The sequence below is a fragment of the Schistocerca americana genome, chromosome 5 (genome assembly GCF_021461395.2).
Source record: "Schistocerca americana isolate TAMUIC-IGC-003095 chromosome 5, iqSchAmer2.1, whole genome shotgun sequence".
In the NCBI taxonomy this organism is placed as follows: domain Eukaryota; kingdom Metazoa; phylum Arthropoda; class Insecta; order Orthoptera; family Acrididae; genus Schistocerca; species Schistocerca americana.
Genome location: NC_060123.1, coordinates 588,920,120 through 589,064,298, shown reverse-complemented (window position 1 = coordinate 589,064,298; position 144,179 = coordinate 588,920,120). Strand labels below are relative to the sequence as shown.

At 40.6% G+C, this 144,179-nt stretch overlaps 1 protein-coding gene across 3 annotated transcripts; it reads right to left on the bottom strand.

The window, feature by feature from the left end:
- Nucleotides 1-61,479: 61,479 nt before the first annotated feature.
- LOC124615406 (cAMP-dependent protein kinase type II regulatory subunit) lies at nucleotides 61,480-125,662 on the bottom strand. Of its 3 annotated transcripts, none has more exons than XM_047143256.1 (8): nucleotides 124,950-125,662; nucleotides 116,241-116,329; nucleotides 107,829-107,912; nucleotides 107,615-107,721; nucleotides 107,272-107,533; nucleotides 94,132-94,290; nucleotides 93,950-94,052; nucleotides 61,480-65,429 (listed from the first exon to the last, which is right to left on the bottom strand). In XM_047143256.1, exons 1-8 carry the CDS (start codon nucleotides 125,161-125,163, stop codon nucleotides 65,299-65,301), a joined length of 1,149 nt encoding a protein of 382 aa, XP_046999212.1. In that variant the 5' UTR covers nucleotides 125,164-125,662; the 3' UTR covers nucleotides 61,480-65,298. The 3 variants fall into 3 exon arrangements, with proteins under 3 accessions (XP_046999212.1, XP_046999214.1, XP_046999213.1); XM_047143258.1 differs by lacking the exon at nucleotides 124,950-125,662 and adding an exon at nucleotides 124,637-124,661; XM_047143257.1 differs by lacking the exon at nucleotides 124,950-125,662 and adding an exon at nucleotides 124,343-124,367.
- Nucleotides 125,663-144,179: the final 18,517 nt, after the last annotated feature.

Sequence of the window (144,179 nt, the reverse complement as noted above, 5' to 3'; positions counted from 1 at the left end):
CGCAGACGATCCAAACCATGAGGCCACACTATAAAACTATCGTCAACGTATCGCCAAAATATTGTTGGTTTAAAATTTTCCATAAAAAGATTGGCCACCAGGGGAGACGAAGGACTCCCTATGGCGACACCGTCTGATTGCTCATAAAACTCGTTGTTAAAGAAAAAATATGTAGAGGAAAGGATGTGCTCAAACATCGTTGTAACGTCAGCTCCAAACCTATTGCCAATGAGATGTAGTGAGTCCAGAAGAAGTACATTTGTAAAAAGTGAAACCACATCAAAACTGACCAACAAGTCGTTACTTTGCAGCTGCAATAACTTAAGGCTGCTAATGAGATCACTAGAATTCTTTATGTGATGTGGACATTTTCCTACCATTGGTTTAATCAAAGATGCCAAGTACTTTGCTAAGTCGTAGGTGGTTGCTCCAATATTATTCACAGTTGGACGTAACGGCAAGTTATCCTTGTTGATCTTAGGCAATCCATACAACCTAGGTGGAACTGAACTATTTGGTTTCAGTTTCTTAATTACCCCCTTTGGTAAGGAACTGATAGAAGTTCTGCTGTTCTCCGCACCACTCAGGTAGTAGAATCCTTATAGATTTTGCGATAAGCTGAGTCGCTTAATAAAAGATTGATCTTATTAATATATTCCTCCCATAGGATTAAAACAGTAGCATTACCTTTGTCCGATGTAAGTACCACTGTGTCCGCGTCGGTTCGCAATTTACAGAGGGCTGCATTCTCCATAGGTGAGAAGTTGTTCTTCGGCGGTGTAGCTCTTGTCAACACACGACAAGACGCTATTAATAAAATGCACAATTGTTGCAAACTTTGGAATAATTTCCTTGTCTCTGCAACTTAACAGAAATATCATTGAGCTCAGTGGCTTCGCTCTTCTTTCACGTAACTTACCGAATCTTCGATTACGCTGCATCAGTTCCTCCCTGTAGAAATGCTTGATGTGAGATTTAAAACCTTTCCGGTGTACATATTGTTCCACAAAATTTCGGGAGAACTGCCGGATCTCTGTAACTTCCTGTCACAGTATTTCGGCGCAGAGTCTTCTTTAAATACCAGAACTCAGTGCATTTTCGCCAGTATCACCTGAAAATGACCGGAAGACTCTGCGCCGAAGTTACAGACATCAGGCAGTTCTCCCGAAATTTTGTGGAACAATATATACGCCGGAAAAGCTTTAAATCTCACATTCTGCAAACTTGTTTCCTTTTTTATTTAAAGAAAATGACAAACACTTGAATAAGATTATAACACGTAAGCCCAAGAAATAATCAAAGACAACTGCAATAAAATTATTGCCGGCTGTTGCCGCTGCGTCTGCCAGTTGTCGCAATGCGTAGTTCTCGGACACCAATACTTTGCGCATGCCCTCCATACCGAGCGACTGAGTGTGGTGGTGTTTTCTCTTGCGTTGTTTTGACACGTTTAATCGCTTCAGACATTGTTACTAGACGTCATTATTGTAAACGCGCCGAGTCCGGGTGCTTCCACCGGCCGTACGTCGCTGGGCGCGGTCCTCAAGACAGAAACACCGTGCGCATGTCTTCCATACTGTGCTACTGAGTGTTCGAGTGTCTTGTTTAAAGTTTCCTGTCGAGTTTCCATTGGTGTGGTATATATGAAGGACCAACGAGTGATTCTTTTGTTGAACTATGCAAAAAGAGATTTGTATGTGGAATGTCGGTTTGAATACATACGATAATTTCCCGGTGTGCGTGTTCCCTTTGATTCAATGATGTGCAGATTAGTGAAGAAATTTCAGGAGATTGGACCTGTAGTACACAAGGGGAGGCCTAGAGAACCTTGTGTTTTAACCGAAAATAAATTAGATGAGATAGGGGAGGCCTTGGAAACAAGTCCGAGAAAATCTCTGCGCAGTTAGGCACATCAGACTGGTGTTAGTATCTGCTCACAAAGCTGTGCGCGAACTGAAACTGGAAGCATACAAAATACGGTAGTGCATCAGCTGAGGAACTCAGATACTGTTGCTTGACGTCTCTATTGCAGCTGGCTGTTACAGCCTGTATACAGTGGGGAAGTTGATTCTGAGATGCTTTTTTTTCTAATGAAGCGTGACTGCATTTGTCAGGATACGCCAATTCTCAGAACAATCGACGTTGGACTTCCGAAAACCTCATGAATTACATCAACCTCTGCATGATGTGAAAAGAGGGGTTGTTGTTGTTGTTGTCTTCAGTCCTGAGACCGGTTTGATGCAGCTCTCCATGCTACTCTATCCTGTGCAAGCTTCTTCATCTCCCAGTACTTACTGCGACCTACATCCTTCTGAATCTGCTTAGTGTATTCATCTCTTGGTCTCCCTCTACGATTTTTACCCTCCACGCTGCCCTCCAATGCTAAATTTGTGATCCCCTGACGCCTCAGAACATGTCCTACCAACCGGTCCCTTCTTCTTGTCAAGTTGTGCCACAAACTTCTCTTCTCCCCAATTCTATTCAATACCTCCTCAATAGTTATGTGATCTACCTATCTAATCTTCAGCATTCTTCTGGAGCACCACATTTCGAAAGCTTCTATTCTATTCTTGTCTAAACTATTTATCGTCCATGTTTCACTTTCATACATGGCTACACTCCATACAAATACTTTCAGAAACCACTTCCTGACACTTAAATCTATACTCGATGTTAACAAATTTCTCTTCTTCAGAAACGCTTTCCTTGCCATTGCCGGTCTACATTTTATATCCTCTCTTCTTCAACCATCATCAGTTATTTTGCTCCACAAATAGCAAAACTCCTTTACTACTTTAAGTGTCTCATTTCCTAATCTAATTCCCTAGGCATCACCCGACTTAATTCGACTACATTCCATTATCCTCGTTTTGCTTTTGTTGATGTTCATCTTATATCCTCCTTTTCAAGACACTGTCCATTCCGTTCAACTGCTCTTCCAAGTCCTTTGCTCTCTCTGACAGAATTACAATGTCATCGGCGAACCTCAAAGTTTTTATTTCTTCTCCATGGACTTTAATACCTACTCCGAATTTTTCTTTTGTTTCCTTTACTGCTTGCTCAATATACAGATTGAATAACACCAGGGACAGACTACAACCCTGTCTCACTCCCTTCCCAACCACTGCTTCCCTTTCATGCCCCTCGACTCTTATAACTGCCATCTGGTTTCTGTACAAAGTGTAAATAGCTTTTCGCTCCCTGTATTTTACCCCTACCACCTTTAGAATTTGAAAGACAGTATACCACACAACATTGTCAAAAGCTTTTTCTATGTCTACAAATGCTAGAAATGTAGGTTTGCCTTTCCTTAATCTATTGTCTAAGATAAGTCGTAGGGTCAGTATTGCCTCACGTGTTCCAACATTTCTGCGGAATCCAAACTGATCTTCGCCGAGGTCGGCTTCTACCAGTTTTTCCATTCGTCTGTAAGGAATTCGCGTTAGTATTTTGCAGCTGTGACTTATTAAACTGATAGTTGGGTAATTTTCGCATCTATCAACACCTTTGGGTGGTGGTGGTGGTTAGTGTTTAACGTCCCGTCGACAACGAGGTCATTAGAGACGGAGCGCAACCTCGGGTTAGGGAAGGATTGGGAAGGAAATCGGCCGTGCCCTTTCAAAGGAACCATCCCGGCATTTGCCTGAAACGATTTAGGGAAATCACGGAAAACCTAAATCAGGATGGCCGGAGACGGGATTGAACCGTCGTCCTCCCGAATGCGAGTCCAGTGTGCTAACCACTGCGCCACCTCGCTCGGTACCTTTGGGATTGGAATTATTATATTCTTCTTGAAGTCTGAGGGAATTTCGCCTGTCTCATACATCTTGCTCACCAGATGGTAGAGTTTTGTCAGGACTGGCTCTCCCAAGACTGTCAGTAGTTCTAATGGAATGTTGTCTACTCCTGGGGTCTTATTTCGACTTAGGTCTTTCAGTGCCCTGTCAAACTCTTCACGCAGTATCATATATCCCATTTCATCTTCATCTACATCCTCTTCCATTTCCATAATATTCGCCCTTGTATAGATCCTCTATATACTCCTTCCACCTTTCTGCTTTCCTTTCTTTGCTTAGAACTGGGTTTCCATCGGAGTTCTTGATATTCATTCAAGTGGCTCTCGTTTCTCCAAAGGTCTCTTTAATTTTCCTGTAGGCAGTATCTATCTTACCCCTAGTGAGATAAGCCTCCACATCCTTACATTTGTCCTGTAGCCATCCCTGCTGAGCCATTTTGCACTTCCTGTTGATATCATTTTTGAGACGTTTGTATTCCTTTTTGCCTGCTTCATTTACTGCGTTTTTATATTTTCTCCTTTCATCAATTAAATTCAATATTTCTTCTGTTACCCAAGGATTTCTACTAGCCCTCGTCTTTTTACCTACTTGATCCTCTGCTGCCTTCACTACTTCATCCCTTCTTCTTCTACTGTATTTCTTTCCCCTATTCTTTTCAATCGTTCCCTAATGCTCTCCCTGAATCTCTCTACAACCTCTGGTTCTATCAGTTTATCCAGGTCAAATCTCTTCAAATTCCCACCTTTTTGCAATTTCTTCAGTTTTAATCCACAGTTCATAACCAGTAGATTGTGGCCAGAGTCGACATCTTCCCCTGGAAATGTCTTACAATTTAAAACCTGGTTCCTAAATCTCTGTCTTACCATTACATAATCTATCTGATACCTTCTAGTATCTCCAGGATTCTTCCATGTATACAACCTTCTTTTATGATTCTTGAACCAAGTGTTAGCTATGATTAAGTTATGCTCTGTGCAAAATTCTACCACACGGCTTCCTCTTTCATTTCTCTCCCACGATCCAAATTCACCCACTATGTTTCCTTCTCTCCCTTTTCCTACTCTCGAATTCCAGTCACCCATGACTATTAAATTTTCGTCTCCCTTCACTACCTGAATAATTTCTTTTATCTCATCATACATTTCATCAATTTCTTCATCATCTGCAGAGCTAGTTGGCATATAAACTTGTACTACTGTAGTAGGCATGGGCTTCGTGTCTATCTTGGCCACAATAATTCGTTCACTATGCTGTTGGTAGTAGCTTACCCGCACTCCTATTTTTTTATTCATTATTAACCTACTCCTGCATTACCCCTATTTGATTTTGTATTTATAACCCTGTATTCACCTGACCAAAAGTCTTGTTCCTCCTGCCACCGAACTTAATTAATTCCCACTATACCTAACTTCATCCTATCCATTTCCCTTTTCAAATTATCTAACCTACCTGCCCGATTAAGGGATCTGACATTCCACGCTCCGATCCGTAGAACGCCAGTTTTCTTTCTCCTGATAACGACGTCCTCTTGAGTAGTCCCCGCCCGGAGATCCGAATGGGGGACTATTTTACCTCCGGAATATTTTACCCAAGAGGACGCAATAACTCGTGAAACGGTACACGTTTCGCAGTACACCCGCGTGCCCACGTGGTTTGTGGAGGCGCAATTTCTAGGTATCGTGGCCAAGTTGCAACAATATCACATCACGCAATCACTAAATGTTAACATTCTTTTAAAAAAATAAAAACATGAGATCGGACAGTTAGTGATGACGTTGTTGTTGTGGTCTTCAGTCTTGAGACTGGTTTGATGCAGCTCTCCATGCTACTCTATCCTGTGCAAGCTTCTTCATCTCCCAGTACCTACTGCAACCTACATCCTTCTGAATCTGCTTAGCGTATTCATCTCTTGGTCTCCCTCTACGATTTTTACCCTCCCTGCTACCCTCCAATACTAAAGTGGTGATCCCTTGATGCCTCAACACATGTCCTACCAACCGATCCCTTCTTCTAGTCAAGTTGTGCCACAAACTGCTCTTCTCCCCAATCCTATTGAATACTTCCTCATTAGTTATGTGATCTACTCATCTAATCTTCAGCATTCTTCTGTAGCACCACATTTCAAAAGCTTCTATTCTCTTCTTGTCCAAACTATTTGATGATGACGGTAGCCCAACAAACTCTAATGTTCAACCACGTGGTTGGCTCCCCACGGACGAAAGATACATAAGGCAAGGAAAATTTACGAGAAGGCAAAGCATTTAATATTTAGAAAATTAAAAGCTTATACAGGCACAGCTGAAGTCAAACAGACATTCATACAGAAGCGAGTGCTCACTTCTTATCGACACCTTTGTGTGGCGCTCTTCCGGTGGATCCAAGTCTGCTATAGAAATTATTAAAAGAAAAATCTGCCAAAGTTTTGCATTCCTCGCTGCGACAAGGCAACGCAATCTTTCAGAGTTGAAAAGCGAGACCAAAAGCTGACAGCTCTCCCCTCGCCAAGTAACAAAGCGCCACGCGGTCAGTCTAGCTCACCCTTCTTCGACTGGAGCACGGCTGAGGACGCTTCCCGTACCGGCGGCAGACTGCCTCCCGCTTCTTCTCCAGCCTCTTTCACGCTCCGCGTGGCCCGGAAAACCCAAAATTGCCATTTCCGCCACCAACCTAACGCAGGTGGATTTCTCACAAGTAGCGCAAACCTCTTTGCCTACTTGACCACTACGAGAGCTGGCTATTCTGTACAACTGCTGCTGAATCTGTATGACTATCGCAGACCTTCTGCAGCAGACTACGCCACCGTCTAGCAACGTGACACACAACCACATTCATTCAATCACACCACTATGAGAGTCATGAGAAAAGAGAAACAAGGAAAAGAAAGAGAAATGCTAGTGAGAATGGGCTACTGGACTAATGAAAGGTGGCTACAGGACCCTTTCATCATTTCCCATATTTCTTCAGCCGAAATTCGTTGTGTGTTTGGTAATGTGTTCAGGAGATGTGAGGCTGCTCTGACCACAGAGGGAAATCGTTTTGAGCACCTACTGTAACTAAAGGTAAGCGTAAGTTGACGGCGACGTTGTTGTACGCTTAACTAAGGGGAAGCGCCCGCGCAGCAGATCACAACAGTGTCCGAGAGTCGGGCGCGGCGCCGGCCGGCGGATGAGGTGGCGGCGGCCGGGGACCGTGCAGCGCGATCCGCCGACCTCCTCTCCCGGGCGTCTTCCGCGAGACACGCCGTATTTTGCTGTAAGTTCGTAAAGCTGTGCGGAAAGTCTCGCGCAAAGAGTGCATGCCGAAGTTCTCAGAAGAAGCGCGGCTAAAAGGGCGCAGACTTCCCCAACTCCTTTGATGTCTTGGGTGCCAAGCGAGTGAGAATAGTTCAACCACATTTCAGTGTTTCTCGTTTGTTCTACAAGAAATTCCGTTCTGTTCTCCTGTTTGTGGTCGCAGATGCAAACTATCCGTTCAGCTATGTGAAAGTTGGATCTCGTGGTACAGAAGCCAATAGCTCTATCTTCCAAAACTCTTAAGGCGTACAAAATGCTAGAAAGTTGCGAAGCAACTTTATCAAAAAGACCACCTCTGCCAGAAACTACAGAACCTTCTGTGCCAATTACCTTATTGGAGGATGGAACATTGTGTGTCTCTCATAAGATCATACACCACAAGTTTCCTCTCCTACAAGAGACCGATCTTTAATTACCATTTAAGCCGTGCACGGAGATATTAGAGGACGCATTTGGAAATATAACAAGTAAATGCGATATATTTCACAGACCTATCAATGTTAAACCGAAGTTTATTGTGACCTTCACATCTACTGCGGTTCCAGACATGGTTTTAACTTTGAAGACACTTTAAGCATACAGGTATTATGTCATCTGGACAATAAATCCCGTCGATCCAAGAAGTTCACTTAACATCAGAAGCCCTATTTTCGCTGATTATTTTATAGACAATGCTGGCAAATCACCACGGCAAGACAAATGTGCCTAAATCTGGTGGGTAATGGGCATAGTGAATTTACTGCCCAACGTGAAAGACTATTCGATTTAGGTCACTATTGAAATGCGTGTAGTTACATATTATCTGGCTGCAATACGATAAAGCATAGATTGCATTGCACCGGCTGTGGAAACTAAATTTATTTTAAATCGTTACAGTGCAGGGGACCTTGGTGCTCGGTTCCTATTTGAGCTAGGAACATCACAGTATGTTAAGGAAGGTCTGAATGACAAAACCGGAGCCTCTGCCCAAGCAAATTGTGCGAATCGATTAGTTCCTTTTGCAAAAGATTTTAATTGGGCTGAAGTTAATTCTCAGTTGATAGTATCATTTGAACGTTCAGGTTTCACACGTAAAAACAGTCACCCTAGTTTGGATTTTACTTGCAAAAACAGTCAGTCTTAAATAATCTCGAACCGGAACGAGACTGACGGTTCGAATTTGGTCGAACGGCGTGTCGGACCTTGGTATAAGATAAGTTTTAACAATTTGAAAAAAATCTTGCATCGTTTGGATTTTACGTGCAAAACTTTTCTCTGGGAGGTGTGTAAAGCGCGCCACGTCTACGCTTTAAACTTGTACGAATTGATTCAAACTTTGCACGAAGGAAGGTGACTGGATAAAGCCAAAACCATTTTTTAATCCAAAAATATAAATCTATTGTCGATATACTATGCTTCAAAGTCCAGCTAAACGTAGCATGTAAAATTCGTTCTTACGTGAATCAAATATGCGGTAGCGGTTACAGTGAATTAAATAAATAAAACATGTATTCACGCGATAAAATTGAAATCTCACTTTCAAAAATCCAGCTTCATTCCGATTTTACGCGTAAAAACATGTCTTTTGTTAAATTTTTTACACTCATATGTTTCAAACTTATTGGAATCGGTTTCAATTCCGTAAGAGGGTAGAGAAATACTTTAACTAATGATCGTCCTGTTTCGTGAAAGTTTTATCCGTTGCCACGAAACAGCGGTATAAATTTGCGCATAAAATGCATGTAAAATTCGGTTTTACGCGAATCGCGTGTACTGTGACGGTTTGGAGTGATACAGATGATAATAAAAATATATTCGTACGGTAGTTAAAAGAAGCGTTTGCAAAAATCTTTCTTCGTTTGTGTTTTACGTGCAAAATATCACGCGTTTTCACGTGCAACTGCGTTTCGTAGAAATGCGTTGATTTTAAGCGCTTCATTTGGATATAATTTAAAAAATTGGTTATTGCAGTTGATTATCGTTTCTTTGTTTATACGTTAAAGATTTCGTCCACCACTGGCTTAAAATCATGGAAAAATCTTTGGACATGCAAAACAAGGCGACCCAGAACTATGCCTACCCTGTACAAAATGATATACTGGTTGATCGAGAATTTAAAACTTTGTCGATGACCATGCAGCAAATTAAACTAACCCGAAAACTCCTATGAAAATAACTATCAGAGGAAAGGTCACCTTATTTTTCACCAATGGAAAATGTTTTTCTGCGTTTTCTTCAAAAAATACAAAGCTACCTTGCCGAAAATTTATTTTTTTACAAAACAAGCATAAGTTCGTCGGTTTGTATACAAAATTGAGAAGTTAACAATATTTTGTTGTGCATACATTATTTTGCGTTTCTTTTGCTTATTTCAGCCAATCATACTAATACTTAATTCGGATTTGTCGTAGCAACATTTCGTGCTAAAATTATTCACGTGAGTTTTTATAGCAGCGGTTTCTTAATTTTCAATTTTTTTAGGACTGAAGACCACAACAACAACAACAACAATTTAAATAAACAATGGCAAGAATTTTAAGATATGGGATAATAACGAGATGCATGCTTTTCAGAAATCTGTTATTTGTTGCGCAATCATTCGTTCATTACACAGCCACCTTTTCTCTTATTTTGTTTCAATGCAACATTTCATTTACATCATTCGGGAAATTTTCAAATATTTCTAAACGATCCGTTCGCTCCACTGATAGGTAAATTAGATTTAACTGCACGTCGGTAGGGTCCCCAGTAAGTTGGCTATATTTTGGTCCAGCCGTTAATTGGTCAACGGGTTAAATCCTCAGCTAGGTAAATGGTGAAATGAACTGTCAACTAGACAAATTAATTAGGTTGTCAGTTGGTTATTTTTGTGTCTGAGGATGGTTCTTCCGAGCGGTCGTGAAATCACTCTACGTCGAAGAGCTAGCCTATCATAGTGCGTTGTTGCCCGCACTTCGTGATTCATTCTAAAGATTCTCTCACATTTCATAACAGCTGACCGTACCTTCATCTGTGTTTTATTTCGTCCATTTTCTTCGCGTGGCTTGTAACACTGTGCTTGAGTTACTTTGCAACTATGTCTAAGAAGCTAAGTAGGGTACAGTCTCACGCTGTTGTTAAATTAGACGAAAACCTTTTGCCCTCCAGGCAGCATTTGACAAGCACCCTTTTTTAATAGCAGTTTGTGGACACGGAGAGATTCGACAAAATCCAAAGTTTCGGAGTCGCTTCTTCAAATTAAGTATGTGACAACGTAGTTTTTTGTTCAATCATTCAACACTTTTGTTCACATCGTATGTATATATATGTCAACCGGTCGCGTCGTAAGTTAATCTACGTAATACGAACTAGTTACGAACATTATTATCATAAACTTCGCATAGTATCCACATATTCTCATTCATGTTTGTTATGTTGTGCAGTTTATTAAGTACACTCCTGGAAATGGAAAAGAGAACACATTGACACCGGTGTGTCAGACCCACCATACTTGCTCCGGACACTGCGAGAGGGCTGTACAAGCAATGATCACACGCACGGCACAGCGGACACACCAGGAACCGCGGTGTTGGCCGTCGAATGGCGCTAGCTGCGCAGCATTTGTGCACCGCCGCCGTCAGTGTCAGCCAGTTTGCCGTGGCATACGGAGCTCCATCGCAGTCTTTAACACTGGTAGCATGCCGCGACAGCGTGGACGTGAACCGTATGTGCAGTTGACGGACTTTGAGCGAGGGCGTATAGTGGGCATGCGGGAGGCCGGGTGGACGTACCGCCGAATTGCTCAACACGTGGGGCGTGAGGTCTCCACAGTACATCGATGTTGTCGCCAGTGGTCGGCGGAAGGTGCACGTGCCCGTCGACCTGGGACCGGACCGCAGCGACGCACGGATGCACGCCAAGACCGTAGGATCCTACGCAGTGCCGTAGGGGACCGCACCGCCACTTCCCAGCAAATTAGGGACACTGTTGTTTCTGGGGTATCGGCGAGGACCATTCGCAACCGTCTCCATGAAGCTGGGCTACGGTCCCGCACACCGTTAGGCCGTCTTCCGCTCACGCCCCAACACCGTGCAGCCCGCCTCCAGTGGTGTCGCGACAGGCGTGAATGGAGGGACGAATGGAGACGTGTCGTCTTCAGCGATGAGAGTCGCTTCTGCCTTGGTGCCAATGATGGTCGTATGCGTGTTTGGCGCCGTGCAGGTGAGCGCCACAATCAGGACTGCATACGACCGAGGCACACAGGGCCAACACCCGGCATCATGGTGTGGGGAGCGATCTCCTACACTGGCCGTACACCACTGGTGATCGTCGAGGGGACACTGAATAGTGCACGGTACATCCAAACCGTCATCGAACCCATCGTTCTACCATTCCTAGACCGGCAAGGGAACTTGCTGTTCCAACAGGACAATGCACGTCCGCATGTATCCCGTGCCACCCAACGTGCTCTAGAAGGTGTAAGTCAACTACCCTGGCCAGCAAGATCTCCGGATCTGTCCCCCATTGAGCATGTTTGGGAGTGGATGAAGCGTCGTCTCACGCGGTCTGCACGTCCAGCACGAACGCTGGTCCAACTGAGGCGCCAGGTGGAAATGGCATGGCAAGCCGTTCCACAGGACTACATCCAGCATCTCTACGATCGTCTCCATGGGAGAATAGCAGCCTGCATTGCTGCGAAAGGTGGATATACACTGTACTAGTGCCGACATTGTGCATGCTCCGTTGCCTGTGCCTATGTGCCTGTGGTTCTGTCAGTGTGATCATGTGATGTATCTGACCCCATGAATGTGTCAATAAAGTTTCCCCTTCCTGGGACAATGAATTCACGGTGTTCTTATTTCAATTTCCAGGAGTGTATATCTTAAAGAGACGAAAAGCAATATTATATTTTGAAAATTCATATATTTCTCTGCAAAACAAAGATATGCAGGTTGCACTGCATTCTGAGAAGAGTTTTTTAGTGGAAAAACAGGAGATTAATAGGCTACAGTTTTTCACGTCAACCAAAAACATGAATTCGCACACGTCAATCTTCACTAATGCAGAATTTCCTATTATTAATGATAATGAAGAATCAAATGTAGACATTTCTCAAACAATACAAGTAAAAATAGACAGCTTTGAAGTTGCAGCAATTGCAGGTAGTTCTACAGACTCATTCTCATGTTTTTTACAACGTCCCCGGAATTAAGAATTTCAAGTGAAACCCCACAGTTCTTTTGTTTCTAAACATTACAACATTCTATTCATTTATAGAGACAAAGTAAAACAGGAAACTGAATCTATGGTCGAACAAGGCATAACTGAAACAGCAACTACCCTTCAGTCCGTTACACGTTGTTCCTAAAGGGATGGTTCTTTGAGACTCGATTTATATTCGAGACTAATTAATGTAATTAATGACATCGTAACAACAGAAACAGACAAACCGCAAATATTAGATGAGTTGCTCCAAAAATTTCATGGAGTCACGGTATTTTCCAAATTCGATTTAAAATCAGAATTCTGGAAGATCGAATTACACCCGAATTGTCGCAAATATACAGCCTTTTTATGTTTCGTAATTTGTTATAAATTTTGCAAATTACCTTTCGGTCTTAATAATTCAGATGCAGCTTTCGTCCCAACTCATTTAAAGGACAGTATCACTACTTATGTCGACGACATACATGTTGATGAGGAAATGTGGTACCAACATAACAGCATCTTGAGCTCATTCTTAGAAACATTTTCAAATCGTGGAATTATTGTCAGTTTGAGCAAATCTGAGTTCGGAAAATCGGCTGTTAAATTTTAAAGTTATATCACGTCAGCTTCTGGTATTGAACCCGATCCAGACAAACTTCCGGCCATTCGTGACATTGCAGTTCTTACAACTAAACGCCAAGTTAGAAGCTTCTTAGACCTCGCCAATTTTGTTTTTTCATTCACTAAATGGCTCTGGAAATTCTAAGATTATGCCAGTTAAATAGTAAAATTCAAACTGGTTTTTGGACGAACAAGCACAAAAGGAATTTGATAAATTCAACAAGGTTTACTAAATGCACCTTTACTTTCTCGTTCAGACCATTCGCGTGTTTTTTGCATCGCTACTGACAGTTGCAAGATAGCCGGTGGCATTCACGTGTTTCAAGAAATAGAGAAAAATGGCGTTATTGTTACCGAGAGCATTGCATTTGCCATCCTTGTTCTTTCTGCTTCTAAACGGAATTTTACAGTTACAGAACTTCAGGCATTAACTGTCATTTGAGGTTTAATAAGAAATTTCGGGTTTTTTGTATTTGTCAAACATACAAAAGTATACACAGACCACTGTGCTTTTCAATTCTTGTGACCACAAAAGTTTCTCATTATCACTTGGTGAGATGGGCATTATATTCACAGGAATTTCATTTCACTGTTGTACACATTCCCGGAAAAGATATTGTTGCTGACGCCTTTTCAAGATCTGTTGGTGGCAGACAAATTGCATCATTGACAGAATTCTGTCAGTTTCATTTCAGTCTTCTATATTTACAACAGGCTGCTTTCGAAAATTATGTCTCTTCTGCCGTAAAGGACATTGTGAAAGAACAAGATATAGATCCCATATGGAAGAATATCAAGGAGGGCATTATTACTTAGGGTCAACATTCTCTTCAAACGTTGAAACGTGGCAGCGAAAAATAGCTTCTTCGCATTCCACGTGATTGGTCAACAAGTTAGTTTGGTACATTCATGTGAGTTATGCTCACTATGGAGAGAGAAACTGTTTTTGCATACTGGTAGTTTGTCAGACCTCTTTCTTACTTTCTCAACATGGAAAAACACAGCCGACGTGTTCTGACCAAATATAAACTCTGTTAAAGAGCCAAGACATCCACCATTCCACATTTTGCTCAGCTGTTTCCTATCATTCCAGTTACATTACGTCATTTAGCAACCGTGGACCTGTATGGACTGGTTCCAATGAGCAGACGAGGCTTCTTGTACACTTTTGTGGCAGTAGAACTCACATCAAAATTTGTTTCTTTTTACACCACTTCATAAAGCGACTGCGAGAACTGTTTCGACAACATTTATAAAACAAAAACCAAGGATTTTTTAAGTGAAGTTGGACTGTGAAGGACACTTTGTTATGCACTCGACTGAGACAGTGTTACCGGCATATGGCAGAGTTCGGAAGCGATGTTATTGTGGGTCTACATATCGCCGACGGCTGGAATCGTCCAGTATCAAGATTTGTGGGGGCCTTCGGAAGTGACAATGGTCCGATGTTGGACTGCTTGGGAACATGAAGGCTGCCATATTTCTCGCTCAACTATGCCACATAATACAGCCAGTGCTCAGGCCACGGTAGGCTACACAGGCCTCAGTTGGCCAGATGATCCCACTGTCTAACCTGGCACACTCCCGCCCCCTCCCATAGCGTCCCCACTCAACAGAAATGAATTCGGGTATCTCATATCTGATAAACAATAACTCTTTGACTTCCCACTGTCTTAGCATATTAGAGTTAGAGCTTGAAAATCCATCTCTAGAATGGTGGATGAATCTTCTAGGGCCCATGTGGGTGATAAAGTTCTCAGTCCTCCCCTCCCCTCTTCCCCCTTTTGCATGAATCATCAACCAGACGTAGGACTGGTGGAGCAAAAGGGGACCACATAATTTTAATGCAGTTTTGTGTTAGAGAGATTTAGAGCAGTGTCCAGGGCAAACCAATTGAATCCTAAGGCTCAGTCAGCTTCTCCTGCGTTTGCATGGTCCAGATGTACTTATTCAGGCTTTAAATGACACCTATATTCTACTGGTACTCTTCAAGCTGCCTACACTCTGAAGGACGTCATTAATCAGCCCTTCATATTGGCACACACAACTATCTTTACTGACAGACACGTTGCCATCAGCCCGTAACTCACGAGGTGCAGTCTCTCAGCCCTCGCAAAATATTTGGAACAGTTCAGTTTGAATGCTTCTATATCCTGCATACCCTACGTAAATCACCAACCCTACAGTGTCATTATTGCCTTCTTTGTTTGTCGCTGTGCGTTATTTGTAGGCAACTGTTCTATCTTTTCATGATTGACACGTGTGCTAAGATCAAGAAAAAGTGCCTCCTGTGCATCTGTGAAAATTACCGAACTATCAGTTTAACAAGTCACAGCTGCAAAAAACTAACGCGAATTCTTTACAGACGAACGAAAAAACTGGTGGAAGCCGACCTCGGGGAAGATTAGTTTGGATTACGTAGAAATGTTGGAACACGTGAGGCAATACTGACCTTACGACTTATCTTAGAAGAAAGATTAAGGAAAGGCAAATCTACGTTTCTAGCATTTGTAGATTTAGAGAAAGCTTTTGAAGATGTTGACTGGAATACGCACTTTCAAATTCTAAAGGTGGCAGGGGTAAAATACAGGCAGCGAAAGGCTATTTACAATTTGTACAGAAACCTGATGGCAGTTATAAGAGTCGAGGGGCATGAAAGGGAAGCAGTGTTTGGGAAGGGAGTGAGACAGGGTTATAGCCTCTCTCCGATGTTATTCAATCTGTGTATTGAGCAAGCAGTAAAGGACACAAAAGAATAATTCGGAGCACGTATTAAAATCCATGGAGACGAAATAAAAACTTTGAGGTTCGCCGATGACATTGTAATTCTGTCAGAGACAGCAAAGGACTTGGAAGAGCAGTTGAACGGAATGGACAGTGTCTTGAAAGAATGATTAAGATGAACATCAACAAAAGCAAAACCAGGATAATGGAATGTAGTCGAATTAAGTCGGGTGATGCTGAGAGAATTAGATTAGGAAATGAGACACTTAAAGTGCTAAAGGAGTATTGCTATTTGGGGAACAAAAAACTGATGATGGTCGAAGTAGAGAGGATATAAAATGTAGACTGGCAATGGCAAGGAAAGCGTTTCTGAAGAAGAGAAATTTGTTGACATCGAGTATAGATTTAAGTGTCAGGAAGTCGTTTCTGAAAGTATTTGTATGGAGTGTAGCCATGTATGGAAGTGAAACATGAACGATAAATAGTTTGGACAAGAAGAGAATAGAAGCTTTCGACATGTGGTGCTACAGAAGAATGCTGAACATTAGATGGGTAGATGACATAACTAATGAAGAGGTATTGAATAGAATTGGGGAGAAGAGGCGTTTGCGGCACAACTTGACATGACGAAGGGATCGGTTGGTGGGACATGTTCTGAGGCATCAAGGGATCGCAAATTTAGCATTGGAGGGCAGCGTGGAGGGAAAAAATCGTAGAGGGAGACCAAGAGATGAATAGACTATGCATATTCAGAAGGATGTAGGTTGTAGTAAGTACTGGGAGATGAAGAAGCTTGCACAGGATAGAGTAGCATGGAGAGCTGCATCAAACCAGTGTCAGGACTGAAGACCTCAACAACAACAACAATGCATATGTCTCAACCGACATCATTTATGTGCTGAGAAATATGTACACCTTAGATACGCTGTTGCAAAACAATGGAAATGTAGAAACGATCGGTGCAATAGTGATACTTCCTTCGACATTCAGACAGTCCTGAACAAATGTACGAATAGACCCAGGATGCCATGATTTGTGTGAGGAAATGTGGGAGACCAGATTTATTCATAACATTCACTTGCAGTCTGCAGTGGCCAGAGGTCAGGAATATGTTCACTAATGGGAAAGTTCCCAGTGAGTGTCATGACATACTTGGGCGAATATTTAGGCAGAAACAGATGAAATTTTTTGAAGCTTTAAGCGAGTGTCATATCTTTGGAGTGATGCGATGTGGGACGTACGTAAGTAAATTTGCTGTGGGTGGCGAACAAAATTCAGCCAACAGAAATCGATAAAGCGTATTCTCCGCGTTACCAGGTCTCACAGATGATGTCGATCTATTTGAGTTGATAACAAAGCAGATGCTCTGTGGTCCACACATGGTAACATGAAACCTAATTGACCATGTAGGATGGATGGACAGAGGACCAAAAAACATCTGCTACTGCTATTTATTAATTTGATTTCTCATGCCCCATACGTGCTTTGAAGCTATTTTGTTTTTCAGAGCCTGCAATGATATTCTGTTTTTCCCAGCTCTGGTGAATATGATGGTCAGTGATGTATCAATAAATTGAGTGCCAGACCCTTAAGCCTTTTTTAAATTGAAATGTCCATTCATGTTTATTAGATTTAATGAAGTCCTTGTTTCGATAGACTCTTTAATTATACTGTTGCAGAAATTTGATGTTTTCACCACAATACAGCCGGCCTTGGTGGTCTAGCGGTTCTAGGCGCTCAGTCCGGAACCGCGCGACTGCTACGGTCGCAGGTTCGAATCCTGCCTCGGGCATGGATGTGTGTGATGTCCTTAGGTTAGTTAGGTTTAAGTAGTTCTAAGTTCTAGGGGACTGATGACCACAGCAGTTAAGTCCCATAGTGCTCAGAGCCATTTGAACAATTTTTTCACCACAATACTGGTCTCCCCATTCATGTTCTGGTTATATTTACAGCAGTGCTCAGCAACAGCTGATATCCTCTGCACTTTTACTCAGATGCGTCATTGATCTTCTTATATAACTACTCCACTGTTCTGATAGTCTGCCCTATGTAAGACATGCCACATCTGCGCTGAATGCAATAACACACAACTTATGAAGCTGAAGGTCGTTTTTAACATCACAGACGAGACTCCCTCATCTTAGTTGAAGGGAGCAAAATAGACTGGATGCTGTGTATCCATAGCAGTCTACTGATCCGCCCATATATCGGGCCTCTCATATGTACTCGATTTTAAGTTTGATGTTGTGACTGCCCATTCCTTCGGAATGCTAATCGTAAGAGTTGCAATTCTTTGGCAATGCTCTGCTTGCGTGAAAGTGCTAGAGCTCTGTGGACCAGAGGCTTTAGCGCTAAATTCCTTTTGACAGATTGTGATGGTTCGATGCAGAAGGTTTGAGGTGTGGAGGTAAAGGTCAATGTGCTCAGGTTTTCTATATACACTGTGATCCAGGGATCCATCTGTCATTGTCTTAATTGACTCGTGGAGGAATGTTAGCCCTCTTTTCCAAGTTCCATTGTGAATTTTATATTGCAATGGATAACGTACAAATTTTCCAGAAACTCAAGTTTTGTTGCTCAGTGCGGCCACACTGCAAACATATCGCCCACATGGATAGAAACATGTTCTGAACTTTGCAGATTCTAGTGCCTATGCTTCAAAATGTTCTATTTAAGTGTCACCAAAACAGGTGATAACGGACTACTCTTCGCCACTCCATTGATATTTTCATAGTACTTACTGTTGAACAGGATATAAGATGACATCAGGATCTGCCTAAAAAGTTCTGTGAATTAATTATCGAATTTTTCCACCATGAGTGCCAAGGAATTAGAAAGCTGTACTGTCATGAAGAGGGAGACTACATTGAAACTGACAATGAGATCTGGATCCCAGAGCTGCAAGCTGCAATTTTGTGTGTGTTTGTGTGTGTGTGTGCGTGTGTGTGTGTGTGTGTGTATCCCGGCCGGTGTGGTCGAGCGGTTCTAGGCGCTTCAGTCTGGAACCGCGCGGCCGCTACGGTCGCAGGTTCGAATCCTGCCTCGGGCATGGATTTGTGTGATGTCCTTAGGTTAGTTAGGTTTAAGCAGTTCTAAGTTCTATGGGACCGATGACTTCAGAAGTTAAGTCCCATAGTGCTCAGAGCCATTTGAACCATTCCCCCTCTCGTAGATATGTACGCCCAGTTTGTCTATCCCACAATGTCACAAGAAGCAAAGTACAAGGTGTTTCCAAAGCTGTAGCGACGATTCCACAGTTCTCCTTAAGAATCACTAGCGATGTGGTGGGCAGACATGACAGAGTGATTGGGGGAGAGCGTATTTCCACAAAGTGTGTTAACACTACGTGGAATACCGTTGCGCTTTCTTAATAATACTAATGCAAGAGATGCATTTCCAGTTTATTGAGTGCGTATTTTGAATTGTTAATGGAGATATTATGTAAAGTTCATTCCCACAAACAATGACTGAGAAGCATTTTAACTTGTAAGTGTGATGTCGTCAGTGATTGATGTAGGATTGCTGGGAAGTATTGGAATGATAAAAGTGATATCTTTTTGCTGCCTGTTTTTGTCGCTGTATTGTCTGGCTGTGTAACTGTGTGGCAGTAACTTGGTGACAAATTAATGAATGACTAAAAAGTTAATGAATTTCTCTCACCATTAATTGTGTTACCGGTAGCATGCATTAATATCCTCATGTAATCTCAATGATTTTTAATTAATTGCAATTTAATGGCACACAATTTTTGTTCTATATGCATTTTGCCTTTATTCTTTGCAAGGCATCTTCAGTTGCCTGGAGTACGTACTTACTTTTGTTTCTACTATTTAGTGCACATATAGGACATTGTATATATATGTTATAAACAGTTCTGGCAGTTTCAGGGTGCCTACAGGTCACGAAAGCCGTGAAAAAGTAATGAAAGGGAACAGATGGTCATGAAAGTAATGAAAATGTAATTAAATTGAGTGGGCCGTCACGAATTTTGTTTTATTTGTCAGTCAGGTGCGATTGTTGAAGGGAGTGGCAAATGAGCGCTACCCCCAAAAATACTGTATGCAGCAGTCTATTCGATAAAAAACATATATATTTTGAAGGGGACTCGGATGTCCATCTCTGCAAGCCATCTTAGCAAAAGCCTCTGCTACTGCGGTTTGCGTGCTCGAAGGGCAAGTGTGGATGCAGAAATTTGGAGGTGCGACTTTGTTGAGTGACAGGTGGCATATACACTGCAAGTGGCGACTATTGGGAGGAGTGGCAGATGGATGGTGTGTCAGGAAGCACCCTCCCAGTTCGCCACTTGCCGGTTCCTCAGGGAAGAGGAGGTAGTTGTAACCTGTGTATGCTGGTGGGTGCAGTAAAAGAAGAGTGACTTGTAACCATTTATTTCTGCAAAATACATATCTCATTTATCGATACCACTGTGGTTCTCTGCCACAACTCATCTGGGTGCACCGCGAGTGCCCGGCAGCTACTCAGGAAGTGGATGCTGCGTCTCCATCCTCCGCACTTGAAGAAGGTGGCGCGTGCGTATGTGGCCTAGGAGGTCCTCGATTCAATCCCGTAACTGCGGATAATTCTGCTCTCTGAATCGCGGTCATGGTTGCGATGTGGGCAAAAAGTGCGCCAAACCTAGCCTGCTGTGCAAGTAGGCCCTGTGGCTCTGCTGAAGTGTCAGGAATGCTGGTGTCCTGGCCCGAGTCGACACAGAAAACCCCCAGTCCTTCCCATCTGCGTCGGAAGCTGTCAGCAGCGCCGAACTCGTGACTGGTGCTTACGGAGAGGAAGACATCTCGCCGGTGGCTGTTGGCAGTGCTCAGTACGAGCAGGAAATCTACAACAGACTTATACCCAGCTTTAATACCGTGTCAGAGAATAGAGTACGCGTGTCTTGTATGCCTTCGACCCTTCTGACCAACTGCCTTCTGAACTCAAATGCTGGAGTATTTTTAGTGTGAAATATCAGCTGGTGTTGACCCAACATTACTTGTAATGAATGCATAGGCTTTCCTAATACAGATGTATCAGTGTTTCATATCGCGCCCTATTTGCTTAACACATTTGCTATACTGAAACGTCCCCTTTGAACAATTATACATGACTGTGCTTAAACTGACACACAATATTTTGTTAGCGCAACGCAATCTGACTTTCAAAATTCCCTACAAAAGAATGGCCCTGACTAACATTAAACTATACCTTTCACAAATCACTTACCTCACAAAAATCTTCGCTGCTCAAGCTACTGCAATACAGCGAGCGCCACTACTGCCAGCTAAATAAAAGATTCAAACTACGGAAGGCACTAACTACTGATAGGGATAGTTAGCAAATGAAAGATATTAATAGAGAACAAACAATGTATTTACCTTGATATCATCATATATAAATATAGCAGTTCATGACAAATTTCAAAACTCCGCCATCTCTCTCCCCACATCCACCACTGCTGGCGGCTCACCTCCAACTGCGCAACGCTACGCGCTGTTCACATCCAGCTGCTGCTGCCCAACACTATAATGGCGAGTATTACAACAATGCAAAAACAGCCTACTTACAATACCAACAGATTTGTCTGTAACAATATTCGATACGCCTTGTTGCATTAGTGACATGGCCCTTTACTTCACGTAACAAGGTGACTTGATACTTCTCAGTCATATCGCTTTACTAAGCTCCTGCTGAAGCTAGCTACCCTATTTACCCAGTTCGTACAAAGCGCTGATGTCCTGCTTTCCGCCTGATCTGCTAACGCGATGAAATGCTGCCTTTTCCTTTCGCGCCTGTTGACACTCTCGCAAGGAACACAAAGTGAATAAGATATTTCAGTTATGAAATTCTTCATCCAGCTGCATAATACAGAGTTGGTACGTAACAACAACAACAACAACAACAACACACCCCCGCCCCCTCCCCGTTTAGAGAAATTCGACCTGAATTATAAGAACTACTCTAGAACTCGCACTCCTCTAAATTATGGTTCTCCTTACAAAATCTTTATTAATTTTACCCTTATACTTCACGTATGGTCTATCCTGTCTCGTGTAATCCATTTCAGAGGAATCTCATTTGTACGTTTACATTCTGCTCGCATCATTCTACGCCTCAGGAAAAGATAAGCTGCACAAATGATTGCTAGTATTGCGGTTATACTAGTGGCTGTTAACACTAATGGTATTTGTACTTTGCTTCTGTTTACGATGAAACTCCTGTATATATCTGAACATCTGATCCATGGCAACTTGTCCATTTCCCTCGACAATCAATTTATCTTAACTATGCAGTACTGTAGTGTCTAGAGTATAACTTAGGATGGAAATATTCTGACTAGGTAAAATGCTGGTTGAATTCTCCAGCCAATACAACATTGGTAGGTCACTATTGAGTACCGTAGTACCCGTGATGCTAGCTGGCAAATGAAAGTCAAAACCCTATGAAAACATAAACAAAGCAGAAATTCTACAATTACTCTTGTGGTTCGTATCTACACTACTTATTCTTTGGTCTTAATCCATAAGATGTATCCCCAGATCTATGATTACCCTTCCGTTTTTTTATTCTGCGTACACTGTACTTCTGTCCGTACTTCAGGAAAAGAATCTACAGCTCCCTTAAAAGGTTTAATTCCACCCACATGCACTACTGAAGTTCGTCCTGGTAACGGCCACTTCACATTTACAGGCGACGTTACTTCAGTCACTTGGTGAGGACCCTGAAACTTCATTAAAAACTTCTTGGTCGTACCCTTCGGAGTGTACGGGTTTGCAAGTAATACCTACTCACCTTTTCGGTACTGTGGCAACTTCCTCCTACTCAACCCTACTTGTTCTTGACGTTCCAATGCTTTTATGTTTCCGTTCTTGACTTTCTGCCAAACACCCCTTAGCGTTCTAGCAAATGATATTTACCCTGTCTTTCCCTAATTTTGGTTGAATTACATTAAATGGAGATGGCATTTTATGTCTATACACGACCTCACAAGGCGGTAATCCCGTCCCTGTATGAGTTTTTGCGCTGTAAGCACAAACTAGGTATACATCCCAGTCCAAATATTGTCGCCCCACGAAGTAACTCGGCATTTTTGCTATACTCCTATGCACTTTTTCTGTACGACTATTTGCCTGCGGATGAAATGGACTTGTAAGCAATTTCCTAATTTTCAGTAAGCGACACAATTGCTTAAAGGGATCGGACATGAAATTAGTTCCCTGGTCCGTGATAATTGTTTGCGGTACCCCAAACTTAGGAAGACAATGATTCACCATAGTGTTCGCTACAGTACTTGTCTCCTGATCCGGTATTGCTACCATAACAAAATATCTCGAGAAATGGTCAATCATTGTCAATACATATTTGTCATCTGACTGACTTTTGTGAAACGGTCCTAAGACATTGAAACGGTACAGTAGTTTCCGCTCTATAAGCAGCAGGTTTCGCTGCTCGCTCGCACCGGGAAATAGAAACAGAGGCGCCTCCGCAGCCAATTTTATTACACGAAGCGGCCGGCCGCGGGTGCAACAGAACCCATGTGGACGGGTGGAAAGAAATGTGTCAGGCTTCATAATACGTATTTATATGTGTCGTGTATTATGCATTTCTTGTACGTGGATGTGAATCTGCACATGAACTTTCCTAATCCTCCTCACACCTTTCCGTAAAGCGTGGCCATATCTTTGTTGGGAAGTAGTTCTGTAGTATAGTAGTGCCAACCCTACTCCTGGCTAGGAGATCAGAGAGACAGCACAGGCAGGTAAAAGTCAAAGACTTTCCAGTGTCACAAGATTTGGGGTGGAGAGGTTGGTCACAGCCAAGTGGTTCGGCCATCCCCTCCACCGGGGCCCAGGAGGACCTCCGGGTGCCCGTCATATTCTGGGAGTGTTACAGAAGACGGGTAAGTGAGCAGACGTGCCCTCAGTGCGCCTGTCACAATGCTCACGCATGGAAGAGAGGAATTTGAATATTTGTACTAATTCTTTTATTTCTATCTTCGGATTGTGTAAGGTAATGAATGTGCTCGTTAAATTCCGGAAATTTGACCCCCTGTGTTAAAGTCCCTGGTCCCCAGTTTGCCCGTTATCCTCCTCACATAGTGAATGTCTTATGTAAAATATTGGGAGACTTTGGTGGCATACATTTGGCCAACGCAATTCCGTCTTACTCGTAGAAATGTGCGTGCAGATTAGTATACAATATACCCGAGCTTTAAGTTGTAAAACTGTAATATCTGTAAACTGAAACAATTGCTGCAATCGCTGTAAAGTCGAGTGATAACGTTTAGAATAAATAGAAAATCAACTGTCATCAATCTTTAACATACCTTAAAAATCACAAAGAAGTCAAGTTAAAGGAATTTATTTAAAATAAAAGCTATAGAATGCAGGGACCCACACATAAGCGTGTGAGCCCTCCAGCCCCTTGCCTAGTATCGTACAGAAAGGACACGCTCTCTAGGTAGCGCTCTCAAGCTCCCCTCCCCAGTTATCCGTTGCGCAATTTTGATTCAGGGCTTGACGACATCAACTTTCATCTGGCGTTCCTGGGCAAGGAGGTAAGACGGTAAACTTTCAACATGAGCTCCTATCATTTGAAAGGGATAATCAGACTTTGGTAACCTTTGCAATTGCACCTTCTGGAGACTCAAATCAGCATGTTGTACACACGGAATACAGTTCTTTACATACTGTTCGACATCAGCCTATCTTGTTCTCCACCAGACCCTTTCTGCTGCCCCTCTGTCCATGGTTCTCTTGCCCCCACGACCTAACAGTATATGATCATGAGCTCGCTGTAGTACGTCTGTCTGTAAAGCTGCTGGAACTACCACACATGGTCCACACTTAGTTGACGCAATATGCCATCTTGCAGGACAACCTGTGGCTGTTTACAATACACTTGACACTCTTTGTCCTTCACTTGTTCTCTCTTTAAATCTTTAAAATCAAACCCTGAAACCTGTATTTCTCCTATCTTCATACAAACTGTGTCAGCATTTGCATGTTTAACCCTGGTTTGTGTTTTACGTCATACTCAAATTCACTTAACTTCGAAGCCCACCTTGTAAGACGACTTACAGGATCTTTTAGCCCAAGTAGCCATTTTAATGCTGCATGATCAGTAACAACAGTGAATTCACTCCCACATAGGTAACATACGAAATAAGAAACACCACATACCAAAGCTAACATCTCCTGCTCCGTTGTAGAATAGTTTTTTCAGCCTTATTAAGCTTGCATGAGGCAAATGCGACTGGATGCTCTTTCCCCTCAATCACCTGTCCTAGAATAACACCCACAGCTGCAGAACTAGCGTCACTCTATTGTGAAATCTGGAAACACCAAAGCTGGATCTGAAGTTAATTTATCCTTTAAAATTTAAAGTGCTGTGTGACACTCGGGTGTCCAACTAAACCTAACCCCTTTTTTTTAACAATTTCATCAATGGTTGTGCTATTTCAGCAAACCCCTTCACTATTAGACGATAATAATTTGATAATCCCATACATGATTGTAACTGCTTAACAGTCTGAGGGACTGGAAAGCCACGTACTGCCAATGAAAGGTGCGGATCTGTCCTTACCTCATCCTGACTAATTATATGCCCCAGATAGTTTACTTGTGTCTGTGCAAAGTGACATTTTTCTCTACTGTTAGTCGAGCTTTCTCTAACCTATCAAATACTGCCTCCAAACACTGCACATGTTCCTCTAGATTTTTCACGAAGACAATTATGTCATCCAAGTAGACCACAATTGACAACACCTCCATTTGCTCATGAAACCTTACATTTCCTATCTTAAACCCGAGCCGTGTTGTCGCAATTGCATCTACTGCATTGCCGCCCACTGCGCGCTATGTATACCTTGGTTCCCATAGTCTGCTCTTATCCGCAATATCCAGACTCACAACTTATATATTTGCCCCAGAGTCCACCAAAAACTCACACTGTTTCTCATTTACCCAAGCCACTAACGATCGAGCCATCTCTGAGTGCTGTTTACATGCACTTCTCTTCACTGGGAATGCTTCCCGATGGTCGGAAGACTCCCGTTTCCGTTTAATGGTTTCTTTTCCCCTTTATAGTCATTCTGCATCCTCGACCCAGACTAACATACTTTATGCCCAACCCGTTGACAGTTAAAACATTGCGGTTGACGACACGGGGTTTTTACAAGACACTTCCGCCCACAGCAGTGGCATTCTTTGACGTAAACAGTCTCTGCTCATTCCGAGGCCTAGTATCACTGTCTACCTCTTGTAGATGCGTAGCTATCCTCAGTGCCCCAGCTACATCCTGTGGATTCTCCATCCTTACCCTGAATGAACATTCTGGAGAAATCCCACGTAGTAACACATCTAGTGCCCCGTTCTCCGCTTCTTTCAATAATACTGTGTTCACATCTGGTTTGCCAGTCAACGCATAAGTTTGCCCGTTCAACTTGCATATTCTACCCGAAAATGCTCCAACTGTCTCGTTTGACATCTGCCTCAAATTACTCAATTTTTCATGAAAGTACCATGCACCATTCTGTTTTCTGTACCAATGCCTTAACCCGTCTGCCAATTCTGTAAATGTAGTGACCTTAGCCAAAACCTCGTGGTGAATAATGTACGTCTTAGCCTACTCAACAAGCACAATTTGGCCAGCTGCAATGATGTCTGCTCAGACCAGTTGCAAAAGCCAGCTGTGGATCACACATGCCGTATAAAAATAGCGACATCATCCGATTTTTTCCAGAAAAAGTGGGAACAAGGCCAGCAGCTGTAGGATCTACCGGTGGTAACGGAACTGATAGTACTGCTTTAGACATATCAGACCCCGACTGTATCAAATCCACCGTTAAATTACGCAATTCTTGAGCCATCTGCTCATTCTGCTCCTGCAGTAACTGAACTTGCTCCATTAGACCAGAAATTGTATCTGCGGTAGAAGCTGCTCATGTTTGCACGATATTTCTGCAATTTCCTTCTCAAAATAAGCTATCTTGCTACACACGATGACACAAAACATACAAAAATTATTTATTACAGCCCTCTTTCGCATGACCATAAATCCCCTATGTGGAACACACGACAGGAACATATCTATCATATGGCACACTATGGCCAGACAAGTTACATATTTTACACACTACTGGTACTAAGTACACTTCCCTACAATTTCCCTTAAGCTCAGACACTTTATCCAGGTCACTATGTTTCCTAATTCGGACACGATTGCAACCAAAACAAATATTTGTGTGAGCAAGAAAGTAGTTCAGCAACTCACCCCACAACTGCTACTGCTGAGTGGTTCTGGTACGATACACTCGTACAAGGTCCTGATGCCGATGTGGTAGGTGTCAGAAGAAACAATTCTGACACCACTACTACAGGTGGCGACTATTGGGAGGCATGGCAGGTGGATGGTGTGTCAGGAAGCACTCTACCAGTTGACCACTTGCCGGTTCCTCAGGGAAGAGGAGGTGGTTGTAACCTGTGTATGCCGGTGGACACAGTAAAAGAAGAGTGACTTGTAACCATTTATTTCTGCAAAATACATACCTCCTTTATCGATGCTACTGTGGTCCTCTGCCACTGCTCGTATGGGTGCGCCACGTGTGCCCGGCAGCTACTCAGGAAGTGGATGCTGCGTCTGCACCCTCCGCACTCGAAGAAGATGGTGCGTGCGTATGTGGCCCACACAAGCTGGCCTAGGTGGTCTTCGATCCCCTCCTGTAACTGTGGCTCATCTCTGCTCTCCGAATCGCGAAGACAGTTGCTGTGTGGACGAGAAGTGCGCTGAACCTGGACAGCCGTGCAGGTGGGTCTCGTGGCTCTGCTGAAGTGTCAGGAAAGCTGGTGTCATGGCCTAGTGGACACGGAAGAGCCCCAGGCCTTCCCATCTGCGTTGGAAGCTGTCAGCAGAGCCGAACTCGTGACTCGCGCATACCGAGAGGAACACATCTCTCTGGTGGTTTTTGGTGGTGTTCAGTACGAGAAGGAAATCTACAACAGACTTATAGCCAGCTTTAATACTGTGTCAGAGAATTGAGAACGCTTGTCCTGTACACCGTCGATCCTTCTGACCGACTGCCTTCTGAACTCAAATGCTGGAGTATTTATAGAGTGAAATATCGGCAGGTGACCCAACATTACTTGTAATGGCTGCATAGGCTTCCCTAATACGAATGTATCAGCATTTCATATCGCGCCCTATTTACTTAACACATTTGTTATACCAACAGACTTGTCTCTAACAATATTCAGTAAGCCTTTTTGCGTCAGCGATGCGGCCCCTTACTTCAAGTAACAAGCTAACGTGATACTGCTCGGTCATATTGCTTTAGTAAGCTCCTGCTGATGCTAGCTACCCAGTTCGCGCAAATCACTGATGTCCTTCTTTCTGCCTGACCTGCTAACGGGATGAAAGGCTGCTGTTTCATATCGCGCTTGTTGCCGCTCCTGCAAGGAACACAAAGTGAATGAGGTCTCGCAGTTATGAAATTCTGCGGCCAGCTGCGTGATACAAGGTTGGTATGTGACAACAGCTACTGGAAATGATGTACACTTCTGGCCATTAAAATTGCTACACCAAGAAGAGATACAGATGGTAAACGGGTATTCATTCGACAAATATATTATACTAGAACTGACATGTGATTACATTTTCACGCAGTTTGGGTGCATAGATCCTGAGAAATCAATACCCAGAACAACCACCTCTGGCCGTAATAACGGCCTTGATACGCCTGGGCATTGAGTCAAACAGAGATTGGATGGCGTGTACAGGTACAGCTGCCAATGCAGCTTCAACACGATACCACAGTTCATCAAGAGAAGTGACTGGCGTATTGTGACGAGCCAGTTGCTCGGCCACCATTGACCAGACGTTCTCAGTTGGTGAGAGATCTGGAGAATGTGCTGACCAGGGCAGCAGTCGAACATTTTCTGTATCCAGAAAGGCCCGTACAGAACCTGCAACATGCGGTCGTGCATTATCCTGCTGAAATGTAGGGTTTCGCAGGGATCGAATGAAGGGCAGAGCCACGGGTCGTAACACATCTGAAATATGACATCCACTCTACAAAGTCCCGTCAACGCGAACAAGAGGTGACCGAGACGTGTAACCAACGGACCCCATACCATCACGCCGGGTGATACGCCAGCAAGGCGATGACGAATACACGCTTCCAATGTGCGTTCACCGCGATGTCGCCAAACACGGATGCGACCATCATGATGTTGTAAACCGAGCTTGGATTCATCCGAAAAAATGACGTTTTGCCATTCGTGCACCCAGGTTCGTCGTTGAGTGCGCCATCGCAGGCGCTCCTGTCTGCGATGCAGCGTCAGGGTGGCTACACGATCCGTTACAACCATGCGGATAAGATGTCTGTCATGTCCACTGCTAGAGATACGAGGCCGTTGGGACCAGCAAGACGTTCCGTATTACCCTCCTGAACCCACTGATTCCATATTCTGCCAACAGTCGTTGTATCTAGACCAACGCGAGCAGCAATGTCGCGATACGATAAACCGCAATCGCGATAGGCTACAATCCGACCTCTATCGAAGTCGGAAACGTGATGGTACGCATTTCTCCTCCTTACACGAGGCATCACAACAACGTTTCACCAGGCAACGCCGGTCAACTGCTGTTTGTGTATGAGAAATCGGTTGGAAACTTTCCTCATGTCAGCACGTTGTAGGTGTCGCCACCGGCGCCAACCTTGTGTGAATGCTCTGAAAAGCTAATCATTTGCATATTACAGTATCTTCTTCCTGTCGGTTAAATTTCGCGTCCGTAGCACGTCATCTTTGTGGTGTAGCAATTTTAATGGCCAGTGGTGTATAAGTTGTGGCTCCGCCCGAGACAGTGCTGCCATCTCGTGTGTTGCTTGAGGAGTATCAGTTAGAACAGTTATTTCTTTAATTCTGTCCACTGCCACTTCTGCCTTACTCTATTTAATCTGCATCTTTTTTGGAAAGACGTTTTCTTAAAAAATTTTGATAATTAGTGTAACAACATTGTAGTTTCAATATCATTTTAAGGCTGTTAAGGACGATCAGAGTAAAATTGATTTTTCGCAAGCCCAAACGTATCCCACACCATATTATTAGTACTACACGTGGACTATAACTTGACATTCAAGGTCTGTTACAAAAGTATCTGACCTATGTCTGGGAAAATTAAGCTGGCACACCTAATTGCACTCAAAGTACTTCGCTCGGGATTCCACACACTTCTCCCAATTGTGCCGCCATTGCTAGAAACGTGCCGAAAAAGCCTCTTTTGGTATGGAGCTTAGCTCAAGTGTCATTGCTGCTGTTTGTCTAAAATTGCGTTCCTTTCGATAGCATCTTGAGTTTGGGGAACAGCCATAAGTCACAGGGGACTGTATCGCGGAAAGTAAGGAGCATGGCGAAACGTGGGAAACTGGTTTCACGCCAGTAAAGTCTGAATCGAGTGCCAGGAATGTGCCGGAGCACTGTGATGGAGGTGCCAGTTTCCTGTCTCCTGTGCTGCATGGTGTTGTGTAGGATATGGAGGACATCCCTGTGTGAGGCTTTAGGGAACCAGTTTGGTACAAAGTTTTCTCGTTCACGGATTTTCAATCAGTATCTGGCAAACAGTTTCCTAATTACTGTCGAGTTAATTTGTTAAAATTTTCACTGTTAATGTTCAACCAGCTTCACGAGTTCAGTCAACATGGCTACGTTACCTCTTAGTGCTATTGATCACCCACTGTGGTGTTCATCTTCGATATTGGTTGTGCCTTCAGTAAATATTTTATGCCAACCACTTGTGACCTGGAGAGAAAACCTCATTTCCAAAAGCCTGTTGAAGCTTGCTGCATGTTACTGTGGCATTCCCACCAAGTTTCATGTGGAAAGGAATTTCACGTAACTGCACAAACTTTGAGATTTCATTGTTGTGATGAGGAGCAAACACAGGATTTATATCTTCCAGCTGCTGCTGCTACTCCCTCAAAACACTGCAGGCCTGCGCCATTTGTGAGTGTCGTGGGGAAAAATGGGGGCTACACACTGCCTGCAGTTTGTTTTAATATCGTAGTAGTGACAGAATCTACAGGGTGGTCCATCGATCGTGACTGGGCCAAATATCTCACGAAATAAGCGTCAAATGAAAAAACTAAAAAGAACGAAACTTGTCTAGCTTGAAGGGGGAAACCAGATGGCGCTACGGTTGGCGCGCTAGATGGCGCTCCCATAGGTCAAACGGATATCAACTGCGTTTTTTAAATAGGAACCCCTATTTTTTGTTACATATTCGTATAGTATGTAAAGAAATATGAATGTTTTAGTTGGACCACTGTTTTCGCTTTGTGATACGTGGCGCTGTAATAGTCACAAACATTTGGCTCACAATTTTAGACGAACAGTTGGTAACAGGTAGGTTTTTAAATTAAAATACAGAACGTAGGTACATTTCATCTCTGGCGGTAATTCGTTTGAATACAGCCCTTCGATTGTGCTATTACCGTACCAATCGAAGCGATAGGTGTTGCAGGTGCCAGCCAGCCCGTCAACGTGCAGCAGTCCAGCCGGCAGCCAGCAGCGGTCCCTGCCGGCAGCCAGCAGTGGTCCTCGCCAGCAGCCCGCAGCCAGCAGCCAGCAGCCCGCAGCCAGCAGCCAGCAGCAGTCCCCGCCAGCAGCCAGCAGCAGCAGCAGTCCTCACCCACAGCCCGCAGCCGTCCCCGCCAGCAGCGGTCCCTGCCAGCAGCCAGCAGCCAGTGGCCAGCAGCGGTCCCCGCCAGCAGCCAGCAACCACCAGCAGTCGCAGCCACCAGCCAGCAGCCAGCAGCCAGCAGTGGTCCTAGCTGCCACCACCAGCAGCAGCATCAGCAGCGAAGGCGTCCCCACCGGCCAGTCAGCCGGGTCGCCCCCCCCCCCCCCCCGCCAGCGACAGCAGAGTGGGGCTTCAGCCCCAGTCTCCTTCGTCTTTCCTCATTCTCCGTCCCTTTCTACTCTGTGTCTCTCGTCGCCCTGCCCATCCCTCGTTTGCTTCTTTGTCTTGTCCTGTGTTTTTCCCCTTCTCATAATGTCAACCCCCACCACCTCTTCTACAGCCACCACCACTGCCATCATATACACCTCCCCCTCCGCCACTGCCACCACTAACACATGGTGTGCCCAGTCACCCCCCTTCAGTCCATCCCCCCACTCCTCACCCTCCCATCTCCCTCACTCTTTGTCGCCCTATCCCGAGCTCCATCCTCCCGCACCTCTTCTGATCCCTTCCCGCCACTCCCTCCCTCTGCTCCTTCCGTATTCAATGTGAATATTCTTAGAAGCCCGCCATGTTGCTTATCAATGTAAACTCTACTAATTAGCTTCTCAGTGATACAGGCTTCGTTGCTGTATATGGATTAGAAACAGAATTATAGTGATTTGTGTTGAGACAGATGCATGCAAGTTTCACAGAGTTTCAAAACTTTGCAGTCTTGCAATTTCCTTCACAACTGTCATATCCCTCTGCAAATTGGTAGTTTCCCATATCTTATCTGGATCACTGAATGCAAGAAATTTGAAAGAAATCTGAATGGGTGGATTAAGTGCTGCATTGAATTGACATAGAACTACCTTTCTATATCACATGTAAACGGAACTACCACCATCTGTATTGTGCATATCACTATCCCATGACTTTTGTCATCTCAGTGTAGGAGTGGCTAGTAAAATATCTGGGAATGTACAGTTTACAGCCTGATGTTTGGTATAACAGCAGTCCATTTCTCCTGTACACTCGCAAATAGAGCATGGGAAAAACAACTGTCTATATGACTCCATATGAGCCCCAATTTCTCTTACCTTATCTTCATGGTCCTTACACAAAAAGCATGTTGGTGGCAATAGAATTGGTCTGCTGTCACCTTCAAATGCCAATTGTCTAAATTTTCTCAGTAATGTTCCTCAAAGAAAGAAAAAAAAGCAAATCACTTTCCCTCCATTGGTTACCATCCAAGTTCCTCCATAACACTTGTGTGCTGTTCGAACCCACCGTTAACGTATCTATCAGCCTGCCTCTGATTTGCTTCGATGTCCTGCTTTAATGTGACCTGGTATGGATCAAATTCGAGCAGTATTCAAGAAAGGGTTGCACTAGTGTTCTATATGCAGTCTCCTTTAAGGAGAACCACACTTTCTTAAAATTCTCCCAACAGACTGAAATTGACCATTTGCCTGCCCTGCTAAAATCCTTACATGCTACTTCCATTTCATATTGCTTTGCAACATTATGCCTAAATGTTTAATTGAAGAGACTTTGTCAAGCTGCACACTGCTAATGCTGTATTTGAACATTACGTGTTGGTTTTCCTACTCATCTGCGTCAACTTACATTCTTCTACATTTAAACCTAGCTGTCATTCATTACACCAACTAGAAATTTTGTCTAAGTCGTCTTGTATCCTCCTACAATCATTCAATGAAAACACCTTCTCGTACACCAAAGCACCATCAGCAAACAGCTCCAGATTGCTGCTCACCCTGTTATCAATATAAGAAAAAAATTATGGTGTACAAGATTAAAGTTATTATGGGCAAATAAAGAGTACTTCAACTTAATAGAATATGGATACTGCACACTTTTGAAGAATACATATGCACTGAACAGCCAACGAAACTGGTACCCCTGCCTAATATCGTGTAGAGCTCCCATGAGCATGGAGAAGTGCCGCAATATGATGTGGCATGGACTCGACTAACATCTGAAGTAGTGCTGGGGGGAAATGACACTATAAATCCTGCAGAGCTGTCCACAAATTCGTACAAGTATAAGGGCTGGTGATCTCTTCTGAACAGCATGTTGCAAGGAATCCCAGATATGCTCAATAACGTTCATGTTTGGGGAGTTTGGTGGCCAGCGGAAGTGTTTAAACTCAAAAGTGTGTTCCTGGAGCCACTCTGCAGCAGATCTGAATGTGTCAGGTGTCGCACCATCCTGCTGGAATTGCCCAAGTCCATCTGAATGCACAATGAGCATGAATGGAAGCAGGTGATCTGACAGCATGTTTATGTATGTGTCACCTGTCAGAGTCATATCTTGACATGTCAGGGGTCCTATATCACTCAAATTGCACATGCCCCACACCATTACAGAATCTCCACCAGCTTGAACAGTCCCCTGCTGGCATGCAGGGTCCATGGGTTCGTGAGGTTGTCTCCACACTCGTACACATCCGTCCGCTCGATACAATTTGAAACAAGACTCGTCCAACCAGGCAACATGAATCCAGTCATCAACAGTCCAACGTTAGTGCTGACAGGCCCAGGCGAAGCCTAAAGCAATCATCAAGAGTACACAAGTGGGTCTTTGGCTCCAAAAGCCCATATCGATGATGTTTCATTGAATAGTTCGCACACTAACACTTATTGATGGGCCAGCATTGCAATCTGCAGCAATTGGTAGAAGGGTTGCATCTGTATCACTTTGAACGATTCTCTTCAGTTGTCATTGCTCCCATTCTTGCAGAATCTTTTTCCAGCCACAGCGATGTCAGAGATTTGATGTTTTACCGGATTCCCGATATTCACGGTACGCTCGTGAAATAGTCATATGGGAAAATCCCCACTTCAACACTACCTCGGAGAAGCTGTGTCCCATCACTCACGCACAAGCTATACCACCACATTCAAACTCACTTAACTCTTGATAACCTGCCATTGTAGCAGCAGTAACCGATGTAGCAACTGCACCAGACACTTTACATATCTCTGTATTTGAATACGCATGCCTATACAAGTTTCAATCCATAGGTCTATACAGTGTGAGAGGTTCCTAAGTGAAAATCAGGGTGAAGGAGCTTTTTGGTTATCTTAGCCACATTCTGCTGCCACCTCTTGTTTGTTCCGCCTGGATTTCTACAAACTTTAGTCACAGAACCTCACTCAGTGAGTACCCATTCATTTTCACTTCTGGTAATAATAAGACATTTTCATTTCATTCAAATTGCATAATATGAATGTAAGGTTAAGGGTTAGACTGTCTGCTGTAAACCAGTTGTAAGTCTGTTCCATTACTCTCATTACTGTTTGGGTCCTTCATCACTATACTTGTGTCATCAGAGCACATATAACAATTTTTAGTAGACCTCCAATACCCCTGATAAAACATTTAAGTAATCAAGAACAGGAACACATCAAGAACGACACCTTGTGGGAAACCATATTTCATGTTACCCCACTCTGAATTCAGTATTATTTCTGTTACATCTTTTGGTAATGTGCCTTCTGTTTTCTGTTGTTACAGTATGACTTCATCCATGCCAAGTGAGAGCCATTAACACCATAACATTTTAGTTTACGTGGCATGATCCAGAAAAGAAAATGTTTTGGCAGTATCTCAGAAAATGTCAAAATGGTAATTTTTCTTATTTAGTTTTAGCCAGGCATGACTGCTCCTGAGCAGAAAAATAATATTGGTCTCTAAGTGCCCGATTATTATTACACTAGACATGCATTTTTTCACTGTCTTGTCTGAGTTATTGAACTCTTTGGGTTGTCTGCATACTTTTATGCACAGTATACAGAACACTGAAGCCGTTTGGAAACACCTAAATTACACTCACCTGACTTCGAGTATCTCTCAACCCTGCTACCTTCCTTAGAAAAGCTATACACAAATGCTCTTTTGGGCCATAATAATTCGTTATGATATTGTAAGAACATGATAATCACAAATTGTTAAAAATTTCAGTATAAACAAATCTCAAAAATGATGTAAGCTCTGCCCCTCAACGAGCTGTTGCACAAAAGAGTTTTACTTAGTGTATAAACTGTCGATCATAGGAAAAATACCACAATTTGGGAAGTGGTATCTAATGTGAGCTTTACAAACATGTTTGTTACTATTTAAACACTTCATTGGTGTCTTGTTGTCACAACTTGACGGACAAATTTGCACCTGGCACATTTGCAGTTTTGGTTGCCAGTGCCAGAGCTTGGTGTTGACGGACTTTGTATTCTTCTCACAATGGCAGCATTTTTTCTAGCTTCAATGTAAGGAGTAACTAGAAGTCTTCCCAATACACTGAGAAATAATATTCTTTTATAAAAGACTTTTTTTCCCATCATGGATTTATTTTTCTTTACAGCACAAAAACAGTGTAGCCAAAAGTATCAATAATACTGTAGAAGGTGGCCTTTGGCCAGTGGTTGGTTTTTCTATTGCATGTGTAGCTGCCAATAAGCTGATCCGCTGTATCAACCGCTCCCTTAGTTGCACTGTAGTCTAATATCATTTCTGGTTTCTACTCTTCTGTATTGCTCATTTCCTCATTGTTGTGCATCAGGACAATGTGTTTGTTCTTCCTTGGAATATAAGATGTTGTTTTTGTTGTGGCCTTCAGTCTAGAGACTGGTTTGATGCAGTTCTCCATGCTACTCTATCCTGTGTAAGCCTCTTCATCTCCGAGTAACTACTGCAACCATCATCCTTCTGAATCTGTTTAGTGTATTCATCTCTTGGTCTCCCACTATGATTTTTACCCTCCACGCTTCCCTCCATCACTAAATTAGTGATCCCTTGATGCCGCAGAACGTGACCTATTAACCAATCCCTTCTTCTAGTCAAGTTGTGCCACAAATTCCTCTTCTTCCCGATTCTATTCAGTTCCTTCTCATTAGTTACGTGATCTACCCATCTAATCTTCAGCATTCTTTTGTAGCACCACATTTCGAAAGCTTCTATTCTCTTCTTGTCCGGACTATTTATCGTCCGTGTTCCACACCCATATGTGGCTACACTCCACACAAATCGACGGCCCCAAGTATTAACATCGTAACTCAAAATTGTCAGTTTTACAGGAGAAGCAAAAGAAAGTTTAAGTAAACAGTGCAAATCAGAATTTATTTAAATTGTAATGAAACTTCACAGGTAAAAAGCTAGAAATGAAAAGATTTAAATGTACTATACTAATGTGCTCCACCATTTTCCAAAAGTATAGTTTTTGGACTTACGATGTTGTTCTCTGGGAAAATATACAGAATACTTCTATCTAACTTGCGTTACAATTGCTTTATGATAACAAAAACTGACTAAATAAGGTATTAAAATTTTTTGGAGCACTTTTGACAATAGCTCATCGTTCATCTGCACTTGACACATCATTGTCATGTTGTACTGTGTACCAGTTTGTGTTGAAACCAGGCTTTGATAAAATGGATGATAAACACTTGGGATGCACTTGCTGTCATATAAGGACAAGAGATCCTTCAACTTCAGTTCACTGATCGGTAAGATTCCGTGATATGCCGGTTCAAGGATGTCGCAGGATGGTAACTGTCGTCCTCTAGAACGCTTCTGGACAAAGATACACTTTGCTTCTTCCTGGTAAGTGTACTTAAAGTACACTTTGTGTGGTCGGCCTTCAAAGACAGCCATTTCCCGTACTATACTCATCACCTTATTTTGATTAGTGTCATACATCCACTGTTGCTTCTGCACTACTTTCTTGAAGTCGTAAATTAAGTCCTGACTCGTTTCCAGTGACCTTACTCATTCTAAGTAGAGTGACCCATTGACCCGGAACATACACTGATTGATTCTTCTTTCATCTTTCGATCAGAGCGTGCATTGAGTCACCTTCATTCTGGGAGTGACCCCGTTCTAGAAAGCGATGTGTGATTGAAATCCCAAACTTAACAGAAGCAATGACGAACATACAAAGTAGGAATCTGTTCCTATTTTGGCCTCCACAGCTATCAGAGTACAGGTTGAATGTTTTTCCACCTTTGCAAGCTTTCATCTGCAAGAAATGGTAAAGACAGCTAGCTATTTCATTTGGATCACGGCGGGCAATGGCCTCATGCCAAACATAGCAATGCCCTTCCTTGTTTCCCATGTCGTATACTGTAAAATTGTAGGTGGAATATTTCCGTTTGTAGTAGTAAGGGCTCACATCAGACTGAGGAGTAGCCAACGCTTTCTGCAGATCGAAACATGCACTAATGATGGACTTGTCCGAGATTGAATTCATTTTGTTATTTTCTTTCAGATCCCTGACAATAGTTTTATTGGTAATGTGAGACATGTATTTGTCTTCCAACTTTGCTTTCTCCTCTCCAGAGGAACTATCGTAAAACTCACGTAGTTCACATAGGTCAAAAGAATGACTAATTATATTCTTTGTTGAATATATCAGTGTATTGCCTTAATGTGGCAGGATATATGGTGGCACATTTTCTTTCCTTGATCCGTTCGTGGTACATTCTGTGCATTTTTGCAATGCTCAGTTTTGCATCAAGGTATTTTCTGCTTGTTTCTTTTCTTGTGTAATGTGACTCTACACAAGGAAAGCTATTTATATGCTCTCGCACTGACTCCTCTATTTGAGGCCCTATTGTATTTCCCCTTCTGGAATGCTTTCCTCTCATTTCAGGTGACAGAATTCCATCTGTTCTCAGTTTTTGCATGACAGTTCTCACCCACATATCTGTAATAGAGAGAGTGCGCAGAAACATTTTCTGACACACCTGAATGATATTCCCATCGACTGTTAGAGAATACTGTCTTGAACACTTTCTTCTTGATTCTGCCACATATCGAATCTGTTTCCTGCTTACATTTTTCACATGTCGACAGACGAACTCTCGTTGTCTGCTATGATCCCCCATCTGCCAGAACTGGTCAAAAATATCCTGCTTGATTTTTTGAGTTAACTTGTTACGACGTTTTAGTCGGCATAAGTTAGGATCGCATCCAGGCTTCATTACTCTTGCTTTTATTTCAGCACCTTTTCGACCAATGTGTGCAAAAACTCTGTTGAGAGATTCTTTTGCTCTATTTACTATCCATGAGGCTGGGTTCCTACTCCTTTTACGGGTCTTTTAATCCTTAATTTCACATCGTCGTGTGCTAACAGTGTTTGGTGAGGATATAGTTGTATTACGTTCCGCTGTGGATATGGGTGGAGAAAGATTTAAGCGTTTCCCAGTAGTTTGTAAGGAGATCTCTCCTGCAATAAAAATGATTAATTTTAAAATAAAATGCCTATATTATATTGTTTTGCGAAATGTACTATGCCACAGAAACCTTTATTGTTTACCCTGCATACAGCTCGTCCTTCCTCATACTCTCATCACAGGGGATATTTCTGCGTTGCAGCCACTCCAGCATTCGCACTTCCGTGTCAAACTTCGTTGGAGTTCTCTCTGTTTGCCTGTTATGGTAAGGAGCGTTATCCATAACTATTACTGAATTAGGCGGGAGATTTGGCAGTACCTTCTCGCCGAACCACTTCTCGAAGTTTGCCGGATTCATCTGACCGTGATAATCGCCCTTTCTCGGCTTTGCCCAGAACATAAGTTGCCCTTCCTTGACGAACCCATTCTTGGAGCCGACACTTGCAACTATAAGTCTTCTCGGTGAGCTCCCCCATGCAGTGACACCAACGACACTCTCTTCACGTAAGTTACCCTTCCTCTGCCAACATTTATTAAACGTTAAGTTATTATCGATCCACGATTCATCGAGATAAAGTATTTCTCTGCCTGCTTCCCTGAAGTTCTTCATGTCAACAATGAAACGAGATCGCCAGTGCACAATGTCTGGACGTTCTAACATATTCCTCTTGTTTTCCACCTTACGCCATATGAATCACGTAGACAAAAGTACTTTTCTCAGCGAGACAATACTCCACTTCCAGCCTATTTTGTCGTGCAAAACTGGAAGCAGTGTTCGCAGGCTCGGCACAATCTTCCGCACTGAATAAAATTCCGCTATCGTGTCGCGAATGACACGCTGGTTGAAATCATCGATCATCACTTCGATTTCTCCGCTTCTTTTCCTAAGTTAAAAGACAGAGAAAGATTTACTAGGAGAAAATGCCTTCTGCACTGCATGTATTTTTTCCAATTTGGAAATGTACTGTAATATGAATGTGTTTCGAAATAATACAGTAACCACTGGTGTTTCCATACAAAGCAATACGGTAGCAAGGAAAAATGAAATATAAGGTAATTCGGACGAAATAGGGGGCTCCTTCAAAGTGATCGCGAACAAAATATCTGAAATGGAAACTCACCTTTTCTTGCCAGGCGATTGTGGTGATACGCCAGGATGATTCTTGGAAAACTGTTTGAATCTTCCAATGCTACGCATGCTTTATCCTGTGTATCTAGCAGCTCTCACTGAAGATTTGTAAATGGGGTGAAGCAATTTTTTCTACTCCCTTTCCCTTTCGCAGCATTCAATCACACGCAATATAATTTTCCGAGCATCGCTACGTAATACTGGTTTCCTTCTAACCGTAGGCCTACCGGTAGGGGTTGTTGGCGACTCCCGGGATGGGCCAGCAACTGCCTCTTCACTCATTTTGATAATGTTTAGCACAACTGCACAATAAAAACACGAAGAACAGTACAGCGCAAAACAATAACGAAGCAGACGACAATGGCTACCTTGTACAACACAGTCAGCTACGTAATGTTGACAGCAGTCGAAATTGCGCGCCTACCTAAGCCTCCCGACGTTTACCGACTTCTACCGATTCAGGACTAGGGAGAGGTCTGCCATCTAAAAGTTTACGCGCTGTAGACTAGCAATGGCAAGAAAAGTGTTTCTGAAGAAGAGAAATTTGTTAGCATAGAGTATAGATTTAAGTGTCATGAAATGTTTTCAAAAGTATTTCGACGGCTCCAAGTATTAACATCATAAGTCCAAAAATCGCTAACTTGAGTTACGATGCTCGGCAGAATTGTTGCCTCCGTACTTTTCCCCTGTATAAGTATCGTATCTCTAGCGGTGCAACTTAAGCGGCAATAGCAATCTTCAGAATATCGTAAGTCAGCTAAGGGGCTCTTTCACCAATGATAATGATCGCAAGTTATGTTACGATGTTTTTCCTGGGAGAATTGTACCGGAACAAATATCGCAATTGTAGTTACGATGTTTGTACAGGAAAATTTTGCTGTGTAGATGCATGCGATGTTTTTCACTCGCGCATTAAGTTGCTACGCTAGCATTGTCGTCCCAGGTTGTTTGTAGCCAACAATAAGTATGTTCATTGTAGATGTGGTCGTCAGAACGAGTATAACTAGTTATTTCGCTTAGCACATTAATTGATAAACGTCTGTGTGAACGGGTTCCGAGTGTGCTGCTTTTGTAATTAGTATCATTTATTACGTTTTTGGATAATTATGTACTCAAGTAGAGCATTAAAGATAATGGACATGGTTCTCAACCCAACGAAAGATGATGAACGTAAGTACTCATTTTCTTTTATTGTAACAATGATAAAGAACGTAATTTAGTATATACAATCGAAAACCTGAAAAAGCCCCGAAATTCTATAGACAACAAAAATAATTACGATTTCTTTCTCGTTTTATGTACAAATTAAGAATATTTTTCGTAAATTTTTGGCTACAGTTCTATTTAGCGCTACAAATAAATTGTGTTGTCGCCATTCGCGTCTTTCTACAGGAGACGGAAGTGCAAATAAAAGGGAATCACTTCTCACCGATGCTGGGTGCACTAGTTCGTGGTTTTCTAATGTTCGTCCCAATGATGTCACAGAATCCTGGAATGTGCCGCCGTTGTTATTTGAAAGTTAAAAACGCCAACGAAATCGTAACTAGGTCAAAATCGAAAAGCAAAACAGTCACAGATGCAAACACGCGAGTATTTCATCCTTGCGACCAATGTGTCGATTATCACCGCATGTTAACGGTGAAAAACAGTGAAATCAACGAACTACAAAAGTTAGTCGCCGCCTTAAGAAGTCAACTGCGAGAGAAAGAAGTCATCCATGGGACATGTGAAGACCATAACCTCAAACAACCTGCCAACTGCAATGTAAACAACGATCAGAAGAACAGAGTCCACATAGGGAAAACGAGTTCAAAATCTAACCTGCACCAAGTCTTGCACTAAACTACATTTCCCAAGCTAAGACCGCAAATATTATAACTAAAAAACGTTCACTTTGTTCAAGCAGTAAAGGTCAGTGTTGTATAGTGAAAACTGTCCAGATCGCGGTATGTCAATAAATAGCATCACCCAAAAAGGCCCATCTGTTTCAAACAATAAAAAATATACAGAAACATGCATTTCGGGTACCACTCTGATAAACAACGCAGAACAAAACAATATCGACCAGCTGAGACTGTGCAAAAAAGATCGACAGGTCCTTATACTCGCCGACAGTCACAGTCGTCAAATTGCAGAAAGAGTGTCTAGCCTTTTACCAGGCTACAATGTCATGGGTTTCGTGAAACCAGGAGCTTGTTTTTCGGAAGTAACAAAACCAATTGAAAACTCTTGTAAAAACTTTGGACCATCAGACTACGTGGTAATTTTTGGAGGTGCGAACGATGTTACAAGGGATCAAGCCAACGAAATAAAAATATCTCTTAAATGTGTACTGAAGCAGACAATCCACACGAATGTGTTAGTTATTAACCAACCACAGAGACGTGACCTACCTTCCTGGTCATGTGTGAATCAATTAGTGATTAAGACAAACTCTGACATAAAGGATGTTTGTGGAAAATTTGAGCATGCAAATGTAATAGATGTAAGCACTCTTGAAAAATCCATGCACACCAGACACGGACTTCATCTAAATTATGCTGGTAAACAATACCTAACAGAGAAAATATATAATTTTGTAAAGCATTACACCAGAAAACTTACCAGTACGTTGGATAATTGGCTCTTAACAGGCAATGAAAGCTCAAAAAACAAAGCAGAACATGTTAAAGGGGTCCAAATTGACTCACAAGGGAGGATGAAACCCAAGGAAAGAACGAATAGCACAAAAATGGGCCAAAACACATTAGATAAATGGCTGGGAAGAAACACACTCCAAGGGACAGGTAGAGGTTTTTTAGAGTAGCTGAGGGTGCCACAGGGGAATGTGTTACAGAACAAACTTATACATACACTTTAAAAGTCGTTCACCAAAATGTACAGTCTCTACCAAACAAACTTGATGAAATAAATGTACTTCTTAGGAATGAGTGGAAGGAGGTATCAGTTTTATGTTTTTGTGAGCACTGGCTAGAGAAGGACCATTTACAGTATTCAAACATAACCGGTTTCACTCTGGCAAACTACTTTTGCAGATCAATATCAAAGCTTGGAGGCAGCTGCATTTATGTAAAAGGAAACATAGACTATAAGATAATAGACTGTGTACATCACTTAGGAAGCGAAAAACACTTTGAAGCCTCAGCTATTGAAATAACAGCAGGAAAAACTTTAATAATGTGTGTTTACAGATCACCCAACAGCAATGAAAACATTTTCTTTAAAAAACTTGACCTTGCACTAGGGAAACTTAAAAATACTTGCAAAACTATAGTTCTATGTGGCGATTTTAATATTGACCTCTTAACACACAGCCACCAAAGAGAAAAATTCCTTAATATTATTCAAGAATATAACCTGTGCACTAAAATAAAGTCCCCTACATACGTAACAAAAACTAGTGCTACACTTATTGATCCGATCTTTGTAAACACTGACAGGCACAACTCAGAAAACTTTAATACCGGCTACAGTGACCACAATGCACAGCTACTTGCCATATGCGGAAGTGTTGATTTGTCCAGGAATGGAAGTGTTATCTACAAGAGAAAATTCAGCATGCAAAATACTGAGCACTTCAAACATATGCTAAGTACCCACTCGTGGAATAAAATCTACAACAGTTACAACACAGATGAAAAGCTGGATAATTTCATGGAAATTTACAGACATTGTTTCGAAATTGCATTTCCAAAAAAGGAAATAATTTGTAAAGGCCCCAGCAAACCCAAAACTTGGATTACATCAGGGATCAAAGTATCATGCAGAAGAAAAAGGGAACTTTTTCCACTATCAAAAACAGATAGCAGCCCTGAATTTGGTCACCACTTCAAACAAAAAATACGAGTTAACTCTGAGTCGTGTAATAAGGGAAGCAAAATTAAGGGAAAATGACAAACTTATTATGGAATCATCAAACAAAGCTAAGACAATGTGGAATACGGTACAGAGACTTACTGGAAAGGTGGAAACACACAAAAATATTGTATTGTCACAGGCGGGCAGCAAGATCACTGATCCAAAATTAATTGCTATCCACTTCAGTTCTTACTACACCAATATTGCTCGTGTGTTAGCGAAGGAACAAATGGGAAAAACATCAAACAAAATATTACAGGAAATTTCTGGAAATAGTGTAACAAATACATCCATGTTCCTCCGTCCAATAAGTAGGAAAGAACTGTTAAACAGTATAAAGTCATTAAAAAATAAATATTCAGCCGCAGTCGACGATGTGCCAGACTATATTATAAAAGTATCAGCTGAACAGATACTCGCACCACTGCTAGATATATGCAATTCTTCACTATCAAGTGGTATTTTCCCACAACAGTTAAAAACTGCAAAAGTTGTACCCCTTTACAAAAAGGGCGATCGGCAGCAGATGGTCAACTATAGGCCTGTGTCACTCCTATCAGGTTTTTCAAAAATCATTGAAAAACTAGTTCTGCTACAACTAACTGATTTCTTTAACAAAAAAAAATATGATTTCAGGATGTCAGCATGGCTTCAGGCCTCAGTGCAGTACTGAAACAGCCACTTTTAGCCTCATAAATCGTGTTTTAAATTCAGTGGATAATCACAAAAATGTTTCGGGGATTTTCCTGGATTTAACAAAAGCATTTGATCTAATAGACCATGAAATTCTGCTAAGAAAGTTAGAGTGGTATGGTGTAAGAGGCCTGCCACATGAGTGGCTGAAATCCTACCTAGAAAATCGCTCTCAGATAACAGAGGTAAAACACATGGGAAAAAACGAACTCCAAGCTTATCAATCGAAACCTTGCACATTAACCCACGGTGTACCACAAGGCCCAATTTTAGGTCCCTTTCTCTTCCTAATTTTCATAAACGACTTCCCCCTACATGTTCAACACTCCGAACCAGTGCTATTTGCAGATGACACAAGCATATTAATTGAAGGTGAAAATGAAATGGCTTCAAGTTTAAATGCTAAAGTCACAAGTGAAAATGTCTCAGAGTGGTTTATGAGGAATAAATTACTGATAAACCCTCAAAAAACAGTCGTCTTACACTTCCATACACAACAAAATAAAAACCCATTAAAACCAAACATGTCAATGGAAAACCAAAGAATTAACAGTGTCACTGAAGCAAAATTTCTTGGCATCTACTTACAAGACAATCTTAAATGGAATTCCCACATCACTTCATTAAATTCTAAACTATTCAAAATGACTTATGCGATGAGGATTATATGGAACAACACAAGTCCTGAAACAGTTAGAGCAGTGTATTACGCTTGCATACACTCCCTATTAAGACATGGCATCATATTCTGGGGAAATTCTCCTCATTGCATAACCACATTACGGAAACAAAAAAAGATTGTGAGGGTAATGAAAAATGCCAACAGCCAAAAATCATGCAAACCATTCTTTAAAGAACTGGGGATTCTACCCCTACCATGTATCTATATACTAGAAGTTGTAATGTTCCTAAAAAAAAGCATGCTAAAAAATGGAAATGTATTTATTCAAAATAAATCTGTACATGAACACCATACAAGGGGAAATAGTGACATACACAGACATCATTGTTATACCACACTGTGCAAGAAAGGTGTATATCACTCAGGTTCACATTTGTTTAATAAGCTGCCAAGTAACCTAAAGGCCATAAACAAAATCCATAGCTTTAAAAAATCTGTAACATCATATCTCTTGGAAAACTGTTTTTACTCAGTAACACAGTATCTTGAAAAATAAGTTGGTTGTAACAATATAAAAATGTAATGTAACAATATAGCAATATAAAAATGTAACAATTTATAAACGTAATGTATAAACCAATGTAACAGTATATTAATGTAATATCATTATGTCCAACATCTAAGGTATGGTATATGTACCACAAAGATTCAGGACGTAAATAAATAAAATAAATAAATAAATAAATAAATAGCTGAAGTGATGACAACAGGAAATAGTTAAAAATTAATTGATACATTGTGTTTGGATAATAGTGATGACTCTGTTGCTGATCCTGACTTCGTTGCCACAACAGCTGATGATTCATCAAGCAGCAGCGACGAGAAGGAACAAAAGAGAAAAAAAGTTCAAAGGGAAACACAACAAAAGTACGAGCGAATAAGCCAGCTGAGAAGTCTTTTGCTGTAAACCTGTTGGCTGAAAGCAAAGGCCACCAGGTCGTCGCTCGCCACCTTACAACTGCGACTCAAACGCAATAGAATTAGCATGGGCGAAGATAAAAAGGCATGTTAGGGAGCACAACATATCAGGGGACTTGGCTGCCACAAACATGCTGAATCTTGTGGACGCAGCTTTCCAGTCGGTTACTGCCAATGATTGGAAGGGATATTGCAAGAAAGTTAAAGAAACAGAAGAAGAATATTGGGCACGTGATGGTGTCGTCGAAATTGCTGTGGACGAAATTATCATTAACACAGCCACATCAGATGTAAGTGAGGAAGACTCAGACACACAAACGGAAGTCAGTGACAGTGAAAGCGATTGATCACATGGCGTGAAATGTTTTTACAAAAGATCACAGCTTGAATAAATAACAAAAACAATCTCCTATTAGTTTGTTGCAAATTGTATTTCTGTTCTATTTCAATCAAACACAGAAACGGAACATAGTGACAGTGAAAGCGGTGGACCACATGGCTTTAAATGTTTTTACAAAAGTATGACATCTCGAATAAATAGGAAAAACAATCTGCCATTCATTGCGTCGTAAATTTTATTTCTATTTCAGACTGTTTCCTTTCCTTGCGATAAGCGTACTTCATTGCTGCAGTTAAGATATTTATTAAACACTAGCTGTATGCCCGTGCTTCGCATCGGAAGAAATCTCGGAAAGTTGTTAACCGATTGATTTAAAATCTTGGCACAACTTTTTTTAGGAATATGCCCGTGGTTTTATATATATTTTTAACACGTTTGCGAAACGTGTTGCGAATAGTGTTAGTACTGAAGAAATAATAGAACAAAACGTTATGCCTGACGCGGCACTTTTTCACACATCTCGATGTTCACCACGTCATATCTCCTGAATTATATGTCGTAAAGAGACATAAATTTGCCGGTGCATTTACTGATATATGTGGATACTGTATGCCAAATATGTTGCGATTAGAGTTAATAGTAACGAAATAATACATTAAAACGTCATGCCTACTGCGGCAGATTTACAGTATGTACTGAGAAAATGTAGTAAGCGACAACCTTTTTTCCTTTCATTATTTTGTGCGGGGTGCGAGCGAGAAAAATTTTCATAAAGGTTTGAAATTGTATGTAACGTTTGTTGCTAGTCGCTAAGTGCTCTCATTCTCAAATAGTGGATGCATAAATCTGGGTATTTTCCCGCGGTGGCATCTCATTGTTAATGACGTCATATCTCCTCAAGAATGTGTCTTATTTGGTTTTTTTCGACTAGGAGCCTTCGTGGGCGTACGGAGAACAAATCACCAAAATTTCATCGCAATCGGATGAATGGTTTGGAAACGCATAGAGGGCAGACATACATACATTCATTTTTATATACAGAGATTGACAGTTACGTTATACTATATGACCTGTTTAAGTATATTTAAATTTTATAATTAATAGTTTACTATTACGGAGAATTATAATTAATAGTTTAACATTGCGGGTGATGAAATAAAATAAATAATTAAAAAAATTGCGAGCTGGGGGAATTGAATCCGGGTACGCTGCTTGACAAGCCTAATCCTTATCAATTGCGCTACGCACAGTACATTGATGTAATAGTAGGAGATTATCCATTACTCTTTTCGGGCGTTCGGAGACCAACTCACCAAAGTTGCATTGCAATCGGATGAATGGTTATATATAGATAGATTTTAATGTACATGACGATTTCGGTTTCGTTTACGAACAACATTTAAAGCGCCTTTCGTCTGCTTTCGTGTAATTTGTAGTGCCAGCAGTGCAACTGGTAGGCGTGCCTTGTCCCCCCCCCCCTTCATCCCAAAGGCTCATCACCCCTCCCCTCGCGAGCCAATGCTTGCTTCCTCCTCTCCCCCCCACTCCCCTCACATCTCTGCCGTCTTACAGTTAACACACTGTACATTTTATATCCTCTCTACTTCGACAATCATCAGTTATTTTGCTCCCCAAATAGCAGAATTCATATTCTACTTGAAGTGTCTCATTTCCTAATCTAATTCCCTCAGCATCACCTGATTTAATTAGACTAAACTCCATTATCCTCGTTTTGCTTTTGTTGATGTTCATCTTATATCCACCTTTCAAGACACTGTACATTCTGTTCAGGCCCTTTGCTGCCTCTGACAGAATTACAATGTCATCGGCAAACTTCAAAGTTTTTATTTCTTCTCCATGGATTTCAATTCATACTCCAATTTTTTCTTTTGGTTCCTTTACTGCTTGCTCAGTATACATATTGAATGACATCAGCGATAGGCTACAACCTTGTCTCACTCCCTTTCCAACCACTGCATCCCTTTCATGCCCCTCAATTCTTATAACTGGCATCTGGTTCTTGTACAAATTGTAAATAGCCTTTTGCTCCCTGTATTTTACCCCTTCCACCTTCAGAATTTAAAAGAGAGTATTCCAGTCAACATTATCAAAAGCTTTTTTTAAGTCTACAATCACTAGAAATGTAGGTTTGCCTTTCCTTAATCTATTTTCTAAGATAAGTCTTAGGGTCAGTATTGCATCACGTGTTCCAAACTGATCTTCCCCGAATTCGGCTTCTACCAGTTTTTCCATTCGTTTGTAAAGAATTCGTGTTAGTATTTTGCAGCCGTGGTTTATTAAACTGATAGTTTGGTAATTTTCACACCTCTGAACACCTGCTTTCTTTGTAATTGGAATTATTATATTCTTCTTAAAGTCTGAGGGTATTTCATCTGTCTCATACATCTTGCTCACAAGATAGTAGAGTTTTTTCATAGCTGGCTCTCCCAAAGCTATCAGTAGTTCTAATGAAATGTTGTCTATTCCCGAGGCCTTGTTTCGACTTAGGTCTTTCAGTGCTCTGTCAAATTCTTCACACAGTATCACATCTTCCACTTCATCTGCACTTACGTCCTCTTCCATTTCCATAATATTGCCCTCAATCACATCACCCTCATATAGACCCTTCCACCTTTCTGCTTTCCCTTCTTTGCTTGGAACTTGTTTTCCATCTGAGCTCTTGATATTCATACAGTGGTTCTCTTTTCTCCAAAGGTCTGTAATTTTCCTGTAGGCAGTACCTATCTTACCCCTAGTGATATATGCCTCTACATTCTTATATTTGTCCTCTAGCCATCCCTGCTTAGCCATTTTGCACTTCCTGTTGATCTCATTTTTGAGACGTTTGTATTCCTTTTTGCCTGCCTCATTTCCTGCATTTTTATATTTTCTCCTTTCATCAATAAAATTCAATATCTCTTCCATTACCCAAGGATTTCTACTAGCCCTTGGCTTTTTACCTACTTGATCCTCTGGTGCCTTCACTATTTCATCTCTCAAAGCTACCCATTCTTCTTCTACCGTATTTCTTTCCCCTGTTTCTGTCAATTGTACCCTAATGCTCTCCCTGAAACTCTCCACAACCTCTGGTTCTGTCAGTTTATCCAGGTCCCATCTCCTCAAATTCCCACCTTTTTGCAGTTTCTTCAGTTTTAATCCACAGTTCATAACCAATAGGTTGTGGTCAGAGTCCACATTTGCTCCTGGAAATGTCTTACAATTTAAAACCTGGTTCCCAAATCTCTGTCTTACCATTATATAATCTATCTGAAACCTCCCACTGTTACCAGGCTTCTTTCATATATACAATATTCTTTCATGATTCATAAACCAAGTGTTAGCTATGATCAAGTTATGCTCCGTGCAAAATTCTACCAGGTTCTCTTTCAGTCCTTATCCCCATTCCATATTCACCTACTACTTTTCCTTCTCTTCCTTTTCCTACTATCGAATTCCAGTCCCCCATGATTATTAAATTTTCGTCTCCTTTCACTCTCTGAATAATTTCGTTTATCTCATCTTTCATTTCTTCAATCTCTTCATCATCTGTGGAGCTAGTTGGCATATAAACATGTACTACTGCGGTAGGTGTGGGCTTCGTGTCTATCTTGGCTACAATAATGCGTTCACTATGCTGTTCATACTAGCTGATCCATGCTCCTATTTTTTTATTCATTATTAAACCTACGCCTGCATTGCCCCTATTTGATTTTGTATTTATAATCCTGTATTCACCTGACCGGAAGTCTTGTTTCTCCTGCCACCGAACTTCGCTAATTCTCACTATATCCTACATTAACCTATCAACTTCCCTTTTTAAATTTTCTAACCTACCTGCCTGATTAAGGGATCTGACATTCCACGCTCCAATCCGTAGAACGCCAGCGTTCTTTCTCCTGATAACGACGTCCTCCTGAGTAGTACCCGCCCGGAGATCCAAATGGGCGACTATTTTACCTCTGGAATATTTTACCCAAGAGGATGCCATCATCATTTAACCACACAGTAAAGCTGCATGCCCTCAGGAAAAATTACGGCTGTAGTTTCCCCTTGCTTTCAGCCATTCCCAGTACCAGCACAGCAAGGCCGTTTTGGTTAATGTTACAAAGCCAGTACAGTCAGTCATCCAGACTGTTGCCCCTGCAACTACTGAAAAGGCTGCTGTCCCTCTTCAGGAACCACACATTTGTCTAGTCTCTCAACAGATACCCCTCCGTCGCAGTTGCACCTACGGTACGGCTATCTGTATCACTGAGGCAGGCAAGCCGACCCACGAACGGCAAGGTCCATGGCTCATGAGGGTATGATTGTGGTATCCTTGGTATAAAAGAACTTTGAAGTGTAAACATCCACTTTGCTTCATATATTATTAGTGTGTTCAGGCTTAATTTTTCTCACTGTCCCAAGCATTGTAAGATGTCAGAGAAGTCCTTGACCTAAAGCACATGATGTGAAGAATTTGTCACGTATGATGTTCTGTCCTTTTAGCTCATTTTTCAGAGCCATGACAACCCCAATAGCTTGATTTTTTCTTCATATGCCTGCCCAGGTGGTTTTCCTGTATAGATCTTTCTCTTCAAAACATAAGAAGTAGCACTATCACAAAATGTACACTACTGGCCATTAAAATTACTACACCGCGAAGGTGACATGCTACAGACGCGAAATTTAACCAGCAGGAAGAAGATGCTGTGATATGCAACTGATTACCTTTTCAGAGCATTCAGACAAGGTAGGTGCAGGTGGCGACACCTACAACGTGCTGACAGGAGGAAAGTTTCCAACCGATTTCCCATACACAAACAGCAGTTGACAGCGCGTTGCCTGGTGAAACGTTGTTGTGATGCCTCGTGTAAGGAGGAGAAATGCGTACCATCACGTTTCCGACTTCAAAAAAGGTCGGATTGTAGCCTATCGCGATTGCGGTTTATCGTATCGCAACACTGCTGCTCACATTGGTCAAGATCCAATGACTGTTAGCAGAATATGGAATTGGTGGGTTCAGGAGGGTAATACAGAACGCTGTGCTGGATCCCAACGGCCTCGTATCACAAGCAGTCGAGATGACAGGCTTCTTATCTGCATGGCTGTAATGGATCGTGCAGCCACGTCTCAATCCCTGAGTCAACAGGTGGGGACGTTTGCAACACAACCATCTGCACGAACAGTTCGACGACGTTTGCAGCAGCGTGGACTGTCAGCTTGGAGACCATGGCTGTGGCTACCGTTGACGCTGCATCACAGACAGAAGCGTCTGCGATGGTGTACTCTACGACGAACCTGGGTACACTAATGTCAAAACGTCATTTTTTCGGATGAATCCAGGTTCTGTTTACAGCATCATGATGGTTGCATCCGTGTTTGGCGACATCGCGGTGAACGCACATTGGAAGCATGTACTCGTCATCACCATACTGGCATATCACCTGGCGTGATGGTATGGGGTGCCATTGGTTACACATCTCGGTCACTTCTTGTTCACATTGACGGCACTTTGAACAGTGGACGTTACATTTCAGATGTGTTACGACAACTGGCTCTACCCTTCATTCGATCTCTGCGAAACCCAACATTTCAGCAGGATAATGCACGACTGCATGTTGCAGGTCCTGTACGGGCCTTTCTGGATACAGAAAATGTTTGACTGCTGCCCTGGCTAGCACATTCTCCAGATCTCTCACCAACTGAAAACGTCTGGTCAATGGTGGCCAAGCAACTGGTTCGTCACAAAACGCGTCACTATTCTTGATGAACTGTGGTATCGTGTTGAAGCTGCATGGGCAGCTGTACCTGTACATGCCATGCAAGCTCTGTTTGACTCAATGCCCAGGCATATCAAGGCTGTTATTACGGCCAGAGGTGGTTGTTCTGGGTACTGATTTCTCAGGATCTGTGCACCCAAATTGCGTGAAAATGTAATCACATGTTAGTTCTATTATCATATATTTGTCCAATGAATACCCATTTATCATCTGCATTTCTTCTTGGTGTAGCAATTTTAATGGCCAGTGGTATGTATGTTTTTACCCAATTATTTTGAGGGTTTGCTCAGTATGTATTGTTTGAATGGACATCATCCTTGGATAGCCACCAGCTCTTCAACCACAGTTACATTTGTGCCAGGATTGTAGAGGTGCAAAAGTACATCCACCCACTTATCCCACAGAACTCATAAAGGTGCCAACTTGGCATTTACTCTTCGATCAGACTTGTCATTGAATGATTTTATAATACTTACTCTGGGGATTATGTATCTTATTGGACTGGGAGTCAGTTTTATAATGTTTTCACTAGAAGATATTCTGGTTTGTGGAAAAGGTTCTAAGCTCCACATGATTTTTTTTTCTATTTAGAGTGAATCAGTTTGCACATTGTCATTTCTGATATCAATACCTGAAATGTTTTCCGATTCAGGGGAAGGATGACTGTTGTTATCAATGGTGTGATTTTCTTCTTCAGAAATGTTCTCCTGGCTGTCAGATGCATCAACTAAGGTTTCCAACTGCTCATCAGAAAGAACTCTATTTGTCATGATAGCTACAAAGAAATTATTATGTCAGATACACAAACTGTGTCTGCACACAACTGATAAAATGAAACTGTTAGTGACAATGTGCTATGATAATCTGAATACAATCAGAGACTTTCATTGCTGTGTAGCGTGCACACATTTCAGTATTAAGGATTCAGATATTTACTTTGTCATAATAAAAAATATTTACACATACACCTCGGGCATGAAATAAAACTTTACTGCGATATTTGTACATTCTGTGAAATTTTAAGCCCCTAGTCATATTGACTGTAGGAATGCAAGTGGAACAAATTCAGTTTTAGCAAGGGGGAGAAAAGAAATTTTTTTAACTTTATGAGCTTTAAGGTATTTAGAAAGTTTAGAAAAACAAAGTCATCAAATTTGGAGCAATGCCATTTAAAAGTTAAAAAGTTATGGAAGAACAAATTGGTTGTTGGGTCAATTGGTTAAACCTCTTCCCTGATTTGGCAAGTTTGTCTAGAGTTCATTCTTCTACCCCACACTTAATTTTATTGCTGCCAATGACATGTTTCAACTGATCTAATTCCACTTATGTTACAGCCACATCAGCTCTGAGTTTTACTAACAACAGTTCCTCATTCAAACGATGGAGCAATAAGCACAGCTGGTAAGTGCCAAAACCCAGCCCCATATTCTTCCAAGAAGGTTGTTTCACAGCATTCCACATGAAAAAAATGCAGAAAAACTTCACACTTTCAAACATTCCTTACTACTCTGAATCAGTTTCTATACTTGTCCACTGTGATTGAGGACCTTACAGTCTCAGGAATTCAGTTTGGGATGAGACTTCGCAGGTTAGTAGTATAGCAGAGAGATGTCCATCTGTAAAAGTTGTAAGGGAAAGGAAGAGGGGTGAAGGAAAAGGACTGGAGAGGTTTAGGCAAAGGGGTATATTTCAGAAAAGTCGCCCAGGGTTCTGGGTGACTTTTCTGAAATACACCCCTTTCCCTAAACCTCTCCAGTCCTCCTCCTTCCTTCACCCCTCTTCCTTCCACTTTAACTCTTCTGCCAGAAGGAGCCACTGGCTCTGAAAGCTTGTTAAAGTTAAATCCTGTTGTGTGTGTGTTCCCCAGCCACTGCTTGGTGTGTAGATTTTTTATCTATCCATTCGTTATATTATCAATAATCGATTATTTTCATTGTTAAATAAAAGTTGTAAAGCGCACCAGCCAGAAGATTCCAAGAAAAAAAAAGAGTCTATAGTTCAATGCGTAGCTCATAGTGATCAATTTATATGTTGTGGCAGCACTGCAAAATGGCTGTGCCTGTAGCTAGCTCCCTTACCACACAAGTGATGTGTGTTCAATCCTACCAATTACAATGACTTTATTTAAAAGTTAATGGCACAAAATATTATCTGTTAAATCAAAGAATTTTACTTAATTTGTGAAATAACAGTTACAGCTAATTAAAGTAAAATGAGAATTACAATTAAATTTTCTTTTTAAAAAGTAGAATAATTTCAGATGCAAGTAAATTCAAGTTGAATAATTTCAACTGAATGTAATGAAGGTAAATTGGAGCTTTAATTATTACTGTAATAAAATTTCAGGTAGATTTTTTTTATATTAAATTTTTTACATCGTCATCTTTATTTGTCAGTTTCTTAATTTACACACAAGCACCAGAGTGATAATTACCACAATAAGATTGGAACCAGAAAATATTTTGACATCTTGCACAATAAATGAAAGACATTTGTTAACATGAACTTCTCGTTTTAAGATCGGTTGGGCAATGTATTCTGTTAATATTCATGAAAACTTCTCTTTCATCAAAAAACTTGGAACATTTAACTAAAAATTGGCGATGGCAGCTGCTGATGCACTATTGAGTGTATTTTACTATAGTCTTCATGTGAGTTTATTTATCTATTATTTTCAATCAGATAAGGCAATTTTGCATATGCTTTATTACATTCTTTTATCTGTCACTAGACTGAACAAGAGGAGTAAATTTCAGAAGAATCACTTTCATTGTACATGTCAGTGATTTCTCATCATCCAGAAAGATTTTGCCATGTTATTTAAGCTTTGCTTGTCCTCCCCAAGGGTCAATAATTCATAGAAGCTGTTCTTTTCTCAAGTAAGACTTTAAACAACAGTTGACAATGTCAGTACACAGTCCTGACGTTAGCTTCCCATATTTTGAAGATAATATTTTAGGTCCTTTATTTAATTGTTATAATTTTTAAAACAATTAAAAAAACAAAATTAAAAGTTACTTGACAGCAAGATTGAATGCAGATGGCCCACATGCCAAGCAAGCCTGCTACTGGTCCAGCCATTTAGCAGTACTGTCAAAGTGTATAGATCAACTGGTACAAGAGCTGCATGTAAAATTTTTAGCCTTTTTTCTCCACATCTTCTGGCTAGTGAACTTTTCAGCTTTTAATGGTGGACACCCCTGAAGTCTCATCTAGAGCTCAGTTTTCAAGACCATATGGTCCCCTTGTAGGTGCCAAAGGTGTCTTACATATTCTACCAAGCAGATTGTTCCACAGTGTCCTACATGAAAAAAGTGCGGGCACATTTCACTCTGTCAACTATTTCTCACTACTGTGAATCAGTTTCTACACTTGTTCATTGTGATGACATTTATTTGTAACCCCCAGCCAAAACAGAGGGGTATTATAAGTTTAATGCGTGTATCTGACCGTGGCATAGTAGCTCCCAAACAAAAGGTCCGATTTTAATACAATTTGTTGTTCGGTTTAATTGGAATGGTTCTTAGCTATATCCCGTGAAATTCCGTTCAGCCATTCGAACTTCAACAGCCAAATTAAGTAAAAATGTATTCTGCCAGTGTGCTCTCTTGGAATATGCTACAGAATACATAAGAGCTACATCAAGTTACAGAGTACCAGATTGTAGAGCTTCAAAAATATGTAAATAAAAGTCTGTGAGGACGTATGTTTATTTTTTGAGGTTAACCAACAATGATGACTTTTGGCTTTAGAAGTCGCCCATTTCTGCACCTACAAAGCAGAAAAAGGGCAATTTGATTCAACTGTAAAAAATAAACAAAAGCTCTCACTGACTTTTTTCCCATTCTTTTTGGGGTCTACAATTCAGAACTAAATGAAATGATTTTGTCCTAATAGTTTAAGCAGCCTATTGCAAGTGAATGGAATGGCAGCCCACTTTCTCCAATTTGATTTAGAATTATCGTCACTGTTCATGCTTATGCTACCCACGTTAGCTAAAATGTACTAAAACACAGTGAATGAATGTTTACGTGTATTAAACAAAGAAACATGTTAATGGCGTAAGTGAAAAAGATCTCGCATCACAATTTCATGTTTCATCACAGAAAGCATTTGTGTGAATGTGGGGATAGTATGTCAATTGTACCATGTCTACTAGTAAAATACAAAGTTTAAAAAGAATACAAAGTTTAAAAAGAATACAAAGTTTAAAAAGAATACAAAGTTTAAAAAGAATGAAATAAAACTTAAATTGAAATTTAAAAAATACCCTGACACAAAAAAAACTCTAAAAAGTAAAAAAGAATTATATGTATTGCCGCTTTACGTTTAATACAAGTACTAATATTTTGATCCAAGCGTCATTGCATTGGAGGACCGCTAATTAAATAAAAAAATACATGTAAAAATAAAAAAAGTACAAAATTTAAATACAAGTCAGCTACCTAGGCAGAGTAGATACATATCAAAACATAATATCAAAACCACAGAGTCTAAGTCTTAATTAATTTACTGTGACACATTCGCAATGTAGACACAACCATCAATGATGCCTGTGCTCACACAACTACCCATTCATGTTACCTTACTTAGTCACATCCCATGTGCTACATACCATACATCATGCGACTCACAGTTTAATGAAGCATGAGTTAGTACACTACCATCAAACCACTGCAGGAAACAGGCCTTCTAAGATAAATAAAATAAATAGGTAACTATTCTTTATTAATGTTAGGCTATTTAAAGATGGGTTGGTTTTTATATTTTGTTGTTGTTGTGGTCTTTAGTCCAGAGACTGGTTTGATGCAGCTCTCCGTGTTACTCTATCCTGTGCAAGCTGCTTCATCTCCCAGTACCAATTGCAACCTACATCCTTCTGAATCTGTTTAGTATATTCATCTCTTGGTCTCCCTCTATGATTTTTATGCTCCATACTGCCCTCCAATACTAAATTGGTGATCCCTTGATGCCTCGGATTATGCCCTACCAACCGATCCTTTCTTCTAGTCAAGTTGTGCCACAAATTTCTCTTCTCTCCAATTCTATTCAATACCTCCTCATTAGTTATGTGACCTACCCATCTAATCTTCAGCATTCTTCTGTAGCACAACAAATGGCTCTGAGCACTATGGGACTCAACTGCTGTGGTCATAAGTCCCCTAGAACTTAGAACTACTTAGACCTAACTAACCTAAGGACAGCACACAACACCCAGCCATCACGAGGCAGAGAAAATCCCTGACCCCGCCGGGAATCGAACCCGGGCGTGGGAAACGAGAACGCTACCGCACGACCACGAGATGCGGGCTGTAGCACAACATTTCGAAAGTTTCTATTCTCTTCTTGTCTAAACTATTTATCCTCCATTTTTCACTTCCATACATGGCTACACTCCATACAAATACTTTCAGAAATGACTTCTTGACACTTAAATCTATACTCGATGTTAACAAACTTCTCTTCTTCAGAAACACTTTCCTTGCCATTGCCAGTCTACATTTTATGTCCTCTCCACTTCGACCATAATCAGTTATTTCCCCCCCCAAATAGCAAAACTCATTTACTACTTTAAGTGTCTCATTTCCTAATCTAATTCCCTCAGCATCACCTTACTTAATTTGACTACATTCCATTATCCTCGTTTTGCTTTTGTTGGTGTTCATCTGGTATCCTCCATTCGAGACACTGTCCATTCCGGTCAGCTGCTCTTCCAGGTACTTTGCTGTCTCTGACAGAATTACAATGTCATCGGTGAACTTCAAAGTTTTTATTTCTTCTCCACGGATTTTAATTCCTACTCCGAATTTTTCTTTTGTTTCCTTTACTGCTTGCTCAGTATACAGACTGAATAACATTGGGGATAGGCTAAAACCCAGTCTCACTCCCTTCCCAACCACTGCTTCTGCTTCATGCCCCTTGACTCTTACAACTGCCAACTGGTTTCTGTACAAATTGTAAATAGCCTTTCGCTCCATGTATTTGACCCATGCCACCTTCAGAATTTGAAAGAGAGTATTCCAGTCAACCTTGTCAAAAGCTTTCTCTCTTAAGTCCACAAATGCCAGAAATATAGGTTTACCTTTCCTAAATCTATTTTCTAAGATCAAGTCATAGGGTCAGTATAGCCTCACATGTTCCGACATTTCTACAGAATCCAAACTGATCTTCCCTGAGGTTACCATCTACCAGTTTTTCCATTCGTCTGTAATGAATTCGTGTTAGTATTTTGCAGCCGTGGCTTATTAAACTGATAGTTCGTAATTTTCACATCTGTCAACACATGCTTTCTTTGGGATTGGAATTATTATATTCTTCTTGAAGTCGGAGGGTATTTCCCATGTCTCATACATCTTGCTCACTAGGTGGTAGAGTTTTGTCAGGCCTGGCTCTCCCAAGGTTGTCAGTAGTTCTAATGGAATGTTGTCTACTCCGGGGGCCTTGTTTCGACTCAGGTCTTTCAGTGCTCTGTCAAACTCTTTACGCAGTATCATATCTCCCATTTCATTTTCATCTACATCCTCTTCCATTTCCATAATATTGTCCTCCAGAACATCGCCCTTGTATAGACCCTCTATATACTCCTTCCACCTTTCGGCCTTCCCTTCTTTGCTTAGAACTGGGTTTCCATCAAAGCTCTTTATATTCATGCAAGTGGTTCTCCTTTCCCCTAAAGGTCTCTTTAATTTTCCTGTAGGCAGTATCTATCTTACCCCTAGTGAGATAAGCCTCTACATCCTTACATTTGTCCTCTAGCCATCCCTGCCTAGCCATTTTGCACTTCCTGTTGATATCATTTTTGAGACGGTTGTATTCCTTTTTGCCTGCTTCATTTACTGCATTTTATATTTTCTCCTCTCATCAATTAAATCAATATTTCTTCTGTTACCCAAGGGTTTCTACTAGCCCTCGTCTTTTTACCTACTTGACCCTCTGCTGCCTTCACTATTTCACCCCTCAAAGCTACCCATTCTTCTTCTACTGTATTTCTTTCCCCCATTCCTGTCAGTTGTTCCCTTATGCTCTCCCTGAAACTCTGTACAACCTCTGTTTTAGTCAGTTTATCCAGGTCCCATCTCCTTAAATTCCCACCTTTTTGCAGTTTCTTCAGTTTTAATCTACAGTTCATAACCAATAGATTGTGGTCAGAGTCCACATCTGCCCCTTGAAATGTCTTACAATTTAAAACCTGGTTCCTAAATCTCTGTCTTACCATTATATAATCTATCTAATTCCTTTTAGTATCTCCAGGGTTCTTCCGTGTATACAACTTTCTTTCATGATTCTTGAACCAAGTGTTAGCTATGATTAAATTATGCTCTGCACAAAATTCTACCAGGCTGCTTCCTCTTTCATTTCTTAGCCCCAATCCATATTCACCTACTATGTTTCCTTCTCTCCCTTTTCCTACTCTCGAATTCCAGTCACCCATGAATATTAAATTTTCGTCTCCCTTCACTACCTGAATAATCTCTTATCTCGTATACCTAAAATTTAATGGATTTCTTTTAGTACCCATGTGGATGACCTCACACTTTTCTTTGTTTAGTTCCAATTGCCACTTTTCGCACCATACAGAAATTCTCTCTAGATCGTTTTAGAATTGGAATTGATCATCTGATGATTTTAGTAGACGGTAAATTACAGTGACATCTGCAAACAATCTAAGGGGGCTGCTCAGATTATCACCTAGATCATTTATGTAAATCATGGAATTCTTTTAGATAAACTAAATCATTATGGTTTGAGGGGGGGGGGGGGCAGTGCACAAATGGTTTAATTCATACTTAACTGGAAGAATGGAGAGTTGAAATTAGTGGTTCATGTAATTTTAAAACAACAGCTGATTCCTCAAACTGGGGGGCTATCAAGTACGGGGTCCCACAGGGTTCGGTCTTAGGTCCTTTACTGTTCTTGATATATATTAATGACTTACCATTCCACATTGATGAAGATGCAAAGTTAGTTCTTTTTGCTGATGATACAAGAATAGTAATAACATCCAAAAACCAAGAACTAAGTGATGTAATTGTAAATGATGTTTTTCACAAAATTATTAAGTGGTTCTCAGCAAACGGACTCTCTTTAAATTTTGATAAAACACAGTATATACAGTTCCGTACAGTAAATGGCACAACTCCAGTAATAAATATAGACTTTGAACAGAAGTCTGTAGCTAAGGTAGAATTTTCAAAATTTTTAGGTGTGTCCATTGATGAGAGGTTAAACTGGAAGCAACACATTGATGGTCTGCTGAAACGTCTGAGTTCAGCTACGTACGCTATTAGGGTTATTGCAAATTTTGGTGATAAGAATCTCAGTAAATTAGCTTACTATGTCTACTTTCATTCACTGCTTTCGTATGGCATCATATTCTGGGGTAATTCATCATTGAGCAGAAAAGTATTCATTGCTCAAAAACGTGTGATCAGAATAATTGCTGGAGCCCACCCACGGTCATCCTGCAGACATCTATTTAAGGATCTAGGGATCCTCACAGTAACCTCACAGTATATATATTCACTTATGAAATTCGTTGTTAATAATCCAACCCAGTTCAAAAGTAATAGCAGTGTGCATAGCTGTAACACCAGGAGAAAGGATGATCTTCACTATGCAGGGTTAAATCTGACTTTGGCACAGAAAGGGGTAAATTATGCTGCCACAAAAGTCTTTGGTCACCTACCAAACAGCATCAAAAGCCTGACAGATAGTCAACCACAATTTAAAAATAAATTAAAAGAATTTCTAGATGACAACTCCTCCTACTCATTGGCTGAATTTTTAGATATAAATTAAGGGAGGGGGAAAAAATCATGCAATATTTTGTGTAATGTAATATCTTGTACAGACATCTTTTATTAACCTGACACGTTCCACATCATTACGAAGTGTCGTATTCATGATCTATGGAACAAGTATTAATCTAATATAATCTCAGGAACAGCGGAGGGCCTATGACACTACCTTGCAGAATGCCGGATATCACTTCTGTTCTACTTGATGATTTACTGTCTATCACTATGAACTGTGACCTTTCTGAGAGGAAATCATGAATCCAGTCACACAACTGAGACAATACTCCATATGCACGCAATTTGATTAATAGTCGCTTGTGAGGAACGGTATCAAAAGCCTTCTGGAAATCTTAAGAATACGGAATCGATCTGAGATCCCTTGTCGACAGCACTCATTACTTCATGAGAATAAAGAGCTAGATGCGTTGCACAAGAACAATGTTTTCTGAATCCGTGTTGGTTATGTATCAATAAGTCATTTTCTTCAAGGTGATTCATAATGTTCGAGTACAGTACTTGCTGCAGAGTATTATGACTTCCCGATAGTTAATTACTACAAATATGATTACATTAACATTTCCACAACTGCGCATGCAGTAAAGCTAAACCTCTAATTATCTATTACTTCACAGCAGCTTTTTACAACTAAAAGAATCAAACTTAGCAGCCTTTCAAGATTGCAATGATCTCTCCAGCGTCGAGATAAAAGTGCCCACAGATTATTCAGAGTGTTCTTTTTAATGATCTGACTTCTACTATTAGAAGTATTTAATACCACAGTAAAACTCTGGTTTTTAGGGAAATTCAAATATTTGCTTTATTGAGTAAACTTTAATACAACACTATGTCATTAATGCTGTGGTCACATGGCATAATGTTCTTCTAAAATATATAATGACTGCATTAAATATATGATGGTTGTAATATAAAAGCAGACAGTATCGAAAAATATTATTGCACTTGAGTAACAATATTTGTTTTAACTTTGGTGAAATGAGAAGTCAGATACTACAAAGCTCAAGTCATACAGTAAGTACAAAATTGAAATGCCCATCAATTCACCTGTCACCCAACATTTCAAAAGTACTCCAGAACTAAAATCTGAACACCAAAGATAAATGGTTTACATTAAAACTGTGGGCAAGATATCTGCAGAAACTAAACATTGGAATTAACAGTGAAGCCCCTGACAGCACTCAGGTAACAGCCACTGAATGTAACAAATTACACAAGAGGAAAGAGTAACGACCACTGCCTTTATTCATTATAATAAAAAAAAAAAAGGCTGACTTGATAACATGTAGTCACCTGCTGTTTCTTATTGTACTATAGGTACGATAATTGTAAAATAGCAGTCCAGTAACTTCGAGATTCAGATCAAAAGCCTACATGTCTTCTATTGCCAACCAGTGTGTGTTATTTAGGTATGGTGGCCAATCTAAAATAATTATGTTCTACACTAAAACTTACTCGAGATTACTTAGGTGAGATTTACTAATGTCAGACAGCATGAATGTATCTTCACAAGCACCACTGAAATACAGTAAAAAGTTTCTGGCATCTGGATACATACTAAATGGACTGTTATTCACTGAACTACTTTTCAACCTGTTTGAATGCAATTTAAAAATACAACACCATTTCCAAAAAACAATTACAAATCAAAATATGTTGCAGATATTGGGCACTGTAACATTGGATATCATCTTACAGGCACACTAAAAAGCAATTTTAATAGCCATCAGATATCAAATATTTTAGTTATCAGAGTTCAATTGTTAAAAAAGTTGTTTCATATTATCTTGGAAATTACGTGCTTAACAGATACTCTATACCATATGACGTGCATAACATAAAGAGTCATTTTAAACATTAAATCGTACTCAAAGATCTGTAGTTAAAAGGATCTTCAAAATTTAACTAAAGCAAATAAAGATAGAAAAATCTTCTACATACTTAAAGGCATATGCATTAACTGCCGCTTGGGTAGTTAGTAGTCTTTTCTATCTTTGTTGTATTATAAATCATACTTATTTTTACATTTAATAACTGATTATTGTCATTAATGTAAGAACTTGTTACTCAACACACCATTAAAATTTAAATATTTAACAACAAAATGGCACTATTTTCAACTAAATCTTTAAATATAAATATGGCAAGAAAAATTATTGGTATAATCATATTTAAAGCACAACAGTCAACCAACACCAACTTTCCAGTCTAATAGTACTTGCATAACAATATGGTTCTTAGCACAAATATGTAAACATTTAAGAAAAAATAACATGACACCATAATTTACTACCACACACACACACACAATTCAAAATGTTAAATAAAAGTACTGGACATTTCTAAAAACATTTCATAACAGAAATATTTACCATCAGACAAAAACAACAACAAATTTGAGTATTATATAATTTCAATACTGATCATTTGTAATCATAGAGAAAGTGACTGCAATGTATAAAAAATCAAATTTTCGTATCCAATGATAATAATAATAACAATAATAATAATAGCACAAAATTCTCAAGTAATTACAAAATACTGTTAACAGTTAGTAAATGGAACTATGTAAAGATGGCCCAACCAGGATCTCAAAAATGTTACTAAAATTATGCTGGCAATGAAAATATGCAAAATAATTATTTCATGTTGAACTTTGTATTTAAAAATTATAATTCTGTCTGTGAACAGATGTAGCAGCAGAGACACAAACTAGGTTGCACATTTGTAGGGACCATTTTACTACCTCAGAGGAAAAGACCACCAAAAACCAATTATTTCAACTTCACCAGTTACATCTGTCTAGCTTCCCACCACTTCTTCATTCAGATTATGGAAACCTTGAGCTCCAGAGATTCAAGTTACATAGCACAATCAATCACATTAGGGCATTTTTGTTGGGTAGCAGTTTCAACCTTTCATCAAATACTCCATGAGAACTTACTTACACTCAGTGTTACAAAATTAGAAATTAATTTGTATTCATCGATTAAGGAAATAAATAAGGTACTTGTATTTGTATGACTAGCATTACTAACAAATTATTTTAGTTTTACATAATAATTTCACAAATTAGTTTGAGTATATGCATTTGTACTCAACAACTCATGGGTGAGTGTTATCCTATTTAAAAACACAAATATGACAGCATTTAAGTCCAAAATTACAGGTACAGGTAAACTGAATATTTTCACGATTAACTACATTAGTGTGCACTCCAAAATCACATTTGCCTCATTAGAATTTCTTTTTTAACCTGTTATACTATTTCACGTCTCTGTTTTTGGTTATCTTTTTCTTCCCAAATTTGTTTCATCAAACAAGTTTCATTTAAATATAATGTCAATTTCTGCATATTATTTACTTTACATGTACTAACTTATAAATGGAATGCGCAATCAATAGTTCACCATGTGCCCCCGAGATGATCATAGTGGGTGCCATTGTAACTTTCTCTCTGTTAGCAAGTCTGCAAACTTACATAATAATCGAAGTGGCAAGTAATTTGGATCCTCTCTGTACTTGCAAAAGATAACAATCTTAAAAAAGGGAAACACATACTTTTCTTACATTTATGCAATAAATAAAATCTGGACATTGTAGTGTGCTTTGTCTGATGGGTGACTAGAAACTTGAAGGACTTTAACCTCCTTACCACAAAAGTGCCACACAATAAGTTTAGACAGTAAATGTTAACATCATTTGGACCATAATAATTCCACTTCCAGTCATTCTGACAACACTTAATCATCCATTTAATATAAAGAATCTTTCAAAATCAGGAAAATTTTAACAACATTAGAGAAAAAGCCAGTGCTTGAATTTTATGGCAGTGACTGATCTGATGAATAACGACAATAACACGTACGATAATTACTGAAAAATATCTTCATTAAAACGCTTGTTACTATTAAATGCTGTACTATCAATGGATTACAAAATTTTACGACACAATCATCTTTTATTGCAAATAGAGCAACTGATGGGCTGCTGCACAAATCCCTAATACAGCAGCTGAAACCGTATATAAGGTGTAAATGGCCTGAATGAATATTTAATTATTAATGTCCACCTGCACCAAAGGTAGAATGAATATACACTTAGTTATTTTCAACTTCTATCGTGCAGGGATCAAGGAAGACTTCTGCAGTAACTTCGTTAACTACAAGCACAAGCTACTGACGCACTTATGGCACAGGCTTTCAACTGTCTGTGCAACAGCCATGCTCTTTAACATTTGTTTTCAGTCTATTATACACAATGAATTGAAGAAAGAATGAAGAACACTAAGTATGTTTCTTGCATAAGGTGAAGAAGTCTGATACAAAAAGAGATAACCAGGGAACTAAACTGAGCTATACTGCAATAAAGCAGTTTACTTTAAAAGCAATCCTGCAACAGCTGTTTTTTAAGTCTAACTGAAATTGTCACCTACCATTGAACATGCAATGCATAACATTAATGTATTCCGTAATATTTTATATTGTTTTAAAATTGTACAACTAGGTATGTTGCTACATACAATAAATAAAAGAGAGAACACAGTATGAAAATAGGTACTTTCCGAAGGACTAGTAACTAGAAGTAATGATACTTCATCGAATGTCGCTAATGTTTGACTTTGAGCCAAAAATGCGAATCAACTGATCTTCATAGTCATCAATGTTCCGCTTCATGATTTCCATACATGGCCCCAATAGTCTCTCAAATGCTTCCACGTCCAGAACTGAAAAATAATGAAAAATACATTTAAAAACTATTAGTAGAAACAAGAATTTAAGTACGAGATAAGCTGGGAAAGCAACAAGACTGATAATTTTTGGGCAGCAGAAGGTAGACTAGAGAGAAAAATTGCAATACGAAGAATACTATCGCAAATAAATAATCCAACTCCTCACATTTACCTCAGAGGCTTTACAACGGGTGCAGATAACTTTCTAATCCGCTAGTGATTTAGTAACGCGTCACAAGTCAAAATTCTTGGTAAAATTAATCAGTAATAATGTCTTACTTGAAAACAATGTACATGAGACAACTGCTTTAACCACAAAGCATGCAATAATTAGGTTTCATCACAAAACATGTTTAGGTAATTTGAAGTGTTCAGAGTGGAAAGGAAGTTCCCTAGGATGAGGGAATATGTGGGATGCCGATAAAATTTTCCCACTCAAAATTGGTTCTGAACTAATGGATATCGAACTACTATACTAAAAGTTGACCAAATAGAAAATTTGTTTAATTTCTGCAGTGAAAAGTTTGTTTCAGTTTGATTCCAAAGGTTTTCAGCAATTAAAAAAAAAAAAAAAAAAAAAAAAAAAAAAAAAAAAAAAAAAAAAAAAAAAAAAAAAAAAATTTATCACCAGTGTATAGATAGATAAGTGAGTCATGTTTCTGTAACAAAAGCCAACTGGCAAAAAAGTGTGTTTCTGAGTGTCATGCAAACACAAAAAAGAAAGGATGATTTGAGTTTAAATTCCTGTATAAAATTAGGTGATTACAGAAAAAGCATAGACATGACTCCAATAGAGATAGGGGAAGAAATGTGGCTGTGACCTCATGCAAGGAACTATCCCAAAATTCAGCTTAAACAATTTAGGGAAATCACAGAAAATATCAGTCAGGACAGTCGGTCCGTGATTGGTGCCCTAATTCTCACAAATAAAAGTCCAGTTTCATCCTCACTATGTTGCCTCACTCAGTCAAACAACAGAAGAGAGACCAAACTAGGTCAATGCCACATCCTTACTACTATGAGGACTAACTTACTGATATGAAGTCTTGAAGGACAACACATCGTAACTGTTAAACATGTGCATCATCCTAGTAGGAGGCTGCAGATTCACAGTGGAAGACAAAACATAAGGTTCAAGATCAAGCTGCAACCAATAGAAATTGTGTACTGGTGCTCAATTATGTTATTCTGAGGAATATTAATAGTATATTAACTTGTTTACAGTAAAACTAACTTTTTGGACTCTGTCTCAATACTTTTCCTGACATCCCTTATAATGCTACTTTGGCATAAGTATAAAATTAAATTGATAGCAGCTTGACATTTGAGGTGGACATCATTAACCCTTTGAGTACTGCAGACGAGATATGCCGCGGCGCTCCACCTTGCCGCAGGGGGCCTGCGGACGTTGTTTGCCGTTGAAGTGGGCTTTCCCGTGGGCCCTGTAGATGGCATTCGCCACGTGGCTTGGCCAGTACTTGAGTCCTAATGACGGCTTATACCACAGCCGGTTCCACTGCCTGTGGGCCTGCGCACGTCAATAGCCGCTCAGGGCTCCAAGACGGCCTGTCGCACGTTCTTTCGTCCCGTGCACTCCCTGAGATGGACGTACCCTACTTATTGTTCTGTGCCGCTGTCCCTGCTATCTGGGAAACACTCTGCTATGGATTTCGCAGTTGCTGTTCGACATTCGTGCTAGCTGGTTCATGTGATGATCTGCATTCTGCTTATGTGGTGTCGTTTGGCTATCTGCTGTTTCATCAGGATTTTTAGAGTGCTGTCACTTTTGAGTTCCACACAGACAATTGTTACATTGGCGTTGTTGCACTGACGAAGATATACTGGAAATACTGACAAGGAGTGACAGTGACAGTGAGTGTGGCATCTTCAATGAATGTAGTGACTATGAAGATTCATCAGAAGAATCTCGTAGTAATAAAACTCCACGTACTTCGCCTAGTAGAGCTCGCCAGGACAGTTCTTCTTCAGATCCTGAAAGTGAAGACGAATTGATCTGTAAAAGGCCACGCCACAGTGAGAATGAGAAATTTGATTGGCAAAAACGTGATTTCAATCCAGTACTTCATGCATTTGATGACCCATCTTCAGGACATAATTGCCAACTAGCACCTGATTCAATCATTCTATACTTTTTCATGCTATTTCTATCAGAAGATCTGTTGAAATTTATAGCACTTGAACAAACTCACCATGGCAAATACGTCAGAATCAGTTCATTCTCGACTATCCACCTGGAAAGATACTGGTTTTGAGGAAATGTATAGCTTCCTTGGTATTTGGCTTCTCATGGCTAGAGTTAAAAAGTTGAGAACAAAGGAATATTAGTCCAGAGATGTAATTCCGAGTACTTCAATTTTTGGCGAAGTTATGTCCCGTGACCTTTTTATGTTATTTTTGAGAATGTTGCATTTTATTGACAACTTGGCCAATCGTGGAGATGACAGTTTGTTTAAAATTAGGAAAATAATTGATACAGTTCATGTGGCATTCCTCAGTGCATTTAATCCATGCAGAAAACTGTGTTGATGAAAGCCTATTATTATTCAAAGGTCACTTATCTTTTAAACAATACATTCATTCGAAACGAAGTAGATTTAGAATCAAAACATTCGACTGTAAAACTGGATACGTCTTGGATTTCATTGTACACACAGGCGCAACAACAGAAATTGAAGTCCATAATTTGGGGAAATCTGGTGATAGTGTGGCAACACTAATGAAGCCATAGCTCGAACGCGGTCATACCATGTATGTCGACAATTGGTATACAAGTCCAGCCTTGTTCCTCTGGCTGAACAACTAGAGAACAGCAGCATGCGGTACTGTAAGTAGGAACAGGCATAACTTTCCGAAGCTACAAAAGAAACTGAAACGAGGAGAAGTTGAGTTTATGTCAACTGACGCAATGCTTGCCATCAAGTGGTGCGACAAGAGAGAAGTGTTCATGCTGACTACCTGCAACACTACAGAAATGCATGACACGGGAAAGACAAACAGGACGACTGGCGAAAAAGAAATGAAGCTGCAATGTGTTGTTGATTACAATGCAAATATGGGAACAGCAGAGCACTCCGATATGCTATTAAGCTCTGTTGTATCTGTGCGTAAATCTGTTAAATGGCACAAAAAGTTTTTTATTTTATTATTTTTTTTTTTCATGTTGTGGACCTTTGTGTTTTGAATGCTCGCACTCTTCACTGATTGGTGACAGTGAGCAAAATATCATTAGCAGATTTTCATTTACGTCTGGTACGAGAACCTGTGGAAAAATTTGCTACAGAACGGAGAAGAGATAGGAAAGGAAGACACTCTGATGACGACAATCCTCTTCACTTTACTGGGAGGCACTTTCCAAGCAACCAGTCCACGAAACATGGACTATGGCATTGATGTGCAGTCTGCTTGAAACAGAGAGTGTGTCGAGAAATGAAATATGAATGCAAAACATGCAATGTACCTTTGTGTGTTGACCCATGTTTTGAAACATACCACATAAAGAAGAACTTTTAGTCAAGTTACTACAGCTGGAAGATGAAATGAAGCCCTTACTTCTGGAAAAAATTACTTAAAAATTAAAAAAAAAAAATTTTTTTTTAACTTCGCCATTGCCAGTCCTAAGCCCGGATGAGAAAGAAGGATGGGAAACATAACTGGTTTAAAAAGAACAGAAGGTGCAAAAATACAACTTAGTACAAATTTATGGATTCTTCCATAACTTCTTGGCAGAAGTTAAACCTTAAACTTGGTGCAAGTATCAGTAATTAAACAAAAAATTCTAGCATTATTATTACTACAAAATTGTAGCCTGGGTTGCGGTAACAGATATTTATTTAAGCGGCGACTAGTTTCGGGTGAAGCCCATTTTCAAACCACCATGTAAAACAACGACTGTGACAACCACATTACAGCTGTTAATAAAACCATAGAAGATGGATAGCTATCGATATTCTATGGTTTTATTAACAGTTAATATGTGTTTGTCACATTCCTTTTTGACAGGGCTGTTTGAAATTGGGCTTCGTTCGAAACTAGTCGCCGCTCAAATAAATATCTTTTACCGCAACCCAGGCTACAATTTTTTTGTAATATTCAGTAATGGATTGCTGTCCTAATATTCCAGGACACTGAATTTGTGAAAAAATTGTAGGTCTACACTTGGAAAGGGTGTCTTGGCACACGTCGGTCAGTTACACACACTCACCCGTTTCTGAAGCACAAAATGTCATTAGGAATTAAAGGTGATGTTTGGTTAGGTAGTTTAGAAACTTTAGTATTTCCTTATCTAATTCTTAAACAAAAGTTATAAATCATTGTTTATTTCTTCTGTCCAATAACAACTGCATCCCATATAAAAAGAATTCAGAAATGTTGAATTTTGATTTTGAAGTTTCCTTGGGGATAATTTATTAGGTTAATGCTCTCAAAATATAGTGATTAGCTTTAGAAGTGTGTCTCGGCATCCAGACGCTCCCCCTCGAATGTTGTTTGTGGACGAATTATTGCGCTAGTACAGAAGAACGTCAACGTTTGGCATTTACAGATTCTACAGCGTTTACATCGTAAGTTGCATACAAAAATCTGATAATGAAGTATTAGTACGCCAAATAAAACACAGATGTATACTGAGACCTTATGATGATTCTCAAGATCTAATTGAAAATGAAAGAAAGCCTATGATGAGGAGTTACGTGTTAGCAGCGTAAGCAGTTTCAGTGTACATTAGGTCTGTCGAGCAATTCATCTCCAGATTCAAAGCTATGGAATACGTATCCAGATATCCTGCGTTTATTTGTAACGTCGGCAGTCACACTAACTGCGAGACTGTCACGACTCCCGTGGTTTCAGAAATAGAGTGGAGAGCTCAGGCACACACAATAGTTCGCGGAAGTGGCTGCCAGCACAGGTACACGGATTAGGGGGCCCCAAGGGCAGGCTTGACACGGCCAGCTGCACACACCAGTGCAGCACTCAAAGGGTTAAAACAAAGGTGTTTCTTGTTGCAGCAGGATGTACTCACAAAATTTTAATCACCAAACTTTCTCCTCCAAATGTGAAAATATTTTTTGGGCACCAACCTACATAGGGAGAAATCATCACCATAATAAAATGAGGAAAACAAGAGCTCACACGGAAAGATATAGGTGTTTGTTTTTTCTGTACACTGTTCAAGAGTGGAATGATAGAGAATCTCTGTTAAGGTGGTCCGCTGGACTCTCTGCCAGGCACTTAAGTGTTACCTGCAGAGTAGCCATGTAATTGTAGAAGTAGATGTTCATACATGGCTCAAACATTGCCCATTATTAATATTCTCTACACCTGTTCTTACTTTCAATTTTAGAATGTCACATACTGAGGTGCACCATTGGCAGTGAAAACATTGAAGCTTCTAAGTCAGTGCAATCAAAAGATATGGCCATTTATGTCTGGTATTTTGATACTAACAAACTTACTCATCAAAACCTTTAGCATACTTCCTGTTGGACTAGAATTATGAAATTTTGCAAGAAGCAAAGCTTCACAGTACAACCAAAGGAAAACTGCGATAACTGTAAATTTGGTATCACACGAAAAAAACATTTCTTTTGTCATTTGTTACCCGACGTCAAACTTAAAATTAAAACAATCAGTAGTTCTGTATTCAGGCAGACTGGGCTGCAATGGCAAAAGTCAAACATCAGGCAAGGAATGATTTTAATGCTCATATAATGCATTTCAGATTTTATCCATCTCCAGATATCCAGCAAATGAGTACTGCATGTAGCTATGGCATTTCACGTACAACTTGAAATACCATACCTATGTGCAGTAATTAATCCTGGGTATTTACTGATGGATAACTTCCAAAATGTTTCATATAAGCAATAAAGTCATTCCTTGTCTGATGTTTGACTTTTACCTTTGCGACCCAGCCAGCCTCAATGCAGAACTACTGATTACTATAATAATGGTCACCTACCTCCTGCATGTCACATTTATATTGTTGAAATTAAAATATTCTCAAAAATCTTTGAATCCCTTGGACCAATTTCTTGCGAGCATCAATGCCGAGATTCTCAATTATCGGAATGGATGAACCATCTATATACATAATTAAGTTTGTACAGAATCCTCAGTGTGTGAATCCTACTTGCACCTGGCCATTTTTTTTTTCTTTTTTTTCTGTTTAACTGTCAGACAACTGATTATGTCCCTATCTGTTTCAGGCCTCTCTTGTTCCTCCTGTCTCATTGCTAGAAGTATGATAAACTGATCACATTAACAGCAAATTTGCACTGCATATAGGCCAGAGCACACAAGAAAAAAATATACACATATCCACAGAAAAAACAGAAGAATTGTACTTAAGTTATGATGGAGTTACCATAATGAAGCCTGAGTTAATGTGAATTGCAGTAACTGAGGATGCACAAGATGCTAGAGAAAGTTGATCCATATTTTTTTACAGTGAATTATCAAATTTTACATCATTTGAATGCCTTGCATTCTAGAGCACTTTAAGGCATGATTAAAATTTATACTGGGCTCGGCTGTGGGGTACTCTCAACAACTATTGAAAGTCATAAAAATTGTGGAAAATAGTGTGTGTTTCGGACCATATTGCAACAAGATTATCTCTGCATGACAAGACACTACTGCTTCCTTGGCATGCCCAAGATGTATTAAGCTGAAGAGGTCTGGACTTTCCTAATATGTAACACACACACAAAATCCTTCTCAGTTTTTAATGATTTCAAAAATTTCATCATGAAACTATTCAAAACTGCTGTATGGATCTTTTTTGAGAGAAATAATCAGTACAGAAATCACATTAACAGGAAGTTCCTTGGTGTCAAATACAAATACATAAAGTACGTAAGTATTTGCATTTGTATTCAACATTAAGGAACTTCTTATATGTATAATTTGTGTGTGTAAGCTGGCATAATTTTGTTACAGAACAGGATGAAAGACAGCACAACACGGGGTACATGATCAGATGTTAATTTTCATTCCACAGAATCACTATAACATTGTCACACCTTCATGAAGCATATCATTATTTTAAATGAGTGGTATTTATTTTAAGACTGAAAGTTAGGTATAATCTGCTATGTATACATTGCCAAATTTCGTTGAAATCAATCCAGGGGTTTGGGAGGAGGTCGTGGATACAAATAAAAAACAGTTTATGTTTGCGAGAGTCCAGAACCTCCTCCCAAAGCCCTGGATTGATTTCAACCAAATTTGGCACAGAAACATCAACACCTCACGAGTATCAGCACTGTGGGTTTTATACCTCTTAGAGTCTTTGATTCATAATCAAAACGTCTTCGGTCCCGGATTAGATCCCCGCCAGTGCCTAAATTTTGATAAATAATCAGCACTGGCGGCCGAAGACTTCCAGCATAAGAAGTCGGCCTCATTCTGCCAACGGCCTTGTCAAAGAGGGCGGAGGAGCGGATAGAGGTTCATGGCACTCTCTTGTCCTAGGGGTGGGAAATTGCCCCTAAAGGCGGAAGAATCAGCAATGATCAACGACATGAGGATGCAGAAGGCAATGGAAACCACTGCATTAAAGACACGTAACGTGTATCCACAGGACATGTGGCCTGTATTTGAAGAAGTGTCATGATGATCTCTCCATTGGCAAAAGATTCCGGAATAGTCCCCCATTCGGATCTCCGGGAGGGGACTGCCAAGGGGGAGGTTACCATGAGAAAAAGATTGAATAATCAACGAAAGGATAACGTTCTACGAATCGGGGCGTGGAATGTAAGAAGCTTGAACGTGGTAGGGAAACTAGAAAATCTGAAAAGGGAAATGAAAAGGCTCAATCTAGATATAGTAGGGGTCAGTGAAGTGAAGTGGAAGGAAGACAAGGATTTCTGGTCAGATGAGTATCGGGTAATATCAACAGCAGCAGAAAATGGTATAACAGGTGTAGGATTCGCTATGAATAGGAAGGTAGGTCAGAGGGTGTGTTACTGTGAACAGTTCAGTGACCGGGTTGTTCTAATCAGAATCGACAGCAGACCAACACCGAAAACGATAGTTCAGGTATACATGCCGACGTCGCAAGCTGAAGATGAACAGATAGAGAAAGTGTATGAGGATATTGAAAGGGTAATGCAGTATGTAAAGGGGGACGAAAATCTAATAGTCATGGGCGACTGGAATGCAGCGGTAGGGGAAGGAGTAGAAGAAAAGGTAACAGGAGAATATGGGCTTGGGACAAGGAATGAAAGAGGAGAAAGACTAATTGAGTTCTGTAACAAGTTTCAGCTAGTAATAGCGAATACCCTGTTCAAGAATCACAAGAGGAGGAGGTATACTTGGAAGTACTAAGGAATGACGAGATACGTTTGAAGTTCTTTAACGCTATAGATACAGTAATAAGGAATAGCGCAGTAGGCAGTACAGTTGAAGAGGAATGGACATCTCCAAAAAGGGCCATCACAGAAGTTGGGAAGGAAAGCATAGGTACAAAGAAGGTAGCTGCGAAGAAACCATGGGTAACAGAAGAAATACTTCAGTTGATTGATGAAAGGAGGAAGTACAAACATGTTCCGGGAAAATCAGGAATACAGAAATACAAGTCGCTGAGGAACGAAATAAATAGGAAGTGCAGGGAAGCTAAGACGAAATGGCTGCAGGAAAAATGGGAAGACATCGAAAAAGATATGATTGTCGGAAGGACAGACTCATCATACAGGAAAGTCAAAACAACCTTTGGTGACATTAAAAGCAACGGTGGTAACATTAAGAGTGCAACGGGAATTCCACTGTTAAATGCAGAGGAGAGAGCAGATAGGTGGAAAGAATACATTGAAAGCCTCTATGAGGGTGAAGATTTGTCTGATGTGATAGAAGAAGAAACAGGAGTCGATTTAGAAGAGATAGGGGATCCAGTATTAGAATCGGAATTTAAAAGAGCTTTGGAGGACTTACGGTCAAATAAGGCAGAAGGGATAGATAACATTCCATCAGAATTTCTAAAATCATTGGGGGAAGTGGCAACAAAATGACTATTCACGTTGGTGTGTAGAATATATGAGTCTGGCGATATACCATCTGACTTTCGGAAAAGCACCATCCACACAATTCCGAAGACGGCAAGAGCTGACAAGTGCGAGAATTATCGCACAATCAGCTTAACAGCTCATGCATCGAAGCTGCTTACAAGAATAATATACAGAAGAATGGAAAAGAAAATTGAGAATGCACTAGGTGACGATCAGTTTGGCTTTAGGAAAAGTAAAGGGATGAGAGAGGCACTTCTGACGTTACGGCTAATAATGGAAGCAAGGCTAAAGAAAAATCAAGACACTCATAGGATTTGTCGACCTGGAAAAAGCGTTCGACAATATAAAATGGTGTAAGCTGTTCGAGATTCTGAAAAAAGTAGGGGTAAGCTATAGGGAGAGACGGGTCATATACAATATGTACAACAACCAAGAGGGAATAATAAGAGTGGACGATCAAGAACGAAGTGCTCGTATTAAGAAGGGTGTAAGACAAGGCTGTAGCCTTTCGCCCCTACTCTTCAATCTGTACATCGAGGAAGCAATGATGGAAATAAAAGAAAGGTTCAGGAGTGGAATTAAAATACAAGGTGAAAGGATATCAATGATACGATTCGCTGATGACATTGCTATCCTGAGTGAAAGTGAAGAAGAATTAAATGATCTGCTGAACGGAATGAACAGTCTAATGATTACACAGTATGGTTTGAGAGTACATCAGAGAAAGACGAAGGTAATGAGAAGTAGTAGAAATGAGAACAGCAAGAAACTTAACATCAGGATTGATGGTCACGAAGTCAATGAAGTTAAGGAATTCTGCTACCTAGGCAGTAAAATAACCAATGACGGACGGAGCAAGGAGGACATCAAAAGCAGACTCGCTATGGCAAAAAAAGGCATTTCTGGCCAAGAGAAGTCTACTAATATCAAATACCGGCCTTAATTTGAGGAAGAAATTTCTGAGGATGTACGTCTGGAGTAGAGCATTGTATGGTAGTGAAACATGGACTGTGGGGAAAACCGGAACAGAAGAGAATCGAAGCATTTGAGATGTGGTGCTATAGACGAATATTGAAAATTAGGTGGACTGATAAGGTAAGGAATGAGGAGGTTCTACGCAGAATCGGAGTGAAGGGACAGGATGATAGGACATCTGCTAAGACATGAGGGAATGACTTCCATGGTACTAGAGGGAGCTGTGGAGGGCAAAAACTGTAGAGGAAGACAGAGATTGGAATACGTCAAGCAAATAACTGAGGACGTAGATTGCAAGTGCTACTCTGAGATGAAGAGGTTAGCACAGGAAAGGAATTCGTGGCGGGCCGCATCAAACCAGTCAGTAGACTGATGAAAAAAAAGCTCCAATAGGAGCAGAGATAGGGGCAAAAACTAGTTTTTCCCAGACCCTGCTATATAGGCTGCCCTGCACAATAGGAATGTTGTGTGGGAACAGTATATGTCTACTAAATCAACCTGCTCTGCAGGGCAGCCTGCATGTCATGAGCAAGAAATGACTTTCTGGGCCCTGACATGTATGCTGCCGTGCATGACAAGCATGCTGTGACAATACTACTGGCCTGCTGTATCAACCTGCTTTGCATGGTGGCCTATACATCAGAGATGAATAAATGATTTTCAAGCCTCTGATGAGAACCTGCCCCGCATGATAGGTGTCTTGTGGGAGTAGTATTGCAGGAGCTACATGTGCCAATGATCATGGCTAAAGGCAGGCTGAGATGGATAGAGGGGGGGATGGACAGAATGAGGGGGAGGAGAAAATGGACAGAGAGTGGGGTGGAGGGAGAGATGCATGAAGCAGATGGAACATGTGGAGATATAGTGGATGGGTGGGAAAGGAAGAGGAGAAGGCAGAGATGGAAAGAGAGAGGGGGGGGGGGGGGAGGAGGATATGATCAGAGGGAGGGGGAAGGAAGAGATGGTCAGAGAGGGGGCAGTGGAGGCAATGGACAAAGAGAGGGAGATGAGAAGATAAGAAGCAGAGAAAGTGAGGAGGAGGAGACAGACAGACAGAGATGGGAGGGTAAGGTGGACAGACAGATGGAGGAAGACATGGACACAGAGAGGTGAGGTTGTATGTATACTCAGGCAAAGCCGCAGGGAAATGACTAGGAAATAATAAATGAAGACCACCATGGAAAGAAGAAAAAAAGACAACATGCGAGAGGATGGAGTACTGTAAAAACAGGAACCCCTAACAAAAAATTCAAACTGAAGTCGTTATGTCACCGTAGTTAGCTAATATGAATATTAAATAATACTTGTATAGCTGCACGACACATTACTTTGAAATTACTAATAAAGGGCAGGGAATGGAGAATGTCAAAGTGCGAAAATGGCCCACTGACTGAAATCTTTATGTCACACTATCTGACCAAAAGAATTTGGACAGCCCTATGAAATCCAGAATTGGCCACTAGATGACACAAGAGGTTGACCCATCATTATAAAAGGAGGCAGGGGGTAGTAACAGAATGGCTTGGTGAGGACAGCTCACCGACTTCGAATGTGGAGAAGTCACTGGATGTCAACTGAGTAACACATCTATTGGGGATATTTCCACCCTCCTAAAGCTGACGAAGTTGATTACTGGTGATGTGAGTGTTATATGGACACATGAAGGAACAGACAGACTTCAACCAACACCTGGAAAACCTCACATACAGACAGACGGGGACCATCAAGTATTGTCGAGTGTGGCTTGAAACCAGCAGAGGGAATCACTTGCGAGTTCCAAAGTGCTGCCAGGAGTCCAGCTAGCACAACGGGTGCACAGGGAGTACAAAAACAATGGGGTACAATGGTCAAGCAGCTCCTCTTCAGTCACACATTTCAGCAGTCAGTGCTAAGCAATGCTTGAGGCAATGTAAAGAATGAAGCAACTAGATGGTGGGTGACTGGTAATAATACATTTGGAGTGATGAATCATGCTATACCCACAGTAATCTGATAGGAATATTTGGATTTGTCAAATGATTGGCATATGTCGTGATGTATAGTGCCAATAGTTAAGTATGGTGAAGGTGGTATTACGGTATGGGAGTGTTTTTCATGGTTACTTTGTGATCCTCTTACTGTACTTGTAAAGCCACAAAATGCAGAAGGATATGAACAAATTTTACATCACTCTGTACTGTGTACAGTAGAGGAAGTTTGGAGACAATGATTGTTTGCATCAGCAAGACAATGCACCTGTCATTAAGCATCATCTGTGAGCCAATGGTTTGTGGACAATAACTTTCATGAAATGGACTGGCACGCCCGGAGGCATGACCTGAACCCTATGAAACATATTTGGGGTGAACTAGAAAGTCAACTTCACTCCACATCCCAGTGTCCAACATCACTATCTACTCTGGTTTTTGTTCTTGAGGAAGAATGGACTGCCATTTCTCCATATATATTCAGAAACCTCACTGAAAGTGCCACCAGAAGAGTTTAAACTACAATAAAAGTGAAGGGCCGAAAACCCTCATATTTACATCCACTAATAGGTGTGCAAACACTTTTGATCAGATCAGTTATATGTCGGGACATAAGGGGAAAGTCAACTCTGGATAGGTGTAATGGTAAAAATTCTCAGTTCTCTCTAGAACTTTTTCTCTTATTTTAATGACTACAATTACAATTAAATGGCAGTTAGATACTGTCACACCAAAACCACATGCAAGCTCAAATCCAATGGCAGAGTCAATGAAATACAATGCTTAGCACTGGAAACACATTTGTTTCTATAAACACGTTTATTACTGACACCAACATACAGTCAGAACAGAACCGGCTTCCTGAATGGAGAGAGTAGGTTTTCATACAAAAGTTTATGCAGTCATCGAGCGGGTCTTCAGTTTCCTTGCACCTCCCATCATCGATCTGCGCCTCTGAATTCTAGTAGGGCTTCATACAGGATACATGGACAGTATCACAACACTTTTGTCTTCTTGATGGAAGGTCATAAATCTCAATTTCATGTCCAAGAAGTGACGAAGGATACACGACAACCCAAAATAACACTTTAGTAACTTTTTCGACAGTAAATGTCCATATTAAGTCTCCCAATCTGTATCTCACTGGTCAGTGCTTGGCGTTAAGTGTTCTCAGTCTCACTCTTGGGCATCCACAGCCCATATATGAGCCAGCTGTCTTGCTTCTTCAGTCCTTATAATGAGGTGTTTCACACAATCAACCTCAGTGTCATCTGGTTCAAATGGGAACCATGTGTCCACTCTTATTTCAGCCTCACAACTGTGAAGCAGAAAAAATGTGTAGCCTGTAGCGTCCTGCTTTGAGGTGGATGGGAGTACTGTATCCCAAGTCTCTCTGACCGACATCAGCGCGCATCAAAAGCACATCTGCCAAAGTCTTATTAAATTGATCTGCGAGGCCATTCATCTGTGGATGGTAGGCAGTTGCCATCCTGTGGGTGAGGCCATAATGTGAAATGATCTCTGATACTAGTATCAGCCGGAAAACAGGAAGCGTTCCGTGCTTCAAAATGATCTTCTACAAGGAACTTGACAATTTCCAGAGCTTCGGCAGTCAGCACAGCTTTGGTGTCAGCAAAATTTTCCATTTGTCAACTTTAGGAAGATCCCTAAGAGATCAATTCCAGTTCAGTGGAATGGAAATGCTGCATGCTATTGGTACCAGAAACCCTGGAGGTAATTATGACATGTTTCTGTCATTGTGATTCCCTACAGTGGCTCACATACACTGACGGAAAAGAAAAATCTCAATGCCAAGGTGGAGTTGTGCAACATAAATGAAAGTAGGTGGGAATGTTTCTGCGTCTGAAAGATGATATCTATTAAAATTTTGTGCCTGTCATGTGAGGGTGATGCTAGTAGTGCCACTATGAGGATGCAACTCAGGTTTGCTTCAAATACATGCTGTAATAGTTGTGGACATTAGTTACCTTTGAAATTGGAAGTGATGAGTTGGTGTTCGTCAAAAACTCCTTTAAGATGACAAAGACACCATATCAACACCTTGCCAAGTTTGAATGAGATCTTGTTACAGGGCTACAAAAAGCTGGATGTGTCTTCTGCAATATTGCATAACGACTTGGGATGAGTGTAGCCACTGTACACGATTGCTGGCAGCGGTAGTCACGAGAGTGTACAGTCGCAAGATGACTAGGCTCCAGGCGGTCACATGACACTACTGGAGGGATGACCATCGTGTACAGCACGTGGCTCTAGCACATTGTAATGCTCCAAAACATTGCAACTCACTGAAGAGCTCATTGGACAGGGTGGAAGCCTGGTGTGTTTTCTGATGGAAGCTGATTCTGCCTAGGTGCCAGTGACGTATATCACTGTGATATATTCCTGAAGCCCCAGTGCCCGTCTGACGGATCCTTTAGGCTACTCAGTCATCATAGAGAGTGGTAGTCTGTCACAATGGTGAACGGTTTGCCAATAAATATGGCCTGAACTTGTTGATAGCCGAAACTGCAGGGCACTCTTTCTCAGTTGTTTAATAGTGCATCTTAGGTTTGAAGAGTATCCTGGAAAAATAAGAATCACTTCTTAGAACTGCACCAATCCCACAGACACTAGTGTTGGGGCAAAATTCCGTCTCAGCACTCTCGTCATTCAGTGCTAGAACTGGAGATGATGATAGCACTCCTTCAAGGAGGAGGGAAAAAAATCTACCTTTTGCACCATTCCAGAAATATTTGGCATCTCCTCTCAGCAGTTCTTGCAAGGGACATGCCATGGTACAGAAGTTCCTTTATAAACCAATGGTAGTATGAGCATATCCTGAGAAAACTTCTCACATCCTCAATGTACTGAGGAATTGGAAAATCGACAACTGCTCTTATTTTCTCTGGATCATGACAGACTCTACCACCATCAACTAGATGCCCCAAAATTTTTATTTCTCAGGCAACACGCAGGCACTTCTTTGGTTTCAGGCAGAGACTGGCAGTCTGAACACATTTCAATATGCTTGTCAGACAACTTAGATGTTTAAAAAAAGTGATTATATCATCCTGATAACAAGGGCACATCATTCATTAAAGGTATCAAAGCAGGTTGTCCATCATACATTCAAAGGTGGCTTGAAAGTTACACAGTCCAAACAGCATAACTGAAAGGCTGTCAGAAGTTACAACAGCAGTCTCTTAATGGTCAGCCTCGCCAACCCTCGATTTGCCAGTAATCATCTAAAAGTCCTTTCAAGCAGTGTAGGATGACATAAATGCATGGCAATAGACAGACATTTTTCTTCATGATTTTGCTCAGCCACCAGTAGTCAACACAGACACGCCTGGTACCATCCTTCTTCTTCACAAAGGTCACAGGAGAGGACCAAAGACTCTGTGAAGGTTCAACAATGTCATCTTGCAACGTCATCTCCACTTGCTCCCAGATTATCTGTTGCTCAATTGGGGACACACCATATGAGAGCTAGCTAACTGGTGGATGAGCCTCAGTGTTGAATACAATATTTTACCATGGCCTGCTTGCTGACTTTTCTTCACTCTGGATTTGAAAGCATCCAAAAACTGACACAGAATGGCTATCACTCACTAATGTTGTTTCTCAGTCAGGCAAGATCCTATTGGCAGTTCAGTAGTAGATTCCTCCCCTACACTGTCAGTAGTAATAGTGGAGCACAATTCTTCATTGGTGACACTAAGTTGCCCTTCCTGGTCCAGTTTGGCTGTCCCTCTGCAAATATTTTTAGCGCGAGTTGAGGCTGCTTGTGGCAGTTAAGAGATCTGAAGATCTTAACCACTTACAAGGCTTATTAAACTGTGATGTCCCACAGTCTGTGACTGCTTGCGATACCTGCAAGAAGTCCAGTCCGAGAATGATACCATAATCATGTTCTCTTAAAATGACAAATTCAAAGGGCTGTGTTCCGTTGGTGACAGCTATTTCCACAATACATGGATCTGTCAGCTGGTCATATTTCCCATTTGCCACCTTCAGCACAATCACTTTCGTATCATGGAACTTATAGTCTTCTTTAGCTGGTGATGACAAGCATTCAACATTATCTAAAAAGAAGTCCCCATGACTGCTAGTGCTCGGACTGGTTACCTGTTGATGATAACTTGGATATTTCCTGTCATACTGGTAACTGTAGTCCATGTAAGCGCCATCTGTGGTGGCTTCACCTCCACAGATGGTCGCCTCGCTTAGTTTTCCTGAATAAGGCAAATAGGCAAGCAGCTGGTATCTCTGTCCATCAACTGGGAGCAGCTACAACATATTTGGAAGTAACCTTATCCAGAGTATGACAATTAGCTTCAGCTCACAGGTTGACTATAATAATCTGGCAGTGACATGAATAGGAGTATTGTGATGGTTGACGTCTTGTGGAGTAACAGCTGTGCAAAACCTCGTCATCTTTCTCTGTAGTAGCATACTACGTGTCCAGGACATCCACTACGATAACAGACCAGCGTGTTGTCTTTTGTCCTCCAAATGTCTATTCTTCTGTTCCTTAAACTTGGCGGAGTTGGTTGTACCTGTCTTGGTCAGATGCTGGGTTGTCATTTGATAATGGCAGTGTAGGTCTCAGTTGGCCAAGTCCATTCTTCATGTCATGTTTGACTGGAGGCGAAGATTGGTACCAAAGATTGATATACCTCTTTCTCAACATTCTCTATTACCTCTGACATGTGGGGGTCAGTGTTCATGGCTTCTATCTCGTGTGTATTCGGTTTGACAGCTCTGGCTGCCATACACTGCTGCATCCCTTCTCTTACCATCTAGCATAAGAAAGAGGCAAGCTCACAGTGGTCTTCCACAACAGCCATAAGGACTACACATGAGACACGATCATTCCTCTTTTGGCTGACTCTTTTCCATGATGCGCTGGCACTAACTGATGAATTCTTACAATGCTGTAAGATCCTTTAGCAAAAACTAGAAGAGCTTGGTACATGTTGTCTGTGACTCCTTTCGTCAAATGTGAGATTTTGTCAGCTTCTGCCACTGTCATTCACAATGCTGAAAGAGAGAAACCATTTCGTATGTATGACTGTGTCATTTTGCCATAACAGTAGGTCCTGTTCTTCAATTCTTTTGCTAAGTGGATTTGCTGCTGGTTGTCACCAAATGGCCTGGAATTTGTCCCAGCTACTGAGCTTATCTTTGTTGTTCTAAAAACCACTGCTGGGCTGTGCTGCCCAACTAAAAGCAGACATTTGTCAAACACATCATGCCATCCCACCTGTTGTATTTGGTGACTGGATAGAATCGTTTCAGCCATTTCATTGGGTCCTGACCACTGTCTCTAGGAAACTATGAAGGATGCTTGATGTTCAGTTGACTTACTACTGATTTGGAATCCATCTATCTTCTTAATACACAGATATTCCTATTCCTGTCCATGTTTTCCATGGCTTCTATTTTGCCTATTTGGAGCCATGGGGATGGAGATGGACTGAAGTATCCGGCATCTCCACCAAACAATGTCACATTGAAACCAAATTAAATCCAAATTCGAAGGTAGCTTCGTCAATGAAAGCTGAAAGTATGTTTCCAGAATGAGATTTTCACTCTGCAGCGGAGTGTGCGCTGATACAAAACTTCCTGGCACATTAAAACTGTGTGCCGGACCGAGACTCGAACATGAAAGCATGTTTATTACCGACACTAACGTACAGCCAGAACAGAACTGAACTCCTCGATGGAGAGTGCAGCTATTTATACAAACTTCAAATATTCCAGAACACTGGTATTTATACATAAATCTAATATTACACAATATACAAACATTACAAAGGTATTTCAAGGTCCTTCCAGAATTGATAAATATCAAACAACAAATAATTGTTGGTGGTCAGGTCTGAAATGGCGATACCGATACACAGGACACCAGTATGTGGCACTTATCACTACACCAGAATGTGTGCATCACAGCTCGTGGCAATATTCTTGCAGGGAACGAGAATTTGCAAAGAAAAATGTCTTCCTCTTTGAGATGAAAGGAAGTTGTTTGCAGAACCTTGTAGAAGGTACATGCTGCAGCACAATGCTCAATTTTCTCCATCACTAATCACTATAGATTATTTCTGTGTACTGCATTCGCTGAATGGTTGCAAGCAATCTTTATACACAAGTGAATATTGTTGACAATAAATCTCATGTCTGCCAATAACAATTCCATAGAAGCAGAGCTGTATTGCTATCTTCAATGTAAGAATCCTAAGATCGATAAATATTTACATGAGAGTTCTGAATAAACTCCACATATGGCCTATGTTTAGACACTATTGATAATGAATTTGCTATGACAGGAAACATTACTTGGACCGAAACCTCAAGAACAGATTACAGTCATGTCTTATTTAGGTGCCCGATACAAATGACAACAATAATGGGAGCACTGAAAGGAGATACAATTCATTCAACGGTAACCTAATCCTCAAAAACTACATCTATACTCTGCAAACCACCATGAGGTGCATGGCAGAGGGGTAGTTCCCATTGTACCAGTTATTAGGGTGTCTTCCTGCTTCATTCACATATGGAGTGTGAGAAGAATGATTGATTGAATGCTTCTGTGCATGCAGTAATTATTTTAATCTTATCCTCATGAGCTTTTTGTGAGGGATACTTAGGGGGTGTAGTATATCCCTTCAGTAATCATTTAGAGGTGGTTCTTGAAATTTTGTTAACAGACTTTCTCGGAATAGTTTACATCTGTCTTCAAGAGTTCAGTTACTTCGGTATCTCTGTGACACTCCCCCATGGATTAAACAAACCTGTGACCATTCATGCTGACCTCCTCTGCATATGTTCAGTATCACCCGTTAGTCCTGTCCAGTATGGGTCCCACAAACTTCAGCAATATTCTCAGGTGGGTCACAAGTGATTTGCAAGCAATCTCTTTTGTAGACTGATTGCACTTCCCCAGTATTCTATCAATAAACCGAAGTCTACCACCTGCTTTACCCATGATTGAACCTATGTGATCATTCCACTTCATGTCCCTACAAAGTGTTACACCCAGGTATTTATACAAGTTGGCTGATTCCAACAATGACACACCGATATTTAACCATAGGATACTATTTTTTCATTCTGTGAAGTACAAAATTTTACATTTAGAGCAAGTTGCCAATCATGCACATTCAGTCTTTAGCACCTTTATTCTTTAAGAGGTAAAATCAAATTTAACCTGTGAAATTTTCATAAAAATCCCCACAGACTGCACATTGCAGAAACACATTTCTGTTCTTATGAATATGACTAAGTCATTTGATATGGAGCACAATCTCAGATAGGACAAGGATGAAATTGGAAATTAGCCTCATCCTCTTCACAGTAACCATTCTGGCACTCACCTTAACCAATTTGTGGAAACCAAAAACCAATGAAATAAATAAATAAATGAAAATGAAGTGTCTAACCACTATACTATGTAACTTGCTATGTTGAGGTTTATGCTGTCCGTTTTTATTATTATTATTATTATTATTATTATTATTATTCTCTCTCTCTCTCTCTCTCTCTCTCTCTGGATGGCCCCAAATGTGCCACTACACCAGTCCTCTTATACACTGCCAGTTCATGTGTTGGCTGAGTTAGTACCACAAGATGACAAAACTTACACATTCTTCAGATATATTATTGTGCATCTGACACCAACACAACTCACCCACTGGATTGAACAAGAGTGTTCAATAGCATTTTAATTTACACTATAAAGACCTCTGCTCATATTGTTTGGTCAATTCATAAATAGGGTTTGTCCTTGGGTCAAACAATGGTGCAGTTTCAGCTCTCTGAGACTGCAGACATGTGTGCAAGTTGCGTTTGCACGGGCCTATCGCGACTCAGCATCTCCGCTATATGGTGAGTAGCAACTTTCCTTCTCTGGTATTGTTTGTGCATGTGTGTTAGAGAGAAACTGAATGTAATGTTATGTATATTAAAGATGGAGGGGGAGAGAAAGGAAAGGAACTATAAGCTATCCACTGCATCGGGACTTTGTATGGAATCTGCAGCGATGAGTGCAAATGGGTGTGCCAGACAGGGATTCGAAACCAGGACCTCCTGCTTTCTAGACAGTTGTGTCAGCCACTGCACCACCCAGACACAGTGTTTATCACAACTGCATAGACTATAATGTAATGTTATGTATATTAAAGATGGAGGGGGAGAGAAAGGAAAGGAACTATAAGATATCTTTTTTTTTTTTTTTTTTTTTTTTTTTTTTTTTTTTTTGGTGGGGTTTAAGGGTGCTCAACTGCTGAGGTCATTAGTGCCCAGTCACTTGTTAGAGCACATGGAATCTAGTAAAACTCAAGGGGATGGGGGGGGGGGGGGGACACCAGAAGGACCTGACAAAGATGCAGATAAAATAAGTAAAAAGGTTAGGTGTCTTTGGACAAGCCAGTTAAAGTTATAAAACGCAGAATACGAGCAGCTGCTCGAGCGTCATCAGCTAAAACATCTGGTAAAGTAGATGGCAGGGACAGGACAACACGAAATTGACTAAAACGGGGACACGACAATAAAACATGTTGCACTGTTAATGCCTGACCACAAGGGCACTGCGGGGCTGGGTCACCGGAGAGCAGGTAGCGGTGGCTAAACCAGCAATGCCCAATCCGCAACCTGGTCAGAAGGACCTCCTCTCGCCGAGATGGTCGGGAGGAGGTTGTCCAAGCAGTTGGGAGCGGTTTTACTGCCCGGAGCTTGTTTCCTTGGAGGGATGACCAAGCATCCCACCACAACGACACAAGCCTCTTACATACATCCCCACGAACGTCAGATGACGGGACACAATGGGAGGCTGGCCGAGGCAGGAGGACTGCAGCCTTGGCTGCAGCATCCGCAGCCTCATTCCCAGGCACTCCTACATGTCCAGGAACCCACAGAAAGCTGACAGGAGAACCATTATCAGCGAAAGAATGGAGGGACTGCTGTATCCGTTGAATCAAGGGATGGACCGGATAGGGAGCTCCAAGACTCTGAAGAGCACTGAGTGAGTCAGAGCAGAGTACATACGATGAATGGCGGTGGCGGCGGGCATACTGAACGGCCTGATGGAGAGCAAAAAGCTCGGCCGTAAAGCTTGAACATTGGTCGAGGAGCCGGTATTTAAAGGTGGCGGCCCCGACGACAAGGGCACAGCCGACACCATCGTCACTTTTGGAGCCATCGGTGTAAATAAAGGTGTGACCGGCAAGTCGAGCACGAAGTTCGACAAACCGTGAGCAATACACTGCAGCCGGAGTACCCTCCTTCGGGAGTGAGCTGAGGTCGAGATAAATATGAACCGGAGCCTGGAGCCAAGGTGGTGTCGGGCTCTCACCCTCTCTGAAGGTGGTAGGGAGGGCAAAATCCAATTGTCGAAGCAGGCGACGGAAGCGGACTCCGGGAGGCAGCAGGGCAGACACATTCAACCCGTACTGACGGTCGAGAGAATCGGCGAAGAAGGACTGGTAAGAGGGGTGGTCGGGCATAGACAACAGCCGGCAGGCATACCGACACAGCAGTATGTCGCGCCGGTAGGTCAATGGTAATTCGGCAGTTTCAGCATAAAGACTCTCGACAGGACTAGTGTAGAAGGCTCCGGTCGCAAGACGTATCCCCCGATGGTGGATGGAGTTGAGCCGGCGTAAGAGGGATGGCCGAGCGGACAAGTAGACGAAGCTCCCATAATCCAGCTTTGATCGGACAATGGACCGATACAAGCGAAGCAGGACAGTGCGATCCGCTCCCCAAGATGAACCGCTAAGAACTCTGAGGACATTAAGGGAACGTGTACAACGGGCCGCCAAATAAGAAACATGTGGAGACCAACACAGTTTCCTGTCCAACGTGAGCCCTAGAAACTTAGTTGTTTCCACGAATGGGAGAAGAACGAGACCGAGATGTAAGGATGGCGGAAGGAACGCTTTATATTGCCAAAAGTTGATACAAATCGTCTTCTCTTCAGAGAACCGGAAGCCATTTGCCACGCTCCATGAGTAGAGGCTGTCTAGACAATGCTGAAGGCAGCGCTCCAGGAGGCATGTTCTCTGGGCACTGCAGTAGATCGCGAAGTCATCGACAAAGAGAGAGCCTGAGACATTAGGTGGAATACAATCCATAATTGGATTGATCGCGATGGCAAAAAGGGCTACGCTCAAGACGGAGCCCTGAGGCACTCCGTTCTCCTGGAGGAAGACGTCGGACAATACGGAACCCACACGTACCCTAAGCTTTTGATCCGTTAAAAAGGAATCAATAAAAAGGGGCAGGCGACCGCGTAGGCCTCACCTGTGCATAGTGCAGAGGATACCTCCTCTCCAACAGGTATCACAAGCGTTCTCCAAGTCGAAGAACACGGCTACCGTTTAGCGCCTTCGCAAAAAGTTGTTCATGATGAATGTCGACAAGGTCACAAGGTGGTCAACAGCGGAGCGGCAGCGACGAAAGCCGCATTGGACATTAGTAAGTAGTCGTCGAGATTCAAGAATCCAGACTAACCGAGCATTAACCATGCGCTCCATCACCTTACAGACACAGCTTGTACGAGAAATGGGGCGGTAACTAGAGGGAAGGTGTCTATCCTTCCCGGGTTTGGGTATAGGAACAACGACGGCGTCACGCCAACGCATGGGGACCTGACCTTTGGTCCAGACGAGATTGTAGGTACGAAGAAGGAAGCTTTTGCCCGCCGGAGAAAGGTGTGCCAGCATCTGAACGTGAATGGCATCTGGCCCCGGAGCAGAGGACCGGGACAATGCAAGCGCACGTTCGAGTTCCCGCGTAGTAAAGGGGGCATTATAAGTTTCCAGATTCAGCGAGTGGAAGGAAGGTCGCCGAGCCTCTTCTGCCTCTTTCCTGGGAAGGAAGGCAGGGTGGTAATGGGCGGAGCTTGAAACCTCCGCGAAAAAGCGGCCAAAGGCGTTGGAGACAGCCACAGGATCAACAAGGACCTCACTACCTGAGGTCAGGCCAGGTACCGAGGAGTGGGCCTCGATGCCCGACAGCCGGCGCAGGCCACCCCAAACGACGGAAGAGGGAGTAAAACTGTTAAAGGAGCTGGTGATAGAGGCCCAACAAGCTTTTTTGCTGTCTTTGATGACTCTACGGCATTGCGCTCGGAGTCGTTTGTATTCAATACAATTCGCCAATGTAGGATGGCGGCGAAAGGTGCGTAAAGCACGTCGTCGAGCACGGATGGCGTCCCTACAAGCCTTGTTCCACCAGGGGACGGAAACGCGACGTGAAGAAGAGGTAGTACGAGGAATGGAACGTTTGGCAGCATTGATGATAACAGCCGTGAGGTATTCGTACGAGGAATGGAACGTTTGGCAGCATTGATGATAACAGCCGTGAGGTATTCGACCTGACTGTCACAACTGAGAAAATCGTGGTCCAGAAAGGTCACCAGGGAGGAGTAAAGTCCCCAGTCAGCTTTCAGTATGTTCCAGCGCGAAGGACGTGGGGATGGGGTGTGGTGCAGGAGACGAACGACACAGGGGAAATGGTCGCTCGAATAGGTGTCAGAAAGGACATACCACTCGAACCGACGGGCAAGAGTGGTAGAACAGATTGAGAGGTCCAAGTGGGAGTAGGTACGAGTAGAGTCCGAGAGGAAAGTCGGGGCGCCGGTATTGAGGCAGACAAGATTGAGATGGTTGAAGAGATCCACCAAGAGTGAGCCTCTTTGACAGGATGCAGGAGAGCCCCAAAGAGGATGATGGGGATTGAAGTCGCCAAACAATAAAAACGGTGGGGGAAGCTGAACGATCAGGTGCATCATGTCAGCCCGACTAACAGCAGATGACGGTGGAGTGTAGATGGTACAAACTGAAAAAGTAAAAGCAGAAAGAGTAATACGGACAGCTATTGCTTGGAGTGGGGTGGTCAATGGGATGGGATGGTAATAGACATCGTCCCGAACGAGCAACGTGACCCCACCATGAGCTGGGATACCGTCCACAGGGGTGAGGTCATACCGCTCCGAGGTATAGTGGGTAAAGGCAATACGGTCAGTCAGGCGCAACTTGGTTTCCTGGAGACCAAGGACGAGCGGACAGTGTAGGCGGAGGAGCAGATGTAATTCCTCCCGATTAGATCGAATACCTCTTATGTTCCAATGTAACAAGGCCATCGCAAGTCAAAAAGTTGGGGGAACGAGACGGGGGAAGAGCTGGTCACCTCGACGGCCGCGGAGGGCCAGGTTGCGAGGGAACAACGCTACAACCGGCGGGAGGCGGATCCGGTTCCATCGAGTCGTTGCCAGCTGCGGCCGCTGTCCCTGGTTGTGTAGGAGGGGCAGCATCATTTGCCGACGAGAGGCCAGCTGAGTGCCTGGCAGCAGAGCGTCCCGGCGAAACTGAGGACGGCCGGGAGCAGCGACTCACAGATGGAGCGTCAGACGAAACGCGCCGGGGTGGAGAGGGGAATAGAGACTTCTTCTTGGAGGCCTTCTTGGAAGGCCGAGGAGGCACAGGGATGGTGGGCTGGACCCGAAGAAGGTCCTCACGTGCGGGGTCCATTTTGGAACGCCGGACCTCGGAAGCTGGGGTCCGGAACGTTTCCCCGATGGATGCCTGAGAAGAGGATCGCTTCTCAGGTGGCGGGGGGGAGAGGGGGAGGAGGAAGGGTGGCCCCTGGGGCAGAGGGGGTGGAGGCCACGGGGGAGGAGGATTTGGAAGGGAGGGATTTGGGAGGCGGAGGCAGAGCCCCCTGATGGGCGGAGGAGGCGGAGGGGGGACAGGATAGGGGTGAGGATACCGCGGAAGGAGTGGACACAACTGAGGCAAACGAAGTGGTCAACGGCACGGGATGGAGGCGGTCATACTTCTTCCTGGCCTCAGAATAAGAGAGCCGATCCAAAGTTTTGAGTTCTTGTATCTTCTTCTCCTTCTGATATGCGGGGCAGTCTGAGGATCTAGGCGAGTGGATGCCAGGACAATTAATGCACTGAGGTGGTGGGGTGCATGTATGTTCCTCACGAAGAGGACGTCCACAATCGCCACAAAGGGGCTCAGCCTCACACCGTGACGACATGTGCCCAAAGCGCAAACACCGAAAACAGCGCATAGGAGGCGGGACGTAAGGTCGCATGTCGCACCGGTAGCACATCACCTTTACCTTCTCCGGGAGAACGTCCCCCTCGAAGGCGAGGATAAAGGCCCCGGTGTCGATGCGACGGTCTTTGGGGCCACGCTGGACTCGCCGGACGAAATGCACGCCTCGGCGCTCCAGGTTGGCCCTGAGCTCCTCATCAGATTGTAGCAGGAGGTCACGATGAAAAATAACCCCCTGCGTCCTATTTAGTGCCAGATGCGGGACAATGGACACTGGGATGTCCCCTAGGCGGTCGCATGCCTGGGCGCCGCCGACTGTGTGGCGGAGGTGGTCTTTATAAGAACGGACCCTGAACGCATCTTGCTGAGAGCCTCGATTTCCCCGAAGATGTCCTCAATGTGCTGAACAAAGAACATGGGCTTGGAGGTGGCGAACGTCCCCCCCATCGGTTCGAGAACAGACCAAATAGCAGGGAAAGTACTTCGCCCCAAGCCGGCGGACCTGTCCCTCCTCCCAGGGAGTGGCCAAGGGGGAAAGGGCAGGAGAACCAGAACTAGAAACGGTACCTTTTCTTTTGAAAGACTCGGCCGCAGAGCGAACTGATACGTGTTGACGTTTCATCTGCGAAACGTCTGCCCCGATACCACCCACTCTGACCAGGGGCTCTCCCCACAGGCGCCACCCAGCCTCAGCAAGGGCCACCTGGCAGGATGACCGTTGCCGGGAGTCCTGATGCCCCAAGGAGACGGGCATCTACTCCTTGGCCGACGTGGGGAGGGTGCAGCTCAGGTATCGGCAGTACGATCCCTGCGTTGTCAGGGGGCTACAACCTAGAGGGTACATGACGACCCCACCACAACGGGCTGGCTACCGTGCTGGATTTCTGGTGCCATGGAAAGTCCATCATGATCGTAGGTGCAGATGGGGACGCACTATGGGCGTAACTTGGACAACCCATCAGGCGTTTAGGCCCAATTTGAGGAATAGTGGGTATGGTTACAACGCCGGTACAATGCTGAGTGCCAAGGTCTTAGTGCACTTAGGACCAGTTGTACACCACGTAAGGTGTCCTTCCCCAAAAGGCTCGTACTTCTGTAGAATTTTGAAAAATGGAGGTCAAACCCCAAGGGGGACCATCACATGGAAGGCCGAAACGGTTGAAACTCCTTTTAGTCGCCTCTTACGACAGGCAGGAATACCTCGGGCCTATTCTTACCCCCGACCCACAGGGGGACTATAAGATATCCACTGCATCGGGACTTTGTATGGAATCTGCAGCGATGAGTGCAAATGGGTGTGCCAGACAGGGATTCGAACCCAGGACCTCCTGCTTTCTAGACAGTTGTGTCAGCCACTGCACCACCCAGACACAGTGTTTATCACAACTGCATAGACTATCTAATCACGCCTCCTGGGTGAACAACATTCCCACTCAGTGTCATCTGTATCGAGTCTCCTATGTCCTCCATGTCCACTGCTTTGAGATTCCCACAGGTCGAACATAACTGTGCATCCGCACAGAAGGTGGTGGATTCATTACCAATCGAGGCACATTCATATAACTAAATGTAATGAGTTTATTGTAATTTAGTCACCCTCTTCACTGTGAAATATGAACTGCTTCCAGCCAAGATTTATCAGTTTCATTATTCAGTTCTATCCTGACTCTTCAATATCTTACTTATATTAAATAGTTACCTATGTAACTTTTAAATCTGTGGATGTATGATATTTATTCGATTATAAGATGAGGCTTTTCCCCAAATTCGTCATTCAAAAAATACAGGCTCATCTTATATTCACAGATTAAACTATTGATGTTTAGGTTACCATTTTTACATTGTTTAATAGAGCATGTAGGGGTTGTCTTACATTTACAGATGAAGCTTTGGCTATAGAGGGCACGTGCAGGTCCAGAAGAGCAGGGCTGAGCAAACAATACTCGCGTTCGAACAGATTCAAGATTTCGCGATACGCCAAAGAGCTTGATACAGTATCGTTGTTGCTTGAACCATCATGTAAAATTTGGCTCGCACAGTGCTAGTGCAAGGGATGTGTGAAAAACTATGACTAGCCACTATAACAATATACTTCTCCACTCTTGTTGTATTTGAACATGTTTTCAGTAAAAGTTCTCATACATGTATGGATACCATGTACAAACATTAATGTTCCTTTTTAAGTAAAAATAACATTCAAAATCAAAAACGTTGTCTTTCAAAAATATTACTTGATTCTAAACCAAATCAACTTCTATTATTATTATTATTATTATTATGGGAGACTGTAATGATTTGCTAACTGGGTTGCAAGTGAGAAATTCAGTTTCATGTATCAGAGCACCGGGTACAAACATGATCAGCTTTTAATCAGCTTTAGAACATGATGGCGACATTAAGGTGAAACAAGAAGGAAAATTAATCCTGAATGAACTGTTTAACAAATAGAATAAATTATATTATCTGACTGTATTGTTGGCATGAGAATAAATTACAGTGGCAGGACCTTTAGTGGAGATAGTACCAACAGACATCAGTAGACTGTAGGACACGTGAAAGTTCGAAAACTGTAATGAATCATGATTGCGATCTTTTATTTATGAATTGTTGCTGCTGTTACATATAACTTGCACTCAAGAAGATACTGCAGTCTGTGTTTCGCACTTACTCAAGCATAGCACTACAGGAAGGCTGGAAGGGGAACAGTGATACCAGTTTGACTGAGAACAACAGTATTCTTTTCAGCTGGAGACAGAAATCTAGATAGGGGCCTGTGGTGTACTTAGGTGTTTTCGGCTGCAATGTTATGCTTAAAATGACGTGACAGCAGGTTCTACGCAGCCAATGAGAGAGCAGCAGGCAGACGGTAAGTCTGAAAACAAGAGACCTTGTAACATCCCCACACCACCACAGAAGCACTATCGATATGTATTTGGATAAAAACAGCTGTGTTCTCAGGTTCCATGGTAACCACAACCTCAGAAATTGCAACATATTTGGAAGAAACAGTAAAATATTTGCAACAACGAAGATATAAATTTCATAGCTATGCTATTAGGATGATGATAATTAAAAATACTACAGGCGATGGTTCAATAAGTGAAAAGTGTAGAAATATAGCAGACTGCAAATTGTACACCATTTCTTTTCATTTATTTTATTTCTCCTTTATTATCAAAATGTAGAAAAGCAATAATTGGCACAAATTTAGGATAGGTAGAATACTAACTTTTTAGGCAGATAATTTGTATCAATAAAATAGTTAATAATTTTGATTAGTCAGAATAAATTTTTTTTAAAAATTCTCAAGATGTCTCTTGAAAACATAAGGATCGTCTTATACTCAGGTAAATACAGTATATTAAATTAACAGCTAAAACTTTAACCTGTTTACATCAATAATAACAATGTGGTACAAGTAAAGAAGTGGTACAAACAGAGATGAATTCAATAGATATATTTAAGGTACTTACATGCTAACTTAATCTGACCAACAGCGTACGCTGATGCTGCTCTTGGTTTATGGGTAACAAGTGCCAGTTCACCAAAGTATCCTCCTTTGTTAATCCGATTAATCTGCAAATTATTTTTTATTTTTAAACATTCATGTTTATTTACATAACTGCAAATACATGAAAGTCTTCATATAACATACCTCAACTTCATGCCCACTGTCTCCAACAATGGTAATTTTCACAGAACCATCCTCCACAAAGTACATACCATCTGCCTGATCACCTTGCTTTATTATGAGTTCACCATCTGTATATGAACGAGGGACCAGTGCATCTGCCAAGTTCATGCGCTCATATGCCTAGAATGGAAATAATTTTTCACACAGTTAAATACTTCAAAAATAATAATATTCTTCATTGAATTGCAGAACACTGTACTGTATTACCAACTATTTACAGGGGTGAAAGACAGTGGAGGTCATGCAGTAACACACATGCCAAATACCTCAGCCAGTTTTTTTTTGTGTGTGTGTGTGTGTGTGTGTGTGTGTGTGTGTGTGTGTGTGTGATACTGCTACATGTATAGCACAAATGACATCAGTATCATAATAAGAGGATGCTCCTACAGTTATGCGAAGACTGTGACAGTCTTTGAGTGAAACAACACGTCTTGGGTTAAGATTTCTATTAAAAATGTTATTACTGAGTTTGGAACGCGGCTGTATTCATACACCGCGCTCTTTCAATATGAAACACATCAGACACCTAGACAGTTCACGCTGATATTCTGGGCAGACTGCAGAATGGGATGGGCTAGACTAGGCTGTTCCAGTTTGAGCACTCGCTCAAAGTCGGCTGAGTGCTTGTAGTAGGCAGCAGTAGGCAGGGGTAGGCAAACAAGTGATGCATGGGCAGACCGGCAGCTGGGCTGTAACATATGTGACTGTACAGCCATGGCCTTGCGCCAACTGGTTCGAGCACGTGCAAAACACACTGATGAGCCAAAATGTTATGACTAACTGCTTAACAGCTCATTGGGCCGTCTTCATAACATTATATAGCACCATTTTTGCATCTCATTGATTCTACAGATTGTTGGTATATTTGTGAAGGTATGTGGCACCAGATGTCTATAAACAAGTCATGCAATTTCAGTAAATAAATGGCCGCTGATTTGTGAATACTGTGATGGTGCCCAATAATGATCCAAGCGAGTTCCATCAAATTCACATCAGGTGAATCTGGTGGTCAAGACATCTATGTGAGTTCACAATCATGCAGTTCAAACCACTGCAGCGTGGTTCTGGCTTTCAGGCACAGACAATTATCCTGTTGATGGCTCTAAGCACTATGGGACTAAACATCTGAGATCATCAGTCCCCTAGACTTAGAACTACATAAACCTAACTAATGGGCACAGCTTTTTTATTCGAGTGATCTATGGTAGATTTTGATTAAAAGAGGGACTAACTCAGCTGCAAATTTGGTAGGGATTCATTGGGCCCTGCACCTGTGTTCAATTTTGATCATTTCAGCTGTTTCTCAATGTCGTTGAAACTAAAATGTATTTCAATCAACTTTGTAGTACTCCCAGTAATATGATGGGGCAATGCTCCTAGATTTTCTTTTGAGAACACAGTTGAGCATTTCGGGTTTTGCTTTGGTACTCTCAATTTCATTTCCTGTCTTGTTTACAAGTGTCTGGGCACTAACTTTAATATCACTAAATACCTTTACACATGACCAGATTTTTGAATAATGTTCTGTTGTGATAAGTCACTGAAGGTTTTACACATTCCCCTCTTGGCAGGCGAACATGTTTTGTTCAGCATGTCTTTACATACAGCCCAATGCTTTGCTTTAAACATGTTATGCAGCAGTCAGTTTCTTTAGAAGTTACTTTATGTGACTGGTGTACAGCATAGGGGGACCCTCCAATCATGAACAGTTTCACTATGTACATTTCTATAAGTGCATAGTCTACTATTTTTCCGTACTACACACCCCTTCCCTGAGCTAAATGTTTCAAGTTCCTCACTGAGAGAAATCTTTCTACTTGTTTTAGTTGTAATCATTGTTGCAACATCTGCCTCATAGTCATTAATACTAGGATCAATGTGGATATCATCTCAGAGGTCAGGTCTATCTGCTGCCATTACATTCAATATATTTCCCTCACAAGTGGGATTCTGAAAAATCTAGTCCAGGTAGTTTTCAGAGAAGGCATTTTGTAATGTTTTGCAGGATGTCTTGTAACAGCCATTATTTACAGAATTGTAATAATTCTAATGGATTGATGGATGATTAAAAGTTCGCCCTGACAATTACGGTGTTACAGGGGAAATTATGTAAAAGCGAACTGTGGTTTTCTCTGAAGGCTCAGTCAAACACAGAGAGGGCATTATATGTGCTGTACTAACCTGGGCAAAAAAGCTACCCTCAACTGCTCACACCCACAGCGGTCTGCTGGCTGATTGTGACTGCGGCAAGCAAACCCGCTGAAATGTTGTACGAAAACAAAACTTATTTGATTTGGTGTGTGTTACCCTGACTTCTGACCATGTCTTCTTGATATTTCACATTTAGTCAGGCAGTGTATTTCATAATAATTCCTAAGCAGTTACTGGAGCTGCACAGAATAATAAAACAATATTGTTCTGGAGGATAATTTAATAAAATTCTTGGATGTCTAAAATGATGCACAATTTTAGGTTCAGTGAGCATGAGCAATGTTTTGAATTGTTCACAAGACATAAGAAAACAGCTCTGCAACTGTCTTCACAGAGCCATAGCTCCTTGCAAAGATGGCGGATGTCACCATACTCTTTCAGTTTACTATTAATGTAATGTAGCCAATTTCTTAGTTTCCTCAAAGAGTTCACAAATAAAAGTAACAGCTGGTCATTTAATAACATTTCTGCATAGCAGTTGACTCACTCTCAATGAGTGCCGTTCTGCAACCTGATTGCTGTGTCCTGTCTGCGTTCTGGCTATGACTGACTGCGGTGGGCAATAACACATTCTGCCCACGTGGGAAACCACTCTTTTGAAGCAAGCCTGAAAGTTTTCCAATATATCTGGGGGATGGGGAATCTGACTGTCAATAGAAGGATCCAATTACAAGTTTATGTGCACGTTTGATACTGAGTCTTGCCCAAATCATCTCACATGCAGCTTCTATTTGTATCTCAGTGGATTTGAGTTTCTGGTCTACTGCAACAACTACATCACCTCTATTTCCTTAGCCCATCCTTTCGATGTACACTTAAATTTTGCCCAATAATCTCACTGCTATCAATTTTGTGTCTAACCGGCTTTCTGAACCTAGTATTATGTGAGTTCCACTGCTTTTTATGAGTGCTTCAACTCTGGCACTTTGTTGTGGATGCTTTGGCTGTTAATCACTAGGATTTTGCTACTCTTGCATGTGGAGGCACTTCTTTGGATCTTACACTGTTATTTCCTGATTGTCTACATTTAACATTACCTGGACTGGATGGAGTCAGTCAATCTCAAAATATCACACATATTCAGTCAGCTCTTCACAGTGTTTTTAAAGCATTAGATATTACACTAATTGTGTGGCTATTTTCACATATATATGCTCTTGTTTTCTCTGGAAATATAACAATAAAAATATTTTCAAAATGTGGTGAAACTGCTCGAGTTACATAAATTTTATTCAGGAGTTTGCATGGTTCTTGTTTTGACTTTGGCCTTATGCTTGTATTTTTGGTACATAAATAATGCCCGATATTCACCTCTTCTGAGTTTGCATATAGCTTTTTGATACTCAGTTTAGTACCCCTGCCAGTAGACGTCCCGACGGGCTGACATGGGTAAAATGGTGGAGTAGTTAAGAAAGCTGCCACAGAGGGTTCATATGTCATGTCATATGGGCTAACCTGCTGATGGAAATGTTTACTTGAGAGCTCCAGGACAGTGCTCCTGCGAAGTTCAACTGCCGCAGACCTAGGTCACATCATATTGGCAGACCCGTTGACAGAGGTGATTCCTTGTGAGTGGCAGGCCAGAGTTCCACTGCAGTTCAACTGACTTGAACCTAGCCTTGTGCTTGTGCCAAGTTTCCATGTGCTCAGTAATTAGCTGCCTTCACCAGCCATGTGCTGAGTGTATTACTGTGCATGTATCTATGTTGGTTCAGACGCTCTGCTTCCCATAGTTCAATTAGCACGGCAAGTTCATTCCATTCACGATTATGTTCCCCAGTCGTTACTGAATCACTGTTGGCATGTGTAGTACCTGTGCCGACAATGTCTAGTAGCAGTGTTGTCACACTTACTGCTGATACTAAATTCAGAAATAAGTATTGAATTTATATCATCACCATGTACTCTTCGTTTCAAATTAGCTTATTTTCTATGGCCAACTATAATGTTCCTCCATGATTATTTCCATCTTTTTGCTCTTTTTCTATTTCTATTACCCAATTATCTTTTTCATATCTAATCACTACACACCACCTCCTGTGTTTCCTAAATTGTCTGTTTCTTAGTCTATGTGCAGCAGCTACATTAGCTTGTTCCAGTCTTTTATGTCTCAGACAACTTTCCTTCATTTATTCTTCTTTGGCTTTTGTACATTTCTTGACAATTTCAGTTCCGAGTGAGCAATACTGTTGCTGTATAAGTTCAACATTTTTATCCCAATTTAATCCTCTAACCACTGAAAAGATGAGTGAAGTAAGTGTTACTTTCTGTGGTGTGGCGGAATAGTTGAAATTTTAAAAACTGATCCAAGCTCTGCAGTCCCATGGTATCCCTATTAGATTCTGTTTTGAATTTGCAGCTGAGTTAGCCCACCTTGTAATTATAATCTATTGTAGATCCCTCAGAAAAAAGATGCCCAGAAGTTGAAAGAAAGCAAAGGTCACACCTATTTACAAAAAGAGTAGTAGAAGTGACCCACAATACTACTATCCAATATTCTTGTAGAGTCTTAGAAAATAATCTGACTCAAACATAATGAGGTACTTCGGACAGAATGACCTCCTCCATGGCAACCAGCATGGATTCCGAAAACATCACTCTTGTGAAACCCAACTCTCACTTTTGTCACATGACAGAATGAAAGCACTGTATAAGGCAGTCACGTAGATGCAGTATTTTTTGATTTCCAAAAAATATTTGACTCAGTACGTCATTTACACTTATTGTCAAAAACACGATCGTATGTTGTATCAAGTGAAATTGGTGACTGGATTGAGGATGTTTGGGTAGGGAGGACACAGCAGATTATCTTGGTTGGAGGAGAGTCATCATCAGATGTAGAAGTCACTTTGGGTGTGGCCCAGGGAAATGTTTTGGAACCCTTGTTGTTCATGCTGCACATTAAAGACCTTGTGGACAATATTAATAGTAACCTCAGACTTTTTGCAGATGACAAAGTTATCTACAACAAAGTACCACCAGAAAGAAGTTGCATAAATGAGTGGCCAGATGCAAAATCCGATTTCGCATTGAGCACTCTACCATATAGACTTTTTTAGCACCTACATGAGGGTGCAAAATAAACTACAAACCATTGAAACTGGCTGCAGAAAATTGTATTCGTTTGCAAAAGCCATTAACTGCATGTTTTCACGTGCAAAGCCCGCTAAACATCCAATGTTTGCAAAACTTGCAAAGTTCAACAGGCATGGCAGTCGCCATGCCATGTTCAGATTCTAAGCAGCAGGCCAACTGACATCAGAGTTAAGAATCTAGACATTCAAAGCTACCTTTCAGTTTGTTATGATTAAAAGAGATATTTTTATCATTCACAGTTAGGCTGGCTGCACTGCAGCAAATATGTACAGAACAATGAAGCTCTCACTGCCAATGTGTTGTCCAAATATATGCTGGTAATCACAGTTCAAGTGGAATGTCTGCTGACATATTCATGAGTGTTTTGAAGGAAATAAGTGATTATGTGGGTGATTAAAATGCAGAGGATAGTACAAACGAAGTAAGAGTAATTGAAATAGTAGGAATTTTGGAAGGAGTCAAACTCATCACTTTAGTTGCAAATGACCAAAATGAGACAGAGGACGACGGTCCCCCCCAGGAAAGTAAGATGTCCTGATCAGTGGAAAAGAAATGCTCCCAAAACAGGAAAAGTATTATTAAAGCAATGTTATGCAATGAAAACTGTGTTGACACTAATTGTTATGACACACATGAAAGGATTAGTGAAAGTTATTGGTAACTGGCTTTTCCAGATTCAAAAAACCAAATAGAATCTTGTTAACAAAAAGCAAAAACAGGAAGATAATGTCATAATGGTGGTACAGCTGCCACCCATTCCACATCAAACGGTCCCTTCCCTACAGCCTAGGCCTTCGTGGCAAACAAATCTGCTCCAGTCTGGAATCCCTGAACCATTACACCAACAACCTGAAAACAGCTTTCGCATCCCACAACTACCCTCCCGATCTGGTACAGAAGCAAATAACCAGAGCCACTTCCTCATCCTCTCAAACCCAGAACCTCCCACAGAAGAAACACAAAAGTGCCCCACTTGTGACAGGATACTTTCCGGGACTGGATCAGACTCTGAATGTGGCCCTCCAGCAGGGATACGACTTCCTCAAATCCTGCCCTGAAATGAGATCCATCCTTCATGAAATCCTCCCCACTCCACCAAGAGTGTCTTTCCGCCGTCCACCTAACCTTCGTAACCTCTTAGTTCACCCCTATGAAATCCCCAAACCATCTTCCCTACCCTCTGGCTCCTACCCTTGTAACCGCCCCCGGTGTAAAACCTGTCCCATGCACCCTCCCACCACCACCTACTCCAGTCCTGTAACCCGGAAGGTGTACACGATCAAAGGCAGAGCCACGTGTGAAAGCACCCAAGTGATTTACCAACTGACCTGCCTACACTGTGATGCATTCTATGTGGGAATGACCAGCAACAAACTGTCCATTCGCATGAATGGACACAGGCAGACAATGTTTGTTGGTAATGAGGATCACCCTGTGGCTAAACATGCCTTGGTGCACGGCCAGCACATCTTGGCACAGTGTTACACCGTCCGGGTTATCTGGATACTTCCCACTAACACCAACCTATCCGAACTCCGGAGATGGGAACTTGCTCTACAATATATCCTCTCTTCCCATTGTCCACCAGGCCTCAATCTCCGCTAATTTCAAGTTGCTGCCACTCATACCTCACCTGTCATTCAACAACATCTTTGCCTCTGCACTTCCGCCTCGACTGACATCTCTGCCCAAACTCTTTGCCTCTGTATATGTCTGCTTGTGTCTGTATATGTGTGGATGGATATGTGTGTGTGTGCGCGCGAGTGTATACCCGTCCTTTTTTCCCCCTAAGGTAAGTCTTTCCGCTCCGGGGATTGGAATGACTCCTTACCCTCTCCCTTAAAACCCACATCCTTTCGTCTTTCCCTCTCCTTCCCTCTTTCCTGATGATATATATATATATATATATATATATATATATATATATATATATATATATATATATTTTTTTTTTTAAACCCTTATGTTGAACATTCATATTTGTTCCCTTTTTGAAGTTATGTAAGTCAGCTTCTCCTCGTAAAATAATGTCACCTTCGTATTTTTATATGCCAATTTTGTACAATTTTTCAGATTTCTCTTTGAAGTAAAACATACTCTGTTTATAGTCGCAGTAGTTAAATCTCACATTTCTGTCATTCCTGTATGACCAAATAGCGAATTTCACAACCAAATTATTATTTATTTATTTATTTTTTTTTTAATTGGATTGATATGTTTGCAAAATCCACTAACTGCATAAATCGGGAGCAAAAACTGCAGTCAATATTTCACTTAAGATTTTAACATATAAAACATAACTGCAAATTTCTGCCATTAATAGTGTGTAATTAATTATTTTTTATTATTTTCAGAAAAGAAATGATGTCTTTAATTTTAATAGTTTGGATGGAACAAGGTTTTCGTGATTACCTTAGTTTTGCTTATCATGCAGTTAGTTGCTTTTGCACCTCGGTTACTCAAATATTCAAGCACATCTTGGTAAGATTTCAAAGCAGTGCAAAGACCGGCAACTTGCTTTAAATTTTCATAAATGTCATATTCCACACTTCACAGAACAAAAAAACAAAGCTTCCTATGACTATAATATCAATTAGTTACAGCTGGAATCAGTCAACTCATACAAATACCAGAGTCGAGGATAGGGATACGAAATGGAATGATCACATAGGCTCCGTTGTAGGTACTGCAGGTGGGGTACATTCAGACTTTTTTTTTTAAGAATACTGGGAAATGCAACCAGTTTACAAAGGAAATTTCTTACAAATCACTCATGCGACCCATTTTAAAATTTTGCTAAAGTGTGTGGGGCACATGCAAAAGAAGACTAACGTGGCATATTGAATGTGTACAGAGCGAGGCAGCATGAATGGTCAGTTGTTGGTTTGACCTGTGGGAGAGTGTCACAGAGATGCCGAAGAAACTGAACCAGCGGATTCTTTAAGGTAGACAAAAACTATTCTGGGAAAGTCTACTTCCAATGTTTCGAGAACCAGCTCTGACTGATGACTCTTGGAATATATTGCACTCTATATATTGCTCATACAGGGGTCCTGAGGGTGAGATTAAATTAATTACAACATGGACAGAAGCATTTAAACAATCATTCTTCCCGTTCTCTGCATGAGAATGGAATAGGAAGAAACCATAACAATTGGTGCAATGGGACATACCCTTTACCATGTACTTCACAATGTTTTTCAGAATATAGGTGTAGATTTCTTCACTAATTTCTGAATCTCAACTACAGCTGCCTTTTTTTTGTGGATTTTTCAATTCCAGTATTTTTCTGGTACATTTATTACACCATTGTTTTTCACACCAGTAACTCCCTGAAGGGTCATTAAATCTTTTATCACATGTTCTTTCATGGTAGTTTGAGACTTTACCTCCTTCAACTTGTTTGGATTCCAATGTTTCCGCTGCTTTCTCTTAAACTTTTTGAATTTGAACACACGTTTATCAGTATTAGGCCATTGTCACTATGACTGTCAGGTAACTGTTGGAATCCTGAAGATATCTGAGTCTTGTTTCAGCGAAATATATTCAATTTGATATCTTCTTTGACCTTCAATCTTTCACATACATTTTCTTGTCAAAAGGTTCTTAAACATGTATCCCCAATGAGTAACTTGTGTCCTGGGCAAAATTCTATTAATTTTTCTTTCCTTTGATTTCATTTTCTGAGCTGTATCCCATTATTTTCTATTCCCTACCTTCACTGATGAATGGATTCCAGTCTCTAATTATGATTAAATTCTTGTCCCCTTTGTTTAATGAGTTAATGAGTATTATCATGTTGTTGTTGTGGTCTTCAGTCCTGAGACTGGTGTGATGCAGCTCTCCATGCTACTCTATACTGTGCAAGCTTCTTCATCTCCCAGTACCTACTGCAACCTACATCCTTCTGAATCGGTTTAGTGTATTCATCTCTTGGTCTCCCTCTACGATTTTTACCCTCCACGCTGCCCTCCAATACTAAATTGGTGATCCCTTGATGACTCAGAACATGTCCTACAACTGATCCCTTCTTCTAGTCAAGTTGTGCCACAAACTCCTCTTCTCCCCAATTCTGTTCAATACTTCATCATTAGTGATGTGATCCACCCATCTAATCTTCAGCATTCTTCTGTAGCACCACATTTCGAAATCTTCTATTCTCTTCTTGTCAAAACTATTTATCATCCATGTTTCACTTCCATACATGGTTACACTCCATACAAATACTTTCAGAAACGACTTCCTGACACTTAAAGCTATACTTGATGTTAACAAATTTCTCTTCTTCAGAAACGCTTTCCTTGCCATTGCCAATCTACATTTTATACCCTCTCTACTTTGACCATCATCAGTTATTTTGCTCCCCAAATAGCAAAACTCCTTTACTACTTTAAGTGTCTCATTTCCTAATCTAATTCCCTCAGCATCACCAAACTTAACGACTACATTCCATTATCCTCGTTTTGCTTTTGTTGGTGTTCATCTTATATCCTCCTTTCAAGACACTGTCCATTCCATTCCACTGCCCTTCCAAGTAGTCTGTCTCTGACAGAATTACAATGTCATCGGCGAACCTCAAAGTTTTTATTTCTTCTCCATGGATTTTAATACCTATTCCGAATTTTTCTTTTGTTTCCTTCACTGCTTGCTCAATATACAGATTGAATAACATTGGGGTAGGCTACAAACCTGTCTCACTCCCTTCCCAACCACTGCTTCCCTTTCATACTCCTAGACTCATATACCTGCCATCTGGTTTCTGCACAAATTGTAAATAGCCTTTCGCTCCCTGTATTTTACCCCTGCCACCTTCAGAATTTGAAAGAGAGTATTCCAGTCAACATTGTCAAAAGCTTTCTCCAAGTCTAGAAATGCTAGAAACGTAGGTTTCCCTTTCCTTAATCTAGCTTCTAAGATAAGCCGTAGGGTCAGTATTGCCTCACATGTTCCAATATTTCTATGCAATCCAAACTGATCTTCCCCGAGGTCGGCTTCTACCCGTTTTTCCATTCGTCTGTAATGAATTCGTGTTAGTATTTTGCATCTGTGACTTATTAAACTGATTGTTCGGTAATTTTCACATCTGTCAGCGCCTGCTTTCTTTGGGATTGGAATTATTATATTCTTCTTGAAGTCTGAGGGTATTTTGCCTGTCTCATACATCTTACTCACTAGATGGTAGAGTTTTGTCAGGACTGGCTCTCCCAAGGCCGTCAGTAGTTCTAATGGAATGTTGTCTACTCCCGGGGCCTTGTTTCGACTCAGGTCTTTCAGTGCTCTGTCAAACTCTTCACGCAGTATTGTATCTCCCATTTCATCTTCATCTACATCCTCTTCCATTTCCATAATATTGTCCTCAAGTACATTGCCCTTTCATAGACCCTCTATATACTCTTTCCACCTTTCTGCTTTCCCTTCTTTGCTTAGAACTGGGTTTCCATCTGAGCTCTTGATATTCATACAAGTGGTACTCTTTTCTCCAAAGGTCTCTTTAATTTTCCTGTAGGCGGTATCTATCTTACCCTTAGTGAGATGAGCCTCTACATCCTTACACTTGTCCTCTAGCCATCCCTGCTTAGCCATTTTGCACTTCCTGTCGATCTCATTTTTTCAGATGTTTGTATTCCTTTTTGCCTGCTTCATTTACTGCATTTTTATATTTTCTCCTTTCATCAATTAAATTCAGTATTTCTTCTGTTACCCAAGGATTTCTACTAGCCTTAGTCTTTTTACCTACTAGATCCTCTGCTGCCTTCACTACTTCATCTCTCAAAGCTGTCCATTCTTCTTCTACTGTATTTCTTTCCCCCATTCCTGTCAATTGTTCCCTTATGCTCTCCCTGAAACACTGTACAACCTCTGGTTTAGTCAGTTCATCCAGGCAGCTCCCATCTCCTTAAATTCCCACCTTTTTGCAGTTTCTTCAGTTTTAATCTACAGTCCATAACCAATAGATTGTGGTCAGAGTCCACATCTGCCCCTGGAAATGTCTTACAATTTAAAATCTGGTTCCTAAATCTTTGTCTTACCATTATATAATCGATCTGAAACCTGTCAGTATCTCCAGGCTTCTTCCATGTATGCAGCCTTCTTTTATGATTCTTGAACAAAGTGTTAGCTATGATTAAGTTGTGCTCTGTGCAAAATTCTATCAGGCGGCTTCCTCTTTCATTTCTTAGCCCCAATCCATATTCACTTACTACGTTTCCTTCTCTCCCTTTTCCTACTACCGAATTCCAGTCACCCGTGACTATTAAATTTTTGTCTCCCTTCACTATCTGAATAATTTCTTTTATTTCATCATACATTTCCTCAATTTCTTTGTCATCTGCAGAGCTAGTTGGCATATTAACTTGTACTACTGTAGCAGGCGTGGGCTTCGTGTCTATCTTGACCACAATAATATGTTCACTATGCTGTTTGTAGTAGCTTACCCGCACTCCTATTTTTTTTTATTCATTATTAAACCAACTCCTGCATTACCCCTATTTGATTTTGTATTTATAACTCTGTATTCGCCCGACCAAAAGTCTTGTTCCTCCTGCCACCGAACTTCACTAATTCCTACTATATCTAACTTTAACCTATCCATTTCCCTTTTTAAATTTTCTAACCTACCTGCTCGATTAAGGGATCTGACATTCCATGCTCCGATCCGTAGATAACGACGTCCTCCTGAGTAGTCCCCGCCTGGAGATCCGAATGGAGGACTAGTTTACCTCCGGAATATTTTACCCAAGAGGATGCCATCATCATTTAACCATACAGTAAAGCTGCATGCCCTCGGGAAAAATTACGGCTGTAGTTTCCCCTTGCTTTCAGCCGTTTGCAGTATCAGCACAGCAAGGCTGTTTTGGTTAGTGTTACAAGGCCAGATCAGTCAATCATCCGGACTGTTGCCCCTGCAACTACTGAAAAGGCTGCTGCCCCTCTTTAGGAACCACACGTTTGTCTGGCCTCTCAACAGATACCCCTGCGTTGTGGTTGCACCTGCGGTACAGCTATCTGTATTGCTGAGGCATGCAAGCCTCCCCACCAACGGCAAGGTCCATGGTTCTGGGGGGGGGGGGGGGGGGGGGGGGGAAATTATTAATAATATTAATTATAAAATTAATGAACATGAGACAAAAAAAATAGCAAATGAAAAGAGCACTGATGATGACATTGAATGGATAACCAACAGTATTACAACCATGCAAGTGTTTGTGCCAACTACAGATGCATCTGTACACTTGCATGGTTGTAATACTGTTGGCTATCCATTCAATGTCACCATCAATGCTCTTTCCGTTTGCTATTTTTTGTCTCATATTCATTAATTTTACTTCATCAGAAGAACCAAAAGCCATCCATCCAAGAGAGGGGACAACAAATGGGGAAGAACATGAAAATTATAAGCAGCAAAGATTGAAAATCTATGTCACCTTATACCTCAGCTTTACTTTGCTGCAGATGGCCAAACAGGACTGCATTTATCTTCACTAGTACAACGCAAATTTAAGTGTGTGTACTACGCATTTCTCGTAATCATTTGGGACCACATCATGAAGCACAGATAAATCCAAAGGCTAGAAACACTCCACTCTACATATTTAGCCTACTCAATATCGTACAATAAATCTGATTTTACATTCATGTAAATGTATATCACTGATTATGGAGTGCAGCTACAAGGTGAATACAAATCAACACATTTCATACAATCTCAGTTTAACAGTAACATGCAGATATGCTAGTGCACTAAAAGAATATTCTTAACAATATGCCTCAAATGTGACACCAAAAATTACAAACCTGGAGGGCTTTCAACATAGGTACACTTTCTATAAGGGTCTCATACATCTTTCTCTTCTTAAATGCACTCTTCAGCAATATGCGTCTGAATGTTTGTCTGTCCATTGCCCATAGAGATCCATCTGTAACTGCCTGAATTGTGGCAGCACGGGGCATATTGTACAGAAGAGCCAGCTCACCAAAGCTACCATTGTTTTCATATGTATGGATATGTTTAGGTTCTGCTCCTGGCTCTGTTGCTACATAGGCATTGTAGATCCCACTGAATAAATGAAAAACATTATCATACAATAAAATAAACTAGAGACTACTAAAGAACATTCCGTATAAAACTGGCCCTCACCTCTCAATGACATAAAAATTATCACCGTCATCTCCTTGCCTTATAATGTATTCTCCAGCAGCCACTTTCTTTTCGAACATTGCATCCAATACATCCTGCATTTGTTCCTGCAAAGAAAGCCACACTTAAACATCAAAACAGAGGAAAAATTATTGAAATGTGTTCACTAATTCTACAGAATGATGAAATTAAAAAGAACATGTTTTGTATTCACCTTATCCAATGATCGGAAAAGAAGGATATGCTTCACACTATCTGCCAATCTTTGTCTCTGACCATCAGATTTTGGATAAATAACCTGAAAACAATTACATCCTTATTTTACATGTTACAACAGCCATAAAAAGTTAGTTGTGGTCAAATTTGAAGTGGGCAAGTCTTCAAAATTGTTGAAGATTTATCAACTCACTTCCCAAAGATTGGTTGGTTGGGGTTAAGGGACCAAACAGTGAGATCATCAGTTGGTTGGTTAGTTGGTTTGCTGATTGGTGAGTAAGGGACCACACAACATGGTCATTAGTCGCTCGATCCACGAGTGGTGCACCCAGAGACATCCACCGAGGACATTTTCTAATCAAGTCGGGAAATTCATAACAGTAAACGCGAGAAGGCTAAAAACATAATGGACATATTTTATAACGCCAATAATAAAAGCATGATGAAGGAGACAGGGAAGTCAGCAGGCAGGTGCCTACAAGGCTTTGCATGCGACAGGAAAGATCTAATCCACAGCTGTCCCACCCCTGATCCACTGCAGTCAAGAGCACCAACTATTCAACAAAGTGATAAAACCCAGAATAGAAAACTGGGTGCAGTAAGGAGGAGGCAAACCAAATCTAAAAGTGATTAAAACAGAGTAAAAGAGGAATGAAAGAGTAGCCTGATCAAGGAAGTAGGGTTGGGGATTCCCCAGACCTAGCACACAGCAAGCAAGAGATGCCCCATCCCCAACCACCCTTGCCCTGTTCTGGAGGTAGATCAGAACCTTATAACTGAGGATAAAAACTACTTTCATGGAGAAAACTGTGAATCAATTCAGCCATCCATGAACTGTTCACCAATATTGGAGGCAATGAGTCCGGAAGTCCTTACTTAGGGTGTAGGGCCAGGAGGAGGGGGCATTCCACCAAGAAATGGGCCACAGTCTGTAAGGCTCCACAACCACAATGTGGGGTGGCTCTTTACATAAAATAAATAAATAATTAATATGTTATGGCCAATGTGGAGACAACATAGGACTATGGATTCCTTCTGGGAGATGCGGAAGGTAGGGCACCATGCTGCAGTAGTCTCCTTGATTGTGCAAGAGTTTATTAGCTGGGGCAGTAGCCCGCCAGATGCCATTCCATTTCTGAGCAAGCAGAGATCTCATGTGCACCCGCAAATCCACACCTGGAGTTGGCAAAATGATGGTGGAGCAAGTACGTGTTGCTCTGGTCAAACAGTCAGAATGTTCATTCCCTGGGATACCCACATCTTGGGGCCCAGAGAAAGACAACTGAGCAGGCAGCATAATGAATGTCAGTGACAAGGTCATGAACAGTGGTCATCAAAGGGTAGCAAGAATAGCATCGGTCAGTTTAGGACCTTGGAAGAGATTGGTCTTAATCCATGATTGAGCACCATCAAAGGGGGAATGTGCAAGAAAACATGAGGAGCACAATACGGAGACCAGAGATGGAGATCTTGGCAGAAGGAAGTGAGGTGCATTACGACTGGTAGTGTCACAGAAGAATGACATCCCTCGTATGTAAAGACAGTGGGATACATGGGATGATCAGGGGACTATCAAATGGCAATTGCATAAGAGACCAAGAGTGAGTGTGTGTGTTTTGTTTTAGGGCAAAAAAAAAAAAAAACAACTGAGATCATACGAGCCCAAGTCAAAACTATACAATGCAAACACAGAGACAAGGGAAAGGACTATATCTCAGTACCAATGGAAAGAATAGGAGACATCGAAACAAGGCACATGGGGGGAAAGCAAAAAAGGAGATCCAAAACTAAAAATTAAATGGCCTTCACCATATAGCTTTGGCAGGTGGTGGTGCAGCGCCACTGAGCAAATGATGATGGCTAAAAAGGCAGTGCCCAATACGCAGCAGAGTTAAAACAATCTCCTCCCGGCGGGAGGGCCGAGAGGTGGTCATCCAAGGTGCCGAAAGAGGCTTAATAAGCAGAAGCTTATTTCCGTGAAGGGAGGACCACAGCCGATGCCAAAGGGACACCACCACCTGACAGATGGCAATGCAGAGATCATCAGAGGGAATTGAGGTACTCTGGCAGCAGCGTCAGCAGCCTCGTTTCCTGGCAGACTGATATGACCAGGGACCCACAGAAACACGACATTGGCTCCACCAAGAGTGAGCAAGTGACAGTTTTTGTGTACCCACTGCACTAAGGGATGAGCAGTGTACAGCGCACAAAGACTTTGGAGGGCGCTGAGTGAGTCTGAGCAGAGAACACAACTGGGAAGGCTGTGCCAGATGTACTCTGCGGCCTGATACATGGCGAAAAGCTCGGCTGTAAATGCGGAGGAATGGGCTGGAAGCCGATGTTGAAAGACATGGGTGCCAATGATGAATGCACACCCAACCCCACAGTCAGTCCGAGAGCCATAAGTGTATATAAAGGTACTATCGCTAAGTTCCATGTGAGGGTCGTGAAACTGAAGGCGATAGACCGAGGCTGGAGTAGTGTCCTTAGGAAGCGAATGAAGGCCAAGGTTAACATGGGCCTCTTCTCAAAGCCAAGGTCACACCCCACACCCACAGGGAAAGTTGCAGGTAGCGTGAAGTTAAGCCGCCGTAGCAAGAGGTGAAAGCGGACTCCGGGAGGTAACAGGGAAGACGGACAAGCCCCATACTGACGATTTAAGGAGTCATCAAAGAAGGAGGCATAGGAATGGTGGCCACGCATGGAAGAAAACTGGCATGCATACCTGCCAAGGAGAAAGTCATGGCGGTAGGACAGTGGTAGTTCAGCAGCTTCAGCATACAGACTCTCAACCGGGCTGGTGTGAAAGGCCCCCGTCACCAAATGGATGCCACAATGATGGATAGTGCTGAGACAGTGTAAAAGGGATGGGTGTGCAGATGCATAAACAAAGCACCCATAGTCGAGTTTCAAACGGAGAAGGGACCGCTACAAATGAAGGAGGGGGGTTCGATCGGCACCCCAAGAAGTGAGACCAACAGTTGGCAACATTGAATCTGAAGCAAGAGGGGGAAAATTCCTGCTTCAGCATGGAGACTGTCTAAAGGACTAGCCTGAAAGACAGCAGTGGGCAGACAGATGCCACAACGAAGGGCTGGGCCTAACAATTTTAAAGCTGAAGGAACTACTGAGCCATAAAGCTGGCAAACATAGTCCAGTAGGGACAAAACCAGGACCTAAATATGGATAAGAGTAGCAAGATTTGCACCCCCAAATGTGTGGGCAAGGAAGCAGACAGCATTAAGCTTCCACCTGCAGCTAATCTTTTATCAAAATGGAGGCCAAAGTAACAGGACTGTGCTGTAGCACCAGGTGGTGGGTACCTAAGTTGAGTTCCAGGTCAGGGTGGACCGTGATACAACAGCAGAAACATTTCTGTAAAGGAGAACTGGAAACCAGGGGAATGAGCGATGCAGAGGAGTGCTGGATGGCGTCTTGGAGCTGGCATTCAGCTGAGGCTACCGAGTGAAAGCTGAACCAAATCCAAAAATCATCGACATACAACACAGGGGTGACCAGTGATCCAACAGATGTCAGTAAACCATTAATGGCAATGAAGAAAAGATTGACACAACACAAAGTCCTATGGGACGCCGTTCTCTTTGACTCGTGGGGAGCTGAATGAAGGGCCAACTCTAACCCAGAGCAACCGATGGGTTAAAAATGACAAATAAAAACCAGTAGTGGGTCTTGAAAGCCCCTGTGACAGAGGATAAGATTGATAGCTGGAAAGGTGTCATGAGCAGCACTGAAGTGGGTAGGAGTTGATACTCACAGAGGGGAGACATACTGAGATCTGACAGGAGTTGGGATCCGTTGAAAGGCTCATACCTGGAGAGGTGTTATTTCATCACACAGGATGGCACTGAAATGCCATAGAAGGACAATGGGGGAAGGAGGGGGGGGGGGGGGAGTGAGCTGTTGGATTATGAGGTTATCTAAAAGGAAATGAGCGCCCTTGCTGATGGTAAATACATGTTTCAAACAGTGATTCCAGGGGTAGTTTGCACTCACTCGGCTATTGGTGGATCCACTCACAGACATCTGTGCAAACAAACACACAGACTCCTCCAGTCACCCTCCCGAAGCCAGTATTATTCCAACAGAATGAACAGTAACCATAAAGCATTAAGGAATGGTCATTTGTGAAGCAAATTTCTTGAATGGCTATGCAGACAGAATAAATAACAGTTCTACTGGATCACCATGTTGACAGCGTCCTGATTAGGTGTAAAGGGGTCAGGAGGACCGGTCATGTGCAAGGACCGCTGTCTGCCACTGGCGTGGGTGGCACATCATCAGCGATCATTGGCTCAGAATCCAACAGCTTGGCGGGAATCTGGCTCCTATGAGGTTACTCAAGTAGCCCCCCGCCCCCCTTTTGCAACATCCGATGGCCAAGATTCTTGCAAGGGCTTATTCACTGTCGGAGTGAGGGCAGGTGAAGAGTGGGCAGCCCTGGTACCCATAGGCCATGGCTCCTTCATCCACTGACTGGAGTCAGGCCTCTGATATGTGAGCTTCCAAGGAAAGGTGTCCCAAGAAGAAACCCTGGCACTAGTAGATGCCAAAGGAGGAAGCTGCTTCTCCAGCTAGGCATGAGAAACGGTTCTCTTAAGATGGTGTCACAGGAAACATCAGTGTCGAGGGCAATGGTAGCTCTGTTTTGGAAACAGATGAGGTGAGGCGGGAGGGAGGGGGAGGAGAGGGAAGTGACTTTTGCATAATAAGTCTTCGTAGGACAGGCAATCAAATGATTTATATTTTGTTATTTTATTTTTTAAATACTGGGCAAATGGGTGAATGTTGAGGATGGTGTTCAGCACGACTGGCTCACAGGACGACCTTCATGGAGTGATTGTCCACACTTTGGGTTTGTTGCACAGTTGGATGACATACTACCTAAGAATAAACATCAGAAACACGTCGAGGATGGCGGGCATGTTCCATGTCACACCTGTACACCATAATTTTAACTATTTTTGGCAGGGAATTTCCTTCAGAGTCTAAGATGAAAGCACCCTTATCTGTTAGATTATACTTAGAACCTTCTTGTAAGAGTCAGAAAAAATGTACATCTTGCCATTTGAGATGAGCTCACGGTTCTCTGTCTGTCTGGAACATAAGGTCTCTGTGAAAGGTAACTTCTTCCATCATACTCAAAAGTTTTATGCGAGGTATTAGTCACTGGTGTGCCATCCAGCTGGTCACAGGCCTAGAGAGCTTAAGATCGAGCAGCAGAGGTGGTTTTAATCAATAGTTACCCACTGTACATTTTTCCAGAACGGCCATCGTGTTGGTTCAATTTGATACGTTTCATTTGCAAAATGTCGGCCCTGATGGCACCTCCTCCAATCAAAGGTTCTGTACCTAGCCACAGCAAAAGTCATCTAGCATTTGGCCATTGCCAAAATCCTGATCCCCCAGGAGGATGGGCACGTACACCTTGGCATGCGTGGGAACTATAAGCTCGTGCACCAGAAGTGTGATCCCTGTGTCGTCAGGGGGCTTTACCATAAGAGCACGTACCACATTAGACTAGCCACTGTGTTGGCATATAGATGAGTCTTCAAAGTTAATGTGAGCAAAGAGTCATCAACACTGTATGCAACATGTGCTACTGAAGGCATTCTTTCCAATTTAGTTCACATTATAGAAAAAAAAATTAAAACTTTAGGTCAGACCTAAAAGGGGATCACAATTACTTCAGCCAAAGAGTGATGCAACAGAAATGAATGAAGATGTTGACAAAAGAAAACAGAACCTAGGGAAGCAGCTCGGTCAACATCTAACGCTGCCACCATGAGAAAGAAAGAGAAATAAGGATCACCAAGAAATCCCTCCCACACAGCCTGGCCACCCAGGGACAGGGTATCTGCAGTGATAAGAACTCCCTTGCTCAGTAAGCTGAGGGTCTCACCAAGGTGTTCACAGAGACACACTATGCGCCCCCCCCCCCCACATCTAGTCCGCAAACAGATCTCCCACACCATTTCCCCTCACACCCCCAATCCACCCACCACCCCCAAAAACCAGAGACAAAGGAGTGTCCCCTTCGACACTCAGTACCACACAGGACTGGAACAACTAAACCACATCCTTCGCCATGGCTTTGATTATCTATCATCATGTCCTGAAATGAGACACATCCTACCCAAGATACTTCCCACCACTCCTAAAGTGGTGTCCCATCACCTATCCGACCTCCGTAACATCCTAGTCAATCCCTATACCACCTCCAATCCCAACCCCTTGCCACAAGGATCATATCCCTGTAGAAGACTCAAGTGCAAGACCTGACCAACCCAATCCACCCACCCAACATTCCTGTTCCAGCCCTGTCACCGGTTTATCCCACCGTAAGAGACATGGCCACCTGTGAAAGCAGCCATGTCATTTACCAGCTCTGCTGCAATCTTTGCCAACTTTTTTATATTGGTATGACTACCAACTGCCAGTCCACCAGGATGAACAGCCACTGCCAAACTGTGGCCAACCAGCAAAGTAGACCACCCTGTGGCACCACATGTAGCTGAGCATAACATGCTCAACAGCCTGCACCACCATCCATTCTGAACTGCGCAGATTGGAGTTATCCTTACAACATATTCTCCACACCCACAATTATCCTGGCCTCAACCTACAGTAAAATACTGTCCCCACACCCTCCACCCAACATTTTCCACCCCGTGCGTCATATCATCCCCTCCCCATTGTCGTCTCCCACCCTGTTTATTTGCCGCCCTCTGCCAACACACCCACGCATCTTTCCCTGCTCCTCTCCCTTCTCACTCCTCACTCCTTTTTTCCCCTCCTCCTCGGCTGACAACCTCCTGATGCTACGCTTGTTGGCGTTCTAGTCCCTTAGTTCATCTCTATTCCCACCTGTACATTACTATCCCTTTCCCTTCCCTGTCCCCTCTGGATAGCTGCTTGCATCCCACGTGATAGTTACATTAAGGCCCGAGATAATGGAGTTGGCAGTATACGTGCACAAGATGTGCTTGTTTGTGTGTATGAATGGTGTGTATTTCTCTTTCGCTGATGAAGACTGTGGCCAAAAGCTTATGTAAGTGTCATTTAATAGTGCCTGTCTGCAATTTAATGTGTCTTCTTTATGGTAACTAGCAATCTGCCTTTTCCTACATTCCTATCTGGAGTTACCATTGTTTGGGAAATAAGGATAGTCAGGGATGGGAGATTGGAGCACAAAAAAGGAGGTAAGTGCTGCAATAGCTTGGGGACCTGTGCTTGTCACACACATTCTCATGAAAGAGTTGGAAGCCCCCTGATGGGCTTTCTTCTGTGAATTGTTGACATTTATCCTACAGAAAGACCTCTGACAGAGCCACAAGTTTCTTGATCTACATGTCCTTGACCAGTATCTAACAGCATCCTTTTTGACATTAACATTCAAACTCACAAGTGAAAGAGCACACCAAGAAAAAGCAAGTGTCGCAGTAACCAGTTAATTACGTATTTTGCGAACATTCCTCATGAATATTATATTGGCAAAACTTTTCACTAAGCTCCACTGAACAGAAAACAACAAATGTACCAGTGACATGTATGACATTAAAGAAAGTTACAACGTGTTTTAGCTCCTTCAGGTTTGTATCTATGTGAAACTGATACGTATAATCCATGAGTGACCCAATTTAAAATGTGTGCTTCTTAGTGATATAAACAAGTCACGGGTATATTGTTTACTGAGGTAAGAGTATCAAACTTTTTAAAAAGGGACACCTACTGCTCAACATTTATTCAAAACTCAATTGTGAAGGAAAAAGGATCCTCATCCAGAAACATAGTTTATATTTTTATTGCTTGATCTTTTTACAAAAACATACTAGGTCCTTAGTTTATACTGATTGAAATAATACAGAAGTCACAGACCTATTTGATTTAATAAAACTGGTTGTCTCTTCCCTCATTCTTTTCACAGTGGTTTACCTTTTGTGATTCAACAATGCTGTTTAGTGGCTTAAAAAACAAGCACCCATTGGGTCCACATAAAACACTAAAAATTAAGCACAAAATTTGTCAGGAATAAGAAATAGGCAGCAAGGAGTGCACAGGGAAAGCAAAAATGCTGAAGGTAAAGATACTTCATGAATCCTGATTCAATGTTGGTGTTTATGTACCATTCCTACTACTGGCCACATTTTAAAAACTAACAGATGAATAGGCACCTTTGGTTACACTGCATTTTTTTATGTTCATGTTTAGGAAGTATGTTGAAAATATCTGGTCTTATAAAATTTGAACCTACAACCGTCATGTATGTATTTATTTATTAAGGACTGTACTACTAAAAAGGTTAACATCTCACAGAAAACCAGTTACTAAGAACATATTAACACAGATTAACAACAGATTTCATTATGCATAACGAACTATGATTCCTTACCTTCTCACCATCATCCTCATCATCTTCAGGGTTATACGCTTCTGCAAAAACAGATTTACGTCGTGTCGAGAATCTCGCCACAGGTGGCTCTGAGGAGGACAGAATTATTCATGCATAAGTATTACACTAATTCTTCAACAATTTTGGTGTAAACATTAAAATAATCAAAGTAAAAATATACCAATAATTCAATAAGAATGCATTACGAAATGGGCCATATAATTTTTAGACAAACAAAGCTGTTTTTTTTTCCACTTTACTTGATAGAATCACATGCAACATTGACACACAGATATTGTTCATGGAAGTAGCTATAGTAAATCAATTACCTTTTTAAAAGGCTCTGATAAAAATAAAGATATCACATTATTACGGTGTTTTCACTTGAAGTTTTCCTGTGAACTAAAATATCATTACTTTGAACTTTTAGACCTCTAAATTTGTTTTTTCTTTTCACCAAATGTAGGGAAGTGTTGCAATGCATCTCATTGAAAACTAGATCACTGCAGATGGGCTATCTCTGAAGGAAATGGAGATAGGAATTATTTAGTTACATACACTCTAAAGATTCCTACGAGGGATGCCCAGAAAGTAATGCACCACATTTTTTTTTTTTCTTCAACAATTTTTTTTAACATAATAAGAATTGTACACAAAAAAGAATGATGTTTTGTCTACAGACGTTATTTTACCACGTACTCTCCATCCCGTTCTATGACCTTCCTCCAGCACAAAACATGGGTGTGTATGCCCTGTCGGTACCAATCCTTGTCCTGGTGGCACAGCCAGTGCTTAACTCATTGAATCACATCATCCTCAAAAGGTCTTCAACAAATGGCATCCTTTAATCGCCCAAACAAGCAGAAGTCTGGGGGGGCCTAGATCAGGGCTGTAAGGTGGATGGGGTAACAGTATCCAACCCTGTTTTGCGATGTGTTCAGCAGTCCTCGGACTTGTGTGTGGCAGACAATTGCATCCATACTTCCTTCGCTGATTGACAGATGCAATGCCAACTACCAAGTCGCAATGCATCTGTCCTCGTAAATGACATCAGCTTGCAGCAATATGTCAGGTTTGACAGCTGTGGATGGTCTTGCCAACCAGAGCAAATCGTGGAGCTCCGCCGAACCGCCTTCTGAGGACCTCACCCTCCATGCCCAGTGACTAACTATACTTCTGTCAACAGCAGATGTGTAATGTAACTCACCTACAGACACCAGTTTGAAACTGTCCTGCAGCTAAGCTATCTGTTGGAAGTGACGGAAGCTTCAGTATACTTCAAATAATACACCTTAACATTTCACATTTATAGCATTGTTTCTGTGTGAGAAAAAAAATGGTGCAATACTTTCTGGACAATCCTTGTACATTCACTAAACTGGTATAATTTTTGAAAGCCACAGAAACCTTAATTTAGGTTGCAGAATTGTTGCTAGATCTCATAGCTCTCAAAAATGAAAGTGAATGTAGTATTTTAATAACTGTACCATCTCAATTATTTCCATTTAAAAAAAGTTTAAGTTTTTCCCTAAAAGCAATATTTATTGACTGAAGCCTTGGGGGCTTTGTTGGAATGTAATCAGTACTTGAACCAGTTGTGCTGACCCTGCATTCTGAGATTTAGAAGCACTTGTGAGCATAGCTCTACCCAGATTTAGCACTGTTCATGCGTCTCGCAAAAATTCTTTGGGCCGTGGCAGGCAAGTACATCATGGACACAATTGTAAGAGGCCTGCCCTACCACCATGTGTAAATAGACATTGGTGTCTCAGACAGGATCAAAGAATTTTGGGACTGAGGATATTCTGACTATGATTTCTGGCTATTTGGCATGTCCAGCTACTTTCGTGCACACACATCTTGCTACAAGAAGTTTTGGCTAAACAGGAAATAACATGTACCTTAGGAAATCAAATGTGTATATCACTTTATCTGGCAGACATCAAATCATTGCAAATAGTTTAATGGAGTTGGAAGACAAATAAACAAAATTTAATGGAATACAAATGTGGGCTGAAAGAGAAAGGACCAGCCAGACTCACAAACAAAATATATGGTTTACTACAAATGAACAAAACGAGGGGGGGAGTGTGGTGTCACCGCCAGACACCACACTTGCTAGGTGGTAGCCTTTAAATCGGCCGCGGTCCGGTAGTATACGTCGGACCCGCGAGTCGCCACTATCAGTGATTGCAGACCGAGCGCCGCCACACGGCAGGTCTAGAGAGACTTCCTAGCACTCGCCCCAGTTGTACAGCCGACTTTGCTAGCGATGGTTCGCTGACAAAATACGCTCTCATTTGCAGAGACGATAGTTAGCATAGCCTTCAGCTACGTCATTTGCTACGACCTAGCAAGGCGCCATTACCAGTTACTATTGATGCTGTAAAACGTACTGTCAAGAGCGATGTTCACCAATTATGGATTAAAGTTAAGTTTTCCAGCAGCTACGTACGTTTTTTGTTAGTCTCATTTCCTTGACCTGTTCCAGACCTGACGCCAGCCTGCGTGAGCTAAAACGCGTGCCTTTCGGCTTCCTCTCATAGTGGGTTGGCTGTCTTGCCAATCCACAACAGGGAGAATTCAGAAGCATCATTTATTCTCATCAAGAAAATTAAAACCAACATTATACATACTGAAGTAATCCCTGAAGGAATATACCGGTTTTAACTATAAACTTAAGATACTCCATGGAAATCATTCGACTATACACAGTGACATGCTCACATTATAAAATCTTACATAAGTGATAAATGAATGCAAATCCAACTACAAGAGTTTTAGCATGAGTAGGATAAAAGCTAATGAACAATTCTTCAGTGAGGAAAGTCCTATTATGATACCTTAAATGAAAGAGCTCATATAATAGCAGAATTTGCTGAGAACTGTAGCATATTCGTTCTTAATAAATTTTTCACATGAGAGTGAATACTACATGGACTTTGCAAGAACTAAATGGAATTAAAAATGAAATTCACTGCTTTTTATCAAATAAGAACTGAAAGTGTACGAGATGTGACAATCTTAAAGCACACTTGAGTTACCAGTGATCACAAACTTTTAAGATGAAGCGTAAAAATAGACCTCAAGCGAAGAATGAAAGAGACTTATCAGGCAGGAAGTCAGGAAAGCAGAGTATGAGAATTTATCTGAAAACAGAAAAGGTGACTCAGTGGCAGACTAAAGATCTGTCATTTGATCCTTGGTCAGGCCTAGGGATTTGTATCTGACATTTATTTCTTTCATTGCTGGCTATTTTTGTTACTGTGAAAATCCTGGGTGCCATCATGGTTTAGAGTCAACATTAAAACTGTAAGTCCCCCTACAACAGGCTGGGTAAGTCAGTTAAAACGTCTAATAAGACCATGCTTATTAAAGCACACTTATCTATAAACCAACCTTTCCATTGATTACATTTTACTTTAGGGAGATGTAACAGACTGAATCAAGCAACGACTTCAATATTTTGTAAATTTAAGATTAGATTAAAGTGAAATTTTTTTAACAAAGTATTCAGGCAAACAGCAATGGATGTTGCAAATGTGAAGAAAATAAGAGAAAGAAAAATCTTAAGTAAAGTAGCTATTAAAATGAAGGCAGCAGATACAAGCAAATGATAATAGGAACATGTTGAATTAAACAAAATTATTGATACAGCTGAAAACAAAGAACAATGAAGACAAAACAGGTTTATATTGGATAACAATCATTTCCTCAGCTAAGATGCAGATACCAGAGTAATTCACAACAAAGAGATTCTACAAGGATTTTACAGCTGAGTTAGCCCTCTTTTAACCACAATCAGAGCCCACAAAATGGCTGTTCAAGATCACTGTCACTCATCTGTTGTAGAATATTAGAATACATTCTGAGTTCAAACACAATAAGGCATTTTGAATATAATGACCTCTTCCATGACACCAAGCACAATTTGCACTTTTCTTATAAGACATCCCGAATTCCATGAATCAAGGCTATCAGGTAGATGCAATACTTCTTAACTTTAAAATGCATTTTACCCAGCGTCATATCAACACTTATCAACAATAGTTTAATTGTACGGGGTATCAAACTAAATTTGTGACAAAAATTATATATAAAAACAAAGATGAGGTGACTTACCGAACAAAAGCGCTGGCAGGTCGATAGACACACAAACAAACACAAACATACACACAAAATTCAAGCTTTCGCAACAAACTGTTGCCTCATCAGGAAAGATTGACAAGATTGAGAATTTTGTGGTTGGTGGGATGCAGCATGTTATCTTGGCTGAAGAGTCATCAAGAGATGTAAAAGTAACTTCATGCTTGGCCCAGGGAAGTGAGTTAGGACGCTAACTCTTCATGTTGTATATTTGTGAACTGAGGGCAATATGAACAGTAACCTCACACTTTTTGCAGACAATGCAGTAGATCATGAACTAGGCTACTATCTGAAAATGGGCAGATCATAGTAAGATTCCAAAGTAGTAATGTCATTAGCAAATTCCATTACACATTGAGAAATGTAGAATTGTGCACTTCACACAATGCAAAAGTGTAGTAGGCCCTATCTCATGACTACAATATTAATGAGCCATAACTGGAATGAGTAACTGCATATTATGAATACCTGGATTTAACACTTTTTAGCGATATGAAATGGACTGATCACATACACTAAGTTGTAAGTAAAGCAGTTGGTAGACTTAGGTTCATTGGTAGAACATCAAGAAAATAGAATAAGTCTACAAAGGAGGTTACTTACAAAGGAAATTGCATGCAAAACACTCATGTGCTGCCTCAAACAGTACTTCAAGTGTATGGGACCCACACAAAACACGATTAACAGGAGTACAGAACATAAAGAAAGTAAAAAGTCACAGGTGTGCTTGGCTTACTGGGTCACATCACAGAAACGATGAAAAATCTGAAGTGGCAAGTGCTTGATAATTGATGCCAACCATCCTGGTGGCTGTCAACATGAGGTTAGACTAATTACAAAAGGCATGGAGACATTTAAACTGTCATTAATGGCCACAAGCCGTACATAAATGGAATGGGAAGAAATCTTTATACATGGTACAATTGGATGTAACCTCCACTGTGCATCTGACAGTGATGTGCTTCTCAGTATAGATCTAGAGAGAATTGTCCAAGCATTCCTCAATTTTTCGAAAGTTTTTATAGCACATGGATCAAAAACAGATAATTACTGATGAAAATTACACCATTCCACAAGCTCTGCCCAATTTAGTTTATAAACCCAATTAAAGTACAAAAAGAAGAAGATTCAGGAGATGGAGGTGTTTCAATAAAAATGGTTAAAGACAAATGTAATTCATTACAAAAGGTATTTGCAGTGTTATTAACATAATGTCTGCAGAGGAAGACAGTTCCACAAAACAGGAACAAGCATTTAATTATTCAACTTCATAAGAAAAAGAACATGACATATGTATCCTACCCATAATGAACAACATGTTTACTAAAACTACTGTCAACAACATGGGCAGAGGGAGGGGGGGGGGGGGTCATTGACGAAAGAAATGGCTGATTTTAGAAAATAATCCACTGGACTAATTATAAATTGTGAATGCAATGACCAAACAGAATAACGAGTATGAATTACTTGTGCATCCAGGTTTCAGAGATTTTGAGAAGGTTTAGAGTCTGCTGCAATAAAATCTGAACTACACACTTAACAAACCAGATACTGATTCAAACCTGTGTTAGTATACTGAAGCATAGGGCCTAAAAGTTGATGCTAAAGATTAGTAGATATGGCACCAGAGTTACGAGGAATTATAAACTGCATACTTAGGGATTACAGTTACAAATAAATTGCAGCAATCACACAGATACGGTTGTGGGTAAAGCAAACCTAAGACTGATTTATTGGCAGAACACTTAGAAAGTGCAACAGGTCTACTAAAGTGAATGTTTACACCACATTTGGCCACCCTCTTCTAAAATTCTGCTGTGCAGCATGGGACATGCATCAGAAGGGATGACAGATGACACTGAAAAAGTTCATAAGAGGGCAGCTTGTTTTCTATTATTGTGAAATTGGGGAGAGTGCCATGGATATGATCCATGAATTGGGGTGGCAATCATTAAAACAAAGGCCTTTGTCATTGTGGCAGAATCTTTTCATGGAATTTTAAACACCAACTTTCTCATTCAATAGTAAAAATATTCTGTTGGCATGCACTCCTATACAGGGAGAAATAATCATCATGATAAAATATGAGCTCATACAAGAAGACTTAAATGCTCGTTCTTCTCGTGCGCCTTTCCAGGATGGGTCGGTAGCAAAATAGCTTGAAGATAGTTCAATGAACCCTCTGTCACACACTTAATAGTGAATTGCAGATTAATCATGAGGTTGTAGATTCTGCATCAACTATCATCATCCTTTTAAAAGAATTTTTCAAATTCTAAAACAAATAAATTAATTAAACAATGATGGTATACATGTTATACATACATATCAGACAGCTACCTTAATTTTGCTTATGACACTGTGCTGGTTTGCTCTGAAAGAGATAAAGCTAAACAACAAATGGAAGAACTTAAAACAGCAAAATTGGAAGTCGGCCTGAAAATCAATTATAACAAAGCTAACATCATGTATAATTAACATAATGAAGAGAATATAGTACCACATAACAAAGATGTTAGCAAACCAGTTGAGGACTTTTTGTCTTTATGGCTGAGGAAGATAAAGGATGGGTGTGCAAATAATAATAATAATAATAATAACAGAGCAAGCAAAAATGGCCTGAAACATTTTTAGCAAATAAAATAAGAGTTTCAAAAATTAAGCTTCTAATATACGGTATCTGAAACACAATGCTAACACTGAATGTATATCATCAGCCACAACTTGTAACAATGGCATTTCGTGCAAAAACAATTAAAAAATGCGACTGCTGAGGGCAATAGATGAAAAACAACTGGATAGGGTAAGAAAATGTTGTGGACAATGGAAGTGTAGGGCCCATAAAAATAATATATGCATGACTGGGATACATACTACATAAGTGTAGAGATAGTAGATTTATTACAGAAGTTACTTCCTAAATCCCAAGAAAAATGAAAAGTTTGAGATGATGACCTACTGCAAGGTCAGTAGAAAACATGTCTGAACAACACTGATGCTTATACATGAAGACTAATGCCTGGCAAAGACTACTATTAACCAGCAGCAGATTTTGGATAGCTGATCATGATATTGATTTATGTCTAAATTGTTACACTCTTACTGTATGCTTTACAGTAACTGACAACTTACTTCTTTTGATACCTGATATGAACTTAATCTTTTTTCTGTTTGTCCTATAGCTGGAAGTGGTTTGATTTATTTTTATTGTGGAAGTTTTAAAATGTATGACACCAAGTAACAGAAAGAGCAAATTAATTAAAATTAGAAACCCCCACACATACAATGTGTACTCACTATTGTTTGTCAATTTTTTGAACATGGTCAGGAGATAATAAAGGATTTTTAATCTTCGTTTTGATTTGTCCATTAAATATTTATTTCAATGCACAATCAAACTTTAATGAAGGACACTTCTTTACTTGGTCAATAACCAGGCCAAGAAAATATTTGCTTTCCACTCTGGAATTTGTATACCAACTATAAATAGGGGGAAAAAAACCAATTACTGCTTGTGAGGTACTCAAGTTAAGGGTTTTTGTGTGGTTTGCAACCAGCTGCACATTTCACAGCAGTTGATGCTAATCTATTTATTAAAAAATTTCTGAAGAACGTTTACTGTAAAATGTGATAAGGAATGATGGAAATGATGATGATTTGAAAATAGTCCAAGGTAAGATGACAACACTCATTGCAAAAGCAAACTTGTTACTGTGGAATGTGATGTTGCCAATATAGTCTTGAGTTTACTAGCTTTTACTTTTTTCTATATGGCAGTTTCTTACTTTATGGTTATAAAAAAATTAGTGTGTCACTGATGAAATAAGTTCATAAATTCACTCAAGTAGATGCGAGGCTGCATGTGTAAGTTATTTTAAATTTACCTAGAAAAAGCTTCCAAACTATATATAAAATACAAAAGAAATGTTAAAAAAACAAAATATTGTCAGATTTACTTGTCATTGTGGCACAAAGGTATGTATAAATCAAACTAGGTGCGCGCGCCACATTAGGCCTACTTGTGACGCACATTCGGCTACACCGATACCTTAAATATAATATCACACTCAAGAGAGCAAGCGAACCTACTATGAGAAAAAACAAGGAAGTTGTACGGTGATTTTATGCATTTGTGACTTTGGGCACTTCAAAATTTGTTGTAGAATCATGACGTATATATTCGCATCTCCTGTGGAAAGAATTCATAGTCGAGTTCTTAATATAAATCTTAACAAAATTTCATTCTTTACCTAAGGTCATGGAGAGAAGGTATATAGCTAGTTTATCCTCTGCATTTGATCGAAATCGAATGACAACTGGCTGTGTATGGACAACATCGCTTCTGCAGAAGCTTACGTCAGTTCGATATTCTTATAATGTTGATAGTTACAACGATACGTGTCAATATAATCGTAAGTGAATGACAGATATGTACATAAAAAAGATCTTCAATGGCTGTCTGCTTACACCAAATGCCTGGTGAAAACCATCCTGCATGTGCTTTTTATTTTACGTATTTGCTGCAAATCCTGAACAGCTGAAATTTGTCACTAACTCACTCACCTTCTTCTGTGGATATCACAGATTCGTCAGGCGAACCCGCTGTATCCAGTCTAATGATTTGAGTACTTCTATTTTCCTTCAGTTTTTGGAAAAATTCAACTGCATACTCTACAACATCGCCAGGTTGTTCCAATAAATAACTAATGGTGAATTCTAAAAGGACTTCTCTCAGTTCGTCGGGAACTGTAATTTTCCCCGACTCGGGTCGACTCATGTCGCTTCCCGTGTAGGTCTTCAGTTTTAAAGCTATGTAATACACACACAGTAATTAATGTCCCAAAATCGTACTTCTGGGCCACAAAACTACCGAATTACACTATCAGGTGACTTCACTCCACTGCGCAGTGAGGAAACAGATAATTATTAAAGTAAACTTTAAGCTGCTGTTTTATCTCTTCATTTCTCACCCGTCGAAAAAAATTCAGATTTGAGGAGGGAAAAATATTACATTAAAAACAAGAGCACAAAACGGAATACACCCTATAATTCACTCTCCATCCACCCCGCTCTCCAATGAACATATAAAATGGCGGACGATCGGAAAAGTCAATTACAGCAAGCACTTGTTTCCTCAAAAATTTCTACAAATATACCGAAAACTTTAAAGGATTTACAATACTTTGAAACAGTTCTATTTCTGGATGGTAATAAAAGTGTGTGAACCATTCACGATTTAATAAAATCTGTAATTAACTTCCGTAATCTTATTGCTGGTTGAAATTCTATGGCAGTAAAAAGCACTTAAATGTAACATACCAAACCGTCGAAAACAAATGCAAGTTAAAAAATTAAATAATTTTGGATTAAACATACGTTTAAACTGCGCTAAGGACGCCTTTGTCCATTGGTCGGCGAAAACAAGGTAGTAACGTGATTGTTTCCATAATTTGGAGGAATTTTAAACAAATAACCATTGTTGCGAAACGTGGAAATTTTGAAATTCGTGATGCTATATCATTATAAATGAATTCAAAGGGGAATTCAATTACACAGTATTAATAAACTTTTTTCCTTTTCCAGCGTTTGGTGCCTGAGAAAGAAATTTTAGTTGAGACAGAAATTGAGTTTGCATGCAGTGCATGTTAAATTGATCGGGCAACGTTTTATTCGCGATGGAGGTCAACGAGCTGTAAACAATCCACCATGTACAAGTGTTAGATTTAGAAGCACGTTTAAATTATTTTGTTGATGTCTCCTCATTTATGTGAACACTGGTGCAAGGTTAATGAATTGTTTTACATTAGGATATCACCATTGCCTTAACGTTTTTAAAAACGGAACATGTACTGACAGAAGCGTAGGATTACACGTAACAAAAACGGAAGTGGACCATCAAATTATTTAAAAACGTTTTGAATCGTGTGTCACATAGGTAAAATCTGAGGAAAAGAGCAAAAAATTAATTGTCATATAACACATAGTTCACCACTGGACGATAAAAATATATTTAAAAAATGGAGACAAAAAGGAAGTCCAATTACTGTTAGGCTATGAGATAATTTTAACATTAACCCGTTATTTGAAAGTGAAGGAAAAGGCCAGCTTTTGAGTATTTTGCATTTAGACATATAACAAATTTATAGGAAAGTGATTGAAAAAAGCTGAGACAATGCACAATGACAACACAGTTATAAGGACAGCAAACAAATCAAAAACAATATGGAATGTAGTAAAAAAAAGAAATAAACGAAAATGTTAAAAATTAAGATGATATTGTTTTAACAGATGGTCACTGAGTGTGACTCACAAATATTACTCTAGCAAAATACATACCCAATAAATGACTACCTTGTACATACTCTAGTCAACATGAGCAAAAATTGCTGTAGAAATAGTGAAAAATCAGTCCCAAGAAAACAAAGTGATAATTCAATATTGCAATGTCCCCCAAATAAATTAGAAGCTCTTAGAAAAACAAAAACAAAGAAGAATAAATTGTCTTCAAGGACTGATGGGATTCCTGTTTCAATCATGTGTTTGTGTCATATCAGAACCATCCTCATTTGTCACGAACACACAAAAATTCAAAAAGAAAAGCATTGTATAAAAAGGACAATATATATGAAGTGGGCAACTATAGACCAATAGCTCTGTTATCTCTATTTTCAAAAGTAAGAGAGACAGTCATATAACATAGAATTAGAAATCACCTCGAAAAGTTCAGTCTCTTGCCTGTAAATCAACAAGGTTTTTGCAGAGGCATGTGTACAGAATGAGCTATTATTCAGTTCACTGAAAATATTATAGAGGGACTACACAGAAGCCATAGTACTCTAGGAATAAACTTGGACTTATCGGAGGGATCTGATAATGAGAACATTATATTTTGCTGGGCCAATTAGTAGCTACTGCTATACGAGAATTGAAGAAACAATAGTTTCGGTCATATGTCCATAATAGGAGACAGGTAGTAGAAATTACTTCCACAAACATTAAAAACCAAGGTGTCATTAACTGGTCTGATATTCAGAGTGTACCAATTGTGATACCATAGGGCTGTGTTTTTGTACCTCCCTTATTTCATATACATGTAAAACACATCAAGATAAGGGACTGATGGACTTTGTAGTCTGGTCCCCGTAACCCCCACAAACCAACCAACCATATCAAGATTCCATTAAATAGTACTCACATATACCCATTTACTGATGGCAAAAAGTTGTTGTAACTGATATAATCCAGGTATTGCCAACATGTACAATGTAGGAATTTAGTTTGAGATGAACAACATAACCCTAAATATTTTGAAAAATAATTATAGTCATAATTTAAAAACAAATTCACACTATGATATGGGCCTCAGAATTCAAAATAAACAATTTGACTGGGCAGCTGTTACAAAATTTTTATGTGTGAATATAGATGAAATTTTACATTGAAAGCCCACATTCTCTAGCTCACTAACAAGTTAAGTTCTGCATGCTTTGCATTGTTCATAATAATTCTGTGTGTATTAGACAGTGTAGCAGAAATATATGCTTTGCTTGTATCCATTCTGCCGTTATGTATGGTCTGAGCTTCTTGGAGGAGTAGGATATTAGTGTTTAACGTCCCGTCGACAATGAGGTCATTAGAGACGGAGCTCCAGCTCGGATGAGGGAAGGATGGGGAAGGAAATCGGCCGTGCCCTTTCAAAGGAACCATCCCGGCATTTGCCTGAAGCGATTTAGGGAAATCACGGAAAACCTAAATCAGGATGGCCGGAGATGGGATTGAACCGTCGTCCTCCCGAATGCGAGTCCAGTGTGCTAACCACTGCCCCACCTCGCTCGGTGAGCTTCTTGGCTCATAATGTTACAAACGTGAAAATCACCATAATTCTACAAAAAAACAAACTATTAGAATAATTACCGATAGTTGAAGGCCAATACTCGCCAAGTAATTATTTCAATAGCTGAATACTCTACCCTTGTCATGGCTTTGCATAAAAACAGTGCAATTAATATCAGGTACCACTACATTCAAAATTCAAAACTAACTCAGATAGTCATTCTTACAATACAAGAATGTGCCATGACATTCACGTAAAAAGAGTAAACAAGCCTTTAGCACAAAAACAAACAAACATTCAAAATACTATATTATGCAACAAACTTCTGCACAGATAAAAGAAATAGAAAGAACTAGTCCTCATTTAAGAAAGTAGTATTCCAATTTTTAATGACCAACTGCTATTATAGTATGACCAAATATCTGCATTAACATTGTAGCAAATAATTACATCCATGTAGTAAATGTCAACAGTATTTTCAATCAAATGCTTGCTATGACATGAATCTATATTTTGAACAAACATTTTAGAACTCTTATTTACTTGTATGGAAATGTTAACTGCATAATGTATTCTGTATAAGATATCTTTTTCATACATTTATGTAATTAATCAAAGTTGTATATGCAGTTTTGAATGTTATATTGTGTAAGGTACTACACAACCCATCCTTCTATTATTATTTTTTTATGCTATGTATTTTCTGATGAAATTCGACCAATGTAAATTGTGTCTGGATAAATAAAGCACTACTTCCACTAGTACATGGTGGATAAACTGCTTCAAATAGGACCGTGTGATAAGGGGGAGGGGGGAGAGTAGTGTCACCTGCTAACATCAGAAGTTATTAACAACATATGAGACAATCTGAGTAGTCCTCTTAGATTGTTTGCAGATGATGCTGTCATTCATTTACCAGCTTGTAAAGTCATCAAATGACCAAAACGAATTGCAAAATGATTTAGATAAGATATCTGTATGGTGTGAAACTTCCGTTTTTCGAATCTTTGTTTCATTGTTTTCTTCGTTTTCATGAAATTTCGTCAAGGGTTCATGAGGACTTCGACTTTTTCATGATAGCATTCTACCATAAGAAAGGCGAAATATCTGAAACCAGCGAATGATTAAGCTTCTGCCCAATGAAAGCCTACACTACACATAAACAAGAACACAAATTGCTCATACAATTTTTAATAAATACCTTTTTATTGAGAGTGAAAAAGTCTACACTACTGAAGAAGAAAAATCAGAGGTTAATTTTTGCTATTTGGTACTTAGAAAGAAAACACAATGGGTATGTTAAAAAGGCTTGATACATTACCTTCTAAATATTGTTAGATGCTTTAAAAAATAAGTGCTGATGTTGTGAAATATTTCTATGTTATGAAATATTTCTTTCACTTTTCAGCAGGTTGGAAAAATGTACCATACAACGTTTGTCATATGGACTTTTCTTTATCCATTAATAAACTCTTTCACTGATAGTTACTTAATACTGATACTATCCTGCAAGGCAGGACTTTCTGACCTGTAAGCACTCATGTTATGTAACGTTTGATGCAACAATGATATTGACTGATATGTCAGTGAGGAATTCTCCTGGCAGTCAGAATGTTTGGCCACATACTAACTCTGCCATTTCAGTGTTGTGATGTTATCTGAAAGCCATTCGGAGTCTTATTAGGACAATGAGGATGCTCTTGAAGTTTTCCTAGTTCTCAAAATATTCTTTCACATTTTGGGAGTACATCTGGGATAGTATTATTTCTTCTTCCGATATATTGGCTGATTACTGTACGGCCATCTTCAGGGTGAGTTAGTGACAACATTAAATGCACATCTACTAGGCAGTATTGGGTCGAGTGGTTTACGTTATGTCATTGACTCACTTTGAAGATGAATGTGAATGTTCTTCCACAAAAGAGGCCATATATCTGGAAACAAAAGAGATTTAGCTTTTACAATTCTTGGCCCTGAAAGCCTGTGGGGAACAACAGTTCTAACAATCGACTTTGGTATATGTTAGCTTTCTTATTAACTTGCATATTTGAGTTCTATATCTATATCTTGTGTACTCATATAACAAGATAACGTGTATACAGTGTTGTGAGTAATAAAGGCATTTCTGTAAGCTTAAAAGCCATTTACTTCTTATATGTACTGTACCAGTCTTACGCCCATAATTGGTGACTTCAGCAATGAAGAAAAAGTGAGTTACTGTGTAGACCATTTATTTTATGGTCAGTAAAATACAATGCCATAATGCAGGACAAACACAAGCTGTTGCACGCCATTGACGCCGATATTCAAGAAATTCGCTATGAGATCCAGTGGTTTGGAACTCTCTCTTGTGCCATAGGAAACTGTCGAGACAGTGTAGTGTAAAGAGCCAAATTGAAATACAGTATTTATTAGACAAACATAAGCAGCAGTACCGTTTTCACACCACATTGCATTAGATATTTCTGGCATGCCAGGAGGCAAAGTTAAGTCAAACTTGTCAGTTACAGAGATTTCTTCCACTACACAACCGCATTAATGAACAATAAACTATGCATCCATTGGGTCAAACAGCTCTTTCATGCCATCTGCTGTTAAGGGCACCTGTCATTTACGCCCAACCAACCTAAAAACTGGTTTGCATTCATTGAAAATATTTTTGTGCTTCTGTACATCTCAGGTGATCATGAACAATTTACCTCACAAGTCAAAAAAATGGATCAGAAGGCAATTGCATTTACTTCAGACATTATTTCACATCCACCTCGTCAGCAAACTTAGTTTGTCTTCAAAATTAATGTAATTCCACATAGCACCAAATCACCAGACGAAAGGTTCAGACAAGTCCTTTATCAAAAAAAGAAAAAAGCAGACTAGGTAACATAGCCCTTAGGAATTTTTGAAGCATCTATGAGGTATGATAAACAGTTGCCAACGACTTGTACATATTTGGTAACTGCAAGTAGCATCAAAAGTTCAAGTTTCATTGTCCATGCAACATGGTCAACCATTGTATAAGTAGGTCAAAGTGGTTGATAGGGTGCATGCAATACTGGAGTAACTGGCAATAGTTGCCATGACGTCACCAGCAAACGACGCATCTGCCAACTCCACCCTATGGATGCTGAGCCTGGCTGAAAAGACGACACTGCAATACCCCAGCGTCATGCCCCAACATATACCAAGTATTACCAACGACCTCCATCATTTACGCGCCACATCTGAGACACTAGCCAGGCAGTTCCAGGTGCAGCAGCAACAGGGCGAGCCAGTAAACATACGCGTTTTCGACTACAAAACCTCATCCACGGGACTGCAAGCAACAGGGAAAATGTAATTCATATTTACTGGTATCACAGGCCTTTTGATCTACAAGCATAGCACAATACCTTGCGCCTACCAAAACGGCAATACTGTGGAACAAGAAGAAACACCAGCTCCAAATCCAACACCGTTGCACAGCAATAAACAAACCACACCATAACAGTTCTTACATCCGCAGCAGCAGTGTATCATCCACAAAAACTCCTCACATACTACAGCTGCCAACAAGTCCCACTGTTTCACAAAAGTTGTATGTATCAGATGGTCATACAGGCATGATCTTACTGGTTGACATGCTCTCATATGTCAGCATACTCCCAGCCCAGTGAGTACCTGACAGCAAACCAGATGAAATATCATCACTGAATGAGGTAAACAATATGAAACAGAAGAGAAAAAACACATGCCCTCATGAAAAGCATGCATATTGCACTGGAATCTTCAGTAGTTAGGGCTAGTGATATGAACTGCACTGATCGAGCATCCAACTCAGAAGCTCTTTAAAATGGGCCACAGAAAATTTTACACACTTGTATAAGCTGGACATTGGACACATTTCTGCTGAATGTCTCACAACTGCACTTCTTCCATTCCCAGCAAAACTGTCAGAGTTGGTGCAACAACTCTAAGTCCTAATAGACCAAACCACTATGCTGGGACCAGTTCGAGAACATTTTTTCAGAGAAGCAACTTTACATTTGGCATCACCCTTTTCTCTCCATTTCACTCGTAAGCTTTCACGTGCATCAGTTTTCGTTACTAATTGTGATACTCTTTATACACATATCTCGCACCTCGGCTCGTCACACGCCTCTCTCAGCTGGTACATGTCCTGCATGGAAATATTATATTTATTTATTTATTCTTTGCCCATGGACTCCAGCTGAAAATCCAGCTGAGAGTATTGAGTGTGTCATACAATAGGCTATTAACATCAAACTTGATTTCATTATATATAAATGAAACAAATAGTTAAACAGAAATAGTCTATAAGCATACAAAGGTATTACATGTTTCACATTATACATACACACAAATCCAAACAACATACAGAAATGATAATTTTTAAAGGTATATTTCAGTAATGACATAACATATTTAAACACCATCTCAGTATTCACTCAAACTGTAAATACATTTCTCTGTGAGATATAGTTTCAAATCATTTTTAAAACATTTTAGGTCTGTTTCTTTTTTAATGATTTTGGGGAGTTTATTAAAAAACCATTTGCCTGCTCCTTCAGGGCAGTCATAGACAGTTTCAGATTTCTGTTTATCATGTAGTAATTTTCATTTCATATTGTACCGTGTTTGTGTACATCTTTATTTAGGAGGTGTTTATTGCTTGACCTTACCGCCATTATGCTTTGGTCTATGTAGAGTGAATTTACTCTCATAATATTATAGTGTACAAAAGCTTGCCTACAGGTCTGTCTTGGTGGTATTTTTGCAACGCATCTCACTGCCCTTTTCTGAATTGTGAATATTCTTTTTAAGTAGCCAGCTTGTGCACTTCCCCATATATGAATTGAATAAGACAAATGTGGGAAGAGAAGTCCATAATACATTGATCTGAGGACTTTATCAGCCACAGTCTTAGCTGTTTTATGCATGATGAAGATCTGTTTGTTTATCTTTTTACACAGTGCATCTATGTGCTCCCCCATGCCAAATGTTTGTCTACTATAGTTCCTAGAAAGTTTGTGCTGGTTACTTCTTTAATAGTCTTTCCATTTATATTAACATTTATATTAAAATTTTCACTACACTTGGTCTGAAATACTACATTCGTTATTTTAGACTGATTCCTAAACAGGTTGTTTTATGGTAAATATTTATTTGCATTTTCGATATTCAGGAGTGCTTCCTTCTCAAGCTCCTCCTTTGTGTCAGCTGTGCAAAAGATTGTTGTGTCATCAGCATACTTTATAAGTTTCTGATTTATATAGCTAGGGAAGTCATTTGCATAGAGTATAAATAATATTGGCCCAAGCACCGACCCTTGTGGCACACCATGTTTAACTGTTTGCAATTATGATCTGTAGTATGTTATATTTCCCCCACTAGTATGTCTGATTTCCGTGCATTGTTTCCTATTTGTAATGTATGATTTAAGTATGTCATAGCATTTTCCTCTAATTCCATACTGATATAATTGCTTCATTAATTTGGATGGTTCACACAATCAAATGCCTTAGATAGGTCCATAAAAATCCCACATGTCTTTTGTTACCTGTCAAGGAAATTAAGAACGTGCTCAATTACATCTGTTGATGCTGTTTTTGTCGACTTCCCTTCTCTGAAACTATGTTGTGATGAATGCAGTATACTATACTTTGTTATAAAACTTGCAATTCTATTCTTTATTATCATTTCATAGATTTTAGCAAATGTTGAGATCAGTGATACTGACCTGTGATTTCCTAATTCATCCCTGTTCCCTTTCTTAAATATTGGCTTCACTTTACTTACTTTCAGTGAATCTGGAAATATACCTTCTTCTGTCGCAGCATTCAGCATGTGTGTCAATGGTTTTAATATACATTCTCAGCATTACCTTATGACATGTGATGTGACACCATCCAAGCCACATGAATGTGTAATTTTAAGTTGTTTTATTAGGTTTGACACTTCTGTATCTGTTGTAGGTATGAAAACCATAGTATGATTTGTATGTGGGGGGTTTAACAATTGACTTGCTGCATTTGTTTTATTTTGTCTTATTAATTCGTCTGCAACAATAATATAAATCTGTTAAAAGTATTGGCTATTTCTAGAAGGTTTGCGTTGCTTTTCCCACTCACCTGTGGGCAAGTGTCCTCTGCCCGATGTGTTACTTTTCCTCTTTCTTCATTAATGCAAGACCATAAACCTTTTGAGTAGTTCTTTCCCTTATCTATAGACATCTGGATGAATGATGCTTTAGTTTCTCTGATAAAATTACAGTACTCTTTCTTTTTTATTTTGTACAGTGTGTTGTAGGCCTCAGTATTTTTCTGTTTGGAGAGTTCATAATACACTCTCAGATTATTTCTGGCATGGATTACCTCTCCAGTCACCCAGTTTTTCTTTTTTTGTTGCTTTTTCACAAGCCTTTTACTAACATAACATGTAGCATCATAATAATAATTGAATAATTAAAAAAGCTGGTTCCATTTGGTGTTTGCATCTTTAGCTGCATATATTGCATCCCAGTTTTCTGCCTCTAACATCTTTTTTAGCAGATTTATGTTATGTGGGTAGTTCTGTTTTCTCATCTCCCATATCTGCACTGAATCACTAGTATTTATATTTATGTCTGTCATGATTGCAAAATGGTCTGCTAATGTGGAGTTTATTACCTGTGTGTCACAATAGCATCTAGGAATATTTGTTATTAAATGATCAATTATAGTTTCACTATGCTTTGTTACTCTGGTTGGTCTATCTATTTTTATATTTAGATTGTATATGCACAATACGTCCAGTAGGGTCTTAGTATTGTCTGTATTTTTACTTGTGTCTATGTTCAGATCTCCTATAGTGATCAAATAAGCTTATGTTTTTGAGAGGTATTGGATTATATCTTCCAGCTGTTCAAAGAAGGTTTTAATTACACCATTTGGTGATCGATACAAGCTTAAATTCCCACAATTTTAGTTTCCAGTGCTGTATCTTCAAAGCTCAATTCTATAGGATAGTTTGTTACGTTTATAGCTTTAGTTGATTTATAGTTAGAAAAAATGGTAACCCCACCACCTTTATAGGAAGTGCTGCAAAAAACTGGCTACTTTCACATGATTCTTCAAGTTTTAAATTAATATGTGATTTTATTTTAGCCCATGTTCTGTAACTACTAGAATGTTTGACCCATATTCCTGTAATATTACCTCTAGTTCCCCTATTTTATTGTTTATGTTTTGAACATTTTGGTGAAGTGTTCTAACAGTTCGGGCGCCCCTCTCAGCTTATTGCACCAAGCAGTGACTTGCATCACTTCGACGTCAAAATGGTCCTGTGCTCTGCGCAGTGCCGAACAACCCTACTGCCACATCTGCATCACGACAAGCGATCCATACAGGAGTTGACCAGCAAATAAAGTTTCAGCTCCCTTACTTTCCAAGGGCTTCGCACTTTAGGGAGGATGTGGGCGCTACGTGGGAATAATCGATCTAGCAGTCGACCGTTATAATGCTACCTTTAATATCAAATTGTATCTTTGGATTCTCTCTCTTTGTCTAGCGTTTCCATGTGGCACAAATTTTGTATCTTGTATTGTGAGTAATAAATGCATTTCTGTACTTAAAAGGCTGTGTACTTTTTGATATGTGGTGTACTAGCTTACCTACAAACATGTGCTATACATAAATCAAAACATAAATGTATCAAAACTTTTCAACAAAAATTCTAGTATAAATGTACATTTTCTCCACAGCATGGTGTCACACTGACATGTCACCAATTTGTTTTGAAGATGTTTGTACATGTATCAGCCGAAATATCGGAACATGAAATAATACTACCTCAGATGCATGTCCAAAAGGTGGTGGAATAATATGGAAACTGTCAGTCCAATGCTCTTTGTCCTATCGAGTGAGTGTGAGTGAAGCCCTTAATTGAAAGTGGAACCATTCTGAGAGACCATTTAGCATGGGGCCGTAGGTACAGATTCGAGTTCAGTTGATGCCAAGCAATGTTGAAAGTACTTTAAAAAGGTATGACGTGAACTTTTTGTGGTGATTGGTAGTTACATGTTGAAAAATGCAGAGGCAAGCATTCCACTCACGAAGGAAGACTATGGGCACAGTTGTTGCTGTCGCATCTTTCATTCGATAGCCTTGGGTCAATGAGAGAAACAATCCGTCAGTATCAGGCAGTATTGGCACCCTTCTGATAGCGGTAATGCTACAGCGATGTAAATATGGACATGCTCTAATAGTTGACTATTTGTGGTTTAAGTACCAAGCAGTACGTACTGAGTTGTTACAATTTTTTTCTCCAGCAAACATTGCACTGGCCGACAAATGTTTCGTAGAACTTTTCAATATTGTTTTTTTCACTAGTTGCTGAGTTACTCTTAAGGTACGCCCACGTGATGGCTCTTCCATCACGCAGAATGTCACACACACGGGAATAAAAGGACATGCACAAAAATTTGTGGAAAGAACACACGTACGCATGGACATACTGGTGTCCATTCATTGTCTCGTTGTGTAAGCAGTATGATATGGATCCCCTTGTTTGCTTGGGAGCTTGTGATGTAGTTGTTGTGGTAAAAAGACGACAGAAAAAGAGTACTAAAAGCTACTGTAGTTAAAAAAGTATTTAAACAATGGAAGTACGAGAAATACAAAGTGACAATAATGTTTTATTAACAAATTTCAGAAGAAGGTCACAGAGAGAGTTTAGATTTTCTGCTTGGGAAACTGCAGCTATAAAGTTTGCAGTAATATTCCATTAGTGGATAACTAGTGAGTTATACACCAGTCTGAACTATTTACTTTCCATTTAAAAACAAACAACTTCAATGATTATTCCTGAAATTGAGAAATACTAGAGGAGATTAATAGTTGTTATGTGAAGGTTAATTAATTTTTCAATGTATCATTTGTAATGTATTTTATAAAAGAAATTGTTTACACAACTTCAATTATGAAAGTTTACATGTAGATCCACATCTTCAGACTCAACAAATCTGGGAATTTCAAAGAAGGCAGAATCCACTGGAATGGAGGTTATGTTCTCCATCTTCTTTTTTTTGCATCATCAATGTTCTTAATTTCTAGTAGTTTGTTGTGAAGTGACACATACAGATGTCAACCTTCTCAGTTATTATGCTATTGTGTCACCATAGCATGAATTTTCATCCACAGTTTTCATATACACTTTTCATAAATTTCTAGCATGTTCTTCTCTGCTTTTTACATAGAAACTCATAGTACCTATTATTTACAGCGAAATTATCAGATAACAGACTCTTTTCATCTAATACTTAATGCTCAGGGTGCACATCTGGAGCAGAGTGTGTGTCCAAAATCTCATGCCAAACCTCTGTATTGATTTCAACGAAAATTTGGACAGGAACAACAGCCCTCACAAGTATCAGCTGTATGGGGTTTATAGCCTCCTAGTTACAGTAGGAATGGAGGTATGGACAAAAACATGTTTTTCAATCCTCTGGCTCTGCACAACAGGCATTTTGTGTGGGGACAGTACAGGCCTACTAAATCAACCTGTTTTTGTTGGCGACCTGTATGTCAGGGGCTAATAAATGATTTTCAGGTCCCCTATGTGTAGCACGTCCTGCATGCCCTGCATGACAGATGTATCACTGGAGTAGTATTGGCCTGTTTTACTGAGCTGTATTGAAGGGTCTACATGTGCTGATGAGTTTGGCAGGCAGCAGGCAGAGATGGACAGAGGATGGGATGGACAGAGTGTGGGGGAGGAGTAAATGAACAGAGAGAGGGCAGGAGGGGGAGATGCATCAGGCAGGTGGAAGGTGGGTATGTGGAAACGGAAGAGGTTGAGCTGGAAATGGAAAGAGAGGGGGGACGGAGTATATTGTCAGAGGGAGGGGAAGGAAGATATGGTCAGAGAGAGGAAGGTGGAGGAAATGGACAGAGAGGGGTAGGAGGAGATTAAGAAAGAGAGAGAATGGGAGGAGGAGGTAGACAGATAGAGGTGGAAGGATGAGATGAACAGACAGACACTCCCTTTGGAGTGACATTATTGAACATAAATCACTTCAAAGCATATTCTCAACAAACTATGCAATTCTACACATGGGCCCCAACTGTCTGTCATCTGCTAAGAAGGACAACAGTTCCCACTGAAGGCGTAAAGTGGTGATCTTTATACAAGGCCAAAATTTCCAAGAAAATATGGATACACAAATGTGTGCTGTTGGAAATTTATGTGCATGCACAACATTGAACAGAAAAAGGCATCATGTGAACGCCCCTTCAAACTTAGATAAGAGAGACTGTGGAGAGAGGGAATTACCTGCTGACGAAAATTTGCCACAACAAACTGCCATGCTTGAGAAGCTATTTCACAGTGTAGAGACATATTAAAGGGTGATATTTGAATACATCAGAGCTGTAAGTCTGATGATGCTAATGGAATGCTTCGGTTTGTTGTCTCCTTCCTGAACGTAAAGCCGTACTATAAACTCAAATTCCTTTACTTTGGTGTTCATGTGAAATTGTGATTCTACTGGTATATTCTTTTCACCGTAGTCCTTAGTTAATTGTGTGATGAAATCCAAATGCTGGATCTGGTATGGCGAAAACTAGTGATTTTTGGTCTGTGATAACAGTTTACCTTTGAGAATATGCTTAAATACTTGGATTGTGATACATGTTCCATAGCTTTCGTAGTTGTATCTTCAATAGTTTGCTTTCGTTGGTTATAATTTTTCTTCAAAGAGACTAGAGTTTGCCAGTCATGCTGTACACATGGTTGTAATACAGTCCAGTGGTACTGATGACACACCGTCCATAACTGCAAAAGGCATGTCAACAGGAAGATGAGCTAATTTAAGCAAGCTAGTCCATAGCAGCTTTCACTCTTTTGAGCGATGCTTCCTTTTCATCAGTGCATTGCAACATTTCTCCAAGTTTATGCTAACTTTTAAAACATTTGTTGAATGGTGTTGCCATCTAGGCACAGCTGCACACATAATGTTAATAAACATTTCTCAAGTCCAACAAACGGAGCTTTTTACATATTGTTGTGGGGTTTGGAAATTGATAAATAGCTTCCACTCTCCCTTGAGGTGGAAGCCTTTCTTGTGTATTAATAAGGCAGCCCAGCTTCAATAGACATTTAGTAGTAAACCAGCAATAAGGATTACCATTTTCCCTGTACACACTCATTCTCCTTGTACATCCTTCTTTCCAAGCAAATCTTCCTCTTTTCCCAGTATTCTTAGCTAGTGCAATTCCTTAAATTTCTTTTCTCCAGAATTCACTGTATCAGAAAACATCTGTCTTGTACACCTACAAATTCTTTATTTATCTGCCACTATTACTACTGTCATCATTGTAATTGTTATTGTCAGTATTATTATTATTCTTTCTTTTCTCAGACGTTATGTCTGGTCAAAAATGGAAAGTGACACGGACCTTGATCAAGCTTGACTTCCTTTTAACTGTACGGTGTATGTTACATTGCATTTAGGAACTTTCGGGTAATTGAACATGTATCAATAATTACAGATTTCTGTAGTTGTATATATATAAGTTTGGATGTAGGTGTATTGCGTTGATGTACTGGTGGATATTGTGTGGTATGACTCCTGTAGTTGATAGTATAATTGGTATAATGTCAACCTTATCCTGATGCCTCATGTCCTTGACTTCCCCAGCCAGTTGGATGTATTTTTCAATTTTTTCTCCTGTTTTCTTCTGTATGTTGTTGTTGTTGTGGTCTTCAGTCCTCAGACTGGTTTGATGCAGCTCCCCATGCTACTCTATCCTGTGCAAGCCTCTTCATCTCCCAGTACCTACTGCAACCTACATCCTTCTGAATCTGCTCAGTGTATTCATCTCATGGTCTCCCTCTACGATTTTTACCCTCCATGCTGCCCTCCAATACTAAATTGGTGATCCCTTGATGCCTCAGAACATGTCCTACCAATCGATCCCTTCTTCTGGTCAAGTTGTGCCACAAACTTCTCTTCTCCCCAATCCTATTCAATACTTCCTCAATAGTTATGTGATCTACACATCCAATCTTCAGCATTCTTCTGTAGCACCACATTTCGAAAGCTTCTATTCTCTTCTTGTCCAAACTATTTATCGTCCATGTTTCACTTCCATACATGGCTACACTCCGTATAAATACTTTCAGAAATGACTTCCTGACACTTAACTCTATACTCGATGTTAACAAATTTCTCTTCTTCAGAAACGCTTTCCTTGCCATTGCCAGTCTCTGTATATTTGTTGTATTGGGTATGGATATTTCGATTAGTTGTGTTAATTTCTTCTTTTTATTGGTGAGTATGATGTCAGGTTTGTTATCTGGTGTTGTTTTATCTGTTATAATGGTTCTGTTCCAGTACAATTTGTATTCATCATTCTCCAGTACATTTTGTGGTGCATACTTGTATGTGGGAACGTGTTGTTTTATTAGTTTATGTTGTAAGGCAAGCTGTTGATGTATTATTTTTGCTACATTGTCATGACTTCTGGGGTATTCTGTATTTGCTAGTATTGTACATCCGCTTGTGATGTGATCTACTGTTCCTATTTGTTGTTTGCAAAGTCTGCATTTATCTGTTGTGGTATTGGGATCTTTAATAACATGCTTGCTGTAATATGTGGTGTTTATTGTTTGATCCTGTATTGCAATCATGAATCCTTCCGTCTCACTGTATGTATTGCCTTTTCTTAGCCATGTGTTGGATGCGTCTTGATCGATGTGTGACTGTATTAGATGATATGGGTGCTTGCCATGTAGTGTTTTCTTTTTCCAATTTACTTTCTTCGTATCTGTTGATGTTATGTGATCTAAAGGGTTGTAGAAGTGGTTATGAAATTGCAGTGGTGTAGCCGATGTATTTATATGAGTGATTGCTTTGTGTATTTTGCTAGTTTCTGCTCGTTCTAGAAAGAATTTTCTTAAATTGTCTACCTGTCCATAATGTAGGTTTTTTATGTCGATAAATCCCATTCCTCCTTCCTTTCGGCTTAATGTGAATCTTTCTGTTGCTGAATGTATGTGATGTACTCTATATTTGTGGCATTGTGATCATGTGAGTGTATTGAGTGCTTCTAGGTCTGTGTTACTCCACTTCACTACTCCAAATGAGTAGGTCAATATTGGTGTAGCATAAGTATTTATAGCTTTTGTCTTGTTTCTTGCTGTCAATTCTGTTTTCAGTATTTTTGTTAGTCTTTGTCTATATTTTTCTTTTAGTTCTTCTTTAATATTTGTATTATCTATTCCTATTTTTTGTCTGTATCCTAGATATTTATAGGCATCTGATTTTCCATCTCTTCTATGCAGTCGCTGTGGTTATCCAATATGTAATCTTCTTGTTTAGTGTGTTTTCCCTTGACTATGCTATTTTTCTTACATTTGTCTGTTCCAAAAGCCATATTTATATCATTGCTGAATACTTCTGTTATCATTAGTAATTGGTTCAGTTGTTGATTTGTTGCTGCCAGCAGTTTTAGATCATCCATGTATAGCAAATGTGTGATTTTGTGTGGGTATGTTCCAGTAATTTTGTATCCATAATTTGTATTATTTAGCATGCTGGATAGTGGGTTCAGAGCAAGGCAGAACCAGAAAGGACTTAATGAGTCTCCTTGGTATATTCCACGCTTAATCTGTATTGGCTGTGATGTGATATTATTTGAATTCGTTTGGATATTAAGTGTGGTTTTCCAATTTTTCATTACTATGTTTAGGAACTGTATAAATTTAGGATCTACTTTGTATATTTCAAATATTTGTAGTAACCATGAGTGGGGTACACCATCAAAAGCTTTTTGGTTATCAATGTATGCGTAGTGTAGCGACCTTGTTTAGTTTTAGCTTGATATGTCACCTCTGCATCTATTATCAGTTGTTCTTTACATCCTCGTGCTCCTTTGCAACAGTCTTTTTGTTCTTCATTTATAATTTTATTCTGTGTTGTATGCATCATTACATTCTGTGTAATGACTGAAGTTAATATTTTGTATATTGTTGGTAGGCATGTTATGGGGCGATATTTAGCTGGGTTTTCTGTGTCTACTTGATCTTTAGGTTTCAGATTAGTTATTCCATGTGTAAGTGTATCAGGGAATGTGTATGGGTCTGCAATGTAACTGTTAAATAATTTAGTTAGATGTGAATGTGTTGAGGTTGACTTCTTTAGCCAGAAATTTGCTATTTTATCTTTTCCAGAGGATTTCCAATTGTGAATAGAATTAATTGCTTGGGTGACTTCATGTTGCAAAATTATCACTTCAGGCATTTGTGGTATCATCTTGTATGTGTCTGTTTCTGCTAGTATCCTCCGTGCATGCCTGTTATGTAGTACCGGGTTTGAGCATATGTTGCTCCAGAAGTGTTCCATGTCTGTTATGTTTGGTGGATTGTCTATTATAATGTGTGCGTTATCTATTGTCTGGTAGAATTTCTTTTGGTTTGCGTTGAATGTTTGGTTTTGTTTCCTTCTATTTTCACTTTTTTTGTGTCTTCTAAGTCGTTTGGCCAATGCTTGTAATTTCTGCTTCTTTTCATCTAATTGCTTCTTGTTGTGAGATTTTACCTAACCTTTTTCGTTTTTTGTCTGATATTTCATTTCTTTTAAATTGTTTTAGCTGTCCGATGTCTTTTCTCAGTTTTTCTATTCTAATCTGTAGCCTGTGTTGCCATGCTGGTTTTGTAGGTTTCTTCTGTGTGTTGGTTGGTTCCAATCTCTGCCTAGTGTGTATATTTAGTGTAGTGACTGCTCCTACATAAACCAGTAGTTGTAACTCTTCCATAGTTGTATTTTCATTTATTTTGTTGTGTATGATTGTGTTGATAGTTGTTATTGTTGTTTCGACTTGTTGGTTATTTGGTGGTCTATGCAAGAATGGTCTAATGTCTGTATTTGTGTCTTTGTATTCTATATATGTCAACTGAAATTTTTCTTCTATATATAAAATGTGTATCACTTCATGTTCTATTTGTGCTTGTTCTGGTGGCTGTCTTAAGATTTCGTTTTCCTCTGATTGTTTAATAGACGCATGTTGTTCATTGTTTGTTTGCTTTGGGATGTTTGAGTCCATTACTGTATTTTCTTCTGATTGCACATTATTTTGTTCCAGTATTTGTTGTACTTGTTGTTTGATGTTTTCTAATTCTGACTGGGGTATCCTGTTATTTTTGATTATTACACGAATCTGATCAGCTAGAAGTTGTTCTGTTAAAAATTTAATTCTGGGTATCTGGTAATAAATGTTGTGTATCCAGTTGTGTTGGTTCCTAAGTTTGTTGCTTCGTAATAACAGAACATGAGGTGTCGGTTAACTTCATCTGACCATCTCATCCTCTGTCTTTGTTTTCCTTCTAGAGTGGTTGCAGGAAGCATATCCTGCAAAACACCTCTATTTGGATTTAAATCGTTTGCCATGTGGCTAGCAGTGTCGTTACCATTGCGGACGGGCATAGGGTTCAAGCGTCGTCCCCGACCATGACGGCGCTGGTCCGAGGCTTCTTTAGTTCTGTCCTGAACCAACTAATCACACTAAAAGGGGGGTTAGCGCTATTAGTGGTTTGTTCTTTTCGTCGCCTTTTACGACTGGCAGAACATACCGGAGGCCTATTCTTTTCCCGGGCCTCCACAGGGTTTATTATTATTATTACTATTATTATTATGTCTTGTATACCTAGAAATTCTTTATTGTTGTTATTATTATTATTATTATTATTATTATGTCTTGTATACCTAGAAATTCTTTATATATCTGTCACTATCATTACAGAAATTACTGTCATTATTATTGTCAGTATTATTATTATTATCATTGTTATTATTACTATTATTATTATCAATGGCAGCAGCTGTTGCAGCATAAGTATTGCCATATTAACTTTATCAGTTCATAGCCAGTATTATTTACTCACATTGCCACCTGAGTCACTGAAATCATTATAATATTATTTGT

Coding starts and splice junctions, on each gene's coding strand:
- LOC124615406 (XM_047143256.1), bottom strand. CDS start 125,163: ATGAGTCGACCCGAGTCGGGGAAAATTACAGTTCCCGACGAACTGAGA. Junction 107,913..116,240: donor ATGAGGATGATGGTGAGAAG/GTAAGGAATCAT, acceptor AATTGTTTTCAG/GTTATTTATCCAAAATCTGA. Junction 94,291..107,271: donor CTATGTTGAAAGCCCTCCAG/GTTTGTAATTTT, acceptor TTTCCATTCTAG/GCATATGAGCGCATGAACTT.